This window comes from Elgaria multicarinata, chromosome 23 (assembly GCF_023053635.1).
Source record: "Elgaria multicarinata webbii isolate HBS135686 ecotype San Diego chromosome 23, rElgMul1.1.pri, whole genome shotgun sequence".
Taxonomy (NCBI): domain Eukaryota; kingdom Metazoa; phylum Chordata; class Lepidosauria; order Squamata; family Anguidae; genus Elgaria; species Elgaria multicarinata.
The window spans coordinates 12,910,317-13,025,175 of record NC_086193.1 but is presented as its reverse complement, the minus strand read 5'-3'; the positions used below and the strand labels follow the sequence as shown (position 1 = coordinate 13,025,175).

Genomic DNA, 114,859 nt, shown 5'->3' with positions numbered 1-114,859 from the left:
TGAATATGGAGAGTTTGTGAGTGTTGGTCAATTATTATCAAAACCAGAGTGAAGATGAAATTCTCATCCTGCATCCCCTGGGAGTTTCCTCTGAGGCCCGGACCTTCACACGCTCCCAAGGCAAAGCTACTTTTTTTTTTTTAGGACTGTGGAAATGAACTGGGTCGTTTTCTTCTCCTTCCGGATTTCGAAATGAACCTCCCGTTTGGAGATTGCAGAACAAAGTTGGATTTTTAGCCTGCATTTCAGGGGAGCACCCATTGCTTGGGAACAGGGCGGCATCCCCACTTAAAGAGGGTCAGTAGCAGCAGGGAGGGGAGGGGAGCTGAAAGACAGGGACTGCACTTTCGGAAAAATGTAAAACGTTTGGTTAATAAAACTACTCTTTTATCTATCAATGGGCGAGTTGTCATTATTATCCATCGATGTTTGCAGGGCAGGGTTCTGCTAGATCTTAGAATCATAGACTAGCAGAGTTGGAAGGGGCCTAGAAGGCCATCGAGTCCAACGCCCTGCTCAATGCAGGAATCCACCCTACAGCATCCCTGTCCAGCTGCCTCTTGAAGGCCTCTAATGTGGGAGAGCCCACAACCTCCCTAAGGGATTGATTCCACTGTCGAACTGCTCTAACAGTCAGGAAGTTTTTTCTGATGTTTTGTCGTACTGCTCTAACAGTCAGGATGTTTTTCCTGATGCCCAGCCAGAATCTGGCTTCCTGTCACTTGAGCCCATGATTTCGTGTCCTGAACTCTGGGAGGATCGAGAAGAGATCCTGGCCCTCCTCTGTGTGACAACCTTTCACGAATTTGAAGAGTGCTATCATGTCTCCCCTCCATCTTCTCTTCTCCAGGCTAAACATGCCCAGTTCCTTCAGTCTCTCCTCCTAGGGCTTTGTTTCCAGACCCCCGATCCTCCTCGTTGCCCTCCTCTGAACCCCCTTCCAGCCTGTCTGCGTCCTTCTGGACGCGTGGTGCCCAGAACTGGACGCAATACTGCAGGAAAGCGAACAATTCAGGGAGGGAGAAAGAGACACAACTTGGAACTCGTAAAACGCATCACAAGGAGACCTTCGATTCAAAAACGGTTATTATTCATAAAAGCAGAGCAGAGCAGCCAGAGAGAAAAACAGCTGAACTTTATTACATTTCATTTACAAATAATGCAAAGTTACAAAGACCAAAAAAAAAAAAAAAAGCCTTCACGGAAAAAGAAAAGAAAAGAAACGAACGGAAACAAACGAACCAAAAAAGAGAAGAAAAAAAAAGAGATAGGGAAAAAAATGTACACAGAGCTTTGCTGCTTTTTTCACATCATTGTCATGTTCTTAGTTTGCAAAAGAAGAACAAACACGCACACGCACACGCTTACAAAGCCATCTTCAGGGTTCCGGGTTTTGTTTTTTTGCCAAGAGAGAAAAAGCCACAATAAATTAAGCTTCTATGATTGAGTTCCTGTGCTCCTCCCCCCCTCCCTCCCCAGAAAACCTGTCGCTCAATGGTAGGATTTGCATATATCAGTGAAATAATTCCACTAGTCCTCAATGTTTTTTTAAAAAATGACCTGCAAAGAACAGGATGTTACACAGTCTAAAATACAGAAAACTAAAGGCTGTTCCCTTTCCCACGGTTCTAGTCACCCTCAAAAATGAAATATGTTTTTTCGTTTTGTTTTTTAGCTGCCTGTCTGTAAGAGGAACTGAATTTACGTTATTCAAATAAAACGTTTTACCCTTTCAGGTGTCCCATCAGAAGTTTTGGAAAAGACATTCAAGTTCCTCCCCCCACCCCCACTCCCCAAAAAGAAAGCTATGTTCTTAAAAAGCTACAACCCTAACAGCTAGAATAAATTTACAATTGTACCTGCGAAGTGGCATTCATGTTTTAAGTCAAACAGCTTGGACGTCTCTCGCGATACAGCTCAAACGTTATTATAAATATGGATAGTTGTGTTAGATGTGCAGTCGCTCATGCCCATAGAGAGTTAGGGACTATGTCAGATGAAAAATAATAATAATAAAAAAATGTATGTTTAAACAGGTCTTACGATTCAACGAAGAGATCTGTGAGCTTGTAGAACACGTTTCAGAACATGTTCTGAATCGCAGAGATAAATGGGCCGGCCTCCTCCACCTTTCTCCAAAGCAGATTTCTGATTAAGAAGTAGCCTCTTCTGGACTTTACACATTTTAAGGAAGCATTTCAAATTGGGACTGCTGCGAGGGGAGGTCCAAATCGAGAATTACGTATACGGAGTAAGAAACCCCAGAGAGATGCCTTCCCTTTCACAGTGAAGAAGAGTTTAAAAAAGGAATTGTACAAATGGGTGTGGGTCAAGAGTTCGCTGGATGAGGATTTGCTAGAGTGAACCGTTGATGGTAAGACGGACAGGCGTCCAGTTTTGGCAGACCTTGGCAGACTAGAATCATAGTAGAGTTGGAAGGGGCCCGTAAGGCCATCGAGTCCAACCCCCGCTCAATGCAGGAATCCACCTTCAAGCATCCCTGTCTCTTGAAGGCCTCTAGGGTGGGAGAGCCCACAACCTCCCTAGATCATTGCTTCCATTGTCGTACTGCTCTAACAGTCAGGAAGTTTTTCCTGATGTCCAGCCGGAATCTGGCTTCCTTTAAATTGAACCCGTTATTCTGTGTTCTGCACTCTGGGAGGATGGAGAAGAGATCCTGGCCCTCCTCTGTGTGACAACCTTTCAAGTATTTGAAGAGTGCTATCATGTCTCCCCTCAACCTTCTCTTCTCCAGGCTAAACATGCCCAGCTAATCTGATCGCTGTGCTGAATGGCAGATCCATCCACCTCTTTTCTAAATAAATGAAAGGACGCTAGTCCTCATGGTCTTTCCACAGACAGACAGACAAAGGCTTTGAAACCAGATGAATTGATTGTAACTTTTGGGCATTCGCAGGCATCAACAACAGCCCCTCCCCCAAATCTCCCGAAACAATGACCCACCTTTTCTGTTGGAGTAAACCACACTAAATTTAATTCTACTTGTAGTTCTTGGGGATGGGTATGTGGAGGAAAGAAATAAAAAAGGCCTAAAACCGCCTTCACTTAACAAAGCAGTAGGGGAATCATGGCTTGTTTTAATCAGGTATGTTTGAAATTCAGCGTTCCGAATAACCCCCCTGCCCTTTGCTAAAGGATAGCTTCCTGTGCTAAGTGACTGCTGACCTGTACTGGGAAGGAAACCAGTATCTGTCCTCCAAACGGGGGGGGGGGGGGAATGGGGAGAAAAAGCCAGAGCTGGTACCCCAACCTAACTGCTCTGCAGATGTGAGAAGCGGCAGGGTTTGGACGGAGAGCCTCTGCTGAAATCCGGCACCTCTTGAGCTGAACAGCTGCTCCCGTCGGAAGTTTCTCTTAACGTTCAGCCAAAATCTGCCCCCTACGATTTCCAACCAGGGATTTCCAGTCTGACCTTCAGGAGCAACGGAGAACAGGTCTGCTCCACCGTCTTCACGACAGCCTGCTGGATCTTATAAGGCTGTTATCAAGTCTCTCCCGAATCTTCTATTTTCCAAGATCTTTCAACCGTAAGATTCAGTTTCCGGACCCCTCCTCAAAATCCCGGCCAGCCTTCTCCGGACAGGTCTATTTTTGCCTACATCCCTTTTAAAACGTGACGTCCAAACTGTACTCCAGCCTGACCAGTTCAGAAGAGAGTGGAGCTTTTACTGACCACGCGCTGGCTGCTACACTCGCGTTCACGCAACCAACGACTGCACACGCCTTTTCCGAAGCCGCGTCACGCAGGTTCCGCTTGCGGCCCGCCAAGACCCTTTTCGCACACGTCCTGTTGCGTCTTGGACGCGCTTGCCTCCCTCCCAACCCCACCTGTTTTTTTTTTGGGTGGGGGGGTTCTTTTCGTTCGGTGTGCTTTTAGCTGGAAAAAGCGGGACATGGAAGAGAATGCTGGGAACTTTGTTATTATACAGAGAGGGCACGTGAGAGGAGAGGGGAACGAAGCAAAATGAAGTCCTTCATGATTGGCTTGAGATTGTCCTATATCGACAGCGACTTTCATTATGGGATAAGAGAAGCTTCCCAGCATCGACACGGCCTCTGCGCAATATGCATGCTAGATACGGAGTGCTATTAAACATTTCACTTTTAAAATAAAATAAAACGCATCACTAAGCCTTGGGAGCCCTTCTGCCTCTCTGAAGAACCGGCAAACGGCCATTCCTTTACACCTTCCTTTAATCGTGGGAATTGGCCATGCCTACATGAATGTTTTTTATCTATGTACACACACGCTACGTCCACCCCTCCCCGAAGAAAAATATATAAATACAACAAAAAGACCTCAAACAAGTCGGTACGTCCTTTAACTTAGTGTTCCTTCTCTGCCCGTTCACATCTTGCAATGTTAGAAATCCCACGCAAATGAGAATCCCACGCAAATCCCCAACCCCCAACTTTTTAAAAAAGTAAAAATGATTTATAATACACTGTCCGATGTCGCCATGGTGTCCGTGCAAGGGGAGCGAAATGCATTCTCGTGCGTACTGCCGCCACATAAATATACAACTAAAGTAACATTAATAATAATTAAACATATAAATTCTTAATTTGGGGGGGGCTTGCCCCCCACTTTTAAAAAAGGACGCAGACGTAAATATTAAATTGCTCTTTCACAATGTTCTCACAGTGACCTAGGAAAGGGTTAGAAAGGAAATTAAATTAAAGCGCCTTCGTTACAAAGCATCATTGACTCTTTAGGGTAGGGTTTAACTAGCTGCTTTCTGAACACTTGGTGAAGGGGTTCATTCAAGGGGGTGGGGGGCTGGAGAGCGGGGGCTGATAGAACCAGCAGGCCACGCTTCTGGGGGAAGCAAACACTATCTTCGCATTCAAGGCAAGGGAAAAAGCGCCAAGTCTCTTGGCTTTCCGCTTCGAAAACACACAACGAAAAGCAGGGGAATTCGGCGAAGTTTTGCCCATTAACAAGAGTTGTCTTTTGAACATGCCAGAGTGGGAAGCGGTTCTTCTGCACATGCAGCACTCCATTCTTTGGCTTTTCGCAGAGGGTGGGTGGTCTCCTGCCCCCTCCCAAGCACAGCTGGATCAGACACAGCTGGATCAGGCCCTTCTGAGCACAGCTGGATCAGACACGGGACGCAGCACTAGATGCCCAAGCTGTTTCCCGTAACGGCCAGACAAGCGCCTTCGCAGAGCCCCCCAAATAGGGGCGGGGGTGAAGGAAGGGCTGGCTTTTCTTTCCCCCCTTGGTGTCTGGCGCTCAAGAGGTAGACTGCGCCTGTATAGTGAGGCCCCAACCCAGCTTTCCTTTTAAATGCAAGATCGGGGCACTGGTTTAATATACACAAATGAAATCGGCCCCTGCAGCACCCGTGAGAAGCTTGAACTCGTATCAAACCAAGATTTGCTTTCCTTTCCAGCACACAAGGCTGATCCTGTCCAGGTGAACTAAAACCTGGCTTCTCGGTCGCTGCTCCCCCTCCACACACCTCAGCCGAAAGGCGGGTATAAAATTAGAAGCAGGAAAATAAAGTTAACTTCTGACACCCCCACCCCCATGCGTTGGTTTCTACACCTTGGGGGTGCGGGACCTTCTGCAGTCCGTGGGCTGAATCCGTTTCTGGAGCAGCTCTCCAGTGATGGGCGGGGCCGAAAGAAGAAGGGGCGGGGCTGAAAGAAGGGGTGGAGCCAAAATACCAGCACATTTTAGCTTAAAGCGCTTTACTGCCAGTAACTATGCCTTAGGGCAGTCATTTCGGACTGGGCACAGCCTGAAGCTCAACACTCCTACTGTACCCCTTTCCCCCTGGAAGTGGGGTCCCCCTAAAGAGAAGACATAAGGAGAGTGTATCCAGAGCACCCCATTCCCTCTGAAAAAAGACAAATCAGAAGAAGCTTCAGGGGGCAAAGGTCCAGCTGTGGATACTGTACAGGGAAAGAGGCAGGAGTGTTCTGCACATGCTCAGGAGACGCTTTCTCCATCAGGCTTGCAAGGGGAGAAACTGACGGGGTTCCGTAATACAGCAGCTGCCCTTCTCTGGAACCCACTAATGTAGGTTCTGGGGTCTTTTTTTAAAAAACAACCGCACACAAAAGGACTGGTTCTGTACAGATTTTCCAGAAGAGACTTTTTTCATCGCGGGTCCTGGAAGTTAGGGTGGACCAGTGACCCTAATGGGCTGGCTCTCGGACTCTAGCGGCCTTCCGACGGGTCAGTCTGGCAATGAAAGTAGTGTGAGAAGCCCTGGTCCGCTGAAGGAGCCGGCCTGCAGGCAGGCAATCCGGCGCGAGCGGTCCCCGGGGAGGCTCTGTGGAGTCTATAAACAGCTCAACTCGAGGTGCTTGATTCCTGCGAGGCTGACAAGCCGCAGTACCCCTCCTGGCCTGCTGCAGTGGTGGCGCTGTAGAGCACCCTTATTCTTTGCTTGAAAACGGCCCTTGTTGGTGCAGGAAGTAGGCGACTGGGCCCTGCTACGAGTCCGTCCGTCCATCCCTCCCCCTTCCCCTCCTGTGTGGGGGACCCCAACTTACTAAGGGGCACTTAAAAGGAAGCAAGGATGACAATCCTTTCACGTCCGCTTTCCTAGCCAAATAAAAACATGGCTAGAGGATGAAAAGGAATAGACACAGTTCTGGTAGGTATCTCTCTCTCTCTCTCTCTCTCTCTCCCTGATTCACAAAGAAATCTGTACAACAACCCTGCAAGGTAGGCCAAGACCCAGGGCTGCGTCGTGCTTTTTTTTAAAAAATCCTATTCAACAAAACCTGTTCAAATGGAACAACTCTATATAAATTTATTCTGGTGCTGTCAACAGCCACAGGGGCTCAGGGTAAGAAAAGACACTCTGTGCATGCTCGTATGCGTTCTTTCCTTCGGAAGGGCAACAAAGGGTAATGAATTGCCCCTGCCAGCCATTGGAATTGCCCCACCACAGCTCTGGGTTTGTTTCTTTTAGACGTCCGTAAGGAATGCCCAGACACTTTCCAGTGTGTTCTATGAAGACAGGTAAAGACTAGAAAGTTGAATTGTGGTCAGTTTCGCACTCAGAACTTTTCCCTACACTTGTGAAATTGCGGTATACTCATACTGTGCTTACACACTTGTTTCTGCGGGAAATTCAGATCCGGGGGTGGGGTGGGGATACACCGTATTTCTTCCATTGTAAGACGCCATCGATTGTAAGACGCATACTAATTTCAGTGCCACCAACAGAAAAAAAGCTTTGATTCTAAGAATAATAATCACACCCGCGATTCTAAGACGCACCCTGTTTTTAGAGATGTTTATATGGGGGGAAACGTGTGTCTTAGAATCGAAGAAATACGGTAATTGACCTATCAGCCTATCTCTTGGGGGGGACGGGACGGGACAGGGAGAGAACCATTCTGCTGCCTTGAGCGGGAAATGAGACAAACGCACTATTGGGCCATTTCAAGGGCAAGATGTCAACGTTTTAACCCCGACTGCCGGCTCCCCTTCTGCTCCCCGACGCAACAGACATCATTTGCTTTTGGAATGTAAGAGGGAACCTTTCTCTTGATAAGCTTTCCACATCCCTGCCTTCTTGAAATCCAAAAAGAACCTTTAGAGCTTCTGTTGCAACTTTCCACAGCTGGGTGCCCCTCCTGGCACGGATCACGACGCCAGCCAGCATGGGAATTGCAGTCCAACACATCTGCATTTCATTGGGTTCTCAACTAGTAAAATAAAAACTGCGATGCTGCCCCCTGCTGGAGAGAGATGAATTGCCTCCCCTATCTTTAAACCTTTGCTTCCAACCCATACGTGGAATTTAAATAATAAATTCCAGTACGTGGAATTTAAATAATATTCGTCCAAAGCAAACGGTCTGCAATCCCCCACCACCTCAAAACAAATTGCTCTCAGATAGGGTTTCACTTCTAGAAGTGTCTACAGGTCTATTATATCTAGATACAGATGTATTAAATTAAGGCCATTTCTTTGTAAAACTACTTACAGTTTATCAATACACAAGCTCTGCTATGTACATGTGTAGATTAAAAAAGAGAGAGAGAGAGAGATGAGAGAAAATAGCGATTTAGAACTCCCCGTAAAATTATCCAGTTTGAATTCTTTTCTAACTGGATGCTGCATCTTTAAAGTTTTGTCTAACCCAAAACCCCATCCCAAAACAACAGATCAAAGACCAAAAAGGGTATTGACATGCATAGAACCTGACAAAATAAGACAAGAGACAGAGATCTGAGTTAACAACACGCAGATTTTAACAGTGTTGTCAGAGACCAAAGGACGCGACCGGCCTGCGCTGTACCTTGGGACAGTGTTTGTAAAGCGGAATACGGCCTCGTGTGCGTGCGTGTGTGTTTTAAATTGAGGGGGTTTCCTCCGGCATAAGAGAAGCAGCCATAGCAAACTTGAAATAAGTAGGACCGCTGGGAGTAGCAGAAGCAATCAGGCTAAAATACTGACAAGGGTTATGAAAATGGAGCGGCGACTGACGGAGTGAAGGAGGACATTGGAGGACTAAGCAGCTAAAAGACTACACTTTTTTTAAAAAAAAAAACTCTCTTTTTTAGTGCAAAAATTATAAACTGATGATGGCACAAACAAAATCGAAGCAAGCACCCACTCAAGACGGGATTTCCTTGCCACACACACACACACACACACACACAGAGCTGTAACGCAGGGGAGCAGGGGTGTCCAAGAAAGCACAGGAGGCGTTCAGGAGAATGGGAGGAAGAGGAGTGGATGAAGATGGCAGGACCCGAACCCAGGACCTGAAGGATAAAAGACAAGAGATTCGATCGGGGTGCTGCTTGTACAGCTTTGGCGGAAATAGGCAAGCACCGGGTCAACCGAACCCACCCAAAAACCCTCTTTATACAACTTCACTTGGGGGAATCGAAACAACCCAACTAGCCCATGGAACGACCATTTCCATCCTCCCAACGTGGCGGCTAAGCGAGACGAAATCTAAAAGTAGATTAGGACTGGGCTGGGGAAGTACATTCCACCTAAAGTTGGGACTACAACTCCCATAATCCCCCAGCCAGTTTTGGGAAAGAAACACGCACCAGGAGCACCCAAACCCATGCCCATGGTAGCTCTTCTGAGTTCCAGGTAAGTTCACGGGCGGCCGCACGCATCCCACGCCCCTCGACCTGACAGAGGTTAGCATCTTCCAAACTGGAGAATGAACACGCCAGGGAACACGCTTATGGCAAGATCGCTCCTCAAAAGCCTTCCAGCCCCACGACTGGAACTGCCTTCCCCTCATGTGCAGAGCAAACACAACATCTCCGTCGGCTTAACGGAGCATAAAATCAGAACTCTTCTTGCTGGCTAAATTTTCTCTCGGTCTGGGTTGGAAACCACTGCAAGGATTCCCCCCCCCCCCGAACTAACTTGGGAGCCCTGGGATTCTGCCTACTGGGTCAGCACCCACCCCAAGCTAAGGCCGGTGGGACTTTGCTCCTTCTTCCTACTCGACAGATACTTCATGTGTAAGAGAGAGAGTTTGTTTTAAAACACAGTACATGGGCTACCTCTTCCAAGCAACGAAAAGCGAGAAGGCTGCCTTGTTTTCAACGTATTCTTTAAAACATAAAGAGCCCAGCGGGAGGCGGCTGTTCTCATTCCTTCGGGTCATGAAATGATAAGACTTCTATGTGCAATTAGAAACGGCGGCCCCCGCTCGCCCCCCCCCCCAGAAATGAAATGCATGTTTTTACAACAGTTCGTTGCGCAGACACTGAGGAATTAAGTGGCTCGCAAAACTAGGTCTCCGGATGCTGTAATTCGTTGCACGCGCAAGCCGATGAGCTGACAGGCAGTGGTGGGACTCGGACGACGGGCAAGGAAATGGGCTTAGAAAAACAGCCAGGCAATTGCAAAGCCATTCGACACGCACATTCGCAAACACGCCCCCCCGCCCCCCCCACCCCTGGCAGACGCCGCAGGACGTTTATCTGGAGAGCCGCTCTGAAACCAACCTCGCCCGCCCTCCGTTTCCACGGGGAAGGGAGCGAAATCAAGCTTTAGAGTCCGTGGGTGTCGCTTCCCCTTCGCAACGGTCTCCAAGCCATCCCTGGCGCCCCCTCTCCTCCCCCCCCCCCGGCAGTTTCACGTGGAGGCAGCTGCTTCTGTAACAGAAACCAAAGACTCGGTCGTTTACGCGGAGCGATTAACGAAAAAGAAACCGATTTAACTTCCGGACGATTCTGCCTTGCCCGACAGGAGGGGAGAAGGGGTATCAAGCTCCTGTGCGTCCCCCCCCCCAGCGACAAAATCAAACCAAAAAATTTTAGTGCAAAGGATAAAAAAAAAAGGAGGGGGGGACCAAATGATGGAGCTTTGGTGACAAGCCGAGGGAGGAAAGGAAGGGGAGAGACGGCTCTCGGAGAAAGGTCCTCTCCCGACAGCAAGGCGTACGGAAAGGGATGGAGATGGCACCGTGGCGAGAGGCAGGAAGGGGACGGGGGGGGGGGGCGGGCAGGCATTCGGCAAGTGGAGGACAAGCGTTGCGAAATTGGACACACAGCGGAGAACTCCCCCCTCAGTTTCGACAGGCCCGAGGCAGGCCGGCCCCTTCTCCCTCGGACGTCCGGGGACTTGCGACGTCAGCATGGGCTCACCTGGCGTGGCCCCCGCCCCCACCCCCCGCCCGTCCGCCACCCCGACTACAGCCGGTCCATCCGGAACGTGTCCTCTGTGGCCGGGTCGGCAAGGACCATGTCGGGGTCGTTGAGCATGTGCAGCCCGTCCAAGGTCAAGGGGTCGATTTTGAGTTCGTCCAGAGGAAACTGGGAATCGGAGTCGAAGCTGACGTCCCCCACCCCAGCCAGGGAGCTGGTCAGGTCCTTCGACAGGCTGGGAGGCGATTCCCCGGTCACTGAAAGGGGGGAGGGATAGAAGAAGACAGAGCTTTGGTCAGGCTCGCCAGGTTCTCTTCCGGCCGGACGCACGGAACACTAACGTCGGGCCAGAAAAACCAGCGCGAGAGCGTTGGAGAGCTCCGACGAGGGGGAGCCCACTGCCCCATGGGTCACTGGTCCCACCGTCGAACCGCTCTGACGGGCACAAAGCTTCTCCTAACAGCCCTTGGATCTAGTCTTGCTGCGCTCTGGGATGGCAGCAGGGAACAGGGTGCTTTTTTTGCCACACTTAGAATCCCGTGTACAGTTCTGGTCAAGATGTTGTAGAGGTGGAAAAAGGGAAACTCAAAGGACCCAGGGGCTGGAGCATCTCCCCTAGGAGAGAAGGTGGGATGGCTTAGCTTGGAAAAAAGGAGGCTGAAGGGAGACCTGACAGAGGTGGACAAAATGATGCACCGGGTGGAGAAGGTGGAAAGGCAGACCTTTTTCTCCCTCTCTCATAATGCTAGAACCCAAGGGGGTCATCCCAGGAGGCTGATAGGTGAGAGATTCAGGACAGATCAAAGGAAGGACTTCTTCACACAGCACAGAGTTAAACTCTGGAACTCACTGCCACAAGGTGTGGTGATGGCCACCCATTTGGATGGCTTTCAAAGGGGGTTGGATCAATTCCTGGAGGAGGAGAAGGCCATCAAGGGCTCCTATCCCTGGTGGTTATGTGCTACCTCCAGTATCCGAGGCAGTAAGCCTGTGTGCGCCAGTGGCTGGGGAACACGGGTGGGAGGGTGCTGTTGCACCGTGTTCTGGTCGGCAGCTGGTCGGCCCCTGTGAGAGCAGAGAGCTGGACTAGAGGGACCCTCGGTCCAATCCAGCAGAGTTCTTCTGATGTCCTTCGGTCACCTTCTCTCGGACAGTGCTCCTGGGATCTGTCGAGGGCTTTCTATATCTGAACCTCCTCCATCTCCTGCCGCCGTGTCCTCCTCCACCCCCTCTTGCTCTCCACTACCTCACTCCTTCTGGGACATTCACTGGAGGGGGAAACTCCTGCCCTACACCCCCCCCCCGGCTGGGGAGGGGGCTCCTGCCCGCTTTTCGCCAGAGCCCTGTGCCCCGAGCCAGCCCACCTGTCAGGATGATATTCGGGATGTTGCCGTGGCTGGCGTAGCTGAGCTGCTGCGCATCCTGGAGGCTGCCGTGGCTCCCGGTGAGCCCCATCATGGCTGCCTGGGAGTAGTTGAGGGTGGAGCAGGGGCTGTACAGGCTGTTGGAGCTGATGGCGTTCTCGATCATGTTGAACTGCTCGAGCTGGAGGAAGGAATCCTGGCGTCAAGAGCTTAAAAAGAGCCCAGCGAGAGCGAAGCGACGCTTCGTCAGGGTCAGCGCTTCGCTTCGCCCGATGCTTCCGAGAAGCCCGCCAGCGCCACCCAGAAGTGGGCATCCGGTGGGCTACAACAGGCCAGTAAAAGCAGACGGAGGGGGACGGGTGGGAAAGACGTCAAAGGGGCAAGGCCTCTCGCTGACTGGGTTCAGACGACGTGACAACCAACGGTGGGTTGAACAGTCAACCGACTGTGTCGTCTCTTGGGACTTTTTCACACCAGGGTTGGTTCTCCGGCTGAAATAACCAACGCAAACAGCCAACACTGTGCAGAGTGGATTATTTGGACAACTGCGTCGTGTGACGGGCACCGTGGACCGTTTCGTTGCACACCGCCGGCTCCTTTCGGTGACTGCAGAGTCCCCTGGCAAGAGCAACCCAACAGGCCTCTGCCGCTCTAGTCCAGCCGGCAGCACTCGCAATGCCTGATGGGATACTAGCGGGAGGGCTGAGTTGGGGAGAGAGGGCGGGGGGGGGGATGTGTCAATCAAACATACCGTTGATTAATAGTCAACTCGACACTGGCCTTAATCCACACCACAGCTGATTATAATCTTGACACGTGGGGAGTCCCCCCTCGATAATCAACCGTGGAGCTGACTGTTAACCCACCACTAACTATTGTGTTGTTCAAACGTAGCTACGCTCACGTAGTTACACTACTGTCGTTTACCTGCGGGATCGCCTTCTCCCGTACAATCCGCCCCACACGCTCAGGTCCTCTGGGAAGAAGCTACTTCAGTCAGCAAAGACTAGGCTGACAACCGTTTCCCAGAGGACCTTCTCTTCGGCTGCTCCCAGACTGCGGAACGGCCTGCTGGAGGAGACTCGTCAACTCTTCAGTCTATTAGCATTCAAGAAAGCGATCAAGACTGATCTCTTCCGGCAGGCCTATCCAGGGGGATTTTAGGATGCTTTTAGGATGTTTTAACAACGTATATTATTATCTTAACTCAGTTTTATGTATTTTATATTTATTGTTGTTCCCTGCCTTGATCAAAATGGAGAGGCGGGTAAGAAATAATAAAATCTAGAATATCTATGATGAGTCCAGGGTCATCCCTGCAACAGAGAAGGAACGTAAATGCACAAGTGGTGGTCGTGCCCTGAGGCAAGTGTTTATTGGAAAGAAGTGTCCCAGGAGATCAGTTCGACAACTGGACAATGGGTCCACCCATCTCCTCATTGAGCTCTGTTAAATTTATGCAGGGGACTAGATATTAAGCCCTTAAATAAGGATTTAATAAACCATCTATTACTGGCGGCTAGAAGGTTGATAGCAAAACACTGGAAGGATGGCAAAGGGCTTCTGACTGAAAACCGGTTTCAAAGGGTTTGGCAGACTGCCCTCTTAGAAACGCGGACGCGAAAAACGAGGGACGCAAGAGGACAACAAAGCGAAGATAAATTAGAGGGGGTATGGTGGGGATTCATCAATTACGCTATTAATTACGCGAATAAAGAAGAAGGTGGGAGAACACCCCCACTGGCATTCTTAGAAATATGGAAAACATAAGAGGAAGGGTAAAGAGAGTTAGTCCTGGGATGTCCTAAATGGAGTCGTATTGAACAGAATTTAAATGAAATCAAATGAACTAATCAAGGTTAAATATTTTTACCCAGGCTTGTATAAATTTGCATAATTTAGTAATGAAGTGTGTATCTCTGTATTGACTCCGAATGTACATACGCGATACATTAGTTGACCCGTGTAACCAGACTCACACAATAATAAAAACATTATTTAAAAGGGGAAAAAAAGAAAAGAAATAATAACAACAACAACTACTCCAGCTGGACATCAGGAAAAACTTCCTGGCTGTTAGAGCAGTACGACAATAGAATCAGTTACCTAGGGAGGTGGTGGGCTCTCCCTCACTGGAGGCCTTCAAGAGGCAGCTGGACAAGCATCTGTCAGGGATGCTTTAGGGTGGATTCCTGCATTGAGCAGGGGGTTGGACTTGATGGCCTTGCAGGCCCCTTCCACCTCTACTATTCTATGATTCTATGACATCTACTACTACTACATGGGGGGAAAGTCTCCCATTCACGCCAATAAGAGATCACACACACAAATGCAAACAGCAGGGGCGCACTCACCTGGTGAGATAAAGCATTTGCCTGCCTGGCCGTCATCTGCTGATCGTAACAGGAGTCCCCAAAGACGCTCCCCAGGATGGAGGTTTGCTGCAAACAAAGAAACAATGGGTCTGGGTGGAGAAAAGCCCACGTGCGTGCGGCTTGGGCTGAAGTTCAGTGAAGGCACCAGCCGGCCAGGGCTCCCCCAAGCGCCCCCCCCCCCACCGCCAGCACTTTTAACTGAGCTTCTGGGCTTTGGCTCCCCCACCCCGCCCTTTGGTCATCTCCGTAACAAGCCAATCTGCTCCGAGTTCATTCAAGAGACGCCTCGGAGTGAGGGTGATCTGATCGTTAGGAGGGCGGAGAAAGGAGGCGGAGGGCCTGAGAGGGAGGCTAGGCAGCCCCTGCGCCACAAAACACAATTCTTGCGGCCCCTGCTTTGCAGTTATTTCTCTGACGGTGGATCAGCCGTGGTATGTCAACCTAGCACTATAAACAGATTCATTAGTGCACTAATTGACCATAAGAATTCCTTTCTCCTTCTCTGTGGCACTCATACATGTTTCGCTTTTACATATATTTTGTAGTGGCTGGCCATTGAAGAAGACTCCCGAGTCGAAACGCGTCTGGCCAAGGCAACCAAGCTCGTGAAGCGCTTTTTTACTGCATTTTTAAATGCGTCATGGATCGTGTATATTGTAAGTGCTCTATAGTCTTGATTGTATGTTTCACCTTATTTTACTATAACATTTTGTTGAAAGCTACCACCTTAACCTCCTTGGTTTTCTAGTCTATCCCACAAGCCCCACGTTTCCTATAGAGGCCCGATCACCATCGCAACCTCTCTTCAGACGTTGCGCGCTCCATCAGGAAGGTGCTTTAAAAAAACATCTCATACTTGTGGGAGAGGGAGGGCACAGCCCAGCTCCCGACGCTTTGGGGGGATTTGAAACCGTCCTGCAGACTCAACATTCAGCGGCGTCGGACTCGCCGTCCCTGTCAATGCTGTTGGACATCCATTAAGAACCAGCAATACCCACCCCCTCCGAATTTTAAACGGCCCCCTCCTCTAAAAGTTCCAACGGCAAAACCTGACCCACCCCGCCGGGCCATGATAAAATATTTTAATTTGCAACTGTGCGGTGGAACGAGATCGTGCGTGCGGCACTCTGAACCCGCTCAGCGGACCTCCAAGAATAGATAGATAAACGAATGTTCCCTCTGGGAAGCTGAAACGTGCTGTTTTAATAACTTCGCCGGCAGCAAGAGCAGCTCTGAAGATATTAACGGGGACATTTTCCACCACTTCAGCACTTCAGGATCCAAGACCGGCCCCTCCGCTGGCCGGGCTACAAGTTTTCTGAAGGGGGGGGTGCAGCTGCTCCAGCGAGAGTTTACTCTCTTCCGTTAATAAACGACTCGGACGTGTGTTGCTGCAAGCAAGCCAGCAGCACCCGGAGTGTGGCGTAAAGCGGGTAATGTGGCGCAGACCTTAAAATGTGTCCCCTAAACATAGGGTTGCCATACGTCCCGGAAAGCCAGGAATGTCCCGGTTTCCAAGCAGTTCCAAAATCTCCCGGCCGGTCAGCCAAGAATCCCGGATTCCTGTTCAGCCGGCCGGAGAAATTCCAACCTCCGAAATGGTGCCTTGAGCCTCCTCTGTGGAGTGTCAGTCTCCATACTGAAGTCTCCTCTAGCTTTTGAGAACTGGTGGAGAAATGTAGTTTAGTGTCATTTTTCCCCCTGTTTGTTTGCTTAAACTGTTCTTTGCCTGTTATTCATTTGCAGGTGCTTAAGTGCTTTAGGCTGCAATCCTGAGGCATACTTACCTGGGAATAAGTCCTATTTAATTTAATAGGATTTGTTTCTGAGTAGACACACATGGGATTGCAGGGTTAGATAAGTAAAGCTTAGATACCTTTCTTTCTTTCCCTGGACCTTTACATATTGCCCAGCTTTTTTTAAAAAAAATCCTACCCCACCCCCCCAAAAAATTGTCCCGGTTTTGTGGATTCAGAATATGGAGACCCTACCTAAGCAACTGTAACCCCTGTCTCTGTCCCCCCCTCCCCCATGACAACCCCTGGGATAACGTGACAGAAGGTTCACGTGCAGCTTCGCTTGTTCTGTGCGAACCTGCAAGGCGGAGGGTAACAGAGGCGGGGCCTTTCTTGTTGTGGCACCCCGTCTCCGGAACAGTCCGGCATTGGACTACAGACATTTTTATGTTGGGATCTGCTTTGTCCTGTTTTTAGTGTTCCAACCACAACTATCAGGGTAAGAGCCCGAGGGTTGGTCTCTCCTTCTGGAAGGGCACAAAGCTCTGTTAGATGAGGCCAATAGTCCAGGTCGGCTGGCAACCTCTTGTCAACGGTAGCCGCTCAAGAATAATAGAATAGCAGAGTTGAAAGGGGCCTCTAAGGCCATCAAGTCCAACCCCCTGCTCAATGCAGGAATCCACCCTAAAGCATCCCTGACAGAGAGTTATCCAGCTGCCTTTTGAAAGCCTCTAGTGTGGGAGAGCCCACCACCTCCCTAGGTCACTGACTCCATTGTCGTACTGCTCTAACAATCAGGAAGTTTTTCCTGATGTCCAGCCAGAATCTAGCTTCCTGTAACTTGAGCCCGTTATTCCGTGTCCTGCACTCTGGGAGGATCGAGAAGAGATCCTGGCCCTCCTCTGTGGGACAACCTTTCAAGTATTGGAAGAGTGCTAACATGTCTCCCCTCAATCTCCTCTTCTCCAGGCTAAACATGCCCAGTTCTTTCAGTCTCTCTTCATAGGGCTTTGTTTCCAGACCCCTGATCATCCTGGTTGCCCTCCTATGAACACGCTCCAGCTTGTCTACATCCTTCTTGAATTGTGGAGCCCGGAACTGGACGCAATACTCTAGATGAGGCCTAACCAGGGCCGAATAGAGAGGAACCAGTACCTCACGCGATTTGGAAGCGATACTTCTATTAATGCAGCCCAAAATAGCATTTGCCTTTCTTGCAGCCCCATCACACTGTTGGCTCCTATTCAGCTTGTGATCTACAACAATTCCAAGATCCTTCTCGTTTGCAGTATTGCTGAGCAAAGTATCCCCCATCTTGTAACTGTGCATTTGGTTTCTATTTCCTAGGTGTAGAACTTGGCATTTATTCCTACTGAAGATGCTTCTGGAAAGCCCATCAGCAGGGCATGGGGGCTGCAGCTCTGTTCTGTTTGCCCCCAGAAGGCGGTATTCAGTAAGGGTGATGGAAAATAACCGCTGAGAGACCTTCCTTCCTCCATGAGGCTGTTTGCTCCCTAGCAAGTGTGGCTTCAGAGGAAAATTGCTTCCGGATATGTAAAGCCCCACATGGCTGGCATAAAAATCTAATAATTAAATAAATATTGTGCTAACAGCCCAAGACAGTCCTCCTCAAGTCCTCCTCTCCACTGTCCTTATCCTCCTCCAAAACAACCTCACAAAAGCAAGTTCCACAAGTTAACTTAATGCAGGGGGTTCCGTTTCAGAGATGCCCTTGGGGGTCTGGAAACAAAGCCCCGTGAGGAGAGGCTGAAAGAACTGGGCATGTTTAGCCTGGAGAAGAGAAGGCGGAGGGGAGGCATGAGAGCACTCTTCAAGGACTTAAAAGGTTGTCACACAGAGGAGGGCCAGGATCTCTTCTCGATCCTCCCAGGATGCAGGACACGGAATAACGGGCTCAAGTGACAGGAAGCCAGATTCCGGCTGGACATCAGGAAAAACTTCCTGGCTGTTAGAGCAGTACAACAGTGAAACCAGTGACCTAGGGAGGTTGTGGGCTCTCCCACGCTAGAGGCCTTCAAGAGGCAGCTGGACAAGCATCTGTCAGGGATGCTTTAGGGTGGATTCCTGCATGGAGCAGGGGGTTGGACTCGATGGCCTTATAGGCCCCTTCCAACTCTACTATTCTATGATGATGATGATGATGATGATGAGAAGAAGAAGAAGAAGAAGAGCAGCAGCAGCAGCCCCGGCATCATCATCTTCATCATCATCATTTCTTCTTCTTCTTCTTCTTTTCGAGCCAAGAACTGCACTGTGAAATTCGAAGTGGATCAACATGACCCAATTCGCGCATCAGCCTGGGAGGTGGCGCAGTGGGAGAGTTCGCACCAGAATTTGCAACGGTTAAAATATTCCTCAAGCACATCTCCTGTACAACAGCCTGGCAGTTTCTTTAGTAAAAGGCTAAAGATTTATATGATCTGAAGAGAAACCAGAGTATGAAGGGGTATGAAGGAAATGAATTGAATATGTAGATAGAGCTGAATGTGGAGGAATGCCTCCGTCAGTATATACAGAGCTACGGAGGGCAGAGGACTAAGGGAAGGAGGGAGGTTCGCTTCTGAGCCCGTTTGAAAGAAAATTCGGTCTGCAAACGGGTGATCCAGGGCTTAAGAGTGGAGAATAATGAAACAAAGCAGGGTGGATAAAAATCAATGGTTTTTTAAAAAAATAAATTAAAAATTGGATTTTTTAAATTTAAATTGATTTTTTTTAATAAAATGCTTTTTGAGGAAAAATCTTTCTATTTAAGACACATTATAGTCCAAAGGTTATTCATCATGAAATAAGGATTAGTTTTTAATTATGATGCACGAGGCTGTATATTCAGCAATGTTTACATTTTTGGGTAAATGAATTCCATTAATCCATTCACGTCATGCTCTTCTAGAGGTTTCTGTAAGAATATTGGGCGCTTTTTTTCCTATCTAGACGATATTATCATCACAGCTGCCTGGTTTTACAGTTCTCAAAACTGTGAATTTGTGTCTGCAGAGATCACAATCCCATTGTGCCTTTGCAAATCTATGTACACAGAATCAACCTCTTGTGCTAAGTTTCCAAAAATTTCAATGAATAGAGTGCACTTTTTTCAGGGGGGGGGGAGTCACATGATTAAACTGAGTCTTCCTGAGTAGTGATTTAAATCGTGATTTGAATCATGATTTAAATCAAATTGATTTAAATCAAATCCACCCTGAAACAAAGCGTATTATCCAAGTTAATGAATATCAATATTAAAGCCAGGTGGAAATTGAAACTGTAATGGAATGTAAATGCATGACTTATTATGTGACTTATGAACCAGAACGAAAGAACAATATTTTTTTAAAAAATAAATAAATAGCCTGGTCATTTCTACGTATCTCGCCATTTTGGTCAAGTGTATTTTATAACAGCCTTCCCCAACATGGCGCCCCCCAGATGTGCTGGAGTCCTTCTCCCATTGGGAGTCCAACTGTAATGGGGGATTCTGGGAGTTTTGATCCAACACATCTACTTGAGGAAGGCCGCTTAATAATAATTTTAAAAGGAGGTTGGGTGGGGAAGACAAAAGGTTGGGTAGGGAAGACAGAAGGAGTTTGGGTAGGGAAGACAAAGACAAAAAAAGAGACCAAAAAAAGAGAAAAGGTGGGGGGAGGGGAACCAACGACAAGCACGGAATCCAGAGGGCTTAGAAGCACACAGTCCCTTACTTGAGGGGAGCTGCCGGGAGAGAAAGCTTGATTGGAGACAGGAGAGGTAGGAGACTGGTTGGCCGGAGAACCGGCATTGCTGCGGTACTGCTGGAGTGAGCCCTACAGAAGGACACAGAGTTAGAAACCACAGGGTGAAGGAGGAAAAGGGAGAGAAATCACAGCTTTCTTTTGTGTACAGCTGGGATGGATGGGGAGGGAGGGAGAGAATGAGATGGGAGGAGAAAAGGGAGGAAAAGTCCTTGGTGAGCCCAGCATGTCAGCTAGTACCGTTAAACAATGCCCTGAGAGGTGGTGAACGTACAAGGGAAAGAGGCTATGAACCCCAAGGTTTCTATTCCAGCTTTTGGGGGATTAAGGCAACCAGAACTGTCCGCAGTTTTCCAAAACGTCAGCTGCTTTCAGATTCAACCCCTTCCCTTAAAATTTACATTTATTTATTACATTTATATACTGCCCCATAGCTGGAGCTCTCGGGGCAGTTCCCAAAAGTTAAAACAGTAAGCATTAAAAATCCCCAGCAAGGGATTCACTTTCCCCGTCTTCTCCCGCAGCTCACACGCTGCTTGCCCACCCTTTGAAGAAGCCTGAGCTTTGCAGCCTCTGCGTCTGGACTTGTAAGACCTGTGCTAAGCGAACTCTCCTCTCTGTGCTTTTTCCTGACAGCACCAAAACGTAGCCGGGGGTACATACGGATGCCAAAAAACCCACACGAGAGCAGTAGCAGCACCGGGTATGTGCATTTTTCAGCTTCCTGGGAGCCTCGGCTTTAAATCGAAGAATTAAGACTCTAGTCCACATGGTTATGAATATATGCTTGGCCTCGTGTGGTATTCGGAGCCTTGTGCGGAGGCCTGCAGAGCTGGGGCAAAGAAGGATCCCTAGCAAGGCAGGCGTGGGGTGTCTGGCTGTGGCTTCGATGCCCCCATTATGAGAAGCCACAATAAAAGAGTCGTGAAAACCAACGTAATTATAAACTGGCTTCTCTTGACACAAGTATCTTTTAAAAAACCCACAACAACCCTAAGCCCGGCTTAATGCTGAAATTTGAATCGTTCCGTCAACAGCTCAAAGGGTTAGGGGAAGAAACCCAGCTTGGCCTGAACCCCCCACAATGCTTTGCAGGCGATCTGGGGGAAGTGATGGGATTCCACCTCCCCACCGGGAAACGCACGGATCGCCGGCCTTCCCCGCGCTTCCAAAGCTTACCGAACTGATGTCTATCCCCATGGAAGTCTGGGTTTGGCTGCCTGGCGGCGACTGTGGGATCGTGGAAGGGACGGAGACCGAGAGCGGGGGCAGCTGGACGCCTCGCTGCAAGCCGGAGGTCTGCATGAGGGAAGCGTTGGACGGCAGGGCATTGGCCACTTGGGTCTGCTGCTGCTGCTGCGGGCTCGTCTGGGTGAAGAACGGGTAGGGCGGAAGCTGCTGTTCCATGGAGAGTGCGTCCATCGCCACGGCCTTGAGGGGGGGAGAGGGCAGGAGAACGGGGTCAAGGGAGGGGAACCGGATTTGCTCGGGACCGGCGTTCTCGAAACGCACGCCAAAACATCAGGGCGAGGGTGTCTTTTGAAAGTCCGCTAGAAGGGCTAACGCAGTCCTGGGCTGCGTTAGAAGAAGCCTGGCATCAAAGCGATCAGGGGCCTGGAAACAAAGCCCTATGAAGAGAGACTGAAAGAACTGGGCCTGTTTAGCCTGGAGAAGAGAAGATTGAGGGGAGGCATGAGAGCACTCTTCAAGGACTTGAAAGGTTGTCACACAGAGGAGGGCCAGGATCTCTTCTCCTCAGATCCTCCCAGACTGCAGGACACGGAATAACGGGCTCAAGTGACAGGAAGCCAGATTCCGGCTGGACATCAGAAAAAACTTCCTGACTGTTAGAGCAGTACGACAATGGAACCAGTTACCTAGGGAGGTTGTGGGCTCTCCCACACTAGAGGCCTTCACGAGGCAGCTGGACAACCATCTGTCAGGGTTGCTTTAGGGTGGATTCCTGCATTGAGCAGGGGGTTGGACTGGATGGCCTTGTAGGCCCCTTCCGACTCTACTATTCTATGATTCTATGAAAGACGCATGAAAAGTCCTTCTTCCTCTCTACACAGCACTAGGGAGGATTGTGTACAATTCGGGGCGCCACGTTTCGAGAGGGACGTTGACGGGCTAGGATAGGTTCGGAGGAGGGCAGCGAATCCCCTCAGTTCGCAGAGTTTGGCGCTGAGGGAATCTGCCTCCTCCTGGGCTTCCAGACCGGCCGGAGCAGCCGAACTCCCCCCAACACATTCGTACCTGAGTGATTGGCGACAGCGGAGACAGCGTGGGAGAGACCTGCCCGGGCTGGGTTCTCCTCGAGTCCGTGTTCAGCTGGAGGGGGCTGACGGACGGCTGTCGGTGCTGCTGGGACGAGCCCTGCGTCGTCGTCATTCCTGGGGCCAAAAGAGGGAAGAAGAGAGACAAGATTCCAGAGGGGTTTTTCCAAACACTGGTTCTCGCATCGACGGCAGAACGTGGACGCGGCTGATTTGGAACATGCTTAGAACATGCAACGGGACGACCTTCCAAACCGACGCATTTAGAAACCCTAGCCCTAGGGCAAGGAACTCGACCTAGTATGGCGTTGCCTGGCACCAGGGAAGGCTTGCCGCTCTATCTAGCTGGGACTTGTCTGTTCGAACCGGCCGGCGCCTCTCAAGGGGAACCGTCCCCTCCACAGGGATCCAACCTGGCGCCGCCAGAATGTAAAGCAGGTGCTCAACCCCGGACCTTAGGTCCCACCATCCCACTGCTTAGCCGCCATGGAACCCCGATCATCTCAACTTGCCATTAAAACACGTCAAGCTCCTAGCCCCTGCGGCAGCAAAGAATTGCAGCGGGGCTTCAAGAGAGGTCCACCTTGACGGTCGCAGAGTAGTTGCAGGATCCAGGCTCATGTCGTCAAGCACTCCCAGGTGGTTTCCACTCCAGCCTTTGCCACGGCAACACAGTCTCCTGTGCCTGCTGTAGCCTGTGCCTGACTTTCTGTGATCCCAGACCTTGCCTGACCTTCTGCTTCACCTGACCATGCCTTTTGCCTCTGGCCCTGCCGGGACTCTGTTTGCCAGTTCCACTGCCGTCCATCCCAGCCCCGGCGTTCCTGCACTGAGGCCTTGCCGCCCACGTCCCAGACCCTGACAGTTGCCCTCAGAGCAGGGAGGCGACCCCCACTCTCTTTGCCCATGACACTCCTGCCATTAATTCACATGAAATACACCCCCTTCGCTCTCCCTCTGAAGCAGAGAAAGCAGGTGCGCAAGGCGGAATACAGCTGGCCGCGACAGGAAGTGCCACTGCCCCAGACAGGAAGTGAAGCCGGGCCACCCATCCCAAGGGCACTGCTGCCCGCTGTACAGCCGCCACCCCCTTACCCTGATTGGCTGAGCCGATGCCCATGTGTGTCAGGTTGGCCGCGAGGTTCCCGGTGCTGTTGGAGCTGCTCAGCGACGGGAAAGAGGACTCTTCCGGGTCTAGCGGTGTCGGGAGGGGAGAAGGGAAGTGGATGTTTGTCAGGTCTGGCAGGGAGCCGCCCGTGTTGTGAGCGGCGGGGATAAGCGTCGTAGTGTTTTCCTGGTCCGCTGACGGGTATATGCTGCGTTTCAAAAAGAAGGGAGAGGAAAGAAGCTGAAGGTTTGAGGCAGAAACAGTGATTTTGGGGGGGGATTCGTAGAACCAGACACCGCTAGGCCTCTGGCCTGGAACCATTGCAACTCCGACCCTGTTCAGACGCCACGCTAAACCATGGTTAGGGCCGCTCACCCATTTGCAGCAAATGGTTAGTGAGGGTGTTTAAACCGTGGTTATGTCGCCACCATGGTTAGGAAGGGTTCACACGGCGCGCTTAGCCATAATGCTTAGCTCAAAGCGCTTTACCACCGTGGCTCGGCGTGTCGTCTGAACAGGGGCTTTATGTGTTATGGTTTTATCTCGTCTTTTCTCCAGAGAGGGAAGGCTGACAGAAGCCTTTCCCTGGAGAGGACTCTTCAAATGTATTTAGAAAACTCCTTTTTCAAACACATACACACAGCTAGGGTGACCCTATGAAAAGGAGAACAGGGCTCCTGTATCTTTAACACTTGTATTTCAGCAGGTGTCATTTGTATATATGGAGAACCTGGTGAAATTCCCTCTTCATCACAACCTTTAAAGCTGCCCTCTTTTAAATCTGGTCAGTCCTGCAGCTTTAACTGTTGTGATGAAAAGGAAATTTCACCAGGTGTGACATGCATACAAATGACACCTGCTGAAATTCCCTTTTCTATGCAACTGTTAAAGATACAGGAGCCCTGTCCTCCTTTTCATAGGGTCAGCCTACACACAGCCCACATTAATTATGGCTAGCTATTTAATACAAGAAAGCTGAGTACTGAAGAGAAAGGCTCCCTCATAAAGAACTGAATAAGACACTGTTTCAAGGAAGTCCTCCTTGAAGAAGTGGATCAAGCGAATTGCCCTTCAGGGAAGTCCAGGCTAAATTTGTATTAGCACCTAAGGTGACACTATGAAAAGGAGGACAGGGCTCTTGTACCTTTAACAGTTGTACTGAAAAGGGAATTTCAGCAGGAGTCGTTTGTATATATGGGGAACCTGGTGAAATTCCCTCTTCATCACCACAGTTAAAGCTGCCCTCTTTTAAATCTGGTCACTCTAGTATAGCTCCTGCAGCTTTAACTGTTGTGATGAAGAGGGAATTTCACCAGGTTCTCCATATATACAAATGACACCTGCTGAAATTCGCTTTTCTAGGCAACTGTTAAAGGTACAGGAGCCCGGTCCTCCTTTTCATAGGGTCACCCTATTAGCACCCAAACCATGTTCTTTATAGTTTGGAACCCAAGTCAGGGCTGAGTTTACAAACTATTAAAGCCAACCACACTTCTTTGATTTCAGCTTCCCAGTATCCACCTCTCTAGCGTTAACACAAAACACACTTTTCAAACCTATTTCAAATCATGGTTTCCAATTCTGGGTTTGCTGCCCCAATGGAAAAACATGGTCTGTCAATTGCGACATCACATCAAATCACAGTTAAACTTTCTTAACCATAGTTTGGCACGCTGTCTGAATGGCGTTGCAGGGAAACTGCCTTAAATGCAATTTATCCAGTGTAGCCGGAAGCTTTAACTACAGGCAACACAAACTGTGTTTTTTGATCCTGGTTTGTTGGCTAGCAGCAAACCATGGCTTGTCAATTCAGGTGACATGGCAAGCCATTGTTAAGCTTTCGAAATATATTATTATTATTATTATTATTATTATTATTATTATTATTATTATTATTATTATTTCTATATCTCCCCATAGTTGAAACTCTCTTTGAGGTTCACAAAAGATTAAAACATTTAAAAATCAATATACAAAAACTTGTGTATTTTATCATTTATAGTTGTTCCCCGCCTCGATCACAATGGAGAGGCAGGTAAGAAATAATAATAATGTTTTATTATGTTTTCAATGGTTTTAATTTTTGTGAACCGCCCAGAGAGCTTCGGTTATTGGGCGGTATAAAAATGTAATAAATATATAAATAAATAAATAAATAAATAAAACAGACAGCAGGCATAGAGACAACATACATCTAAAACCAATTTTGAGCTGCCAGCTAACCCTAAAAATAGATTTGGGACCGATTGAAATCTCAACATATGCTGCTAAATGCCTGGGAGAAGAGGAAAGTTTTGACCTGGAGCCGAAAAGATAGCAATGTTGGTGCCAGGCGGGCCTCATCAGGGAGATCGTTCCACAAGTGGGGAGCCACCACTGAAAAGGCCCTCTCCCTTGTTGATGTCTGAACTATGCCCGAGCGTGGGGACGTTCCTGCCATTTCCTATTGAAGAGCAACCAATGCTTCTTATTTACACACGAACCAAACACACATCTCGCCCCTCATCCACCATGCCCCCTTGAACGTACTTGATTCCTGGAACTTCACAGGACTTCGGCCTCGAGGATCCTGTCTGGAAGAGAATGGAGCACAGCAGAGAGACGTGAGGCTTAGAAACAGACCGCTAAGTCCAAGAAGGAATCGGCAGGGTTGCCAATTTCAGCACCTCCTTCCGGAGGCCTGTTGCCCCACACGGCGCAAATTCCCTTGGCGTTTATTTCATTTGCAGAGAAGTTGCCGAAGCGGTGAAGCCCAACAACCACCGCGTAAAGACGTATCAACGAAGCCGTGTTAAAATAACAACGTAGCTTTAAAACGTGAAAAGCACAGGGAAAGGTAAAATGGGCAGGAGTGATGATGACACCAGCGGCCATGGCACAGAATACGTTCGGCCCTGGCTCGTAAGCCGAAATACACGATCATCAGGGGTGCAGAAATGCAGGTTGCTTACCTGTAACTGTAGTTCTTCGAGTGGTCATCTATGCATTCACACATATGGGCTTTGCGCCTGCGCAGAGACCAGACCGGAACCTTCTATAGCTGAGTGGAACGTTTTTGGCGGGAACCCCTCCCCCACGCTACCACGTATGTCCATGGGGTTCCCGCCCTTACCTCAGTTTACAGGAGTCCGACATTGTGCCCCCATAAACATGAGTGTAAATAAAATAAAGTACATTCCACAATATAACTGTGTTATTTGTAAGTCTCACACCACCAAGTGGGGATGGTGGGTGGGTTGTGTGAATGCATAGATGACCACTCGAAGAACTACAGTTACAGGTAAGCAACCTGCATTTCTTCTTCGTGGTCTCTATGCATCACACATATGGGCGAGTAGCAAGCTGACATATCTTTGGAGGTGGGTTGGTGCATCATCTGAAGATCTCCGAGAGCACTGTCCATCCAAACAAGCAGTCGTGCCTCGCACGGGTGTCCAAACTGTAGTGCCTAACAAATGTGGATGGAGTGGACCACGTTGCAGCTCTACAGACTTCTGTCAAAGGAACACCTCTGCCAAAAGCAACAGATGTTGCGACGGCTCTGGTAGAATGAGCTGTCACAGGTTTCACCAGCTCTAGTTCAGAGATAGAGTAGGCAAGTTCAATTGTCTCTACAATCCAGCGTGACAGACGCTGGCATGAAACAGGGACTCCCTTAGAAGGCTCCCCATAACAAATAAACAATTGCTTTGTTTTTCTAAAATTCTCTGTCCTAGCCTTGTAAAAGGCAAGAGCTCTCCTTACATCAAGTGTATGTAAAGCAGACTCGACAGGTGATGTAGGATTCGGAAAGAAAGCTGGTAGAGTGATATATTGGGACAGATGAAAGGTTGACACTACCTTAGACAAGAAGGCAGGGTCTGTGCGTAACACAACCTTATCTTTGTGAAAGATAGTGTAAGGAGCATCTATCCTGAGAGCTCTAAGCTCACTTGCACGTCTAGCAGAAGTGATGGCTACTAAAAGACAGTCTTGCATGTTAGAAGCCTAAGGTCAGATAAGGCCATGGGCTCGAAGGGCTTCTCTGTCAATGCCTGTAGCACCACTGACAGGCTCCATGGTGGAACGATACACTTTACTGTTGGTATCGTATTTTTAAGTCCTTTTAGAAATTTCCTCGATGTTGGATGTGTAAAAGGTGTAAAACCATCCATGCCTCGATGAAAAGACGTAATAGCCGCTAGGTGAACTCTGATGGAAGTGAGTTTGAGTCCCTGCTGATAAAGTGCCAATAGGTATTTGAGAATCAATGACAAAGGGCAAGATTCAGGTGCTTGATCATTTCCCAAGGCAAAAGTTTGAAATCTCTGCCACTTTGCCGCGTGAGATTTTCTTGTTGAAGGCTTTAGTGATGCCAACAATATATGGTCTACAGTTAAATCCTTGGTACGAGAAGAGGAATGGATGATATTCTCCATGCCGTCATCTTGAGGGTCGACAGGTTTGCGTGTCGAACCCTGCTCTGGTGTCGAGACAACAGTGTCGGTATCGGCGGGAGTCTGATGTAATTCCCGTCTGACAGTCGAAGGGCGTGGGAGAACCACGTCTGTCGAGGCCACCACGGTGTGATAAGGATGCAGTCTGACCTGTCCGACTGGATTTTGGCCAGCACTTTCATCAACAGTGGAAACAGAGGAAAGATGTAAAGAAGATTTCCTTTCCAGGTTCTGGTGAAAGCATCTCCTAGCGAGTGCTTTCCTCTTCCTGCTCTGCTGCAGAACCTGGAACAAGCTGCGTTTTCTTCGGTAGCGAAGACATCGACAGCAGGGAGGCTCCAGTACCGAAAGAGAACGTCTCTTATTTCGGTATCGAGCTCCCATTCGTGGTCGACGTGGAAAGACCTGCTGAAGTCTTATTGCATTCTCCACTGCTAGCAGTTCTAGGTGGTTGATATGATGTTCCCTCTGGGAAGGAGGCCAACGGCCCTGAGCTGTGAGGGAGTCGCAGTGTGCTCCCCATCCGATCAACGATGCATCCATCGTGATCGTTACCAAAGGAGTTTCTTGCTGGAAGGGAACTCCTTCTAGGAGCGTCGACATCGAAAACCACCATTTCAGAGATGCCCTTACTTGCGTCGGGATCGACATGTAAGTTCGCCGGGCATCGTGTCGAAGATCGAAAGTTCTTAAAAATCAGGCCTGCAATATTCTCATTCTGAGTCTTGCAAACCTGATGACTGCAGTTGTAGCTGCCATCAAGCCTAATAGCCTCTGAATTGTCCATGCCGAGACCTTTCGGCGGCTCTCGGTAGCGATGGCTAAATCTTGAAGGGTGCTTGCTCTGGTCGAGGGCAGGTATGCTCTCCCATCCCGAGACGATAGGGTTACCCCTATAAAGTCGAGCTTCTGATGTGGGGTCAAGATGGATTTCTCCTCGTTGACCCACAAACCCAACAAGTCCAACAGGTTGAGGGTGGTTGAAATGTCCTTCTGGAGCGTGCAACTGCTGTCCGCTACCAGAAGCCAATCGTCCAAGTGTAGGAGCTGCAGAATAAAAGTAACCGTTGTCATACGGAACTTCCTTGGAATGATGAATTTGTTTAACTGCTTTAAGTCCATGATCGGCCGAAGACCTCATATTTCTTCGGGACCGTGAAGTAGCGCGAGAAAAAACCCTGGTTGAGTTCCTCTGCGGGTACGGGAGAGATGGCTCTCTTCGATAGCAGAGGTCTGTACCTCCGGAAGCAGAGGAAGGGATGGCGCCGTTACTTTCACCCCCGAAGAAGGAGGAAGGACATCGAGCTCGATGGCATACCCCAAGTTGATGATAGTGAGCACGCAGGAGTCTGATGTCATTGACTCCCATATGGTAATGGGGTGCTAGGCGGTTCGCAAAGGGAGGTGGACGTGGGACAAAGAAGTCAAAGTCGCTGCTTCTTGGTGAAGTCAGGCTGACGCTTGTTGAAATGTAGACTGATATGGCCGCTTACTCTGGAGTTGTTGTTGTTGCTGCCTCTGTTGGCTTTGATAGTAGGGCCGCTGCTGTTGTTGTTGAGCAGGCGGTCTTGTTCACCGTCTCAGCTTGTATTGGGCAGGCTGAGCAGAGAAACTTATTTTCTTGGCTGTTGTGCAAGCCTTGTATATAGAGTCCAAGGTCTTGTCCTGCTATTAAACAAGCCCTCGCCATCGTAAGGCATGTTCTAAATCCTGGCTTTGGTGTCATGAGCCAGATTAGCGGAGCGGAGCCAAGCATGTCTCCTCAAGGACACGGGTCCCATCATCGACTTGGAATGGCAGTCAACTTGGTGTCGCGCTGTCGACACTTGTTGCCTGGCTATGGCTGAAGCTTCACTTTGGAAGACTCGTGCCCGCTCTTTTTTGTCCTCTGGGAGATGTTCACCTAGTGATCCTATTTTCTCCCAGAGGAAGAGCTGGTATCGTGCCATGGTAGCCTCGTAGGCTGATGCCCAAAGAAGCAGAGGAGTAAATCCTCCGGCCCGTAAGGTCCAACTTTCTGCCCTCTCTGTCCACGGGTGCAGAATGTGCATTCTGTGAGCGGCCTTGAGCCGACTCCCTACGATCGAATTAGGTTTGGGATGTTGGACCAGAAACTGTACATTTTCTTGTTAGACTCGATAGAGGGTCTCTAGCCTTTACGATGTGGCCTGAGACATAGCCGGTGTTTTCCAGAATAATTGAGCCATTTGCTTTAAAGCATGTGGTGCTGGATCACCAGTCCTAATGCCTGAGCCATTCTAAGCATATGGTCAGAAGATCTGACCATATCGTCGGAAGGGGAAGAAGGGTCGTTGTCATGAACCTCATCTTATGGTGAAGGCATCGATGGAGTAGCCGACAACCCCAATTCAGAATCCGAGGAATAATTTTCTTCAGGCAAGGATACTGTAACCACCTGGAGGTCTACATGCTCCGTCGGTATCGTGGTAACCGCGGCAGTCGATGCCGATGGCTGTGTACGGTGTCGAGGCGTCGACACCGTGGACATTGGTGGGCGGGCGGTGGAGGCAGCGGTAGATGACACATGCTCCGTCGGTATCGTGGTAACCGCGGCAGTCGATGCCGATGGCTGCGTACGGTGTCGAGGCGTCGACACCGTGGACATTGGTGGGCGGGCGGTGGCGGCAGCGGTAGATGACACACCCTCGATGTAAGCGAAGGGTGCGCATAATACTCTTCTTGAGGGTACTGGTGGTCACCCTGGAAGTGGGCGATATCGATCCCATTCCGAAGGCGGTAGAGGGATTAGTCCCTGAACCTCTCACGGCCTGCTAGGCTCTCGGAAAGAGGCCGCTGAAACCGAATCCCGCAACTCGCCCTCCGATAGACTGGGAGGGTGCGTCGGTACCGTAGCCATCGGTAGCTGCTGGAATCTCGATACCGAGGGAGGCCTCGGTATCGAAGCGGTCGGTATGGCAGGAGGAGTAGAGTGACTCCTAGCCGGTTCCGCCGCTCCATTTCCGAAGAAGATTTGGGAGCCCGGGCCTTTTTTGGAGATTTTCCTGGCCGCGGAACTCGCCAGTGACCGTCCAGGCGTTAGGGGTATCTGAGCCCTATTAGCCGCTCTGGAATATTCAGGCACCTCAGTGCAACGGTCATCAACGGACTTACTGGCTGCCGTTTTGTCGATCGTCGAAGATTTGGGAGCCCGGGCCTTTTTTGGAGATTTTCCTGGCCGCGGAACTCGCCAGTGACCGTCCAGGCGTTAGGGGTATCTGAGCCCTATTAGCCGCTCTGGAATATTCAGGCACCTCAGTGCAACGGTCATCAACGGACTTACTGGCTGCCGTTTTGTCCATCATCGAAGATTGGGAGTCCGGGCCCTTTTGGAGATTTTCCTGGCCGCGGAACTCGCCAGTGACCGTCCAGGCGTTAGGGGTATCTGAGCCCTATTAGCCGCTCTGGAATATTCAGGCACCTCAGTGCAACGGTCATCAACGGACTTACTGGCTGCCGTTTTGTCCATCATCGAAGATTTGGGAGTCCGGGCACTTTTGGAGATTTTCCTGGCCGCGGAACTCACCAGTGACCGTCCAGGCGTTAGGGGTATCTGAGCCCTATTAGCCACTCTGGAATTCTCAGGCACCTCAGTGCAACGGTCATCAACGGTCTTACTGGCTGCCGTTTTGTCGGTAACGGACTTACTGACTGCCGTTTTATCCATAGTAGGAGCCTCCGTGGCTCTGAGAGCTTTTTCCCCCCAAGATGGAGGGAAGTCGTCAGCTCTGCTTTTCCTCGTTTGTTTTGTAAACGACATGCAATGATGGCAGGCCTCAACGATATGGCCTTAGCACAAACAAAGGACACAGAGGGAGTGTCCGTCAATAGGTGGAAGCTTGGCCCCACACTTCACACACTTCGTAAACGGTGTTTCAACTGCCATACAGGCCTCACGCGACCGAAGTTGCTGAGGAAAACTATCTTCAATAATTTAATTTTTTTTTTTTTTTAATATAAGAAAAGTAGTAAGAAGAGTCTTAGAAAAAGATCGAAAAACGAAGAAGATCGTAAAAGAGAAAATAAAGTTAATAAGAAAAACGCTAGAGGTTCGGTTAAACAGGTCTGTGCACAATGGCGGACGACGAAGAACTGAGGTAAGGGCGGGAACCCCATGGACATACGTGGTAGCGTGGGGGAGGGGTTCCCGCCAAAAACGTTCCACTCAGCTATAGAAGGTTCCGGTCTGGTCTCTGCGCAGGCGCAAAGCCCATATGTGTGATGCATAGAGACCACGAAGAAGAACTAACAGGAGATGGGGGCCAAACTGATCCCCCTGGGCCAGGCCCACTGATGCCACCCCCTGGGCCATTTTCACTCTCTCTGTGGCTCTGGACAATACGTTAGTCAACGCAGTGAGAAAACTCCACTCAATGGTTGAGTTCGTATGCGGTACTCCACCCACATGTTCTAACTCCACTGTTCTGTGACTGTGGGCTGCCGTGGAGTTGAGTAAAACCCATTGTGAAGTTTGATTGACAGTTCCTCCGCCCTCTCTCCTCCCCGGGTCCTCCCGATGGTATCCCATCAGCCATTGCTGCAAAAAAGCAATCCCGGCGGCTCTCCTAGAGCGGCACTCGCTCCTTCCTCTTGCCAAGGAAGTCTGTAGCCAGCGGGAAAAACCAAGTCAACACAACGGAAAACTCCCCGGAGCCCGCCACACAACCATTGTGCAGGAACTCTCCTCTGCACAGCGTGGCTATTCTGCATGGAGAGTTTCCCCCCGAAAAAAACACCGTTGCGTGGCGTTTTCCCCCCGGATGACACGTTTCTCAACGGTGGTGCAAGAACTCCACCGTGGAGCTCTTAAGATGAGCGTTGAGAAACACTGTCCGAACTGAGCCTGTCTCTCTCCTCAACACGGAGAGACTTGGCCAACCCCAGACCAGCCAATTCCTAGAGTTAATGATCGTCCCATTAGGGGCAGCAAGAAACACGGGAAGAAGGATTCAACCTGCACTGGGAAGAGCAGCCACACTCTCTGAGCTCGGAAATTACTGCAGGGAGGCGGGAATTCCTCCTGGGAAAAGAGCTTGGAGACCAAGACCCCCCCAACACCCCCCCTAAAGGAACCCGAGGAGGCCGGCTGCATTGAAGCCAACAGGCCGCGGTTTCTGTACTCTTTATTTATACTCTCTGTTTTGAGCCTTAAAACAACGCAAGACTTTCCCCGCCGGTTACAACCATGTTGACGTTCTCCTCTGCAACGCCTCAGCTTTTGGGCGGAATTGGGGCCCGGTACCTTCTTAGCGTCCCATCCTTGCTTCGAAAGGTCCTTGTCTGTATCTGAGGTGTCTTCCTCCATGCCTGGGACAGTCAGTAATAAGACTGCAACAAGAAGAGATAAACGCATTTTAAAACCATAATTTATATGACCCTGTTCAGACGGGACGCTAAGCCACGGTGGTTTCTTTTCTTTTCTTTTCAAAGCTTCACCTCTTTTTTGCTGCATGTCCTGCGACCCGGCTGAGAACGGCTCTGCCTGAACGGGAGTCATCGTACTCTGGTGCAGGGCAGAATCTGAATTGGTCCTGGGAAGGAAGAGGGGAAAACTATTATAACTCTGGTCCCACAAGCGGAAAAATGCATTTCTTTGTATCACACACACACACACACAGGCTCCGTTCAGACAACACGTTAGTCACCGCAGTGTGAAAACTCCACTCGGTTGAGTTTTTAGCGGGTACGCCCCATACAACATGTTCATAACTCCACCGTTGCGGGACTGGTCTGCCGTGGAGGTGAGTAAAATCCACTGTGATGTTTGATTGACAGTTCCTCCGCCCTCTCTCCTCCCCCGATCCTCACGATAGTATCCCATCAGCCATTGCTGCAAAAAACCAACAATCCTGGTGGTTCTCCTAGGGAGGCACTCGCTCCTTTCACCGCTCTTGCCCGGGAACTTTGTAGCCAGTGGGAAAACTCAATGCAACTGAAAACTCCCCGAAGCCCAACACGCAACACAATGGTTGTGCAGGAACTCCCCTCTGCACGGCGTGGATATTCTGCGTGGGGAGTTTCCCTAAAAAACTCCACCGTCGCGTGGAGTTTTTCCACCAGACCACACGGTTCTCAACGGTGGTGAAAAAACTCCACCATGCGGTTCTAAAACCACTGTTGAGAAACGTGTTGTCTGAACTGAGCCACACACACAAGTATGTCTTTAATCCAAAGGAAAATTCAAACTTTTGAGCTTGAAAGTATTTATTCCTCCAATTTCTATTTTGTCTTCTGCAACCAGGATGATCAGGGGTCTGGAAACAAAGCCCTATGTAGAGAGACTGAAAGAACTGGGCATGTTTAGCCTGGAGAAGAGAAGGCTGAGGGGAGACATGATAGCACTCTTCAAATACTTGAAAGATTGTCACACAGAGGAGGGCCAGGATCTCTTCTCGATCCTCCCAGAGTGCAGGACACGGAATAATGGGCTCAAGTGACAGGAAGCCAGATTCCGGCTGGACATCAGGAAAAACTTCCTGACTGTTAGAGCAGTGCGACGGTGGAATGAGTTACCTAGGGAGGTTGTGGGCTCTCCCACCCTAGAGACCTTCAAGAGGCAGCTGGACAACCCTCTGTCAAGTAGGCTTTAGAGCAGGGGGTTGGACTCGATGGACTTGTAGGCCCCTTCCGACTCTGCAATTCTATGATTCTATCTTCTGGACAGGCCAGGGTTACCATGCTCTGGTAAGAGCACAGTTTAAAGCGCTCGTTTTAACCTGTAAAGTGTTGAAGGGCCAGGGCAGAAACACAGCTGGGGTAACTTTAGAGACCATCTAGTCCAACCTCGTCCTCAGTCCAATATCGCTGACAGATGCTTAAATATCTTCAGCAAAGAATCCACCTCGTCCTGGGTCAGTCTGTTCTATCACCAAATAGAAGACGGAGCAGACTCCAGGGAGCAGGACGAGAAAAGAAACTGAAATTCGGTGCGGAGGTGGTGTCTGAGCTCCAAAACACAAAACCCTAACCCACCCCTCCCAAGAAAAAGATGGTGCTGCTGGGCGGCTGTAAAGTGTGATTAAAAAAAAAAAAAGGCTAGGAGAGGCACGAAGCATCACGAAAGCATCATTTCCGCTGGCCAAAAATGCGTGGCAGGAGCATTTAAGTGCACATTTTACAAACAGAAGGGTTAAAGATTCCCACCCAACGGACAGTTCATACAGACCTTCTCCAGCTGGTATCCGAAGGAGGGGACAGGTAGACGGTGCTGTACGGACAGCTGTCCACGTGGATCAGGGAGTCAAGGAAAAAGACATTTTCAGCGAGAAATTGTTTTCAGGTATTCCAAGAGGCAGCGGTTACTGAATCGCGCACGGCGGTCTTGTGAACCGAGCAGCGTGGGAAGAGGCACCCCTATTTCGGTGTGCCGTAGCCTCGGAAAAGAAATCGAGATGGGCCTTTTCCCCACTCTGGGTTCCCAAGATACCCCTGGCCTACAACGCCCGTGGTGCATGACCACTCTACATGCTGGCTGCGGATGACAGAAGTTGTAGGTCAACAAGATCTGGAGGCCCAAAGTCAGGAAAGGTCAGCTTTTCCAAAGCTGATGTCCTCCACGTGAGTAAGCTAGCATAAGCTAAGACACAAAGGCTTAGAAAACGTTGCCAAATTGAAGAATGTAACAAGAGCCCTGCTGGATCACGTCCATCTAGTCCAGCACTGTTCACACGGCGACCAACCAGCTATCGACCGATGAGTGCAATAGTACCCTCCTACCCATGTTCCCCAGCAGCTGGTGTATAAAGGCTGACAATGTTTCTACTGCAACCAGTTTCTTTTTCCTCCTCCTCCTCCTCTTCTTCTTCACGGTGACAGTGCGGAGGCAATTCAAAGAGAGTAACACCAGAGTTGTGGCTCTCTACCCATCCTTGCCAGAACCGGAGGCGTTTGCAAAAAGCACGATGGGAAAGAGAGGCCAAATCTCAGGATGCAGGAAAGTAAAAGCTTTATTCTTCAAAGCTGCCCGGAATAGCACTCGGGAGAGTAAAACTTCATTTGGCAACATCTGGGTTCCTCCCCCCCCCCCCAGTCTCGCCTTTTCCGTCGTGTTATTTTGGATGTTGCCCTGTTTTCTCTGACTCTGGTTTGCAAAAAGCGAGTTTCGAGGGGGCAAGAAATGCAATATTCTGGAAAACAGCTGGGCTGGGCTGGCTGTAATCTACTGCATTTCAGTACCATTACCAAAGATGGACAGAAGGTGTTACGGCCGCTGACAGCTCAGAAGGGGTCAGGTGAGAGGACGAGAGCAACAGCTGCTCACTTGGGCCTATAAAGCTCCCAAATCTGGTGGGGGCCACAGTCAGAAGACCTAAAGACGGTCGTGCACACGCTGGTAACTTCGAGGCTTGACTTCTGCAATGCGCTCTACATGGGGCTACCGTTGTGCCTAGTCCGGAAACTTCAACTAGTTCAAAATAGGGCAGCCAGGCTGGTCACTGGTACACCTAGGGGGGACCACATTACACCAGTCTTAAAATCTCTTCACCGGCTGCCAATGAGTTTCCGGGCGAAGTGTAAAGTGTTGGTTATCACCTTTAAAGCCCTATGTGGCTTGGGTCCAGGCTACCTGCGGGGTCACCTTCTCTCCTGCACACTCAGGTCCTCTGGGAAGAATTTAGTCCAGCCATCAAAGACTAGGCTGACAACCATAACCCACAGGGCCTTTTCTTCTGCCGCTCCCAGTTTGTGGAACGGCTCGCCGAGAGAGATTCGTCAACTGAACAGTCTTCCGGAATTTAAGAAAGCCATAAAGACTGATCTCTTCCGGCAGGCCTACCCAGCGGAATTTTAAATTTGCCTTTTAATGATGATGGATTGGTTTTAAATGTTTTAATATGATGTTTGCATTTGTGTCGTGCCCCGCTTCGATCCAGAGGGAGAGGCAGGTAACAAATAAAGTTATCATTATTAATTAATTATTATTATTATCCCTCATGTGCAGATCGTGCTGCTCTCAGGGAGGCCGCTCCTGGCCTCAGCGACGTGTGCGCCTCCCGGCCCCTAGCCCCAACGCCTGCCGACAAGCTGCAACTGCACGTCTTTGCCCTTTTTAACTTTTCCCCCGGCAAGCCAGAGCCCAGGTCCGTCTCCCTACTCCCAGCTGCTGTGATGCTGAAACCAAGGATATCTGTCTGCCATGCTTGTCCACGGAGAGCGGACGCCGGTGCGGCGAGCCCAGGCGATTCCGGTCGCGGTACACCCTGTCCACCAGCCCGTGGTGCCGAGTCGTCCTACTGGTGTCCAAGCCGGAGGTCTGAAATGGAGTCTAAGAATAATCCAAAAAGAAGAGGGGTGGGGCGGGGATTCCAGATGTGAGGCACAACCTGATGCTGCTTCTTGGGGGAAAGGGGAGGAGACTGTCGGGTTTCCAAGCCGCCCTGCTGCAGGGCGTGTTTCATGTCTGACCCTACTGCCCCTGTTTTGGGAGAAGGTGTTTCAGGTCATCCATCAGAATCCGATTCAGAACGAGAAGACACAGCGCCAGACACCAGCCAGCCTGGACCAGTGGGGGAGGAAGCTCTCACGGGCGATTCCCCACCTGGGAGTCAGCCCTCTCCAGCGCTTATCTCCTCAGGGCCAAACCCTGCACACTCAGTGGGAACTGACTTTTCTTCTGGAGGAGAGCGTCCCAAAAAACTAGCTGATGCTAGGGTCCGCCGGAAGCTGGAAAGCATGGCGCGGAAGGAAGATGTGAGAAAGTCAGAGAGATTATACCAGAACCTGCCTCCGCACCAGGCACTCTGAAGTTACATTTGAGAAGTAGCTTCTTATTCTTCTTGAATGGACAATTGCCTTGCTTAGTTTGCATAGTTTTTCCTAGGGGGACATTTCCAAGAGGTTAGACTCTATTCAGGTAGAAGAGACGTTTGTTGCTTAATAAAAGCTTTGTGGGTTACCTAGCAGGCCTCGTCATTTGCCTCCCATCGAAAGTAGGAGCATTCTGAGAAACATGACGGCGAGACAATAAAAAGAGGTCTGCCAAGGAATCCACAAAAATGTATTCAGCAAACAAACATTCCGTCGCACCGGAAGAGAGTTTAAACCCTAGGAACTTTCCTCCAGGCTAAAACTTGGCAATCTAAGCGAGACGCTTGTCCTTTCAACAAAGGGGAGGTCTTTTTCCCTGAGTCCCTTTAAGTTCAGGGAGGATTCCTCTGAAGAAGGCTTTGGTGAGATGCTAGCTGAGCTGATCACCTCTCGCCTTGGTTTAGCTCCACCCGTTTGAACCTGCAGCGAACTCTGGGATCAGCTAAATTTGAAGTCCCTTCCCCCTCTGTGGAATGCTGGGTTCCCACAGATTCTGATCTGTTAACGTTTTCACTGATAAGGTCCGGTGAAGATTCATCCCTGGCGGCTGAAGAGCCTGGGAGAACCTCCTCCCCAGCGTCCTGTGTGGGCTGGTACGTTCCTAGTCTGGTTTCTTTTAGTTCAGAATCAAATTGATAACATGAAACACCTTCCCCCACACTAAGGGGAACAGGCCTGATCATGACAGGATAGAAAGCCAATCCCAGGCGACCATTAAGGACAAAGAGCGGCCTGGGGTGGACAGTTTTGTCGAACCCACAGTCAAGGTTATAATGGAGCAAGTGGGAGATACTTCTTGGTTTCCTCCCAAATCTCCTGTGTCCTCCATAGCATTCAATCTTTGGGGCGTTTCCGTTGCCCTCAAAGCCTTGTCCCACAATACCGCTCTGAGGCGGTCAGCGCGATGCTTTCTTGTTTGTCTTGCGTAAGACATGCAATGGTGACAAGTCTCTTTTTTATGTCCTTCTCCCAAACACACCACGCAAAGAGAATGTCCATCAGGGGGTGTTAATTTTGCCCCACACTGCACACATTTCCTGAAAGGCGCCTTAATGGCCATACACCCTGGGCGTAACGCGATCAGTGATCGCCGATCCTACAATCTCTATCCTAAGTATGGCTCATGTCCAGGTTATCTGAAAGGCCGTCTTCTCCCTTATGAGCCTGCCCGTGCTTTGAGATCTTCTGAAGAAGCCCTTCTTTCAGTCCCACCGTCTTCACAGGCGTGCTTGGTGGGAACATGGGAGACAGGGCCTTCTCGGTGGCTGCTCCCGTGCTTTGGAACTCTCTTCCCTGGCTCCCTCCTTGATGGGCTTTCGGAAGCAGGCTAAAACTTGGTTGTCCCAGCAGGTCTTTGGAGAATAATCTGGCCCTCCATCTACGTTAATGACTTATAATTTTGTTGTGTATTTTAAACATTTTGTGTGTGTGTGTTTGTTTTTACATTTCTTTTCCTAGGTTTTACAATGTATGTTTTAAACTTTGTAAGACCGCCTTGAGGCCCAGTATTGGGCAAAAGGCGGGATACAAATAAATAGAATAATAATAATAAGTAATTAAACGATATACAGAAGTAAACTAACTACTATAAAAGAATATATATATATTAGATGACAAGAAAAACGCTGATCCGGAGAAGAGAAGTTTCAGAACGAGTCCGTCCACAATGGTGGTTGAGAAAAAACTGAGCATTGTGGGGGACCCCGCTGGATAGTGGGGGAGGGGTTCCTGCCCAAACACTTGCTTAGCTATAGAAGCTCTCCCATATGTGTGATTCACCGAGACCATGAAGAACAGGCCTGATCATGACAGGATACAAAGCCAGAAAGCCAATCCCAGGCGATACTTTGCTTTTATGCATATTATTCACCTGCACCCGTTAACCCAGCCTTCCCCAACTCGGTGCCCTCCAGATGTATTAGACTGCGACACCCCCTGGCCAATGGCTACGCTTGGCTGAGGATGATGGAAGTTGCCGTTCAACACAGACGGAGGATTAATTCAGACAGATGGCCTCAAGCACCCTTGGGGGGCGGGAGTTAGGGTTTCATGTTGCCGTTGATAAAAAGCTCCGGTTACGCTGGTAAGCAAAGGATTCAAGTCTCACCTGGAAGGGCAGGTCCATTGCGCTGCTGCCAATCTGATTGACGTTTGGCAGGGATCCACCGTAGTATTGGCCACGGCTCTGCCCCAACTGCAAATACTGGTTTTTCTGTAGCTGTAGCTAGAAAACAAAGAGAGAGAGAGAGAGGGACGGAAATGAACAGAGCTGCACAGACGCCCCACGCGGAAGGGGTGATCCAGTGGGGCTTTGCTCATTGGTACAGATATCTTTTAACACGCCTTTAAGGGAGCACTGCTCTCACAAGGCCGTTTACAACACTGCAAAAGCATGGACGTACGAATTGCAGTTGCGGAAGTGCCAGCAGCTAGTGATTCTTCAGCACCAAAGGCAGGCTGCGATTAATGCGTCTTCAGGTAGGGGCGTGTGTGTTCTAAGCCAGCAGCAAGGAGGCCACAAAGAATCATCGAAATATAGAATAGCAGAGTTGGAAGGGGCCTACGAGGCCATCGAGTCCAACCCCCTGCTCAAGGCAGGAATCCACCCTGAAGCATCCCTGACAGAGGGTTGTCCAGCTGCCTCTTGAAGGTCTCTCGGATGGGAGGGCCCACAACCTCCCTAGGTCAATGGTTCCATTGTTGTACTGCTCTAACAGTCAGGAAGTTTTTCCTGATGTCCAGCTGGAATCTGGCTTCCTGCAACTTGAGCCCATGATTCCATGTCCTGCACTCTGGGAGGATCGAGAAGAGATCCTGGCCCTCATCTGTGTATCCTGTCTCCCCTCAATCTTCTCTTCTCCAGGCTAAACCTGCCCAGTTCCTTCAGTCTCTCTTCATAGGGCTTTGTTTCCAGACCCCTGATCCTCCTGGTTGCCCTCCTCTGAACACGCTCCAGCATGTCTGCGTCCTTTTTGAATTGTGGAGCCCAGAACAGGACACAATACTCTAGATGAGGCCTAACCAGGGCCAAATAGAGAGGAATCAGTACCTCCTGTGATTTGGAAGCTATACTTCTATTAACGCAGCCCAAAATAGCATTTGCCTTGGTAGGGAGTTAAAACTCGATTGAATCATGTGACTTCCCCCACCCCCAAAAGTGCACTCTATTCCTTGAATTTTTTGAAACACTTAAGAGGTAAGGGATTGATTTTGTGTACATCAATTTGCAAAGGCACAATGGGGTTATGACCTCTGCAGATGCAAATTCATAGTTTTGAGAACTGTAAAACCAGGCAGCTGTGATAATATCTTCTAGACAGAAAAATTGCCCAATAATCTTACAGAAACCTCTGGAAGAGCATGGCATTGTGAATGGATGAACGGAATTCATTTACCCCCAAATTTAAACATTGCATGAATATACATCCTCATGCGACATAATTAAAAACTAAGCCTTATTTCATGATGAATAACCTTTGGACTATAATATCTCTTAAATAGAAAACTATCTTTGGATAGATTTTTCCCCAAAAAGCATTTTATTTAAAAAAATCTGATTTAAATAAAAAATATATATATTTATTTTTTAAAAAAATTATTTATTATTGATTTATTGATTTTTATCCGCCGCGCTCACGGATGGGATACAGGTTGATGCTCTAGATGGCCTTTTGGTGAGTGAGAGGAGACATGACAGAGGTGTATAAAATCATGCAGGGTGTGGAGAATGCGGATAGGCAAGACGTTTTTCTCCCTCTCCCATAATAATAGGGCCTTTCGCACCACGGCTTTCATCCAGGGAGATTCAAAGGAAATCTGGCAATAGCTTGGAAGCCTGAAGAGTTGGACGTAAGCTCAAGGCAGCAATGGAACCGACGGTGCACAGAATCCATCCATGCCAAACATGTTAACAAATTCAGCCCAGCTTCCAGATTATAAGCATGCAGTGAGCTAAGAATGTTGGGATCCGTCAGCCATAAGACAGGTAACTCGTGACCTTCCTGCAATGCTTTGGGGCGCATACTAGAGTATCAGAAAGAGTCTAAATGACGGAGCTGAGGCCTAACCAAGCGGGCTTCACTACAGGGGGAACATGCACCCCAACTTGGAGAACTTGGAAGTTCGAAGGCACCATCTCTGTTTGCTGTCGATTTAGGGCCCCAGCAATTTGGGAGTTGCCAGCAACGTGGGCTGGAGAGATGTGCGAGCTTCCTTTACTTTGTTAGCCTGCATCCATTTTCTATCAATGAACTGTCATTATTTTCAGAAGTGGTCTAGTTTCATCCAATGAACCTACTCTGACTGGGTCCTGAATAGATCAGGCCTCCAGAATGACGCCCAGCAGCTCTGGAGACACACTAAATATTAACCCAAGGAAGTAAGGTTGCGTTCCTTCAAGAGAACTCTGAAGAGCGAGAAACCAGATCGTCAAACAGGACCCGAAACACAATATTGGCTTCGAAAACCAAAAAAGACCACACCAATTTTGGCTTTCAAAAGGACTTCGCGGTACAGTCATCTCCAGAATGCTTTCACACAGAGCAGGCTTCACCACCCCAGGGCCATGCAGACGTGTTGGACTACGCCTCCCAGCATGCCCCAGGCCAGGGGCACACTGGGAGTTGTAGTCCTATACGTCTGGAGCGGACCAGGTTGGGAAGGCCGGCACAGAGGGCTTGTGACTGTGGCACACGGCCAAAGCAACCGTACGCAAGACCTTTCAGCCAATGTAACCAGCAACTGCGTAAAAACGCAGACAGAAAGCCCCGCCTGCCAGCCTAGAAACGTTCCAAGAGCTTTTTACCTTATTAATGCAGCTCGGCTAAAAGGAAAAGCAAAGCAAAGCAATCAATACTGGAAGCCGGGTGGAACAGATGCCGAGCCAAAGCGTTTGATCCATTCGGGAGACGCTCCGCTCTGCCAACTTCGGCTCCTGAACCGAAGCGAGGTCATTGCGGCGCACGTCCCGTCCCAAAGCAGACGGAAGGCTCCGGACGGCGCATCGCTCTGCCGTGCTGCACGCCCGCCCCGCTGGGGAGGGAAGGCACGCAAGAGGTCCTTGTGGGTACCCAGGAGACACCGCCTTGCTGGATCAGGTCAAGGTCCTCCAACTCCAGGGCTCTGATTTCTAGCGGCAAACAGATGCCTCTGGAAAGCCAACAAGCCAAGCAACCAAGGCCTTCTGTTATTCCCGAGGTGTACTGCCTTGGAGCAGGGAGGCTCCACTTACGCTTGTTTTACTGCATCTGCTTTTTTTTATTATTATTATTTCTTTATTACAGGGGAGAGCAGCCGCCGCCTAGCGAGAGAGCCATTATTATTATTATATTTATTTACATCCCGCCTTTTGCCCAATACTGGGCCTCAAGGCGGTCTTACAAAGTTTAAAACACACACTGTAAAACCTAGGAAAAGAAATGCAAACAGCAACGACCCCATAAACGTTTAAAATACACAACGAAATTATAAGTCCTGAACATAGACGGAGGGCCAGATTGCTCTCCAAAGGCCTGCTGGGACAACCGAGTTTTAGCCTGCTTCCGAAAGCCCATCAAGGAGAGAGCCAGGGAAGAGAGCTCCAAAGCACCAGAGCAGCCACCGAGAAGGCCCTGTCTCCCGTGTTCCCACCAAGCACGCCTCTGAAGACGGTGGGGCTGAAAGAAGGGCTTCCCCAGAAGATTTATGGCATTCATATTCCCACCTTTCTCCCATGATGGAAGTTCCCAGGCGGCCTCTCTCCTCCAGGCGTTGAGCAAACGCAGCCCCCGCCCCTTCGCGACGCCAAAGCGGCTGCAGCACGCAGAAAGCCTCGTTTCCAGGTGACGGGAAAGACCCGCCTCTTTTCTAGAGACGCTGCTACTCAGAGTAGACCAGCAAGTCCCATTGGCCATGCTGGCTCAGAGCGATGAGAGTTGCTGTTCGGATCGGGGATGGCTGGTGTGTTGGCGTGACAGAGTGTTGGGCTAGATGGAACCGTGGTTTGGTTCTCCAGAGAGCTCAATGTACACGGTGCTCCTGCCCGGGCCTCTTTCCATCCTCACAACAACCCTGCAAAGTAGATTAAGCCGAGACAGACCCACTGGATCAAATGTCAGCCAATGAGCTGCCTGGATCAGTGGGGATTTGATCCCAGTTTGACCAGTCCAAGACCAGCACTCCATCCGCCGCACCATCCATGCTTCCATTCCCTTAACGCCTACATTTATGAGTCCCTTCTCAGTGTTTGACAGAGAAGGAACTCATAAACTTAATACATTTCATCATAATGGATAATAGCTGTTGATAGCAAAAATGGAGAGCTCCAAATTCTCACGGCTGCAGAGGCAAGATTTATATCATCAAGGAAAAACAGCAGCGGAAGCAGAAACTGCAATACTGGGCGTATTATTCAGCTGAGTAGTACAATCTTTCGAAATGTGGATATAGCGGCGAATGTTGAAGAGACCGTGGACTGACCGAATAACGACGACGGACGTACTACGTCGGGAAAACAAACGAACCGAATTAATAAATACCACCCAAAGAAGAAAATCACAGTAGCTTGGTCATGTTATTCAAGGAGAAAGATACACCATACTCCAACTTATTATACAAGGGGAAATGGAAGGGAAAAGGTCTGTGGGAAGGAGGCGGACATCATGGCCATGAGGGAATGGCATACCATTATTTAGAGCAGCAGCGTCAAAAGCAAAAATAGCTGCAATGATAGCTGGGGTTACCAAAATTTAAGCCTTCAAGGGTGGATGGAAATGCTTGAATTTGGGTCGGCAACGCCTGTTAAAATCTCAGAAACCAGGGAGTTGGTAGATTTACAGGAGTGGACAATTCCTCTGTGGCTTCTTGACCAGCCCCTGTAACTCCAGAGAAGCAGCATAAATTCTGCAACATAAACCCCCACGCCACACAGGGTAATGCCCGGATTGTGCAATTTACGCAGGTTATGGAACCCTGCTTTCCTGCTGCTGCGGTTGTGTTGTGCGTCGGTGTGTTAAGTTCAGAGTACACACGGCTTTGGTTACCTGTCGCCCCACCTGTGTAGATTCTAGCTAATTTGTGCAGGGTGTCCTTCAGGATGTGGTGATGGCAGACCTCCACCATCAGGATGGGGTTGACAGTCATGTGGAGCTGTACTACCTAGCGAATCTACACACTCGCAAATCTACACACACACACCAAACCGGCCAGGTACCTTTTTAACTAATGCAAAATCCATTCTGAATGGATAATTTAATTGCCGGCAGAAAGCAACCACACAACATCTTTCCCCTTCCTTCATGTTGCAAGCTAGACTGTAAGCTCTGCAGGGCAGAGACCTGTCATCTTGTGCCCTATAAAACACCATGCATCAGTTGGATTGGAGGCGATAAATATTTATTATTATTTGTTTATAATATTTCTCAGCCACCTTTCAGGGCAGAAGCCCTCTCACGGCGGCTTACTACCCTCAAACCGTTTAAACAGTAAAATATCCATGAAAAACAATGAAAAATAGATACTGAATAACCTTGAGGGAAACCCTAATTCTTCTACAGTTTTGTTACTTTAGATTATAAGCCTGTGGGCAAAACCGGTTTTATTTTTAGTTTCTCTACAGAAGGTTAAGGATTTAAGGCTCTTTATAAATAAGTAATCAATGTCACCTTGAGTTTTTCCATTGAAAAAGGCAGAATATAAATATAAAACAGAAATATCGTTCTATTTTCTCTTTCTGTCACCGGACAATTTCTGTAGCAAAGTCATGATATATGGCAGCTTTGAGAGTTCAAAGCACTTGGCGCATGTTAGACTTCAATCTTTACAGCGCCCTGTGCGGTAGGTAAATATTATCACCCCTCATGTTGTAGCTGGGAGAAACTGATAGTCATAGAAATAGCAGAGTTGGAAGGGGCCTCTAAGGCCATCAAGTCCAACCCCCTGCTCAATGCAGGAATCCACCCTAAAGCATCCCTGACAGATGGTTGTCCAGCTGCCTCTTGAACTAGTAAGAGTTTGCGGTTTGCCCTAGGCTACTAATTAAGTTCATGGTATGGGCAGGATTCGAACTGAAGACTGCTTGATCCGTAGCTTGGTTGCTCAGCCACCATTAGCCAAAGGCAATTCATCTATCCTACAAAATCCCCGCGCCCAAGTGACCAAAATAAAAACACAGAACCAAGAAAGCACGAGAGATGCCCACTGCTGCTGAGTAAGATAAAAATAGCTTTTTCTGTTCCCGTTCTTATTTTTAGCCGCAGAATTGGATATGCAGTTATGTAACTGGGCACGGTTCTGATACATCAGAAAGCAAACAGGGAATGTTTACATTCTTTGGAGCGTAGTGGCTCAACAGCATGTGCGCAGGTAGCGCGGCCGGGGGGAGGGGGGAGAGGAGGAAGAGACGGCACACCCACTATCGTTCCGTTACTGATTGGCGGGCGGCGGTAGTAAAATAAACACGATGATTCAGCCGCCGGGGAGTCCTCTAAGAGCACCGTGCGAAGAGACATATCCGTGGCTGGGTTTGCAAGCTGGCAAAGCGAGAGATTAAAGCATGTATGTGGGAAGGGGTGTGTGTCTGCGCATTTCCTTTCCTACAACGAAAACGTGTTCCTTCTCTCCCCACCACCCCTGCAACATCTGTCTGTTTCTTCATATGGAAAATCCTTTGCAAGTTAGACCACCGGTCCGCTGAAACCAGGAACGCCAGCTCAGTCCGGTACCGACTCTTCCGGATCTTGCACAGAGAGGTCTCAACAGAGACCCCATTGCCAGCGAGAGGACCGGGATCCTTCCGCAGACAGGGCGCATGTGCCACGGGCCCACTCCAAAACAGATGAGGCTGCCTTATACAGGGCAACCCAGCAGGCCCATCCAGCACAACACTGTCTATCTGACTGGAAACAGGCCTGCAAGGTCTTACGTGGAGGGAGCTCCTTTTAACTGCCAAATCACCGGCTTTAACTTGCTATCAATTCAGCACCTTTTCAATGCTCAAAGTGCTTTCTTGCCCGTTGGAAAAGTTACTATTAATAATAATTCCCTTGAGTAATCCTTGCAACTGCCGTGGAAGGCAGGGCAGTGTTATTAACTCCCATGCTGCAGCCGAGAGAGAAAGAAAGAGAGAGAAAGAGAGAGAGAGAGGAAAAAGCAGTTTGTCTTACAGTTGGCTACGCGGCTCACAGCTGAGCTGAAGTCCACATCGCAGCCGTCCCGACTCATACAATATCTGCAGAATCGCTGTCACCGAGGCTCACCCACCATGGCTTTGCAACAGCAATCCCTTCCCTCCCATGGGGAGACGCCGAATTATCTCATTAACGCCATTCGCAAATGTAGATCTTGCTCTTCAAATGGGATTTTTTTCTCAGGACGGCTTAACCCAACAGTCAATTAAAACTGCCCCATAAAAAACAAGGAGGAGACGCTGCCCCTGTTTTCGGTCAGCCGCAACAAGACTGATCTACCTTAAAGGAAAAAAACAATGGCGAATAGCTCACCTTGATGATCCGGCTAAAGAGTTAACAAATCTATTACGGCCTGAGCTTTCGTGGACATGGTCACTGTCTCCAGGACCTCCAGTTCAAAAGATCTCAGGTACCATTCGCTAGGACTCCCCAGGAGGTGAATCACCCAAATTATTTGGCGACACTCGCCTTTTTGCAACAGAGTGACAGATGGGTGTGACACCCCCCTTCCCACCCTACTCTCCGGTGGTGACCCCAGCCACTAAGAAATTTGGCAGGGCTTGGGGGAGGCACAGGAGAAGAGGTAGAGAAAGAGAAGAGTTGCCCACGAAGAAAACAGGTGAGGGAAAGTTTTGAACAAGCTGCCCCCTCCAGAACAGAGCGCCCTGGCAGATGAAAGCTGCCGTTTCACTGGAATTAATAGCAAGCACGGGAATAATTAGCATGGTCATGGTCCTCCCTAGGCCCTAGCAAAAAAATGTGCCAATCACAGAATCATAGAATAGCAGAGTTGGAAGGGGCCTACAAGGCCGTCGAGTCCAACCCCCTGCTCAAGGCAGGAATCCACCCTAAAGCATCCCTGACAGATGGTTGTCCAGCTGCCTCTCGAAGGCCTCTCGTGTGGGAGAGCCCACAACCTCCCTAGGTCACTGGTTCCATTGTCGTACTGCTCTAACAGTCAGGAAGTTTTTCCTGATGTCCAGCTGGAATCTGGCTTCCTGTCACTTGAGCCTGTTATTCCGTGTCCTGCACTCTGGGAGGATCGAGAAGAGATCCTCCCAGAGTGCAGGACACAGACCAGGATCTCTTCTCGATCCTCCCAGAGTGCAGGACACGGAATAACGGGCTCAAGTTAAAGGAAGCCAGATTCTGGCTGGACGTCAGGAAAAATGTCCTGACTGTTAGAGCAGTATGACAATGGAATCAGTTACCTAGGGAGGTTGTGGGCTCTCCTACACTAGAGGCCTTCAAGAGGCAGCTGGACAACCATCTGTCAGGGATGCTTTAGGATGAATTCCTGCATTGAGCAGAGGGTTGGACTCGATGGCCTCGTAGGCCCCTTCCATCTCTGCTATTCTATGATTCTATGATTTTATGAAATCCTGGCCCTCCCCTGTGTGACAACCTTTCAAGTCCTTGAAGAGTGCTATCATGTCTCCCCTCCACCTTCTCTTCTCCAGGCGAAACATGCCCAGTTCTTTCAGTCTCTCTTCATAGGGCTTTCTTTCCAGATCCCTGATCATCCTGGTTGCCCTCCTCTGAACACGCTCCAGCTTGTTTGCGTCCTTCTTGAATTGTGGAGCCCAGAACTGGAAGCAATGCTCAAGATGAGGCCTAACCAGGGCTGAATAGAGAGGAACCAGGACCTCACGTGATCTGGAAGCTATACTTCTATTAATGCAGCCCAAAATCCTTAAGCAACGTGTCATGAAAAGGTTAGCAATTTCACCCCCAGATGTTTATCTAGGGGGTACTCCCCACACAACATATTTATTTACCGCCCCATAGCCGAAGCTGTAAGATAAAATGTTTAAAAACAATATACAAAAATTAAAAAGCACAAAAACATGCACAATAATCAACCGTGGTATGGATCACGATCAGCGTTGACTTGACTATTAGTCCATGCTGAGTTCATTCACTCATCCCCTGCCTCCCCCCCCACCTGCTAGTATCCCATCAGCCACTGCTGCCGAAAATCTATCCAGCCAGCTGGACTAGAGCAGCAGCTGCCGCTTTGACCGCTCTGGCCTTGCGACTCTGTGGCTGACGGAACAACCAATGGTGCCTTCCACACAACACGATAACCCATGGTGGCTGAAATAGCCAGCTCTACACAGCGTTGGTTATTTCTCCCAAATAACCGACCATTGGTTAAAAAGAACTCCCTCCGCACAACACGATAGCCCATGGCGGGTTAAATAACCAACCGTCGACTATTTAAACCACCACTCATTATCGTCTTGTCTGAACCTAGAATACAAAGCGAAGCACTGACACCGACAAACTCAATCCTAGCAGCAAGCATGCTATCTCTGCACGCTTTTTCTGGACTGTTTCCAAGAGATCTCTGCGTGCTCAGCTCATGTAGCAACACGGAATCCAGTGCACACACACACACAGGCACTACTCAGTTGGCGATACAGCCCCAAACTTAACCAGCACACACACACACACGGCACTGATGTAAGTTGTGCCATGCTCTTATTTGCATACAGTTAAAGTACATTCTGTTCTTCCCGGGAGTTACAGACAATTGCATCTCCACGCACGCACCTCTCTGGTGGAGATTCACCTGCACTTAAGTTTCATTTCCATCACCCACACGACGGAGGCCGCTTTCAACCTGCCTGTGAAAGCCGGAAAGATTCCCAGCCTTCACGTGAGCGGAGCAAAATGTTCGGAGCTGCATGTGCTGGAGCCCCGTCTAGGGCTGTTACCAGTTCAAATCGCGGGGGGGGGGGGGGGTTGAGCACACGCAGACCAGGGGAAAGAGCGGGGGGAGCATCTAAAAGTTGGGGAACCCACTGTGGTATAAGATTATTTTTCCTTGTAAATATTTAATGTGATGCTGTGATTTGTTTTTGGATAGTGGATAATGCAATGACTGCACCTGGGTAATATAATTACATTTATTTCGTTTTAGCTTTCCACTAAAAGTAAGTCGCTAGATCTCATGACTGCAGGCTCCACTGAATGACCCTCCAGGCTCAGAAACTAGAACGGAGAAGACACAGGCTATCAAATTTCTCATGAAATGTAGCCATCTCAGTAGGATGGTAGAGCACATGGTTTTGGCAATAATTTTTTGTATTTTATATCATGCTTTTATACTTTGAACGGTTTTAATTTTTGTGAAGCGCCCAGGGAGCTTCGGCTATTGGGCGGTATTAAAAAAAAATGCAATAAATAAATAAATAAATCCCTGCATGCAGCAAGTCACGAAGAAGTCACGAAGTCAGAAGTCACGAAGAGCCGGAAATGACTGAACGAATAAACAACAACAAAACATGCAGCAAACTAGCACGTCAAGGAGAGACGCGGGTTGGCTGAACCAGGTGGACATAATTTTTATAGTAGGGGACACCTAAAGGAGCCAAAGGCTCAGTTCAGACAACACGTTAGTCAATGCAGGGTGAGAACTCCACTCAACGGTTGAGTTTTTAGGGGGTGCTCCCTACACCGCCTGTTCTAACTCCACAGTTGCGGGACTGTGGGCTGCCGTGGAGTTGAGTAAAATCTATCGCAACGTTTGATTGACAGTTCCTTCTCCTCCCCCAGTCCCCCCGATGGTATCCCATCAGCCCCCATACATTTCTTCAGTATCTTCACCACCTCACCGCTTTTTTTCGGAGCACCGCACGGAATCTGTCCAAGAGTTTACACCGTTTTGCAACAGCCTGGCAATGAACACAGGCGCCCACTTGATGCTCTTTCCCAAGGCAGGAGGGGCGTCTGTCCGTCTGTGGGTGGGAGCGTGGACACGTTTATGAAACGGTGCCTGTAAAGCCATATGCCCGGAAGAGATACGGCAACCACGAGATCGTGGACAGAGACAAAGAAAGTAAACTAGGAAGAGTGAAAAGGGGCAGGAGAGAAGAAAACGACGGATAAAGCCATTGCGGAGGACTAGAGAAGTTCCCAACAAGGGTAACAAAATGGCGGCTGAGAGAGAATGGAGGGAATAGACAGGAACCCACCAGGGACATGCGCGGTGCGCCGATGGGTGATCCCCACCCAAAATTCCTCCGCTAGAGAGGTTTCCCGAATGGGGCTCCGCGCAGGCGCTGAGCCCATATGTGTATGGCATAGAGACCACAAAGAATTGTGATACTGGGTAGTCAATAAATAGAATTTTGTTTCTCTGATGCTTCTTCCTAGTCAAAGAACACAGTGCTGGTATTCCTTGATAGAGTTTGTTTTTGAAAGGACCTGAAAGAGGGATCCATTTGTGGATAAGGAAAGAAAACATAATTAAAGGGCATTTGGATTTTATGACTGCTCTGGTTTCATCTATGCACAATTGGGAGCCTGTTGCTATTAAATTCATGCAAGACATTGAAAAGTAATGAGAAAGAAAGGCTTCTTATTGCAGATTTTAATATGATCACTGATTCTAATAAAGGCAATTCTAATATTAGAGACTCCCAACACTAATATAATTCCTAACAGGTTTTTTTTAATGGGCTGCACCAATGGAACTTGGTGATAACTGAGCCCAGAGCAACAAGGATTAGACTTATTACTCATTCTTACATAATTCATACCTTAGGGTTGATTATGTATTCATTGCTATAAAGAAGATCAACTGAACGCAGATTATGATCACATTTATATAGAATGAAACTGTGTCAGCTCTTCAGTACTTGAAAAAAAAATTGGGAGGCTAAATTCAATGGCCTACATTCATAACACTAACCTATGGTCTATTTAAGCCGTGGCTTGTTGCCCTACCTAGGGTTTTGTCTGACAGATGATCAAACAAACCATGGTTTGTTTTCTCATTCCATAGGCTGTTTCCTCCTCCTTCACCCATGCCCTTCCTGGATCCCAACTGCCTTTGTGGTACTGCAATATAAGCTCCTGCTCACGGCTTCTGTAGGCTGGCAAAACAACCCATGAACAATCCACAATTCTGGATTCACACATAACAACAACCCAAGGTTGTAACAACCGACAGTTAACCTATCATGTGGCAACCCATGATTCAACAAACCGTGGCTAATTAAAACATGGTTTCTCAATATAATAATATATTTATTTGCTACCCACCTCTCCCACCGGATCAAGGCACAACACAAATGTAAACACCATAAAATACATATAATTAAAACATTTAAAACTAATACATTATTAAAAGCAGCACACTATTAAAAGGCATCTTAAAATTCAACTGGGTAGGCCTGCTGGAAGAGATAAATCTTTATAGCTTCCTTAAAATCCAGAAGACTGTTAAATTGACGAATCTCTCCTGGCAGGCCATTCCATAACCTGGGAGTGGCAGAGGAAAAGGTCCTCTGGGTAACAGTTGTTAATCTAGTTTTTGTTGGCTGGAGTAAACCCTTCCCAGAGGACCCGAGTGTGCAGGGAGGATTGCACGGGAGAAGGAGATCCCTCAGGTAGCCTTGACCCAAACCACGTAGGGCTTTAAAGGTGATAACCAACACTTTATACTTTGCCCGGAAACTAATTGGCAGCCAGTGAAGAGATTTTAAAAGAGGTGTGATATGGTCCCCCCTAGGTGTACCAGTGACCAGCCTGGCAGCCAGATTTTGAACTAGATGAAGTTTCTGGACTAGGCACACAGGTAGCCCTATGTAGAGCGCATTGCAGAAGTCGAGCCTCAAAGTTACTAGCGCGTGCACGACCGTCTTTAGGTCTTCCGAAAGGAAGTCAATCATACGCAACAGAGAAAATAGAGGATACGAGCAAATATTTTGCTATTAATACAAGATGGGTTCGTAACTATTTGTTGGAATGTATTTAAAGTTACTGTTAGAGATCCTTTATCAGTTGAGGAGTGCATGCTATTCGTGCAGAAGGTCCCAGATTCAATCCCTGGCTTCTCCAGGAAGAGCTGAAAAGATAGGATCCAATCTGAAACCTCACAGAGTCACTGCCGGTTAGTGAAGAGAATCCTGTGTTAAATGGACCAGTGGCTTGACTCAATGTAAGGCAGCTACCTATGTTCATAACATAGAGCAACACAGAAATCCTTGATACGAGAGGTTTTAAGACTAAACTAGTGGCATAAAGCAGAGCGTTCTGATAGTATGTGGGAGCAATTTTTAACAGCTAGGAAGAAGTTAACGTATTAGACACTTATCAAGTGAGGAAAGCTTTAGCATATTTGAAAAGATGTTCTCAACGTTTAAATAAGCCAAGAAACAAGGTAAAGAAGAGATTTTGGCATACGCTGGGAATTTTAACAAGAATAAAGTTCCTTGATGCAGGGTTCTAACAAGTTCTTTATTCAACAAGAGCTGTCAGTTTTTCTGTCTCTTCTTATCTGACACATATAAAACATGCTCCCCAAACCAGAGATCCCCAACATATGTACCTGCCTGGACCCTAAGATCATCCTCAGGGTCCTTCTCCGTGAGCCCCTGCCAAAAGCAGTGAGGCGGGTGGCTATCAGGAGCAGGGCCTTCTCTGCTGTGGCACCCCTGCTGCGGAATGAGCTCCCCGGAGAGGTTCCCCTGGCACCTAAATTATACGCTTTTCGACGCCAGGTGAAGACCTTTTTATTTTCCCAGTATTTTAACAGTTTTATCATTTTAGTTTTTTTTAACTTTGCTGTTTTAATTCTGTATTTTAAAACTGTTTTAATCTCTACGTTGCTGCTCGGCTTTATCCCGGTTGTGCTTTCTTATTGCACTTTTATACCATGTTTGCATGCTGTTGTTTGTTATACACTTTGAATTGTCTTCACGGTTTTAATTTTTGTGAGCTGCCCAGAAATCTTTGGCTATTCGGCAGTATAGAAATAAAATAAATAAATAAATACGCAGCACTTCCAATAGCACCTGTGATGAGGTTTCCAAAATTAGGCCCATGGGTTCTCCAATATATTTTTTATAACCCCCCCCCCCATTTTTTAAATATACATACATGATTTTAAAAAAAATGCATACAGGCTATCTAGCAATTCTACATAGGCTTCAGCAAAGATGGACCAAACATCCAAATGTATCCGTTTGAAGATAGCATCTAAATGCCACCGGCTCAAATACTGAAAAGGTTGTAAAGTCCTCAATCCATTGCGTTACAGGAGGGGGGGGCATTTATCCTTCTAATGTCGTAGTATCAGTCTTTTAGCTGTCAAAAGGCCACAGAGAATTCATTTCTATAGCCCATTAGTTGACTTCCATGAAGCACGTCAACCATTTAAAAGAGCGTGTGCATCAGTGAATAATAAAGACTGTTCCAGTATAAAATTTATCTGTGTAATAACCTCCCCCCACCACACACAAACACAAAGCAACTACTGGGCATTGCCAAAGCTTATGTTTAAAAGAAGCGTTAGCTATACTGCACCACCAGCAATTAGCGAAATTAGCAATCCCTTATTAAAGAGATGCAGCAGTGTCCAATAGACATGAAACAAAAACGTTTTTGCTGAAGTTCCGTCGGTGCGACAGGTAGACGGCAAAGCGGCGATCCAACTGGTTTCCAGCAACGAGCTGGATTTTTTTAACCAGAGTTTAAAACGAATAAGGAAAGCTGTTAATAATCATGACAACACTCAGCTAGAGGAAACTGCAATACTCTTCTTCTTAGATACAAGCTAACGAAAGCGGAAGTATTTGTTTGAGATGAAGGAGGTTTTTCATATTGCACTCTGATTTGGATCTTGCACTAATGTCATCCTTGATATACTTTAGTCCAAATACTTGGCCATTGGTCTCCAAATGCGGCACCTTCTCTCTCCCCACTCATTTGCGTTCACTAGTGAAACCTCAATTTCTTCTTCAGCAGAAATGCATGGAGCTCAAGTCGATACAACCCAAATCAAGATGATACGTAAACAATATAATAATCTCCTTGAAGCAGATGGAGTTATCACATCATTATTTGCATCAGATTATAAAAGGAGGGGGATTGTTAGGGGGGGGGGGGGAAACGCTTATAAAAATAAATCAACAGAAAACTCGTCACAGTTAGGCTACAACCCTGTACCAGCTGAAGCATTTTCAGCTGAACATTATGTCTTAGCTTGTCATGTGAACCATCCCTAACCATAATGGCTACATAGAATGATGGAGTTGGAAGGGTCCACAAGTATCATCTAGTGCAACCCTCTGCCATCTGCAGGAAAACCAATTCAACCATCCATGAGAGGGGGCTGTCCAGCCTCTTCTTCAAAACCTCCAGAGATGGAGAACCCACAACCACTATAGGTAGCCTGCTCCGATGTTGTATAGATCTTCCGCTGCAAAAAGTTTAGCAGCCCAACCATGGCTCAGTGTGTTGTCTGAACAGGCCCGTTCAGTTCAGTAGGGCTGACTTTCCACTATGTGTGTATAGGATTGCGTTGTTAATCTATCAACTCAAGAAAAAATAGAAACCGTGTCTAGATTGGTGGGAGATTCAGGGCAAATAAAAGGAAGTACTTGTTCTCACAGCTTATAGTTAGTGATGGCCACCAATTTGGATGGCTTTCAAAGGGGGTTGGATGAATTCCTGGAGGAGAAGGCTATCCATGGCTACTAGCCCTGAAGGCTATGTGCTCCCTCCAGCAGTAGAGGCAGTAAGCCTGTGTGCCCCAGTTGCTGAGGACCATGGTTGGGAGGATGCTGTTGCACCGTGCCCTGCTTTGTTGGACTCTGGTTGACAGCTGGTTGGCCACTCTATGAACAGAGTGCTGGACTAGATGGATCTTCAGTCTGATCCATCATGGCACTTATGTTCTTAGATATAGCATAATCCCATCTAATAAACTAATCAGATATCCAGGAATTAAATTGCAATCAGAGCCTGATACTTTAGCAAAAAGTAAATTATGATTCTTTAGGAGCAGGTGACATAAAAGCTGCATTCAGAAGTCATAAGCCACAGCTATCATGAGGGGAGACATGATAGCAGTCTTCAAATACTTAATAGGTTGTCACAGAGAGGAGGGCCAGGATCTCTTCTCAATCCTCCCAGAGTGCAGGACACGGAATAACAGGCTCAAGTGACAGGAAGCCAGATTCCGGCTGGACATCAGGAAAAACTTCCTGACTGTTAGAGCAGTACAACAATGGAACCAGTGACCTACGGAGGTGGTGGGCCCTCCCACACTAGAGGCAGCTGGACAACCCTCTGTCGGGGATGCTTTAGGGTGGATTCCTGCACTGAGCAGGGGGTTGGACTCGATGGCCTTGTAGGCCCCTTCCAACTCTACTATTCTATGATTCTATTGGGATGGAAACAAGCCTAGTTAAGTTTCAGTCTCAGATGGCCCTCTACCCTGGTCTGGCACGGTCATGAGAAGTTCGGGAGCTTTCACTTCCATAACGCAGCTTGTCATTACATCGGAACCCAACAAACTGTAGTTAATCGTAAGTATGGTTTGTTGAAACAAGTCAAGGCTCGCCACAGCTCAGAGTTCAGAGCTCATCTTAAAACGGTAACCGTACTATTAATTAGAGCAACTTAACAGCCACAAGAGACGACACCCCCCTTCAAGTCGCTTTAAACAGCATCTCCCACTCCCCCGGGCGAGAAGATGGACTCCCCAAGCCACTTAAGAGCTGCGCACTACCGAACCAAATCCCTCCTCCGCCCCGGCATCCTCGCTGCCGCATGGTCCCCGTCACCAGCCGCCCGCCTCCCACACACACTAATACAGCAGAATGTCAGAATACTCCCTTTCTCCCCGCTAGCGGTTAGACACCTCCCCTCCGCCCCCTCGTTTGAAGGCTGATCCGCTCTTCGCACCGAAATTGTTTCCAGGGAAGGAGGGCTTGTAACAAGGCTCTGCATTTCCAGTAAGAAAGCAAGAAAGCAAGAAGACTGATGAAGAAGGGATCACAGACCACCAATACAAGACTACACCGAATTGGGGTGGGGAGGCATGCGTGGAAAAACAAAACAAGCATTCAGCATCAAAGCAGGGAGGCGGTGTGTGAGTGCCAGCAAAGCTGCAGCGCAGTTTACAGCCTCTGCTGTAACCAATGATGAATGCGAGAGCGAGCTAGCAGGATGGTCAATACTGCTGAATGGGGGAGAGAAAATGCACACACAGGGACAATTGGTAATAATGCAAATGATTGGGAGGGGGGGGGGAGAACAGTTTGCCTCCACGGAAGGGATAGTCAGGCATCTGGTTGCCAAGCAAAGAGGGAACGGAGAGAGAGAGAGGGAGGGAGACAGCGGGGTGGAAGAGAAACGCAACGGCACTGAGCAAAATGAAAGCCGGGTCCTTCTAATTTCATACACAATCGAATCGGGGTGTGTGTGTGTTGTGTTTGGGAGATGTGGTAGCCAAATGACTCATGGTGCAGGTGTAAAGACAACGTCCCTTGGAAAGTCAAGCGCCTTCCGCTAATCGCAGTTCCTATCTGGAAGACAGCGAGCGCATCGGTTCTCACGTACGGCCTCCCGACTAGACCCGCTCAGAAGACTTGTCCAACTAACCCAGTGTGGTCTACTCTTGAGTAGCAGCGACTCCCCAGGGTCTCAGCAGCGGGAGAGAGGTTTCACCCATCACCCGTGACCCGAGGTCCTTTTTAACAGAAAGTCCACGGAACCTGCGGCTTTCTGAATGCCCAAAGTGCACTCTGTCGCTGCAGACGCTTCTACTGACTTACAGCCTTATATACATTTGTATATCATTACAAATATTATTGTATGGAATAATGCAAAACTGTGGCCTTGAAGCTCTTTGAATGGATGCTGAGCTGAAAGCAGGTGCTTTTGTGTGCGTGATGTTTCGGGAACATTTTTCGGCCCTCGCGGAATATGCCTTCCCTCTTCAGCTGATTTTTTATTTATCTTTTGCACTCTCTTTGTGGAAGGGAGCACCCACAAGACAGCAGATTTCAGAGAGATAAAGCACCCCCACTTTCAGGATAACCACAACAACAATTCCTCTTTCAATCCAGGCTCACAGAATCAATTAGGAAGGCCCAGCATGGATGGGGGATGCAGGTTCAACTTCTGCTCAAACTAGACAGACACTGACCAGGTTCGAATCACACAATACAGCTCACCGTGGGTGATTTAACTCATGGCAAGTTGTGATGCCCATGGAGACCAGACAACATATGTGATCCCTACACTCAGGGCTTCCCGTGTCATGCAAACCCAGAGAGCATGGGTTAAACAAGGGTTGAAGAACCTTCACATAACCCTAAATCAGGCCATGGGTTATGCAAAGGTTATTTAACCCTCGTATAACCCATGACTGCCTGGTTCACAAGATACAACAACCCATGAGCGGGGACTGCATTCTCAAAATGGCAGCTGCACACGCCGCAGCCTGACTGTGGGTTAAATAACCCATGGTGGGCTGTTGTGTCGTGCGAACAGCCCCATTCCCTCTTTTTACTCCCCTTTCAGAGTGAAGGGGCTTTCTTTGCCACCAGTGGCACCAACATGACTGGTTACATGGAACTGAGACACCATCAGGTTCACAGAGTGTTCACTGATTGTCCGGGATCAAACAGGGAAGAAGAAATGGGCCCCAAAATGGCACCTAAATAGAGGCACGGACACTATATTAAAACAAGGCCACTAACCCTTTTGCAGCAAATGGTTAGTGAGCATGTTTAAACTGTGGTTAGGTAGCCACCATGGTTAGGAATGGTTCACATGACATACTAAGCCATCATGTTTAGCTCAAAATGCTTAACCACCGTAGCTTAGCATATCACCTGAACAGGGTCTCCCTCTCAGCCTAACTTACCTCACTGAGTAGGGGTGAAGATAAAATAAAGGGAAGAAACTAGGTGACGTCATTCCAAGCTCCCTGAGAATATTTATTTATTTATTACATTTTTATACCGCCCAATAGCCGAAGCTCTCATGCAATAAAATAAATCGTTCCCTACATTTGTTGTTTCACAATTGCTATCTAATCGGGGGGGGGGAGGTATAATTAGTATCAAACCCCTTGATGATTATCTACTTGGTTCTCACGTCAATGCTTTAAAAACACTTTGCCGTTATTTGACAAGAGTTGGCCAACATTTGATCAAACGACCAACCCTACTGCAGATGTAGGATTAGAGCAGAAACCGTAACGTGTGGAGTCATAACACGCATAGTACTTTTAGTGTCTGTCTTGTCTTCGGCGTGCCTTTGAAAGGACATCTCTATGGTTTGTTTTTAAAACATGATCTGCCCCAAAGGCTTCAGGTGAAGGAGGTGGAAAGTAAATATCCAGATGGGTTGATCCTTTGTCCTGAGCTGGTCATTGGTGGCATACCGACAGCCTAAATCAACCAGGGGGAGGGGGGGCACTAGGTTGGAGAACCCTAAATGAAAAAGGGGGCTGGGGAAAGAAGCACCAAGTCTCTTTCTGTTTATAAAACCTTCTTTACCTGGGTGCCCGGAGGAGAGCAACTCTTGCATTGACTAGCGAAGCCGCGTAACAAAGCAAAGCATCTTGCAGGCATCGTGCATCATGTTTTCGTACGGATCAAGGAATTGGCCACCCATTAAAGTTTGTGTCTCGATTTTTAACGTTTTAATCTTTTGTAAACCGCCCAGAGCACTTTAACTATGGGGTGGTGTAGAAATAATAATAATAATAACAACAACAGGAAATTTCAAAGAGCATGCAAAAATCTCTAATCGAGGAATCAGTGATGGGCAGTTTCTGATCCAAAGGGGTCCCATATCACAGCGTCCAGAATGGCAACAAACCCAAAGTTAGCAGAAGGATTAGGAAGCTACAGAAAGGTCCCTCCAACACCATGTCAGCAAACAGCCGGGGCCAGCTGGGTCTGTCCACAACTTTAGCAAGGATCCAACCGGGGAACAACAATAATAAAATGCAATCTTTGTTCCTTATCTGGCTTATCTCAGGCTTACCTCTAAAAAGCAAATATTGATGCTATCCTGACATCAAGGAACTCAAAAGAGGAAACTTTAATTCAACTGTACACTCGTTGGTTCCTGGCTGGCCTCCCACAATTTCATTTTGTACAACACACACACACACACACACACACACACACACACACACACACAGAGAGAGAGAGAGAGAGAGAGAGAGAGAAACGCAAAGGCAAGAACACACAGGCAGTTAAAAACCAAGGAGCAGTTAAATGGCAGTTAAACGGGAGTTAAAAATCAACTCTATAAAATCCAAAGGAGGAACTCCATTTTTTAAAAAAAAAACTTGTGTGACAGTGCCCGGTTAAGGACCCAGCCAAAGGTGCAGCTTCAATAATCACACTCTAATTTGAAGTTACGTGTTTTTGCAAAAGCCGCAAGAGACTCCGAGTTGCTGGGGGAAGGTGCACTTCCAAGCCCTGGGTGCCAATTAAAGTGTTAGAGGGAGAATATTATCTGTGTTGCATTTTGTCATGGACACTGCAATTCCAGGCCTGATCCAATGTACAGGAGCAACCACCAAGGTTCAACCAGACCAGTTCCGCAAATGCAAAAGAATTTCACCCGGCCTTTTTGACAGTGTGTCGTCAATGCAACAGAGAAGACTTAACGATCTCACAGGTGCAAAGAGTAGCTTCCAATGTATTTGCACAGGCCTTTTGAACCACAAGGCATATGGCACCAGAGAATTACTCTTTGGTCATCCTTCTGTGATGGTGAAGGCCTGACCCCAGAGCTTCTCCTGTTTAGTCTTCCGTACCTATCACATCTGTTCTTCCACAACGGTCAGCCCCAGCGTGAAGGCAACAACGCCGAAAAGGAAGGTCTGAATAACCCCCCTCTATGCTTAGCCAGCTATTAACACATCTGCTGTCAGGTGCCACAGGGGATAACTGGAATCCCCTACCACGACCCTGGGCCCTACGCAGGGAATGCCTCTCTAATCCACATCGTCTGAGATGACATGACATTTCCCCAACAACAGTGCAAGGTGCCGTCCGTAGCAAGAGCAGCAACGCAGCACATGGCTGGACTGCAGAACTTGCCCAGTGCATGGAGGGGAAATGTGATTAAATGGATATTAGGCCGCACCAGGTGACTAATATAATCCCAAAGTCAGTCCCTCCTTATATACAAGCGATAGGGAAGATTAAGTGTCACTGCTATATCAACCCCTCCTCCTCCTGCCCCAAACGTAGGAAAAGAATTTATCTACTAAACCCACTCAACCCATTCTTGGTGTCTTAATCTGAATTGCCCCTGGTAAAAAGGAATGGCTTTATCAGCACCCCAAGAGTGAAAGCCTAGTGGTTCACTTGGCCAATGTAGACGTTGACTATCCCTTGCTTAATGTTGGGGGAGATCTCAATAGCTCCATTTTCTACCCTGAAGTCAAATGATCCTGAATTAGCCTCTACTACAATCCTTGTTTCTGGGAAGAACTCGCATTAGTGACTCCTTTGAATGGATGGAGAGAGGCGAGGCTCACCTGCCATTGAGTAACTACAACTGATCCCTCTACGCAGACCAGGGGGATCAGTGACCCTTTTGCGAGGCTCGTTCAGAAGGAGACAATGCCCCTTTTATTGTTAAGAGAGAGACGGTTATATGCTAATTGTAAAGGGCCCCAGTTGTGCATGCATTATCATTTATTTGTTCGTAGCAGCCCATACCACAAACCGACCCAAAAACCGTCGCCAAAGGAAGCATCAATTGAAACAGCTCCTTCTCCAACAATCTGATGCACCACAAAGTAACCGACACCCAACCATCTTTAAAATCACTGAACGGGTGCTCTTTGACACCCACAAAAATGCACATCTCACGGGAAGAGGCAGTAAACAATGTTCCTTAAAGTATTAACTGGACTCCACCACCACTGAAGATGGGAGGTGCTCCTTGGCCCCTCAAAGATGGGCAACAGCTTCATGTCAATCCATGCTCCCACATGTGCACAAGGATAACTGACCATAGCAACACCGACGCCAGAGAAGGCAGACGACCCCAAAAGGCTCCCATCACAGCCCCGCACACGAACTGTACCGTCAGCCCTATATACAGATGTAAATAGGAACCCAACACACACTCCTCGCTCCAGCTAAGGATTTTTTAATTTTGATATTGGTTTGGTTGGAGAATTGTAGGGTTTGCAATGCGTAAACAATGTTTTCTGATGAACAGCCCCATTCCAAACGCACACAAATAATGGGCTCTGGGGTCGATCCTTGCCTTTCCCTTACCCCCGCCGTGCATTCATGAGTAGAAGTCATTGATTACTGTTTACATTTGAACAAATTGGAAGGGGGCATTAAGTCCCCTTCCAATCCCCCCCCCAAACATGCAACGGGGTTTATCACCCACCCACCTGATGCCTAGATAAAAGGGGAAGGGCTCACTATCCTCACCCCCTTTCCAAATTTCCATATAAGATAAGAAGGATCATTAAACACACACACCCTTTCACAACTTCCTCCTAAACTCACACATACACTGGGATAACTTATTCACCCATACATAAATTAAGGGGTCATTAACTCCCCACCACAGTTCTCCTAAAGGCACATAGAAATGAGGGGTTCATTCCTGCTCCTCTACCCACAGGTAAGGGGGGTGTCATTAACCCCCTCACTCCTTATGAATCTCTCCTCCTTATACACATAACGAGAGGGGAACCGTCCGCTCACATATAATAGAGGAGTTTCATGAGTTCCTCTCCTTATATGCATAAAGACCATTGATTTCTATTCCCCATCCATAAATTGGTGAAAGGGTTAATGCCTCCCTCCTACACTCAATGGGAAGGGGGGTCTACTTTACAACTTCCTAGACTTGCTCGTTTACTCCCTTCCCTATAAACTGAGGAGGGCTTACTGGTATTTACCTCCCACCCATACAGGCATCACTAACCGCCACCCACCCCACCCCGTTCCCAGCTTTCCCCTGCCCAATATATTAATTCTTTCAACCTCGGGCAAAGGCTAAATGAGCTGTGCTCCCTTCCTTCAGAGGACACCCACTCTTTCAACTTTGTTTCTCTCCCCCAATTTAATAATGCCGATACATTGGAGATGTGGGCGGTCATCAATTCCTCCTTCATTTTCCGGGAGGGGTGGGGAGCCAATTTCCTCCCTCCTTTCTTCCCCCTCCCCCAATTTCCCCTCCTATGTATCGATCCTCCTCCTCTCGCCCAGGTGTAGAAAAAGAAGAAACCACCCCAACACCAGAGGGTGGGGGGACCATTCCCCAGAACTGACGGGGTGGTTTTCAAGCCCCTTCCCTCAGCCAAAAACGGAGTTAGAAGCGGTCTTTTATTCTCTACTCCCTTTCAAAGGAGAAAGAAAATGTATTTATTTATTTATTACCATTACTTATAGCCCACTTTTCTGGACGCAAAACCTTCCAAGGCCTTTTACAAGTAACATAAAACCGCATTAATAATCCCGTTCATTCGGTTTGTGAAGATGTTTTGAAAAACGCTTCCATCACCCATCATTTTAGGAGGGGGTGATTCTCAACCGCCCCCCCTCCATTTCAGAGGAAAGTGAGGGACAAGGGGTTACTCCATCACCACCACGGCCTCTCTAAATTTATCAAATGTCCCTTCCCTTGCCCAAAGGATTGAGGGGGTAGTATTTAATTGCCTCATCTCAATCCCCCCCCTCAATCCCCTGAGTTTATCAACACCCTTCCCTCACTCAAAACTCAAGGGGTGACCCTTAATTCCCCTTTGCTTCCTGAGAGGAATAGGAAGAGAGAGGGTGTCACTCCATCACCGTTGATTAACCCCCTTCCCTCACTCAAAGCCGACTGATGGGGTGGTCCCGAACTCCCCCTCACTTTCTGAGGGAAAGAGAAAGAGAGGGAGGATAACATTTCATCTCAAAACATTCCCACTTCCAAAACTGAAGGGGGTGGTCCTTATCCCCCCCCCATCTTTTCTGAAGGGTATAGAAAGGCAGGGAGAAGAGAAAAACAGAGGAAAGAAGAAAAGGGTGTCACTCCCTCCTGAATCTCTCTCCTCTCCCTTCCCTCACCCAGTACTGTGTGGGGTGGTCCCAAACACCCCCTCACTTTCTGAGGGAAACAGAAAGAGAGGAAGGGTAACATTTCACCTCAAAACATCCCCACTTCCAAAACTGAAGGGGGTGGTCCTGATGCCCCTCCCCCATCCTTTCTGAAGGGAATAGAAAGGTGGGAAGAAGAGAAAAACAGAGGGGAGAAACAAAGGGTGTCACTCCCTCCTCTCCCTTCCCTCACCCAATACTGCGTGGGGTGGCCCTTAACTCCTCCCCCTTTCTGATGTCATTCCATCCTCCCTTGCTCCTCCCTCAATTTATTATCTAAAAAACAAAACAAAACATTCCGTCTGCGAAAACTGCGGGGGTGGTCCTTGATCCCCATCACCTGCCCTTTCTGAAGGGGGGGGGGTGATGAAAGAGAAAGAAGAGGGGAGGTCATTCCCTCCTTCCCCCGATTTGAGAAACCTCCCCTTCCCTCAACCATACATTTAGGAGGGGGCGATTCCCGATAATCCACATGTCTCCTACTGAGGAAAACACTACCCCGCCCTTCTGAGGAAATATATTATCCCCACCGTCCCCTTTCTGAGGAAAAATATTATCCTCCCCTCCCCTTGTGAGGAAAAATATTATCCCCACCGTCTCCTTTCTGAGGAAAAATATTATCCTTCCCCTCCCCTTGTGAGGAAAAATATTATCTCCCCCCCTCCCCTTCTGAGGTAAAACATTACTCCCACCTCCCTTTCGGGGGGAAATATTATCGCTCCTGTCTCCTCCTGAGGTAAAATATTACCCCCACCTCTCTTTTTGAGGAAAAATGTTACCCCCTCCCCTTCTGAGGTAACGTATTATTCCTATGTCTCTTTCTGAGGAAAAATATTGTCCTCCCCGCCCCCAGTCACTTCTGAGGGAAAATTGGGGTGTCAGTCGGTCCGTCCATCCATCCCCCTCCCTCTGTCCTTCCTCCACCTCCTCACCCGGTGGGCGCGCGTCAGGCTGAGGTCTTTCATGACCTCCTCGAAGGCCGCCGTCTCCTCGGCCTGCTTCTGGTTGTGCAGTGCGATCTTCTCGCTGAATTTCCGCGGGTTGTTCGACGAGGCCGCCATCTTCCCCCGTCCGCATCCCTCCTCCTCACCCCCGACTCTCCCTCCCTCCCCCCTCCCACCGGGCTCCAGACACCACCACCAAACAACCAGGCGGCGCTAACTGCGCACGCGCGAGCCAGCAGCAAGCGGGGGAAGGTGGGAGGAAGAAAATGAGATGGGGCAGGCGCGAGGAACGCACTCGCAGGGAAAAAAAGGGGCCGCGCCACTGCGCATGCTCCGGCAAAGCGGAGGCGGAGAAAAAACACCACTGCGCAAGCGTGAGAAGGGGCAGAGTATAGTGGAAGCTAGGAGGGGACGCATGCGCAGCCTCTCCTCTCAAGATTTTCCTTCCCTATCTCTATGGCTGAGTAGAACATATGGCGCATGCGCAGTGGCTACCCCTCAGGCTCGTCACGCTCGGGAGGGGACCGAGAAGGCTGGCCGCGCCGCGCATGCGCACAGCTTCTCCGCTGGGGAAGCACGCAGGCGGGCTGTGCGCATGCGCGAATCTTTCTGCTCAAATTATTGCCTCCCTTTTTGAGACAACGCATTTAATTTTTAATTATCTTTTTTTAATATCCTGCTCCTGTTCCTCCACATCTTCAAGTCCCCACTTAGCCATGAGATTTATTGGGTGGACTTTGAGCCAGTCAGTCAGTCTGACCATCAACCTAGCCTACCTCGCAGGGTTGTTGTGAGGACGAAATGGAGAAGACGGGCGAAGGGTCTCCTTGGAGGGGGGGAAGGCAGGATTTTAATGCAATAAATAATAACAACTTTATTTTATTTTATTATCTTTGCAAGCTGCCTTAGGAGGCTTTTTAGCTAAAGGCGGGATTTTTAAAAAAACTTCTATACTAAAATTATTATTATTATTATTATTATTATTATTATTATTATTATTAACATAATAAGCTTTCTGGGGGGTTTACAAAAAATGATAGGTGAATGATGGAGTTTCTATGGACAAGAGCAGTCTATCTGACTACCAGGGTGAAGAGAAGATTGAGGGGAGACATGATAGCAGTCTTCAAGGACTTGAAAGGTTGTCACCCAGAGGAGGGCCAGGATCAATTCTCGATCCTCCCAGAGCGCAGGATACGGAATAACGGGCTCAAGTTAAAGGAAGCCGGATTCCGGCTGGACATCAGGAAAAACTTCCTGACTGTTAGAGCAGTACGACCATGGAACTGGTGACCTAGGGAGGTTGTGGGCTCTCCCACACTAGAGGCCTTCAAGAGGCAGCTGGGCAGCCATCTGTCAGGGATGCTTTAGGGTGGATTCCTGCATTGAGCGGGGGGTTGGACTGGATGGCCTTGTAGGCCCCTTCCAACTCTACTACTCTATGGTTCTACATACATCATTAAAAGTTCTGGCCCAAAGCCATGGCGTATAAACAAAATGGTCCCATGCAAACGTGTCCGTTATCGATACAGCTTCACCCGCGTATAAACAGATCCTAGCATTTGCCATGACTTTCCCCGGGAAGACCGGTCCACAGCTTGTGCAGGAAGGGCCTTGAGAGAAATCCAGACCGTCGGCCCCCTCCGAAACGTGCTTGGGACCACCTGTTTGGATTACACATCTGGAAAAGTGCTCCCCGGGCCGTGCTTCTGTGAGATGGAAACAAACCGGAACGGCAAGTCAGGAACCCCGCTGAGCACGCATTTTAGCCTGCTCCAGAAGGTCACAATTCACCAGCTGTTTAGGTTGAGCGTCTCATTCCCTGTTTTCAGAGGGCAAATCAGGCCTACATGGCCGGTTAAATCCACCCATTGAAACTTTCTGAGTTTCAGTCACTAGCCAGTAGCCCCAAACGTAATCAACCCTACCAGCAGCCTGTTCACTGAAGTCATGCTCCCAGTGGTTCCACATAGACCTGTTGTCCAATTGGAGACCACTCGAGGAAGAGCCTGCGTTGTGTGTTGGCCCCGCTCCTATGGAACTCCCTGCCTCTGGAGGCCAGGCAGGCACCAACTTTGCGTTCCTTCTGGCGCCTCCTGAAAACGTCGTCGTTCCAGGGGGCCTGCCCTCCCTTTATTTGCACGTTTGTTCCTTTTAAAAACATACTTTTAACGTGGTTTTATTCTGGTTTTAGTCTATTTGTCCACCGCTCTGGAATTCTTGAATGGGGAGCGGTATGTAAATATTGTAAATAAAATAAATAAAATAATGCCAGCCCTGCCTGTCGTAACCTCCCTCTGCCCTGCCTGTAACCCCGTTATGTTGGAAAAGAAAACTCTTCAGGATACCACGTGCCTCTTCTTCTCCCGTCTCTGTTCTTAGCCATCCTTGCTGGTACCAGAAACTGTTCGGGGTCAGAGAACTGGGAAGGAGGCGGTGGAAAGAGAAGACTGATGCAACCTGAACAGACGGTCTGTGAGCCAAAATGTCAAGAGAGCTTCGGCTGTGGGGTGGTATATAAATGTAATTAAATAAATAAATAATAAGAGCGACAGCGGACTGTGATCTGGGCAAAGTGTGAGAGCTTTTGGCATGAGAGGGCGTTTACTAAAGATGGGGCGACCACTGAGCCCACGGCAAATTTGTGGCGTCTGACCACAGGGGCTTTTAATTCGCCTTCAAATGCTTGGCCAGTGGCGATGTGCACACATGGTGGATCAATCTGACAGCAGTCCCAACAATTGACTGCTCACAGTAGGTGAATCCGGACGGCCGTTTATTTACCAAGCAGTAACTGGCCACAGTGGGCATGGCTGGTTAGGGGGTGCTAGGAGTTGTAGTCCAAAACATCCGCTTGCCCTGCAAGCTGAGAGGACCATCTCACCATGCCTTGGCCTGTCTGGATTTCCAAGCAGATGCAGATGTATGGAAGCCAGATTCCGGCTGGACATCAGGAAAAACTTCCTGTTAGAGCAGTACGACAAACATCAGGAAAAACGTCCTGACTGTTAGAGCAGTACAACAATGGAACCAGTGACCTACGGAGGTGGTGGTCTCTCCCACACTAGAGGCCTTCAAGAGGCAGCTGGACAACCATGTCAGAGATGCTTTGAGGTGGATTCCTGCATTGAGCAGGGGGTTGGACTTGATGGCCTTTTAGGCCCCTTCCAAACTCTACCATTCTATGATTCTAGGATAGCTATAACCAATTCATCGAATGACCATTGCTATTCACTAGTGCTGTGCCGAAAATGTTTCAACCGCTCTCGTTCAATCTGATGGACAAGGAATTGCTTTCAAAAAGAAATTCAAAGGATGAGAAATTTTGGAGAAATTCCCAAGAGTTGGGTTCGGGGTTCCTGTGGTTCCTTTACATACTAGATGACTGAGGAGTGTCCCATCTTTCATTGTACAGTCCTCTCTCTGACAACCAGTTGCCTCCTTGGCTTCCCACACATCATGAATTTATTCCTGCCATGGGGGTGGTTTCAGATCAGGAAGTGCAGGCAGCCTGGGAGGCTGCACAGCAATGGGGAGATGTGTAATAGGAAGAAAAATGCAGACAGCAGCCTCAGCCACCCCACAGAAAGGGTCAAAAATACCACCCACACATTCGAAGTGAGTTATAAAATGCCCTGAAAATCTGCAGAAAAGTGGACGCCTCTTTCAGGGCGGAAGAAAACTTTCAGGAAACTGGAGGGCAGATTTTGGCACGGCGTTCACACCACCCTTTCCCTGGAGCTGGGTGCAACGCTGGGACCCCACAACCTCATACCTGCTACAGAGCTTTCAGGGAAGCAGCGGTGTTGACGGCACCTGCATTATCCACAATCACCCGTGAGAAATGTAAACATTTGGAATAGCAGTGCAATCACCACCATCATCACACTTGGCTCAGCAATACTGCAAACGAGAAGGATCTTGGAATGGTTGTGGATCACAAGCTGAATAGGAGCCAACAGTGCAATGTGGCTGCAAGAAAGGCAAATGCTATTTTGGGCTGCATGAATAGAAGTATAGTTTCCAAATCGCATGAGGTACTGGTTCCTCTCTATTCGGCCCTGGTTAGGCCTCATCTAGAGTATTGAATCCAGTTCCGGGCTCCACAATTCAAGAAAGACGCAGACAAGCTGGAGCGTGTTCAGAGGAGGGCAACCAAGATGTTCAGGGGTCTGGAAACAAAGCCCTATGAAGGGAGATTGAAAGAACTGGGCATGTTTAGCCTGGAGAAGAGAAGACTGAGGGGAGACATGATAGCACTCTTCAAATACATAAAAGGTTGTCACCCAGAGGAGGGCCAGGATCTCTTCTCGATCCTCCCAGAGTGCAGGACACGGAATAACGGGCTCAAGTTAAAGGAAGCCAGATTCCAGCTGGACATCAGAAAAAACTTCCTGACTGTTAGAGCAGTACGACAAAACATTTGGAAAAACTTCCTGACTGTTAGAGCAGTACGACAATGGAACCAGTGACCTAGGGAGGTTGTGAGCAATCCCACACTAGAGGCCTTCAAGAGGCAGCTGGACAACCATCTGTCAGGGATGCTTTAGGGTGGATTCCTGCATAGAGCAGGGGGTTGGACTCAATGCCTTGCAGGCCCCTTCCCACTCTGCTATTCTATGATTATCACCGTCATCCCTTAGGAAAAAGAAAGGTGTCCTACAACCCTTGCCAAAAGTGACGCCTACCTGTGAGAAATTGTTGGGAGAATTTCTCCTCTCCCTGGTGAAATTGCTCCCCCTCCCAATTTCTCTACCCACAAATAGTGGGGAGAGTTTTGAGAGGCGCTTGTTCACAGCACTACTGCTCCCCCCCCCCGTGCCCCATAACCAACACCCTACCCGGCAAAAAAAAGCTAGGTGTGTACAAGCATGAGGGCATAGCCAGCACATGGATCTCCAAGGACATGACGATGAAGGCGAGCCGGTCCCTCCAGCCCCAAAGCTGGATGTGAGCAAGAATAATACAAGAGGTATCGTCTGTTTATGAAAACGACGCCCCATATTTTCAACTTAAATAGCGGCCCAGTTCAAACGACACGTTTCTCAACAGTGGTTTTAGAACTCCTCGGTGGAGTTTTTAACAACACCGTGGACAAACGAGTCGCCTGGTGGGAAAACTCCACGCAATGGTGTTTTTTTGGGAAACGCGCCATGCAGAATATCCACGCCATGCAGGAGACGTCCTGCACAACTGGTGTGTGGCGTGGCGGGCTCCGCGGAATTCTCCGTTGCGTTGACTTTTCCCACTAGCTACAGAGTTCCCTGGCAAGAGCGGCGAAAGGAGAGAGTGCCGCTCTAGGAGAGTCGCCGGGATTGAGTTTTTTTGGGGGGGGTTGCAGCAAAGCCTGATGGGATATGATCAGGAGGACCTGGGGAAAAACTAGGGCAGAGGAACTGTCAATCAATGGATTTTATTCAACTCCACGGTAGCCCACAGTCACCCAACGGCAGAGTTACGAACATGGTGTGTGGGGCGTCCTCCCTAGGAACTCAACCGCTGAGTGGAGTTTTCACACTGTTGTCTGAACTGAGCCAGTGAGTTCTGCTTTGCTCTCCGGTTCAGACTCCAGGGCATCATGGGATTTCCTGGAAAGAAAGGGACAAGGAGAAGCGCTCACAGTGCTCCCGAGACAAAAACGCTCGAACAGAACAAAAACATGTGTGTGTCGTAACAGGGTTTAAAGTGTGCTTTTCAGAAAAGAAGTGGACCCACGCTCAGAGGAGATCACGCGCTGTGAATCTCCACGGAGTCCCCTCCGCCCCGCCTCATCCTTCGGATCGCTTTTGGAAAGTTCATGACGCACTTAAGACTTTTCTTTCCTGGGTTTCGTTTTGGTTTCTTAAGTGTCCAGACACGTAACGAGGCTTTGGGGTGCAGTTAAACCTTCTAACAGTTTATAAATGGGGGGGAAAGTGAGCTTGTTTGAACATCTGCAAGACAAGGGGACTGTTAGGGAAGAGAAAGAACAGAGAGGCCCACCCCACCCCGTCCCGCAAGGCTTCCATCCTCGGATCAGTCCTCCTTACGACGTTCTCCGACCCCGCCACGGACGGAACACCCTTCCGGGACCCAAAGACGACCTCGCGTAGGCGGAAGCCCTCGCTCGCCTGCTGCGGGCGTACAACTTTATTTCACAAAACGCAAACGTGCCCCTCGGTGTCCCGTGAGGCTCCGGAGGACCGGGCCGTGGTCACCTCCGGGCCGTGGTCTGTGGCAGAATGACCGGCACGCAAGCGATGCCGGCGAAAGACTCCGGGAAGTGAAGGTCCCTCTCCCATTCGTCCGTCTCGGTGTTGTACACCTGCACGATGCTGGTGACGTTGTTCAGGTGCCAATTGTAACCCCCCACGATGTAGATCTTCTTCTCCAGCAAGCAACAGCCAGCCTCGGACTGCCCCGCTCGCATGGGGCTGACCGTCGTCCACTGGTTGGACTCGGGGACGTAGTACTCCACCGCTAGGACGTCAAAGCAGCGGTCCACGTGGTCCATGCGGCCGCCGAGGGCGTAAATCCGGCCGCCGGCGCTGACCATGGCGTGCAGGACCCGGGGCTCGTTCATGGGGGCTTTGAACTCCCACTGGTCCGTGGCGGGGTCGTAGCAATGCAGCGCCTTTTTGTCCTCCACCGAGATCCCGTACCCCCCCGAGATGTACAGCCGGCCCCCCGCCGTGGCCCCGGCGTGGCCCCACGTCCTGCGCTTGAGCGAGCCCACGTAGCTCCACTCGTTGCCTTTGGGGCAGTACTTCTCCACCGACGCCAGGCTGCCCGAGCGGTTCCTGCCCCCCGTGGCGTAGACCGTGCCGTGCACCACGTTCAGCTGGAACTGAATCCTGCTTTCCTGCATGGCTCGAACACGCAGCCACTGGTTCAGGTGGGGGTCGTAGCGGTAGCAGAGGTCGACCGCCCCTTCGCCGCTGCGGTACTGCAGCTGCTGCCCCCCGACCACGTAGATGAAGTTGTCCAGGGCAGCCACGCAGGTGTGGCTGCTGCCCACCTCCATCTCCGTCAGCTCCTTGAACTGGCGGGCGCCGCCGTCCGGCAGGTAGTAGGCCTTGGCGCTCACCGTCCGGTCGTTGTCCGTGTAGGGGGTGCCGCCGAACGTGACGAGGGAGAGGACGTCCGAGCGGACGGCGGTGCGGGGCGACTGCATCTCGTGCTGGCGGAACGGCAGGATCTGGTAGTTGAAGGCCTCCAAGAGGTACTGGCGGCACAGGACGTCTTCCACCATGATGTCCAAGGTCTGGACGTGGTCCACCAGCTCGGAGGACTTCATGAGCGGGAAGCGGATGTGGCAGAGGACCTGGCTGGCGCCGGCGCGGCGGCCCGGGTCGTGCTGCAGCCAGCGGACAGCGGCCCGGAAGAGCTCGATCTCACGGCAGCTCTTCAGCTTGTTGCTCTGCAGGAAGAAGACGAGACGCTCCAGCGGCAAGTGGAGGAAGTCCTCCTCTTCGGAGATCTGCAGGAAATGCCGGAAGGTGAAGGCGTCCACCGACTCCTTCAAGGAGGCCAGGCTGAAGGTGGTGGCCATCTGCCCGATGTTCAGGCATGTCTCCACGCTCATGGCGGACTTCAGGAACTCTTCGCACAGCTCCACCACCGGCACCATCTGCAGGAAGACCGCTGCCCCCAGCACATCCTGGATGCAGTCCAGGTCCAGGGTCACTTCGGCGCTGTACGCAAACTCGATGATGTGCTTCAAGCCCTTGGCGGAGACCCCTTTCAACTCGATCACGTCTTGGCTGGCTTCCCTCATGCCGCCAGTGAACATGGCCCTAAACAGGAAAGCAACGACAAGGCAAGGCTGAATAGTTCAGGCGGGACGTTCCTGGCCCGTCAACACATTCATTCATGCATTCATTTTATTTACCTCCTGTCTTTTTTCCTCCTTAAGGAACTCAAGGCGGCGTACGGAAACCCTCCACATTTTTATCCTCACAACAACAACCCTGTGAGGTGGGTTGGGCTGAGAGCCTGTGTCCGGCTCAAAGTCACCCAGTGAGCTTCCGTGGCCCAAGTGGGAGACTAGAACCCGGATCTCCCGACTCCCAGTCCAACACTCTAGCTACTACACCACACTGCCTCTCCAAACAGGAACTTATTTATGTATTACATTTCTATATCCGCCTTTCTGCTAAGGCACCCAAGGCTACAGAGAGTCTTTCGTGATGTGGAAGGAAGGGTGACATAAAATTTACACATTTTAAAAAAAGGTTACTATGTCTCCCAGAACCATAAGTACATAGGTAAGAAGAACTCTGGATAGTCCAGCACTCTGTTCACCCTATTGTATCTGCTCATGCTAAGCAAGGCTCCTGCAGCTTTAACTGTTGTGACAAAGAGGGCATCTCCCCTGGTGCTGCATGCATACAAATGACCCCTGCTGAAAGTCCCTTTTCTACAAAACTGTTAAAGATACAGGAGCACAGTCCTCCTTTTCATAGGGTCACCCTATTTAAAATAGGGTGACCCTATGGAAAGGAGGACCGGGCTCCTGTATCTTTAACAGCTGCATCGAAAAGGGAATTTCAGCAGGTGTCCTTCGTATGCGTGCAGCACCTGGTGAAATCCCCTCTTCGTCACAACAGCCGGTGTGGCGTAGTGGCTAAAGTGTTGGACTGCTGGTCAGGAGATCCGGGTTCTAGGCCCCACTCAGCCATGGAAACCCACTGGGTAACTTTGGGCTGGTCACAGGCTCTCAGCCCAACCCACCTCACAGGGTTGTTGTGAAAATGGAGAGAAGGAGGATTATGTATCCCTCCTTGGGTTCTTTGGAGGAAAAAAAGGTGGGATATAAATGCAATAATAAATAAATAAGCAGTTAAAGCTTCAGGATCCCTACAAAAGAGGGCAGGGCTCCTGCAGTTTGAACAGCTGCGATGAAGAAGGAATTTCACCAGGTGTTGCACACATACCAATGACACCTGCTGAAATTCCCTCTTCATCACAACTGTTAAAACATACAAGAGCCCTGTCCTCTTTTCCATAGGGTCACCCTATTTCATTGATTTTATTTCCATTTCTTCCACCAAAAAAACAGAGGGGGGGGAGTTCTTCCCCATGGCTTCAAAATTTCTGGTAATTGTACATCTCTAGTCCGGCAGTTTGGAGGCGTCAACGCCCAGAGGCCACCAAGGCCAATAATCAGGGCATCGACTTTCTGCACATCCTGAGGATGTCACATCTAAAGAGGTTGATGGGCTTTGGGTGGTATAGAAATACAGTACATAAAGGACTGCCCTAGGAAGAGGCCTGCTCTCAGGCTGGTAACCAATTCCCCTCTGCTCTGTCCGTGGTCCTGATGCCTCATTGCCCTCCTAGACTCCTGAAATATGTCTCCCGGCTTCCAGGGGATGTGAGGTGGAAACGTTCCTACCACTTATATATTTAAGGACATCAGAAGAGCCCTGCTGGATCAGACCAAGGGTCCTTCCGGTCCAGCACACAGTGGCCAACCAGCCGTTGACTAGGGAGCCACAAAGCGGGACATGAATGCAACAGCACCCTCCCACCCATGTTCCCCAGCAACTGGTGCACACAGGCTTACTGCCTCGGATACTGGAGGTAGCACACAACCATCAGCGCTAGTGACAGCCTTCTCCCCCAGGAATTGATCCAACCCCCTTTTAAAGCCATCCAACTGGATGGCCGTCACTCCATCTGGTGGTAGTGAGTTCCATAGTTTAACTCTGAGCTGTGTGAACCGCCCAGAGAGCTTCGGCTATTGGGCGGTCTAAAAATGTAATAAATAAAGAAATAAAGTAATAAAAAGTCCTTCCTTTGATCTGTGCTGAATCTCCCACCAAAGTTTCCCATTTTAAAAACACACGGACGTTTCCTAAACCGAGTAAGCACTGCAATGAATGCATACAAGACTAGTCAAGTTGGGAAATTTCAAAGTGGCGAGTACTTTTTTCCCCTTCCGATAACTATGCCTAGGAGATCATCAACACAGAGAGAGAGAGAGAGAGAGAATACACAGTTCTTTGGGCACGCTAAAATTGGCGTGTTAACGATTTTCAGTGCTTTCATTCCTTCCCCCAGATTACTGAAACTATCAAAGAAGTGTGCAGGGCTATCACGCTTTAACATATTTAAAGGCATTCCAATAACTTCCAATTGAATTTGAATGTAACATTTAAGCCACGTTAAGCGTGCTTCATTGAATCTTTTCCCTAACCAAATATTCCAGTTCAAAGGATTTTGGCAACTGGGGAGGGAAAAAAACTTTTGAGATCTTTATACAGCACATAAAACGAACGTGGTATTCTTTAGTTATGCCTACTAAACTTAAAGACAAATCGACGTGCTAAATCAGAGTGTAATTGAGTTAGGGCAGAGGTTCCCCTCCGGACGTTGTTGGACTCCAAATCCCATCAGCCCCAGACAGCCTGGCACATTGTCGGGGCCACTCAGAAGGGACAATATAGTGTTGAAGGACGTAGAAGCCCAAGTCAGTACAAGGCAGGCTTTTTAAATGTCCACATGAACACCGATTAAATACTATTGATGAAGCCTATTAGCAGTGTTTATCCCTGGGATCTCAGCCTCTGAATATCACGGCGCTTTTAATTCCATCCCTGTTTCTCCTTCTGCCTGTGCGTGGGAAATCTGGTAGTCGCTGTTAAGAACATCAGAAGAGACGTGCTGGATCAGACCAAGGGTCCATCTAGTCCAGCACTCTGTTCACACAGTGGCCAACCAGCCAGGGACCAACAAAGCAGGACCCTCCCACCCATGTTCCCCAGCAACTGGTGCACATAAGCTTACTGCCTCTGTTACTGGAGGGAGCACAGAGCCATCAGGGCTAGCAGCCCTTGATCGCCTTCTCCTCCTCCAGGAATTTGTGCAACCCCCTTTGAAAGCCATCCAAATTGGTGGCCTTCACTTCATCTCTGTTTGAGAAGATGGCCTCCCTATAACCGGGTGGGATGCTGGTAGTTGTGTGAAAGCATTGTGAGGGCGCAAACTTGGCAAGGCTAGGCTGGAGATCGCACACCACAAGACTCTTGGGGAGCTGATTTGAGCAAACACGATCCCGGCGGAAAGCCTGGAGGGGCGACACCGGTCAGGACGGACTATACGGGGCGAAGACAGAGCGGCAAATTGACTCCATCAGCTTCGTATGTTCAAATAAAGGGAACTAACCAGGTAACAAAAAGGTCTGTGAGAGAGGAAGGGAAGCATCACTGTATTCATGGTTCAAGCTGGAACGCGGATCTAGGTCATTTTTACCGCGGGAGACCTCGGCCTTCAATTCATCCCGCTGACCAGCTTAGCCACTAAACGGCATTGTTTGCCGAAAGCCGCAAATGGCAGCATTACACGGTGCCGTTTTTAAGCGGCTTCCGCAGCGGGGACGGGGACGTGGGGGGGGGGAACTCTCTATCAACAAAGAAGAGCTGGAAGTCAAGAGAAGCAGGGTCAAATTATCCTGAGTTCAGAAGCCGGAGAGCGCTGGAACCCAGATTACAGAAGCAGAGTGCTTTAAAAAAAAAAAATGCCGTCTTCCCGCTTTGATCGGGATCAAAACTGGAGCCAGTCCGAAAGGAGGGTTATGGTATTTGTTCCTTGGGATGGCCACCTGCGTCACCCAAGTTAAATGAAAAAGGAACCCCCGAAGCAATTACAGCTCGGCGGTGATGCGACGCGCAGCCCGGCGTGTGGTGAGCGGATTCAAACGGAGCCCTCAGCCTCCGGTGGAGGGAGGCTGGCCTCCGTGAATCGCTCGCCTGCAAGAGAGCGCCATACACCTCTGGGGCTTTGTGTTGCTAGGGAAACAAAAGCAGCCCCCCAAAACTTGTATACACTGGAAAGGCGGGTGTTAAAGCAAGCAGCGGCCGACGTCAGAGGACGGACATGCAAGAAACCAAAGCGTCGGCCACTCGGGGCCGTTATGAGCCTCACTGTGCCCCCAGGAGCTTCCAACGGCCTGAGCGTGCCCGTGAGCGCAGATGATTGGCCTCGGAGGCTTTTGCAATGCAAGGAATTGGGGAGCAGGGGGGGGTGGATACCTCCGCCTACCCTGCAGACCGTTCTATGGAGAGCAAGGATGCGTTTACCTGGCTCCAGTCTCAACAGAGGCAGGGCAGACCACGTGCTCGAGGATGTGGAGTCCTGCTGGATCAGACTACATTCAACATCGAAGGTCCTCCTCCGGGTGCCTCTTCCGAGGGAAGCTCGGAGGACGGCAACAAGGGAGAGGGCCTTTTCTGTGGTGGCCCCCCAGTTACGGAACTATCTCCCCAACGAGGCCCGCCTGGCACCAACATTGCTACCTTTCTGGCTTTGCAGTGCTGGCTGGCTTCCTTTTCCTGGTGCGGCCGTGCGTGCCCGCCTCGCTGCCTGTAAGGTCGCCTGCATGAAATCAGGCAATCGCGAGAAGTCCCAGACGTTCAGAGAGACCTCACGATACTTTGCCGGACACGCCGGAGGCAGAAAGACCTTGTAGGCGGCGAGGCGGGCAGGTGCGTCTGTGCCAGGAAAACTAAGCTAGCTGGCAGCAGGCAGGCACAGAGATCAGGGGTTGGGGGAGGCGGTGGCGGCAACAGGTCCCCGCTTCAGATGGCGACCTGCCGCGGGGCGCAGTTCCAAGAGGACCGGCTGGCATCTGCCGGGGCGTCCGGGTCTCTCACCTGAAGTAATCGCTGCAGGCAGCCAAAACCACCTTGTGGACCTGAAACACCTCATTGTTGATGGTGAGGATGACGTCGAGCAATTGAGCCTGGGCCCGGAGAGAGGCCAGGCCGTGCAGGAGGGTAGTGCTGTGACCCGGAGCAGAGAACGTGCATTTCAAGGTGCTGTTCTTGTCTGCCATGCTAGAAAGGGTGGGCGGTGGGGACGGAGGGAGGGAGAGAAACACAGACAGACGTTATTGGGGGTGTTCTTGATGGCTCCTCTGTAATTGGCCGCCTGGGTTCCTGAGGACGTCGGCGGAGCACTGCTGGATTAGACCAAGGTCCATTTAGTCTAGCATCTTATTTCTAACAACGGGCAACCCAGCGCTTCCTTCTTGACAGCGGCCGCACACTGGGTGGACGCGTTCATCGAGTTGTCCACCGCAGCCCCGAGATCTCTTTCTTCGCCGGTCGCTGCCAGCTCAGATCCCATCAGGTTATACTCGTAGTTGGGGGGTTTTTTTGCCCCAGCGTGCATCACTTTACACTTGTTGACATTGAATCACGTCTCCCACCTCGGAGAGATCAGTCTCGATCCCTTTGTGTTTTAACAACTTTAAATAATGCGGTGTCGTTGCAAATTTGGCTATTTCACTGCTGACTCCTAATTCCAGATCCTTTAGGAACAAGTTGAAAAGCATTGGCCCCGACACAGATCCCTGTGGGACCCCACGATTTACTTCACTGGGGGAGCTGTACATGGCAATCCATCATATTATTCCGTGTCCTGCGCTCTGGGAGGATCGAGAAGAGATCCTGGCCCTCCTCTGTCTGACAACCTTTTATGTATTTGAAGACATGATAGCACTCTTCAAATACATAAAAGGTTGTCACACAGAGGAGGGCCAGGATCTCTTCTCCATCCTCCCAGAGTGCAGGACACAGAATAATGGGCTCAAGTGACAGGAAGCCAGATTCCGGCTGGACATCAGGAAAAACTTCCTGTCTGTTAGAGCAGTACAACGATGGAACCAGTGACCTAGGGAGGTTGTGGGCTCTCCCACACTAGAGGCCTTCAAGAGGCAGCTGGACAACCATCTGTCAGGGATGCTTTAGGGTGGATTCCTACACTGAACAGGGGGTTGGACTGGATGGCCTTATAGGCCCCTTCCAACCCTACTATTCTATGATTCTATGATATATTTGAAGACCACCTTCATATCTCTCCTTAGAACTTTTTCCCCAGTCCAAGCATAGCAACTCTTTCAGCAGTTCCTCATAGGACTTTACAAAAAGACGAGTTTCCTACCCAGTGAAGCCTAAAAGAATTTTCTTTTTAATCTTCTGCATTTCGAAATGAAGACCTCCCTCCCTGTGGAAAATCAGATGAAAACAAGAAAGAAAGGAGTCTTTTCAGATAGGACTGGCAGTGAGGGGGCACGCTGTAACGAAAATTTGCAGTCAAATGAATGTGTTGTAGTGGGGGAAACGGGCCACAGTGCGGAGCGTGAAGAAGCATTTTTGAAAAACTGTAAAATAAAATAAAATGCTTTCTGGCTTTGCAATGCTGTTCTTTGTGTTACTGTAGTCAGGGAGAAGCAAAAGTCGAAACAACAAGGCCTCTGCTGCTTGGCGAAGGCCGTGGAAAGGCACAAAAGAAAGCCTTGAATGATTCTTTGCCCATGCCTGCACACCACGAATGCGGGGCTCTGCTTCACTCCTAATTGCAGCAAAACAGGTCAAGGAAGGGCCCTGCCTTTTGATACATGCAGCAGCTTTCAAACCATTCAGAACGCGTTTTTCGAACCCGAACAAACGGAGACATCAAGTTCTTTTGCTAAAAGGAGTTCGTCCTTTTAACATTTTTTTTTAAACCGCTGCTTAAGACTCCCCCCCACCCGTCCTTTTATCCCAATTCTGTACTAAGAACATCAGAAGAGCCCTGCTGGATCAAACCGAGGGCCCATCTAGTCCAGCGTTCTGTTCACACAGGGGCCGAACAGCTGTCGACCAGGGACCACAAAGCAGGACTCATTCTACGACCGGGGTGCCACAGCAGAAAAGGCCCTGTTCCTGGTAGTCACCCGCCTCACGTCTTAGGCAGGGGCTTCCAGAGAAGGACCCCTGAAGATGATCTTAGGGTCTGGGCAGGGACATACGGGAGGAGACATGAGAATATAAGAACAGCTGTGCTGGATCAGCCCAAGGGTCCATCTAGTCCAGCCCAGTCTGCAAAGAGTGTAACAGAATGACTGCCAAGAGAGGAGGGTGCCCACTGTGCATCTGCATGAATCACTACTTGAGGCATACTACCTTCCAATCAGAACACTGATTCATGCAGAAGCATGGAAGGGAGGGGATGGGGGGTTCATAGAATCATAGAATAGTAGAGTTGGAAGGGGTCTCTAAGGCCATCCAGTCCAACCCCCTGCTCAATGCTGGAATCCACCTAAAAGCATCCCTGACAGATGCTTGTCCAGCTGCCTCTTGAAGGCCTCCAGTGTGGTAGAGCCCACAACCTCCCTAGGTCGCTGGTTCCATTGTCATACTGCTCTAACAGTCAGGACATTTTTCCTGATGTTTTGTCATACTGCTCTAACAGTCAAGATGTTTTTCCTGATGTTTTGTTGTACTGCTCTAACAGTCAGGGCATTTTTTTCCTGATGTTTTGTTGTACTGATCTTTTTCCTGATGCTCAGATGGAATCTGGCTTCCTGTAACTTGACCCTATTATTGAGCTCCTCCAAGGGGGGTATTTTTACACCTTTCACAGCAGGAAGAGGTGTAGCCATGGTAGAGCCCTTGCTTTGCATGCAGAAGGTCTCGGGTTCAATTCCCGGCTTCTCCAGGTAATGCAGGAAAAACTGCTGCCTGAAATCTTGGAGAATTGCTGGCAGTCCACGTACATAAGCCTGGGCCGAATCACTATAAGGACCTAGCTTCCTACACCCACATTAAAATTAAATCTGTTTCAGGTATGAGAGCAAAGTGTAACACCCATTCTAATGCGGGAGCAGCAGCACGCTTTATCAAACGTCTGAGAAACACCAAGCCCTGGAAGTGAATTACGGTTCCTGAATCCGTTAGGACAAAACAGCGAGCACAGCTCTCTGAGTTCAGATCAATCAAAACGGCAGGGCGAGGAATCACACCTACCTGATCAGCCCAAGAGTGACATTTGGTGCCATTAGCTGAACCCAAACAGACTGCACTGCTGGGTGATGTGAATGCCTTTCACATGTCTCCTGACTTCGGTTGAAGCAAACCATTATGACAACATCAATGTGAAGCTACCCTGAGTGGCTCACAGGATTAGAGTTGAATACAAATGGGTTCTCTTCTTTTCTCCTTCCTTTAGTATTTCCAGTTTGACTACTTTTGAGGACTGAAAGCTCTTCACACACTATCCCATTGCAGTTCCTACAACAATTCATGGAATCATAGAATAGCAGAGTTGGAAGGGGCCTACAAGGCCATCGAGTCCAACCCCCTGCTCAATGCAGGAATCCACCCTAAAGCATCCCTGACAGAGGGTTGTCCAGCTGCCTCTTGAAGGCCTCTAGGGTGGGAGAGCCCACCGCCTCCCTAGGTCACTGGTTCCATTGTCGTACTGCTCTAACAGTCAGGGAGTTTTTCCTGATGTCCAGCTGGAATCTGGCTTCCTGTCACTTTAGCCCGTTATTCCGTGTCCTGCACTCTGGGAGGATCGAGAAGAGATCCTGGCCCTCCTCTGTCTGACAACCTTTTATGTATTTGAAGTGTGCTATCATGTCTCCCCTCAGTCTTCTCTTCTCCAGGCTAAACACACCCAGTTCTTTCAGTCTCTCCTCATGGGGCTTTGTTTCCAGACCCCTGATCATCCTGGCTGCCCTCCTCTGAACACGCTCCAGCTTGTCTGCGTCCTTCTTGAATTGTGGAGCCCAGAACTGGACGCAATACTCTAGATGAGGCCTAACCAGGGCCGAATAGAGAGGAACCAGTACCTCACGTGATCTGGAGGCAAAGGCTATCAAGGACTACTAGCCCTGACGGTTGTGTGCTATCTCCAGTATCCGAGGCAGGAAACCTGTGTGCCCCAGTTGCTGGGGAACATGGGCGGGAGGGTGCTGTTGCACCATGTCCTGCTTGTTCATCCCTGGCCAATGGCTGGTTGGCCACTGTGTGAACAGAGTACTGGACTAGATGGACCCTTGGTCTGATCCAGCATCAGGGCTCTTCTGGTGTTCCTACGTTCTTACATTTAACACCCATTAATGCTGTAGATTGTCGTATATATAAAAATCACACCACACTTTTCTGAGTGAGCAAAACCTGGTCATAAAAAGCATTCCACTCATTCTAAACAATTCATGCGACTTTCCCCCCAGAATTTTTCCCCTCCAAACAAACAGCTTCCCCCCAAATTCTTCTGGGCCTTTATATCTTTAATACGAAATAAACTAAGAAGTATCTTTGTTTACATATCTGCAAGAATTAAGCTTAAAATCATCATGCCCCAGGGCTTTAAAATATTTTTGTAGAGCAACTTTCCGGTTACAAGACCAGTGCCGGACTTTTACAACAGCAACAGAAGAACTAAAAATGAAAGAAAGTAAGGATATTCAACTTGATTCCATATACACAAACCAGAACACAGAGGAGAGAGCATTAAGGAGGGAGCATTAATGCCTCCTGTTCCTTGCCTGCACAGCATCAAAATTTTCCTTCTAAAAAGGCAATTAGACACCTCAAAAACAAAAACAAAACACATATATAATACAGTCAGCCTCCTTCAGATAAATCAGAGGTAGTCATGGTTACTGAAACATTTCAGATCTTTACACTTTGCTGTCATAAAACCAAGCAAGAATGAGACCTCAAAACATATCAACAAGTGCAGGTTCTTATGTATGGAGCATTTCTCGTGGTTCCTCTTAAGTCCAGCAGTTGGCTAGCTACACAAGAGTCTACTTTTTGGCTCAGTTCAGACAACACGTTTCTCAACAGTGTTTTTAGAACTCCACGATGGAGTTTCCACGCTGCGTTGACAAACGTGTTGTCTGAACTGAGCCCTTGGCTTGCTTTTTGGCGTGGTTCCACCCCTGTGTTGAAAATTCATGGAGCAAGACCACATAATCAGGATCTCTTAAAAGTTAAAAGCATGAATGGTCTGTGCGAACGCAATTCTGAGTTTGCACTCTTGCAAACTGGGAAATCCGTGGCTGCACCTGCCTGAGGCCTAACTCTCGCCCAGCGACCTTTGCAAGGTAATCAGAAAGCGCTAACAGGCCATCAGAAGAGTTTCAAGGCCATTGTTCAGTGGTAAAGCACACGCTTTGCCTGCAGAAGGACACAGGTTCGAATCCTGGCATCTCCAGGTAGGTCTACGAAAGAATTGTGGCTGGCAGCAATGGAAGGAATTTTTCCAGGCCAACTTAAGCGATGCCCGAGATTTTCTTCATGCAAAGTATATGCTCTACCACTGAGCTTTGAACTTGGGTTTCCCCAGTTCCGGTCCAACACTTTAACCACACAGAAACCACGAGAGATCCTATTCACAGTCCTCTGCTAACGTGCTCATTTGGCCCTTCCGATTCAAGGCTGGAACACTGCTAAACGGAACCTAAGCCCGTTAAGGTCAATGCATTCCGTTAACCATTTTGTTGTTAAGCAGCATGGTTTAGCGCGTTGTCTGAACCAGGCCACACACACACACTTACAAAGCCATCTTCAGGGTTCCGGGTTTTGTTTTGTTTTGCCAAAAGAGAAAAAGCCACAATAAATTCATAGAGTCGTAGAATAGTAGAGTTAGAAGGGGCCTATAAGGCCATCAAGTCCAACCCCACTACTCAATGCAGGAATTAATCATAGAAATTAAGCTTCTTTGATTGAGTTCTTGTGCTTCCACCCTCAAGACCTCCCCCCTCCCTCCCCAGAAAACCTGTCGCTCAATGGCAGGATTTGCATATATTAGTGAAATAATTCCACTAGTCCTCAATGTTTTAAAAAACATAACCTGCAAAGAACAGGATGTTACACAGTCTAAAATACCGAAAACTAAAGGCTGTTCCCTTTCCCACATATGTTATTTTGTTTTGTTTTCTAGCTGCCTGTCTGTAACAGGAGCTGAATTTACGTTACTCGGATAAAACATAATCTCCCACCCCACCCTGATGTAATTTTACCCTTTCAGGTGTCCCATCAGAAGTTTCGGGGAAGACATTCAAGTCCCTCCCGCAAAAGAAAGCCCCGTTCTTAAAAAGCCTGTCAGTTTCCCTTCTGTGTCATCTACTCTACTCTGCCCTTGACAGCTGAAACCTACAATGAAATTGACAAGCCAAGCGCATGCCAATGGTGCAGCTGTTTCTGCAGGCTTGCACACTTGCCAAAGACTGGGGGGAATTTTTTTAAAAAGAAAGACCCTCGTTTGCACAAATTTCAAGAGCCACACACACAATAATTCCAATTTGTGCAAAAGGCCACCATTAAAAAAGACGCCGAGTGTGTGGGGGAAACGGAACGAAATCCGCCAGGGCTGAACTGGAAAAATCCATTAAGTTTTCACCCCACAAATGGAATTTGTATATGTCCCTAGACATAGTGGGGCAACTCTAGGGAATATGTGTGAGGGGGGAATGAAGTCCTCCCGGTACATATTAAAGACATAGAGGGACTTAAGGAGCAATCCTATGCATGACACCCCCCAAAGAGGAGGAATATATTATACTTAGGAAATGTGTGGGGCAGAGTTACAGGGCAAAGAGAGACACCACCCTAGGAGGGGGAATATAAGGGCTCTCTTTCTGTCTTTATACTTGGGAAATGTGTGGGGCAGAATGGGAGGGTGAAAAGGGTCTCTGTAGGGGAGGGAGGGAGAGGTCTCTGTCTTTCTCTCTCTCTTGCTCCTTACCCCCCCCATCCCTGAGGAATGTGTGGGGCAGAGTTAAGGGGTGAAAAGAGACCCTCCCCCAAGAGGGGGAATATAGAAGAGGAGATATAAAGCTGTCTCTTTGTGTCCTTATACTTGGGAAATGTGTGGGGCGAAGTTATGGGGCAAAGAGGGATGCTATAAGGGAGTTATGGGGCAAAGAGGGATGCCATAAGGGAGGGGGGTCTCCAGCTTTTCCCCTCTCCTGCTCCTTACCCCCCCATTTCTGGGGAATGTGTGGGGCGGAGTTATGGGGCAAAGAGGGACACCACCTTAGAAGGGGGGATATAAGGGCTCTCTCTGTCTCTCTCTCTTTATCGTTGGGGAATGTGTGGGGCAGGATGGAAGGGCGAAGAGGGACGCTGTAAGGGAGGGGGGTCTCCTGCTTTTCCCCTCTCCTGCTCCTTACCCCCATCCCTGGGGAATGTGTGGGGCAGAGTTATGGGGCGAAGAGGGGCACCACCTTAGAAGGGGGGATATAAGGGCTCTCTCTCTCTCTCTCTTTATGGGGCAGGATGGAAGGGCGAAGAGGGACGCTGTAAGGCGGGGGGGGGGTGTCCGCCTCTTCCCCCCTCTCCCGCTCCTTACCCCCGGGGGTGTGTGGGGGGGGCAGAGCCGAGGGGCCAAGGCGGGGCCCACCCTAACGGCGGCGGGGCCCCTTCCTCTCCCTCCTTCCCTGCCTGCCCCCCTGCCCGCCCCCCTGCCCGGCCCCTTCCTCACCTGCTGCTGCTGCTGCTGCTGCTGCCGCGGCTCGCGGGCGGCGGCTCGGGGAAGGCTTCGGCCCCGCCGCTCTCCGCCATCTTCCCCTCCGGAGCGCGCCGATGGGGCGGGACGCGGCCAGGGGCCGGGCGGGCAGGCGGGCCAGGCGAGGCGGGCGGGCGAGGCCGGCGCCGGAGCTCCCCGCAGGCCTCCGCTTTCTCCGGGCGGCCTGGAAGGCAGGCAGGCAGGGCCCAGAGGAAAGCCCCCCCCCCGGCCCCCCCACCGCACACACACGCTTGAAGAATAATAATAATTAATAATGTAACAATGTGGTAAAAAAGATAAACGGGTTTTATTTAGGGTGAACGGAAGGAAAAAGAGGACCCGGCTCCTGCAGCTTCAACGGTGGTGTAGAAAAGGGGGTTTCAGCAAGGCGTCGTTGGCATGCCTGCGTCGCTGGCAGAAGTCATCTCAATAGTCAAACCTGCAGGAGCCCTGCCCTCTGTAGCTAGAGAGGCCGGATGCGAAAGAGGGCAGGGCTCCCGCAGCTCCAACTGCTGTACTAGAGGGGCCAGGTGCAAAACCACCATGTTTAGACAGAGAAAAAGTCCTACAATCCTATGCATGTTTAGACAGAAAAAATCCTACAATCCTATGCATGTTTAGACAGGAAAAGTCCTACAATCCTATGCATGTTTAGATAGGAAAAAAAGTCCTACAATCTTATGCATGTTTAGATAGGAAAAAGTCCTACAATCCTATGCATGTTTAGATAGGAAAAAAAGTCCTACAACTCCTAACGTTGGCTGGGTAATGCTGGGAGCTGTAGGACTTTTTTCTGTCTAAACAAGCCTGGGGATGTGCTTTTAGTTACTTTTACTATTTCAATCCCATACTCACCTTCCTCACGTGCCTTCTTATGTTCTCAACATAACAATGCACACGTTGCTATAATGACTAAGAATTATCCTCTTCCTCATCCCATTCATTTTTATTTCTACTTGATGCTGAATATGGTCTTAAGTTTTACAACACGTTGAGAGTAATCCCTAACATACATTCATCAGAAAACATGGGAGAGTTACAAGTGCGAAGTGCAGCCTTGCCTGGGCCACCTATACAGTTCCGCGCTCTGTCTGGAAGCCCCCGCCAGGTGCAGAACTTACACAGGCAATGAGCCGTCTACAGGTAGAGCTGGTCAACTTCAAATTCCCTCTTCTGTCCATTGGTGTGCTTTGGACTAGAAGTCTTTCAGGAGGGCCCAGAAAATCCACGAATGACAGAACCCTGGGCTGTATGTTGACGAAAAATACAACCATCGTGGTATTGCTCCTTTTGCAAAACTCTGTTGTTTTGTTGAATCCTGCCCTGTGTGGGTTTGTGGTTTGATCATTACTAAAACCAGAATCCTTGCGAAGCTAATCATATTCCTCGACAGATGGCAAGCACTGATGAAGCGCGGCGTGTGCCAAAACAATGCCAGAGGAGGCGCGGGACATAGAAGGCGGTAGTCAGAGGCGGGATAAACACTGAATGCCAATTATCTCAGGCAAAAGGGGAAAGAAGGCTGTTCCTTCTCATGCCCTATTTGTGACCAACCACGGTCAGAGACGGGATACTGGGTGAGTATTGTCCATTGGTCCATTCCAACATGGCTGCCCTTAGGTTCTTATGACAGGCCTATCCATTGCTACAATAAACAAACGTTAACAATTGAACCTTAGTGTTCAAGAAGCAGGTGTCTCTACATTACGGGCGGAGAACTGCACCCTTACCATTTCTTCTTCTTCTGGGGTCTCTCTGCATCGACTACGGCTCCTTTAGACGGCGACCGCATAATTTATAATTGAAAATGTCCCCTCTTGGCAACGCTCCATGAAGCTAAATAGAACAGCGCCATCTAGTGGCTCGTGATATCCTGCGATAATTTTAAATAGTGCATTATTTCTGATCTTTTTAAAAAGTGAGATTCCTGGGGGAAAGTACGGGAGACGTCCTGGAGGTTAGCGGTGTCATGTAAAGGACCCGCATAGTTCCATGAATGGCCAATCACAGAATCGCTCATGTAGAGGATTTCTGAGTACAAGATGCTGGAGGGGGGGGGTTAACCAAAAGTGGTTGCTTTTATGGTGGACAGCCTGCAGACATTTGGCTAGCCACTGCTTGCTTCTGCCTGTTTATTTTTCCTTATGCTGTGTTGGAGAGGATGTGAAATTAATGGAACCCAAATCCATATGTGGTGGGAATGTAGGAAGGTTAGGAAGTTTTGGGACAAGATTTTTCAAGAAATAGGAAAAATCACCGGCCAAGAGAATTGTAAAACACCAGAGTTAGCTTTATTGAATATGTATGTTAAAAAAAATAGAGAGATAAAAGAAAAAGTATCAATGGGGTTTTTATTGGCAGCCACAAGGCAATTAATAGCAAGTATCATAGAATCATAGAATAGCAGAGTTGGAAGGGGCCTACAAGGCCATCAAGTCCAACCCCCTGCTCAGGAAGCTGGAAGGCAGCTTGAATGTTGACAATATCAATGTGGAAAAAGAAAATTTGGGATATAGCGATAAATGAAAAGCCGACACAGAAGCTAAGAGTGCTTAGAGGAATAAGGAAAAGAGATAATTTCAAGATGGAGTGGCAAAAACTTGTAGACTATATGAAAAAATAATCGAACAGAACAACTCTGGCAGAAGCTTACAGAAATTTGAGGGACTCATGAAAAGAAGAATATATATAAATAAATCATTGGTTAATATACCACACTGGAATAGAAAAAGAAAAGATGTAAGAAGAAAAACTTTGAACTGGACCAGGTGCGGGAGGGAATGGGGAGGAATTTTGAATTAGTATCAATGTGTTTCGTTTTTGTTTTCACTCTGTTTTATTTTTGAAAACTCAATAAAAAATAGTAACAATAAAAAAAAGACTGAAATGCTTTTCCTAAGGTTTACTGCCTGCCACTGGGATGTGGCTCCAAACAGCTTCCCCGAAATTGAATTCACTCCTCCGGCTGAAAGTGATTCAACAGCGCCGCCATGCTGTAACCAGGCTGAAATAAGTGTCCCAAGAATTCAAACAAAATGGAACCAGGATATCTGAAAGTCCGTCTGCTTCCCCTGAGCCTGCCTGTACTCCATGCTCTTATTCTGTGTCCCACCAACAAGCAAAAGCTAGACCGGAGAGAATACAGGTCAGGGCCTTCCCTGTGATGGCCCCCCATTTCTAGAACTTGCTCCCCAAAGAGATAAGTCTAGCTCTTTCACTCGGCATTTCAGCAAGCAGCGAAAGTGTTTTTCTTTTGCTCAGCGTTTAATGATTTTGAGCCAGGAGCCGATGGTGGGCCATCATACATTTTGTTGCTTGGTCGTCAGAAACGGTTTATAAATGTACTGGACAGCACCTTGGGGGCAAGGCAGTATAGAAATATTTTAATGAATGAGTGCTGGGCCGTGCTGCGAGTTGTAGCAGTTTTTTCCTGTCTAAACATAACTACAACTGTCCCCTCTGTCATCTCCATCTTTTTCTGTTGTTTTCTCTGCTCAACCTTCTTTGAGCAGTTTTGTCTCCAGGTTTTCCAGGGCCGCCCCCCCCCCCACTTTTATTATGCAATCATTGCCTCATTTATATAGTTTTACTGGGGGTGCATCTGTTAAGGAGGGAAAGGCAGAAAAGCTGCACTATGTCTTTGGATTGCGACCTCTAGAAGCTTCTCTACACAGAGGAAAAATACCGCAGCCTTACTGGGGGCTTGCATCCTGGCAGCCTTCCCACCATCACAGCAGGCTTCTTTACATATGACCATGTGACTTCCCTTCTCAGAAAGGTCCCTTTTGCTTTATGAGACAGCGCCATCTAGTGGCGGAGAGATCCTATGATATCCCAGATCACCGCAGTAGTTAAGCACTTGTGAATTAAACATGGGCCCTGTCTAGAAGACACCTGAAACCATGGCTTTAACCAGGGTGATTAAGCCAGAAAGCCAGGCTGTGTTCAGAAGACACCTGAAACCATGGCTTTAACCATGGTGAATAAGGCTTTTTCCTTAGTCACCACGGTTAATGTCGCAGTTTGAGGTGACTTCTCAATGGAGCCGTTATGACTTAGCATATCATGTAAACCATGGTTTAGCAAGTTGTGTGAACCATTCCTAACCATGGTGGCTACATAACCACGGTTCAAACACGCTCACTGACCACTTGCTACAAAATGATTAGTGACCTCATCATGGCTTAGTGTGTTGTCTGAACAGGCCCACAACCTCCTTCCTGCCCCCCCTGCTTTTTTTAAAGCGAGATTCTCCAGGGATAGCGCGGGAGATGACCCGAATGTTGATGACGCCAGGTAACGGACCCGCAAACGTCCGTGAGTGGCCAATCACGAGGGTGCAATAAATCACCCATGTAATGCTCTAGGAGACACCAGTTTACAAAGCACTCTATAAACCAGTGCCTGAGCTTTCTCCCAGTCCTACCCTCCCGACGTCTTTTCCTTTCATGTCATGTCTTTTCTACGGTAATCCGGACGGCCGGGGCTGCCTGAGTGTTAATCTTTGTAAACTGCTCTGGGATCTTATTTCAGCGGAGGATGGCATTAGAGGAACAAACAAATAAATCCACCAAGGCTCTTGTTACGTTCGCCGCCACGCGTGTGGCCCACAGCCCTCGCCTTCACCGTTCGGCGATAAACATGGGATTTGGTAACCCTGTGCGTGTCTCACAATGTGTAGGGCCCTCCCCGAGCAAGCGTAAAAACAAGACAGTCACATGAAAGCGTGGGAAGCAATACCGTTCGAGAAATGTTTGCCCGTGTGCTGCTTCGATGTTGCTGCAGCGAACACACCCCACCTACCGGTGCGGATTTTCTTCAGCCCGTACTCACAAAAGAGCCACCCACACGAAACGCACAGGCACACAGCGTGCGCTTGAAAAGCTGGGCTGGATCACAGATGCCAGGTGGACAGCAATGCAGGCATCAGAAAGGGAGAAACACAACAGCCGCAGGCGAAAAACAACTCCTGACACGAGCCAAGATCGGTCAAGGACCTGGTAGAGGAAGCCAGCAGGACAAACACAAATCCCGCAAAAAATTGGAGAAATATTGCTAGGGAAGCAAGGGTCTCCCACACAGAGCACATGGCAAGGGGAAGATCCTCCAGCCCCATATATTGGCCAGAGAAGGAGGAGTTGCAGAGGGCTTCTTTCATTCTTGCCAGAAATAATCAGTTCTGAAACTACGAACGGGTGCCGGGGGTTGGCTTTTTTATTCCTCCTCCCTCCCATGCCTTTTCCTTTCGTGCCACGTCTTTTAGGCTGTTACGCCTGAGGGCAGGGACTTTTGTATCTGGTCACAAGGGCAGGGCTCCTGCAGCTTTAATTGTGGGGATGAAGAGGGATTTTCACCAGGGGCTGTGTGCATAACAATGACACCTGCTGAAATTCCCCCTTTTAATGCAACTGTTACAGGTACAGGAACCCTGTCCTCTTTTCCATAGGGTCACCCTACCCCAAACGCAGCAGGGCCAGCTTACGGTATTTTGAATTCAGCAAAACCTACGCAAAGGGCCTGTTCAGATGACATGCTACACCCCGATTAGGGCCGCTCATCCTTTTGCAGCAAATGGTTAGTGAACGTGTTTAAACCGTGGTTATGTAGCCACCGTGGTTAGGAAGGATTCACATGCTACACGAAGCCGTAATGTTTAGCCCAAAATGCTTAACCACCATAGCTTAGCATGTTGTCTGAACAGGGTCATTGGCACCTGAAGACATGCGCACGAAAGCGCTTTCTCCTGTATTCCACTCAAATTATAAAAAACACTTTCTCAACAATAGGGTGACCCTACGAAAAGGAAGACCGGGCTCCTGTATCTTTAACAGTTGCATAGAAAAGGGAATTTCAGCAGGTGTCATTTGTATGCATGTCACACCTAATGAAATTTCCTCTTCATCACAACAGTTAAAGCTGCAGGAGCTATACTGCAGCTATACTGTGACCAGATACAAAAGAGGGCAGGGCACCTGCAGCTTTAACTGTTGTGATGAAGAGGGAATTTCACCAGGTGTGACATGTATACAAACGACACCTGCTGAAATTCCCTTTTCTATGCAACTGTTAAAGATACAGGAGCCCGGTCCTCCTTTTCGTAGGGTCACCCTACTCAACAACTGTTTCTTGGCCTTTCGTAAGGTTGTAAAGATGCATCTTTTCAGTTTAGCCATTTGAAACGGTGTCGCTTTTAATGTTTCGATTGCTCTTAATTGTATAGTTTTAAGGTTTCCTTGTCTGAAATGGCAGTACCCCACCTTGAGAGCATTTTCGCAGATAAGGCAGCATTGAAAGGTTAAGAGAGCTTTCAGCTATGGGGTGGTATATAAATGTAACAAATAAATAAAATAAATAAAGTCATAAACAAAACGGACTATTTGCATTCCCGCAGCAGCCGGGTCACGTCATAAATGCCTAAATAAACATCCCTTTTCACCTTTTGAAGCTGAAGTTGGAGGCGAAGCACCGTCTGGGCGGATGTCGCGTTCCCAATCTTCAACGCATTTTTCAGAATTGAGGCTGATTCCCCACTGCAAGTTCCTTTCGAAGGCCTCAAGAGCGAAGGAACCTTGTCCTGGGCTGACCTAACAAGGCACAGCTGGGTCCAGGCGGCCAAAAGAGATTTCCTGCCTCCGGGGTGGGGTGGGGACATGATCTCAGCTGCAGCACAGAGCGGACCTGGACTTCGCCTCCTGCAAAGGCCTGAGCAGTGGCGTTCTTGAACCTGGCACAAAATCCTTACCGTGCAGAGTTCACCCGAGGAGGGGGGGAAGAGGCAATGGATCTTGTACTTGTTGTGGCACATGGAAGAATCATAGAATCATCGAATTATAGAATAGTAGAGTAGAAAGGGTCCTATAAGGCCATCGAGTCCAACCCCTTGCTCAATGCAAGAATCCACCCTAAAGCATCCCTGACAGAGGGTTGTCCAGCTGCCTCTTGAAGGCCTCTAGGGTGGGAGAGCCCACAACCTCCCTAGGTCACTGGTTCCATTGTCATACTGCTCTAACAGGCAGGAAGTTTTTCCTGATGACCAGATGGAATCTGGCTTCCTGTAACTTGAGCCCCTTATACTGTGTCCTGCATTCTGGGAGGATCGAGAAGTGACCCTGGCCCTCCTCTGTGTGACAACCTTTCCTTTGAAGAGTGCTTTCATGTCTCCCCTCCATCTTCTCTTCTCCAGGCTAAACAGGCCCAGTTCTTTCAGTCTCTCTTCATAGGGCTTTGTTTGCATCCTGGTTGCCCTCCTCTGAACACGCTCCAGCTTGTCTGCGTCCTTCTTGAATTGTGGAGCCCAGAACTGGATGCAATACTCTAGATGAGGCCTAACCAGGGCCGAATAGAGAGGAACCAGGTCCTCATGTGATTTGGAAGCTATATTTCTACTAATGCAGCCCAAAATAGCATTTGCCGATTCACTTCCACGCAGTGATGCAGTGATGGCTTTTGAAGAGGGTTGGATAAATCTCTGGAGGAGAAGGCCATCCATGGCTACTAGCCCTGATGGCTCTGTGCTACCTCCAGTATCCGAGGCAGTAAGCCTGGGTGCACCAGTTGCTGGGGAACATGGGTGGGTGACGTTGCACCATGTCCCGCTTTGTTGGTCCCTGGTCGACCTCTGTGTGAACCGAGTGCTGGTCTAGATTGACCCTCGGTCTGATCCAGCAAAGGCTCTTCTGATGCTCTAAGCTCTCATTCTGCCCTGCCAGGGTGGCTTCAAACCCCAGGAAGGATGCACCGTTCATCATATTTCCACCCACCCACCCAAACCTGACATTGGACATTGATTGCATAGAAATGCAACAAATAAATAAATACACAATTCATCCCAAAGCCAAGTGAAGGATGCCTTTCTCTACCAAACCAGTTTTATCCATACGTACAGATCTGCGGGTTGAATCAAATCGGTTAGAACTCACGTGCAATTCCCGTGAAATCAGGGCAGGGGTCTGCAACATTTCTGCAAGCTAATAACTTACATGGATGTATCTGCGTACTTTAGATTCTCCTAAAGTCATGGGTGATGGGGTAGCAATATTTAAAAAAAACCCAACGAAAACAACTTCTGGATTAAAAACACAAACACACATCCTTGCCCGTTCCTTTTCACAGCTTTTATTTTATTTTTTTTAAATTAATAAACTAAACAAACCATTTCTCTTCAACACTTCCAGGACAGACAAAAAGATTTATTAGAGATATAGATAGAGATATAGATAGATAGATAGATATGGCCTTCCATCTTGCACCGCCTGAGTGTAAACGAGGTCTTCTCTTCTGTGGCCCTCCCAAAAAAGGCGGCGGCAGGATTCAACTCTCATGGAATTAAAACAAGCCCAGGAGGACGAAGATGGGGTGGACGTAGCTTAGCGTTACGCATCTGTTGCAGAAGTTTCGGTGAAAGACAAATGAACCCCACCTCCAAAGTTCCTAAAATATATTCCTCTGCCACACTTTTCCCGCACTAGATATGTCGGAGTGCATTCAAGAGTCAAGTGTTTCGAAGCAAAGGACTTTCTACGGGCTGACAGTTTTCAGAAATCTCTCCTCGGCTAATACGGGGCAGGGGGGAAAGTTAGAGTGCAAACAGAAATATGTACAGAGAAACGAGCATTAGGCAGAATTTACAAGCGATCCGAGCTGACGCGTCAGAGTAAAAGGGTCTTCAACAACACCACAAGTTGCTTAAAGGGCCGGAGAAAGAGAACCGGGAACCAATGCAAAAATAAATCGGAAAAGCCACAACAACGACGAAAATCCTAACGCAGGTTCGAGAGGTACGAGGCGTTTGCATCATGGAGGGGAGAGGAGGTTGAAGAGTGGGTATTTCCTATGAACACATACCGGGGGACGTGAGGCGCCATGCATCCATCAAGGGGTGACTTGATTTAAAAAAAGAAAAACGTATCTGCATAAGCCCAGTGGCACTCCGTAGCTCCTTGTAGGAGCTGGTTCTAGAGGCGAAAGAAGGGGGGGCGGGAAATATTTTACACCAAGTGGCCTTGGAGAGGGAAAATACTGCATCTGTCATCACCTAAATTTCAGTCTTGAGGACTGAACGGTTGGGCCCTGTGGCAGAACTTTGCACTGAAACATTGATGGCCAAACTCTGTCCCACAAACCAATCCCATGTCCAGACTCTAGAAGTCATGGGAACCCTCCTTCAAATACTTAAAAGGTTGTCACCCAGAGGAGGGCCAGGATCTCTTCTCCATCCTCCCAGAGTGCAGGACACGGAATAATGGGCTCAAGTGACAGGAAGCCAGATTCCGGCTGGACCTCAGGAAAAACTTCCTGACTGTTAGAGCAGTACGACAGTGGAACCAGTGACCTAGGGAGGTTGTGGGCTCTCCCACACTAGAGGCAGCTGGACAACCCTCTGTCAGGGATGCTTTAGGGTGGATTCCTGCATTGAGCAGGGGGTTGGACTCAATGGCCTTAGAGGCTCCTTCCAACTCTACCATTCTATGATTCATGTCAACCTCTGCCTATTTTTCCTTCTCCTTTTGGACACGGGAAGTGACCTTCTACTGAGTCAGTGGTGACCGGATCTCTTCCAAGGGCCCGAGTAGAAAGCGGACGGTCCCATCAACGGCTCCCCAATCCCCTTTTTAAGTGATCGAACCCAGGACTTCCCGCAGGCCAAGCGCACGCTCCCCCCTCGCTAAGCCGCGGCCCACCCACATGGAGTTGCGCCAGAGTGAAAGGAAACGAAAAGCCCCCGTCCGTGAAATTCGTCGAAACCCAAAAAGACCTCTCTCCAGGAGCTGATGTTGGAGATGGTTCAATGTTGGGTCATCATTAAAAAAGAAAAGAAAAGTGCGATCCGCGGAGATAATCATGGGATTATTTGAAAGTATCTCGACACCCCGTTCCTCCGAGATGTCGTTGCTGGTGAAAAATGGGTGTGTGTGTGTGGGTGTGGGTGTGTTCTGGCATAACCCGCCGGAGCACCAAAACGCCCTACCTGGATGACAGGTGACCGGATATGAAGCTACAAGGTGGAGAGATCAGGGTGGATTTCTAAGGGACACTGAAAGGAATTGGGGAGGGGGCAGAGGGAGTGATTGGTAGAGGGTCTTAATGACCGGGGGAAAGGGGTTCTTAGAGAGCGGTCTTGTCTAAATCCACTTTGACCGGCAGCAGGCCGGCTTCCTCGTTCTCGTCAGCTGGGCAGATGGCTACGGCGATGACGGGCCGCAGCGAATACGGCACGGGTCCCTCCAGGTCGTCGAGGTACTCCTTATCCCCATTGATGCTCAGCGGCTACAGAGAAGGGGCACAGAGAGACAGCATGCTTTCAAGATACCATATTAACCTTGCGAGCCAGGGCTGGGACCTGGGTTCAAATCCTCACTCAGGAAGGAAGTCCACTCTTTCAGTATCAGAGGCAGTAAACCTATGTACACTGGTTGCTGGGGAACATGGGCGGGAGGGTGCTGTTGCCCCAGGTCCTGCTTTGTCGGTCCCTGGCTGATGGCTGGCTGACCTCTGTGTGAACCGAGTGCTGGACTAGATGGACCCTTGGTCTTGTCATGTCTAACCCTACTGCCCCTATTTTGGGAGAAGGTGTTTCAGGTAATCCATCAGAATCAGATATGGAAATAGAGAAGGAGGTGCCAGACACCATCCAGCCTGGACCAGTGGGGGAGGAAGCTCTCACGGGCGATTCCCCAGCTGGGAGTCAGCCCTCTCCACACTCCACACTCAGTGGAAAGTGAGCTTTCTTCCGGAGGAGAGCGTCCTGACAAGCTAGCTGATGCTAGGGTCCGCCGGAAGCTCAAACGCACGGGGCGGAAGGAAGGCGTGAGAAAGTCGGTTTGATTGCGCCAGAACCTGCCTCCGCACCAGGCGCTTTGAGAAGTGGCTTCCTATTCTTCTTGAACAGACAATTGTCTTGCTTAGTTTGCATAGTTTTGCCTAGGGGGTTGTTTCCAAGAGGTTACTCTATTCAGGCAGAAGAGACATTTATCACTTAATAAAAGCTTTGTGGGTTACCTAGCAGGCCTCGTCATTTGCCTCCTCAGCAGGGCTCTTCTGATGTGCTTACAATGTGCGTTGGGTCTTGGAGAAGGCGATCCAGGGCTACTAGCCCCTGATGGTTATGTGCGGCCTCCAGTATTTGAGGCAGTGAGCCTGGGTGCACTGGGTGCTAGGTGGGAGGGTGCTAGGTTGAGTGGCGTGTAATTTTTATCTGCTTTTACTATGGCTTTATGACCGGGGGGTGTTTTTAGTGTGAAAGAATTCTCTGAGTGATTTTATTTATTTAGCTTGAATTGCGTCATAGGGGAGGTCCTTCAGCCCCGGACATCATTTTAGCTACCCTTTTTCCAGTTTCTGGCCCCTGCTCAAGATAAATAAAGGAATAAGCGAATTCTCGGCAGGCTTGGACGGAGCAATTCCCACGCGCCACGGCTGTTTCCCCCCTACCTGAGTCTTGACGTGTTGATCCGGTGCGGTCACGAGGCTGGCGCAGCTGAGCCAGAGCATCACCATGATGGAGAGGAAGAGGCAAGCGGCCAGGATCCAGCGAGGCAGCCCCGAACGCCTGTAACACCCGGACGCCCCCCGCCAGAGAGAGACAAGGTCAGGGACGGCCCTCGGATCAGAGGACGCTTCAAACTGGCTGAGAGAAAGGGCGTGGAGTGGGCCGGCGTGGAAGAGAGGAGATGGTGGCACCTCTTTGGAAGATGCCAGTGGGGCAATATGGTACCCAGACAGCCCATAAAATCTCCCTCCTCCTCCTGGAGCTATCTAGCTCCTCCCCTAAGCCACCCTTATGGAATCATAGAATAGTAGAGTTGGAAGGGTCCTCTAAGGCCATGGAGTCCACCCCCTGCTCAGTGCAGGAATCCACCTTCAAGCATCCCTGACAGAGAGCTGTCTCTTGAAGGCCTCTAGCGTGGGAGAGCCCACAACCTCGCTAGGTCACTGGTTCCACTGACGTACTGCTCTAACAATCAGGAAGTTTTTCCTGATGTTTTGTCACACAGCTCTAACAGTCAGGGCATTTTGCCTGATGTCCAGCCGGAATCTGGCTTCCTGTAACTTGAGCCCGTTATTTATTTATTTATTTATTTATTTATTTATTTCATTTTTATACCGCCCAATAGCCGAAGCTCTCTGGGCGGTTCACAAAATTCCGTGTCCTGCACTCTGGGAGGATCGAGAAGAGATCCTGGCCCTCCTCTGTGTGACAACCTTTCAAGTATTTGAAGAGTGCTATCATGTCTCCCCTCAACCTTCTCTTCTCCAGGCTAAACCTGCCCAGTTCTTTCAGTCTCTCCTCCTAGGGCTTTGTTTCCAGACCCCTGATCGTCCTGGTTGCCTTCCTCTGAATCTCCTCCAGCTTGTCTGCGTCCTCCTTGAAGTGTGGCGCCCGGAACTGAATGCAATACTCAAGGTGACGCCTCACCAGCGCCAAATACAGGGGAACCAATATCTCACACGATTTGGATCAAGCAAAACTGGAATAAATTATTTTTGCTCGATCTATTACAGTTGTGCTAGGTTTTTTTGTGGTTTGTGGAGAGAAGGAGAGAGATTCCCCCATGCGTAACCATTTGCAGAAGTAATTCGGCCGCTCCTCCGTCTTTGGAAATGACAACCCGCACGACCCGACCTGTTCTTGCACCCGGAAGGGCTAGAAACGAGATCCTATCCTTGTACTCACAAGGTCTAGAAACTTGACTTCAAAATGAAAGAAAAAAGGAACGGGTGCTTGAATTTCCCTCCAGCTGAATTCTGAACTTCCGTGGGATCTGTTTATAGGTTATGAGAGCCGCCCAGGAGCTATTTCGTCCCGTGTTTTCCCCCCACAGCTGCTGTCTCTGGGGTCTGTCTCTTCCCCGCCTCCTCATTTATCCTTGGTTCCCCCCCTTCTCTCTCCCTCTTTCCACAGCCCAAGACCAACCGGCCCAAATCGCTCAGCTGTCTTACTTGGACATACAGCCGAGGAAATCGTGCTCCAAAGGCGTTTGGGTCTCCGCCGGGGGCTGGAATTTGGCTCGGCTTTTCGGCTCTTCAACGGGAGGCCGGTCCAGTTTCTCCCGAAGGCCTGAGGAGGCAAAGAAAAGCCTGTCAGTTTATGGCCGGACACAGGGGCTCAAACGCTCATGGGTCGGAAAAGGAGGAGAGCGCTGGCACACAGCAATAGTGAGCAGAGGCCTGACAGTATATAGCAACTTATAATAATTTATTTATTTATTTATTTCACTTGTACACCGCTCCCATAGCCAGGGCTCTCTGGGCGGTTTACAGAAATTCTAAAATTAAGATTAAAACGAGTATACAAAATTAAAAATTCTAAAACACGGAACATACACACATAAAGCATTAAAAACCGTTAAAAAAAACTAAACATGTGGGTGATTAAGATGTGCCGCTGTATGCCTGGGCAAAGAGGAAAGTCTTAACCTGGCGCCGGAAAGATAGCAGCGTTGGCGCCAGGCGAGCCTCGTCAGGGAGATCGTTCCACAGTCTGGGGGCCACCACCGAAAAGGCCCTGTCCCTCGTTGCCACACTCCGAGCCTCTCTCGGTGTAGGCACTCGGAGGACCTTAGATGTTGAATGTAGTGACCGGGTATGTTCACGTCGGGAGAGGCGTTCCGTCAGGTATTGTGGTCCCAAGCCGTGTAAGGCTTTATAGGTCAAAACCAGCACCTTGAATTGGGCTCGGAAACATACAGGCAGCCAGTGCAAGCGGACCAGAGCAGGTGTTATATGGTCGAACCTTCTGATTCCCGAAATCAATCTGGCCGCTGCATTTTGCACGAGCTGCAGCTTCCGAACCGTCTTCAAAGGCAGCCCTACGTAGAGCGCATTGCAGTAATCTAACTTGGAGGTCACCAGACAACTGAAGCCAGGTTATCCCTGTCCAGATAGGGGCGTAGCTGGGCCACCAACCGGAGCTTGTAGAAGGCACTCCATGCCACCGAGGTCACCTGAGCCTCAAGTGACAATGATGGATCTAAAAGAACCCCCAAGCTACGAACCTGCTCCTAATGATGTATTTATTTGTTACCCGCGTCTCCCTCTGGATCGAGGCGGGGCACAACACAAATGCAAACACCGTCAACTACATATAACTAATTAAAACATTTAAAACGAATGCATTATTAAAAGCAGCACATTATTATAAAGGCCTCTTAAAATTCTCCCGGCTGAGAAAAACTCCAGCCTGAAATCCTGCCAAGGCTACCGGTCAGTGTGGACAATACAGGGCTAGATGGACTGGGGGGGGGTCTGACTCGTAGAGTCGGTTTCCAACGTTCCGGCCCTTCCTTCGGAACCATGAGGAACGGAAACTTGGCTTTGTTTTTAAGGAAAGCAGCACAGCTCGGTGCTAGATGGATAAGGGTTCTCTGTCTTCCTGACGCTTTCATTGTTTGTGTCTGGCATTGCTGCCTCCTCTTGAAACTACCTATTTCTTGGCTAAATAATCCTGACATTTATTGCATGTCATGGAGCTCCCACAAAATGTGTCCAAAATGAGTCACTGTAGAAAGCCACTATTTCACACACACACACACACACACACACACACACACACACACAAAGGAAAAGCCGTCTGGCCTTGGATTTGCAAGGCAGCGAGCGTGCTGCACAAAAAAATAATTGAAATCGCCGAGAGTTGGTAACCGGTACCGATAAAGAAGATACAGGTTCACAAGCAAGTTTACAATGAACTCTGGTTTCCCTTTATCTCACCTCCTTTACCTGTGTGAGGTTTCAGGGTATTGGAAGCAGAAACGGTCCAGGCTTTCTCCGAAACCTCCGACTTGGGTGCCTGGACCTCTGAAACAGGGTACTCGATTTCCGGTTGTGACTAGGGACGAAAAGAGAGAGAGAGAAAGATGCAAACGCTGAACAAACAGGAGGCATATATGGAGCCCAACTCCAGCCTGTTCAGAAGTGGTAAGGGATGGATTTTATCTTGCGACCGAGGGAATCAACGAAATCAAACCAGATCCATGCAGAACCTTCACACCGGCTGACGCTTCCGGTCTAAAGGTCTTTCCACTTCTTCCGGGTCCTCCTTGCTCAAATTTGCTTACATTATTATTAATTCTTCTTCTTATTATTATTATCATCATCAGGGCTGGCCCTTCCATGAAGCAGCCTGATGCGACTACATCAGGCGGCAAAGTTTTGGGAGACGTCGCTGGCTGCACTCACCGCTTCGCTGGCTGCACTCACCGCTTTGTGGTCCCAACAGCCACCTGTACTCACATGTCTCCCGGCCACCTGGACCACTTGCTTGGCCAGCTTAATGGCCGGCTAGCCTTTTCCGCCTCTCTCCGAAGTTGTTTTTGTGCTTTGGGCGGCTTTAAATTTCTGTATAGTTGTTTTTAATGTTCACTATTTTTAACCTTCGTAAATGGCCCAGAGAGCTTCGGCTATGGGGCGGTATATAAATGTAATAAATAAATAAGTCTTGAAGTCTCAAGTCTTGCGAGACTTCTGGGATGAAGTCCCACGAGATTCCCTGTCCCCGGAAGTGTTGCAAGACTCGAGACTTTGGGGAGAGGCGGGGTGAGCACACACACACCAAAGGAAAAACAGTCAGGTGGGGGGTTAGGCAGTACAGGGACAATTTTGGTTTCTTTCTTCTCACATGAACATCCCCACACATTTCAGCGCATATTTTTTCCAGGTGTGTGCATCAACTGTGCACATCTTTTCCCGTTGATTACTGGGTAAATCCTGATCAAAACCCAACATACAGCTCTAGTTGCTGGCACAATTTTTTTAACTAAAAAAATATTTATAAACCTACAAAGGAAGCAATTGTCAGGCTTCCTTTAGGTTTTAGCTCAAAAACTTCCAACAACATGCACATTTTTGAATGCAACTTTGCCCTGAATATTCAGAGTTTTGTATAGAACATTTCCTAGTCTACACCTTTTTCTATGCAAACCGCAAACCGTGCTAAATTTCCCCCAACCCAGACTATCTTCCTCTTAACCCCACCCTGAGCCTGCTATTACCAACCTGGAACACCACAACTTTTCCATCGTCTGCCTGCAAGTAGAAGGTCCACGTAGAGGAAATGAAGCTCTGGGCCGAACTGACGATATCGTTGCAAAAACTGGAGACCAGGTCGAAGACGGAGAACGAGGTGGGTTTCGGATCTTGGATCTGTTAAATTGCAAAACGAAACTGGCACCCGTGAACTCATTCTTTCTCCCCTGCGGTTTACCCTTCTCTAATTCAAACAGTCGCCTCTGGTGACTCGGGAACAGCTTCCAGGCAACCAAACTAGGAAAACCTCTGTAAACTCTGAGGAAAATAGAGAGTTGTCTCTCTGCTTTGCCTCTCAGGTTATCCATCTGCCACATGATAGTTAACAGGAGTACATATCCACAGGCTGTATAGTGTACCCCTAGATATAAGTTTTGGGGGATGAAAAGCAAGGATGGGTGCCGGCATTTATGCCCTGCTTGTGGGCTTCCTGGAGGCATCCAGTTGGCCACTGTACAAAGTTGGTTGTGGGACTAGGTTAGGATGCAAAAGCCCTGATCAGGCTCTAACCACTACACCACCTTGGCTCTTAAATGTTTCCCAATCTTGCACACTCCTGCGTTTTAATAATCGCATCAATTTTGCTTTGGTTGGTACTTTCTTATATGAGTATAACTCGTTTTCTGGTTTGTTTCATTCCCAGCAGGCTGAGCTGAGGGAGAGGAGTAGGGGCGCAAGGCCATTCTATTAGGGTGACCCTATGGAAAGGAGGACCGGGCTCCTGTATCTTTAACAGCTGTAGAGAAAAGGGGATTTCAGCAGGTGTCCTTTGTATGTATGCAGCACCGGGTGAAATGACCTCTTTGTCACAATAGTAGAAGCTGCAGGAGCTATACTAGAGTGACCAGATACAACAGAAGGCAGGGCTCCTGCAGCTTCAACTGTTGGGATGAAGAGGGAATTTCACCAGGTGCTACTTGCATAATAATGACACCTGCTGAAATTCAGCATCCAAGACCATCCTCTGGGTACCTCCTCCGTGGGAGGCTCAGGCACGGGGCAACGAGGCATGGGGCCTTCTCAGTGGTGACCCCCTCAATTACGGAACGAGCTCCCTGACGAGGCACAGATTGTCCATATACGTTGCCCACTGGGCATGCTATCTGTTTATACATCGTTACATGAATGGCTTTTGGGCTTTACATAACGCATTTTAATGGCTTTTAATTTTTTGGTGAGCTGCCCGAAGAACTTCAGCTACGGGGCTGCACAGAAACATCATAAGTGAATGACATGAAATGAAAATGAATTGGATATTACATTTTATAAAAGCCCCGCGCCTAGGCCTCATCTAGAGTATAGTGTCCAGTTCTGGGCTCCACAATTGAAGAAGGACGCAGAAAAGCTGGAGCATGTTCAGAGGAGGGCAAGGAGGATGATCAGGGGTCTGGAAACAAAGCCCTATGAAGAGAGACTGAAAGAACTGGGCACATTTAGCCTGGAGAAGAGAAGATGGAGGGGAGACATGAGAGCACTCTTCAAGGATTTGACAGGTTGTCGCACAGAGGAGGGCCAGGATCTCTTCTCGATCCTCCCAGAGTGCAGGACACGGAATAATGGGCTCAAGTTAAAGGAAGCCAGATTCCGGCTGGACATCAGGAAAAATGTCCTGACTGTGAGAACAGTACGACAGTGGAATCAGTGACCTAGGGAGGTTGTGGGCTCTCCCACACTAGAGGCCTTCAAGAGGCAGCTGGACAACCCTCTGTCAGGGATGCTTTGAGGTGGATTCCTGCATTGAGCAGGGGGTTGGACTGGATGGCCTTGTAGGCCCCTTCCAACTCTGCTATTCTATGATTCTATGATTCTTAGGCATGAAACTGCTCGAACCGGTTGGTTGTTGGGATCAGCTTGTGTTTTGCGACTCCCCTCGGGGACGCAGCACCGTCGTGATACGCCAAAACTGACTAGTAGACCCTGAGTGAATGGCATACGTTCATGCGCTCTAACCACTGCACCGTCTTTCCTCTCATCGCCCGTACCCCTGGCTCCGGGCCCTCGCGATTAATCCGAAAGGAGCGCCAACCCACACGTCATTCCCACGCGGGGAACGTTTCGTTTTGCTGCAGCGAACAGGTGCAAGCAAGTCACCAGCACGCAGGGTGCACCCAATCCCAGCGCCGTTCCAGCCTGCCTACGGGCGCTTTGGGGAAGCTGGCAGAGAGGATCAAGGCCCAGTTTTCTGGCGCTGCAGCTGTCTCAGCGCCTGCCTGCCTCCGTCCCCTCGCCAGCGTTTGATCAGTTTCATAAAACTGCCATTTCCTGTCCGGCTTAGCCGACACAATGACACCCTTCCAATGCCAATTTGGTCTTAGTAGGTTGGCAGCCAAAGAGCTTCTAAAAAGAAAGAGAGACATTTTTGTAGGGCTGGCAGCCGGATAGGACAAAAAATAACCGCATAGTTTTGGCTTTTTTCGCCTTGGTTGTTAAAGCAAGTTTCTATCCCTCATGGAGGCGGAGAGAAGGCGCGGGAGGCGTCCCGGGCAGAAGGCCAGCAGCTGGCCGTTTCGCCAGTTTAAAAAGGCCCTTTGGATCAGCTCCCAGGCATCGCTGGGGTTCCAGCCCTGGAGTCCAGGGGCGTCGTTCGTCCTCAGCCCATCAGGCCCACGCCCCGGCTCTATTCCCCTGGGCCCCCGATCTATTCCCCACAGCCCCGAGTGTTCAATGGTGGCGTGGAAGATGTTTTGCTCAGCTTCACTGCCCTGCAGGCAAAAGTTTTCAAGAGAGATTGCACCTGAGAACTTAACCCTTCCGTCCCCACAAGTTGGAACAGACCCCACCCCAAAATCCCCCCGTCGGGAAATTAAGCATATTTTAAAAAACTACCATGGGTGCGAAATCCTTTTCTGAGCTTAATTGGGATACCGGGGCGGGTGGGTGTGTGGGAGAGCATTTCTAGGGGAATCCCAGTTGAAAAAACTGAATCCTACCCTCTGTGCAATGCTGAGCTCCTCTCCCAAATCCCCCCCCAGGGTGACCCTATGAAAAGGAGGACCGGGCTCCTGTATCCTTAACAGTTGCACAGAAAAGGGAATTCCAGCAGGTGTCGTTTGTATATATGGGGAACCTGGTGAAATTCCCTCTTCATCACAGCAGTTAAAGCTGCAGGAGCTATACTAGAGTGACCAGATTTAAAAGAGGGCAGCTTTAACTGTTGTGATGAAGAGGGAATTTCACCAGGTTCCCCGTATATACAAATGGCACCTGCTGAAATTCCCTTTTCAATGCAACTGTTAAAGATACAGGAGCCCTGTCCTCCTTTTCATAGGGTCACCCTATCGCCTCAATGGAAATAAAACTTTGGATAAGGTGACCCTATGAAAAGGAGGACAGAGCTCCTGTAGCCTTAACAGTTGCATAGAAAAGGGAATTTCAGCAGGGGTCATTTGTATATATGGGGAACCTGGTGAAACTCCCTCTTCATCACTACAGTTAAAGGTGCAGGAGCTATACTAGAGTGACCAGATTTAAAAGAAGGCAGGGCTCCTGCAGCTTTAAGTGCGGTGGTGAAGAGGGAATTTCACCAGGTTCTCCATGTATACAAATGACACCTGCTGAAATTCCCTTTTCAATGCAACTGTTAAAGATGCAGGAGCCCTGTCCTCCTTTTCATAGGGTCACCCTAACTTTGGAGGGAACAAAACCTTATGGCTGACTGGGGAATGTTGGGACTTTTTCACCCCCTGCTGGCTGAGGAATGTGTTTTTTGCCGGCTTGGGAATGCTGAGAGTCGCACGAATTTCAGGTGGTTTGCAATAAATGATACCGTCAGCACCAACGCAGTCTACTCAGGCCGGGGGCCCGGTCTGTCCACATTCAACAAGGGGAAAAGGGACGGGACTCAAGTTACCTTTTCTCCGCTATTCTCTACTGCTGCATCCGGCATCTGCGTTCTGCATCCCGTTGTGCAACCAAATTGTTCTTCCCTGCCAACGTAAGCTTCCATGCAGGCTACAAGGTTCAAGAAAGAGAGAAGGTGGAGGGCAATTGGATATGGTCAAGACCTGCGAGATCCAACTTTTTAGGTTTTTGTTTCTTTCCTGCTAGGACTCTGAGCAAATGAATCTGCGGAACTCACTGCCACAGGATGGGGCGATGGCTTAGGAAGCTTTGAAAGGGGGTCCCACAAAATCGCAGAGGATCTGTTTATACTGACGGCAGTAAGGTTGTGATAGTTAATGGAGCTTCCATGTTCAGGGGCAGTGTACCTGCAAATATGTTATGAGGCAGGGGGATAACGGTGGAAGGCTACGACTTGCAGCCTCACTTCTCACAGGCATCTGTGAGAAGTGAAGGATGTTTAAACCCCTTCAGCCCGAAGGCCGAGTATTCTATTGAAACCGTTTTTCACGGACTAAATTGTTTTAAATTTTGTATATTTATATTTTTATGCTGTATTTTGTTGTCTGATGAACTGTGGTAACGCCCCACGCCCCCCGAAAATAACCCAGCACTCTTTGGCGCCCTAGAGGCAACCGAACAACCTAACAAAAATAACTAACCTTTGCAAAGCGAAATAACAACAACGGGTTTAAAATAAAAGAAACACAAAAGTTAAATCAATAAATAACCTGGTGCTCTTTGGCGCCCTAAGAGGCAATGTCAATCCCATGAAGTGGATGGGTGGGAGATTCAGGACAAGTCAAAGGAAGGGCGTCTTCACACAGTGCAGAGTTAAACTGTGGAACTCCCTTCCACAAGATGTGGGGATGGCCACCACTTTGGATGGCTTTCAAAGGGGGTTGGATCAATTCCTGGAGGAGGAGAAGGCGATCAAGGGCTACTAGCCCTGATGGCTATGCGCTACCTCCAGTATCCGAGGCAGTAAGCCTGTGTGTGCCAGTTGCTGGGGAACATGGGCGGGAGGGTGCTGTTGCACCGTGTCCTGTTTTGTGGGTCCCTGGTCGACGGCTGGTCGGCCCCTGTGTGAACAGAGTGCTGGACTAGATGGACCCAATTCGCACTCGGCTCTGGTTGGCTTCCTGCCTTGAGCAGGGGGTTGGACTTGATGGCCTTAGAGGCCCCTTCCAACTCGACTATTCTCTGATTCTATGACCCTCGGTCTGATCCAGCAGGGCTCTTGTGATGTTGTCCTTTGCAAAGCGAGCTTCTGGAAATGGCAGGTTCTCTTTTTCTTGCTACATGCCTGAGTTGGGAGGCATGTAGCGAGTCGGGGGAGCGTGGGTGTGTTTTGGGCTTGGAGAGGGCCTTCTCCCCACCCGCCCTTTTCCTCTCTGTGGGAACTTCTTGCAGAAGCTCCGAAAAAGCGTCGGAGATGACAGCGCGAAGTGCGAAAGGGAAGGTCTGGACAGTGTAACGGGGCGTGTGAGGGGAGGGGGCTTAAAGGAGGGTGGGGGCCAGGAAGGACATCGACTCACCCGATTCGCACTCGGCTCTGGTTGCATTCAGGTCGGCGGTGGCGTCCACAAAATGACAGATGGAAAACAGCCGGCAGCCGCGGTAACAGGCGTTGAGAACAGCGTCCTTGGGGGGAGAAAGGAAATTGGGGGGGGGGAGAATTAAGAAGCACATTCCCCGAAACTGTGGAAGCAATTTGTGCAGCCACCGAACACCCTTCCCCGACCAGGCGCCCTCCGGGACTACAACCCCCATCCTCCTCCAGCTGGCATAACTTAGTTCTATAATGCCTAGCCAAAATCCGCCCTCCCCTGCCATTTCCACCCCTCATGTTTAATCCGGAGCCGCAGAGACCAGTTCTGCACCAACTTCCTCGAGGTGTTTGAAGACTGCTATGTCGTACGCATACATTTATGAAAACCGGTTCTGAGGGCTTTTTTTACTCTTATTTTTTTACTATTACATTTATATCCCAACTCCCTAAGGAGAGGGGTTACATGGTCCTCCCCGTGCTCTCCATTTTATCCTCACGACAACCCTGTGAGGTAGGTTAGGCTGAACGTCAGGGAGTCTCACGGCTGAATGGGGATTCGAACTCAAGTCTCCCGAGTGTCATCCCAACGCTCTCACCAGATGGCCATGTCCCCCTCCCCCGCCTGCCTACCGACTACCCCCCAGATTTGTTTTGGTTGTTTGGTGCCAAAATACCTCTCTTTAGACTCCCTGACAGGCAGTAAAAGCTTTCAGCTAAAATATGCCGGCATTTGGCTCCGCCCACGGTCAAAACGCAGCCCCCGAGAACTCCTTTAAAATCAATTCCGGCCCGTGGGCTGAGAAAGGTTTCACACCTCTGCTTCAAGGGTCACCGAAACATCGGGCCCTTTAAATGCACAATCCGTGCCAGACAAACGCTAAGGATCGTTACTCTCCGTTTTCTAAAACCGGAAATGGAAAGAGCGGTTGTTGCGGGGTGGCAGATAAGAGGCAGGTTTGAATCTGACCTAGGACACCTTGGGTGAAGGAGTCTGCCCTCTTCTCTCAACCTCAGCTTTCGAAATCTGTGATGTGGCGGTAACTTGGGCTGGCCTACCTTAGTGGGTCGTTGTAAAGTGTGGTGCAATGGACTGGGAGGCCACTGGGTGGAAGGCCAGTGGAAGGCCACTGGGTGTCTTTGGGCCAGCCACAGACTCTCAGCCCAGCCTACCTCTCAGGGTTGTTGTTGTGAGGGTAAAATGGAGCGGAGGAGGATTATGTATGCCACCTTGGGTTTCCTTTGAGGGGAAAAAAGGGCAGGATATAAATGCAATAATAATAATAATAATTCCATCTTCATCACAACAGTTAAAGCTGCAAGAGCCCTGCCCTCAAGGGGGCAGGGCTCCTGCAGCTTGAACTGATGAAGAGGGAATTTCACCAGGGGCTGCATGCCTAATCATGACACCTGCTGAAATCCATACAACCGTTAAAGATCCAGGAGCCCGGTCCTCCTTTTAATATAGACACCGTACACAGCACACCGCTCATTTCCAGAACGCCACAAGATGACGTGACGTTATTTGTGGCCTAAATGGTGAGTTCTGGAAACAGACAGAGAAGACACACACACACACACACACACACACACACACACAAAATCCTCTCCATCCGCTGCAGTGGATAAATTGTGATTTAGGATATTTCCCCCAACACACAAGACATAATCACAATTCTGATTTTGGGACACAGCATGGCTTTTTATATGATTTCATTCAATGCAAAAAATGAATACTGGGGGGAAAAACCCAGTAAACATATTCTGAGTACACGTGGGGCAGGAACACCGGGGGGGGGGGGGCGCTTGGTAGCTCCCTTGGCAATGTGAGCAAGCCTACTCAGACGTAAGTCCCACTAAGTGCAATTGGGCTTACTCCCCAGGTAAATCCGGACCAGACTGCAGCCTCAGACTAACCAGAAATCCTTCTGGTGGGGTTGGAGTACATGAAAGGCTGAAATCAAAGCTTTTATGAAATGGGGGTCCCCCCCCCACAAAAAATGTGTGTGGCGGGTGTGTGTCTGTGACAGATTGACACCTGCACCGGAGGAAAAAGCCAGACCTACATGATGCAAAAGGAAAACTGGAATAAAGCAAGCAGACTCTCCCCCCACACGCACACCACACACCCCAAAACCCACAAAAATGAAAATATTCAATGGGGCATTTCTGATTCCAGACTTTGTGCAAATAGATTTGCTTGGGATTTGGTTTCTCTTTCTCTCTCTCTCTCTCTCTTTTCCCCCCCTTCCCTGCTTCTCTTAGCCTGGAAAAGATGGACGCTCTTCTTCTTCCCTAGTTCTTCGGCAGGCAGGAGCAGAAAAACATCATATTATATCTTGATATTTTGTTACTGCTGTCTCCCCCCCCCCCCCACAAATCACCCCCTTTTCAACATCATGATCAATTTCTGACCTCCCCTATTTAAAAGGCTCCTTGGTTAGAACAGGCGTGGATCTTGTTGGATGACAGAAGTAGGGATGTAAATAATAATAATAATAATAATAATAATAATAATAATAATAATAATAATAATAATAATAATATCTCTTGCTCCTTTTCTGTTTTGAAACATGAAGCCCAGGAAAGGAGATGAGAGACCGGGGTGGATTTCTGTGGGTCTGGTTGGCAACGCAGCCTAATAATAATAATGATGATGATGATGATGATGATGACGACGAGAATAGTTATCAGTTGCTGCTTCCTTTTCCTTTAAAAAACAACGCCGGGTTTTTAACCGGTGAAGCCCAGAAGAGGCGATCAGAGGCAGGGGGAGAGTCGGCGGGCGGCCGCCGGGCAGGCTTTTCCCCGGCCAGGCGAGCTGGTCTGGCGACGCCGCCTCTTGTTATGAAGAGTAACGCCACGAACCCTCCTTCCTTGCTCCTTCTCTTTTGAAAACGAAAGCTGGAGGCTGAGCGGCGAAGCGCAGGAAAGGCCACCAGCGAGGGAGGGGGGCATTGGGGGGGGCGGCGGGGGGGGGGCGGTTTGCGGCGCACCCTCCTCCTCCTCCTCCTCCTCCTCCTCCTCCTCCTTGTGCTAATCGCCAGTGGCGAGCCGGGGGTGGCCCCGGGCAGGCGCTTCCCGGCGCGCCGCGGTTACCTGGGCCGGGCGGAGGCGGTGCGGGCAGCGCGCCTGGCAGGCGGAGAGGTCGCCCAGCTGGGCGGCGAAGGGGTCCCCGCGCGGCTGCGGGGGCGGCTCCGGGGGCGGCGGCGTGGCGGGCCGGCCGGCGGCCAAGGGCGGCAGCAGCAGCGGCAGCAGCAGGGGCAGCAGCCCCCGCCAGGGCGGCGGCGGCGGCGGCGGAGGGCGCGCGGCGCTCGGGGCCATGGTGCGCTGCCCGCCCGCGCCGGCCCCGGGGTGGCTCTGGTCGGGCTGCGCCGCGGGGCCTCCTCCGTGCGTGCGTGCGTGCGTGCGCCCGGAGGCTGCGGCAAGGGGAGGCGGCGGCGGCGGCGGCGGAGGAGGAGGAGGAGGCAGGCGAGCCGCTCGCTCGGCCGCGCGAGCAGGAGGCGGAGGCGGAGAGGCGTCGGGGGCGCGCCGGCCGGCCGGCCGAGCAGCGGAGCAGCCTGGGAGAGAGGCGGGGAGCGAAGGCGCCGGGGGGGGGGGAGGAGCCGCAGCGGCAGGAGAGAGGTGCCGGGGCGCAAGGAGGAAAGGAGAGCCGGGAGGGAGGCCAGGATGCGGCCACGGTGGGGAGAGGTGCCGGGGCTCAGGGAACGAAGGGAGGGAAGGACAGGAAAAAGAGGTGCCGGGGCTCACGGAACGAAGGGAGGGAAGGATAGGCAGAAGAGGTACCGGGGCAAAAGGAGGAAAGGAGAGAGAGGCAAGGATGCGGCCAAGGTGGAGGGTGGCTAAAGGAGAGAGGTACCGGGGCTCACGGAATGAAGGGAGGGAGTGATAGGAAAGAGAGGTGCCAGGGTACAAGGAGGAAAGGAGAGAGGCCAGCATGCGGCCACGGTGGGGGCGGCTAAAGGAGAGAGGTGCCGGGGCTCAAAGAAAGAAGAAGAGAAAGGGAGGGAGAGGAAAGAGAGGTGCTGGGACCCAAGAAAGCAAGAGAACATCAGAACATCCGAAGAGCCCTGAGGCTGGACCAGACCAAGGGTCCATCTAGTCCAGCCCTCTGTTCACACAGGGGCCAACCAGCAGGACGTGGTGCAACAGCACCCTCCCGCCCATGTTCCCCAGCAACTGGTGCACACAGGCTGACTGCCTCGGATACTGGAGATAGCACAGAGGCGGGCAAGGACCAAACACCACCTTGGTGGAGGTGGCCATGAAAGAGAGGAAAAGAAGAAGGAATGGTTAGGAAAGACAGGTGCTGGGGCTCAAAGATGGCATAGATAACGGGGTGCATGGAAGCCGGGAATGACTAATAAAGGGAGGTGCTGGAGCAGAAGGCAGAGAGCAAGGAAGGGATGCGGCCGCCTGGGAGGTTTTAGGACAGAAAACCGGGATGTGAGTCCAAGGGAAGCCCTGACGGTGCCTCAGGGGGTCGAATGGAATTGAATGGGGAGGGCGAGGAAGCGATTGCTCTCCAGAAAAATAGAGGGAGGTCCTTGGTTCTTCGCACAGGCGTGCGCAAGGGGTGTGCCGGGTGTGTCCAGGCACACCCTAAAGTCCCCAGCAAGACGCATCTGCTCAGTCGGCAATGGCCCTCCCACAGACAGAGAAGCCAAGCGCCTAGTAGGGCATCAGTGTCTACAGTGTTTAATAAATACATGAATTAAAAAATGTCCTTTATGACTGAGTATTCAATTAATGTTCACCTTTAAAAAATAAATAAATTCGAAGGGACTCTTTGGATATTTGAAGACGCCCATCAAGCCTCCCATTAAACCTTTCTCTCCTCACAGGACTTGGTTGTTAGACGCCTCATTCTTCCGGCCGTCCTCCTCCGGATAAGCTCCGGTTGTCCAAAGTCCTCCTTAAAATGCAGTGCTGAGTCGGAGCAGGCTCATTCTCCGCTTCGCCGGAGGGCAGCCTAGAAACGTTGCATCGCCACAAACCTAAGGACCAGCACCTTGTTTTGTTAAAAAGACGGCAAGTGAAGACAATCTGGATCCTGAAATCTGCAGGTTTTTCGCCGTTCAGTCGGGATCGCGTCACCAATTGCGTAACAGGGAGGTTTGAAAGATCTCCTTAAGAGGTGATGAAGAAGAAGTAGATAGCAATCATTGCATGTGCCATTGCATTGCGACTTCCTCAAATTCCTTGATTTATCAATCAATCAACCAATAAAATTAGCGACATCAACTGATTTGCCTTTTGTGAAAAACCATTTTTTTTTTTTGCTTGTTATTGTGGTTTGTTATATTTATTCTTGTCCCGACCCATCCTCTGGGTACTTGGTATACATCAGGAGTGCTGAACCTTCTACCACCCGAGAGGGTCTCGGGGGCCGCCTCCTACTGGTGGGTGGAGCCAAAGGCAAAAGTGGGCGGGGCCAAAAATACCAGCCTATTTTAGCTGAAAGCTCTTCCTGGCGGGAACTAGTTTTCAACCTTTTAGCATGGGGGAAAATAGCACCAAAGCCAAGAAAAAGCCCAATGCTTGGTGGTTGGGTCAAAAGGGGTGTGGCCAGAAGACGGAGGCGTGGCATTCCAGGGAAACTGAAGTTCAACCTTCCTGGTATTCATGCCCCACCAGTCACTTTATCCAAACAACACCCCTGCGAGGTGGATTTGACTGTGAGAAAACGATTCAACTTAAGCTAAGATTTGAACCGCTGTCCAATGTTTTGGCTACTACTACAGTGAAAATGTTGAGAAATTTGGACCAGTTCTGTTCAGCTCTTGCCCTCCCAGAGCTCGGGCTGGTGTTTCAATCTGGAATTCCTTTCCCCCCCCTCCGCCCTAAATTCAGCATTCCTCAACGGACGTTTCCGAACACCACATTTCCAGAAGGACATTGACAGGTTAGAACAGGTTCAGAGGAGGGCAGCGACGAGGATACCAGGACCGGAGGACAGGCTGAAGGAACTTGGGAGGTTCAGTCTGGAGAAAAGAAGAACGAGGGGAGACATGACAGCAGCGTTCAAGTGCATAAAACGATGCCACAGAGCAGATGGTCAAGAAGTATTTTCCGTCGCCACAGAAATTAGGAGCCGAAATAATGGCCGTAAGTTACAGCTCCCTAGAGTCTGAATAAATATCAGAAAAAACGTCCTGATGATGAGATCTGTACAACGGTGGACCAGTCTTGTGGGTTCTCCATCTCTGGAGGTTTTTAAGAAGACGCCGGACAGCCCCCTCTCATGGATGGTAATTGGTTTTCCTGCACTTTGCAGAGGGTTGGACTAGATGGTCCTTGGGGTCCCTCCCGACTCCCCGATTCTAGGATTCGATGAAAAGAGAAACGCCTCCGTTGCTGTGGCGACCTGCTTCTGACAGGCCGTTAGTGACGTCACACCTGCGGCTGCCAGGTGTGCGGCCTTCTTGCCGATGACGTCACCCCCCGGCTTGGCTTCCCCTTCATTTTTCACCCGGCCCGTGACGGCCAACTTGGCAACCTCGCCGCGCCTCATCCGTCTTCGGAGGCGGCGAAAGGGCGTTTGAAAAAGCGGTGGCATCATGGCCCAGGAATGTTTGGGACGCTCCGAAAGCGAACATCTGTTCGGGTCACCAACGGTTTTCTGCGCCACAGGGCGGAAAGCCGCAGGGCGCCTCGGCGTTCCCGTTCGGGCCCACAGCAGGCGGGCGGCCTGCCGAAACGCCAACCCTGCGGGGGGCATGGCGGCCTCCCACGCTCTGGGCCACCCGGGTGGAGATGCACCCCCCTCTCTGCAACCCCCTCGGACGGAGCCTAGAGCAACTCATCCATCATTTGCTGGTGGATACCAAATTTAAAGGCCCGTTCACAGCAGAATCATAGCCATCTATTATTACAGTAATGAACAAAGACACTTAAAGCAATTAATATTACAGTTACATTATATATTTCTGAGAAAGGTGATGGGGAAAGAGTGTTAAATGTTAGGAAAGGTGAGACTGTGGTCCTCCAGGGAAGCATTTGCAGTCAGCAAAGATATTTGAGGGACGGGGAGACCGTATCCCACAGGGTAGAGCAAAAGCTTCAAAGCACAGCAAAAGCTACAAAAGTAGGAATGCATTAATTTCGGAGACATTGGATGTCTCACTTGTTCTTTAGTCCAGTGGTTTTAACATTCAGATGTTATGTAGAACAGGTTGGTCTTAATTGTGTGCTGTGAAATCAGACCTGTGACCAAGGCCATGTTTGGGTGGGCACGCCCCCTTGAGGGCTGGACATATTGGTGGGCACGCCCCTTTGGGGACTGGACATGTTGGTGGGCACGCCCCCTTTGGGGCTGGACATGTTGGTGGGCATGCCCCTTTGGGGGCTGGACATGTTGGTGGGCATGCCCCTTTGGGGGCTGGACATGTTGGTGGGCACGCCCCCTTGAGGGCTGGACATGTTGGTGGGCACGCCCCCTTGGGGGCTGGACATGTTGGTGGGCACGCCCCCTTGGGGGCAGCCATGTTGTACTCTTTTTTGGTTTTCAAAATATGGTCACACTAATGTTGCCTTCTTTCCTCCAAGAAAGAGTCCTACACAAGCTGTCTCCCTGCTGTTGTAGCCTCACAACAACCCTGTGAGGCAGGCGAGCCATCTCTATATATCATAATGTGAACTGCCCAGAGAGCTTCGGCTATTGGGCGGTATAAAAATGCAATGAATAAATATTAAATAAATAAATTTTATTCATTCATTCATTTATTGCATTTCTATACCACCCAATAGCCAAAGACTTCTGGACAGTTGTTGTGGATATTATTATTATTATATTTATTTATATCCCGCCTTTTCCCCAGTACTGCGACTCAAGGCGGTTTACCAGATTAAAACATGTACAATTAAAACATATAATTTGATTTCACAAAAATCAAAACCATGAAGCCAATTCAAAGTAGAAAACAAATTACCGTATAAAAGCCCAAATAATAAAAGCACAATGTCAAAGCCCAACCAGGATAAAAATGAGCAGCAATGCAGAGATTAATACAGATTTAAAATACAGATTTAAAACAGCAAAGTTAATAATGATAAACTGTTAAAATACGGGGGAAATAAAAAGGTGTAGAAAAGAGTGTAACGTAGATGCCAGGCGAACCTTGCTAGGGAGCTTGTTCCACAGCCAAGGTGCCACAGCAGAGAAGGCCCTGTTCCTGGTAGCCACCTGCCTCACTTCCTTGGGCAGGGGCTCGCAGAGAAGGACCCCTGAGGATGACCTTAGGGTCCGGGCAGGTACATATGGGAGGAGGCGTTCCTTCAGATAGCCTGGCCCCAAGCCGTTTAGGGCTTTGAATGTTAATACCAGCACTTTGAATCGGGCCTGGACCTGGACAGGCAACCAGTGAAGCTGGAAAAGGACTGGCGTGATGTGGTCTCAGTCCCTCTTAACAAGCAAACATTTTGCAGAACTTTGGCCCAGCAGGGGGTAAAGTGGAACCATGTGCTAAACATTTGAGAAAGCCGCTTCATGGCCATGGGATTGCGCTTTAAGCTGGGACATGCATAGGATTGCGCCTTCCACTGTCTGAGCGCGCACAGGATTGCCGTGCAGCAGACAATTTTCAAAGGGGGAATTTTGCCGCTGAGGAGAGAAAGCATAACTCCCTTTCCCCCACATGGTGCAACAATTCCCTAAGCGATTAATCTTAGGGAAAAATAAGATTATTTCCCTTCGTTTT

The 114,859-nt window shown here is 49.4% G+C and overlaps 3 protein-coding genes across 5 annotated transcripts; all 3 read right to left on the bottom strand.

Moving 5' to 3' along the window:
• Nucleotides 1–10,615: 10,615 nt before the first annotated feature.
• Nucleotides 10,616–64,775, bottom strand: CRTC1 (CREB regulated transcription coactivator 1). 3 transcript variants are annotated; one of them, XM_063147243.1, is made up of 14 exons: nucleotides 64,469–64,775; nucleotides 39,591–39,707; nucleotides 36,804–36,941; nucleotides 34,842–34,903; nucleotides 33,113–33,207; nucleotides 32,919–33,004; nucleotides 25,752–25,795; nucleotides 23,210–23,430; nucleotides 22,095–22,231; nucleotides 21,018–21,269; nucleotides 19,809–19,910; nucleotides 14,336–14,422; nucleotides 11,982–12,162; nucleotides 10,616–10,874 (listed from the first exon to the last, which is right to left on the bottom strand). In XM_063147243.1, the coding sequence occupies exons 1-14, from the start codon at nucleotides 64,595–64,597 to the stop codon at nucleotides 10,663–10,665; spliced, it is 1,863 nt and encodes a 620-aa protein (XP_063003313.1). In that variant the 5' UTR covers nucleotides 64,598–64,775; the 3' UTR covers nucleotides 10,616–10,662. The 3 variants fall into 3 exon arrangements, with proteins under 3 accessions (XP_063003313.1, XP_063003314.1, XP_063003315.1); XM_063147244.1 differs by having other exon boundaries at nucleotides 36,804–36,929; XM_063147245.1 differs by lacking the exon at nucleotides 19,809–19,910.
• A 5,102-nt stretch (nucleotides 64,776–69,877) lies between these two features.
• Nucleotides 69,878–84,742, bottom strand: KLHL26 (kelch like family member 26). The gene is made up of 3 exons (XM_063147072.1): nucleotides 84,725–84,742; nucleotides 77,116–77,298; nucleotides 69,878–72,255 (listed from the first exon to the last, which is right to left on the bottom strand). Exons 2-3 carry the CDS (start codon nucleotides 77,295–77,297, stop codon nucleotides 70,674–70,676), a joined length of 1,764 nt encoding a protein of 587 aa, XP_063003142.1. The 5' UTR covers nucleotide 77,298; nucleotides 84,725–84,742; the 3' UTR covers nucleotides 69,878–70,673.
• An 8,098-nt stretch (nucleotides 84,743–92,840) lies between these two features.
• TMEM59L (transmembrane protein 59 like) lies at nucleotides 92,841–106,303 on the bottom strand. Its single transcript, XM_063147358.1, has 7 exons — nucleotides 106,150–106,303; nucleotides 104,622–104,722; nucleotides 100,742–100,888; nucleotides 99,467–99,575; nucleotides 97,688–97,805; nucleotides 96,179–96,296; nucleotides 92,841–95,014 (listed from the first exon to the last, which is right to left on the bottom strand). Exons 1-7 carry the CDS (start codon nucleotides 106,301–106,303, stop codon nucleotides 94,853–94,855), a joined length of 909 nt encoding a protein of 302 aa, XP_063003428.1. The 3' UTR covers nucleotides 92,841–94,852.
• Nucleotides 106,304–114,859: the final 8,556 nt, after the last annotated feature.

Excerpts from the sequence above, each read along its gene's own strand:
- CRTC1 (XM_063147243.1), bottom strand. The coding sequence starts at position 64,597 with ATGGCGGCCTCGTCGAACAACCCGCGGAAATTCAGCGAGAAGATCGCA. Across the intron at positions 23,431-25,751 it reads TGTGAAGTTCCAGGAATCAA|CATATACCCGTCAGCGGACC; the intron begins GTACGTTCAAGG and ends TTTGAAACGCAG. Across the intron at positions 22,232-23,209 it reads CATCGGCTCAGCCAATCAGG|GAATGACGACGACGCAGGGC; the intron begins GTAAGGGGGTGG and ends TTTTGGCCCCAG.
- KLHL26 (XM_063147072.1), bottom strand. The coding sequence starts at position 77,297 with ATGGCAGACAAGAACAGCACCTTGAAATGCACGTTCTCTGCTCCGGGT. Across the intron at positions 72,256-77,115 it reads GCCTGCAGCGATTACTTCAG|GGCCATGTTCACTGGCGGCA; the intron begins GTGAGAGACCCG and ends TTTCCTGTTTAG.
- TMEM59L (XM_063147358.1), bottom strand. The coding sequence starts at position 106,303 with ATGTGCTTCTTAATTCTCCCCCCCCCCAATTTCCTTTCTCCCCCCAAG. Across the intron at positions 100,889-104,621 it reads TAGAGAATAGCGGAGAAAAG|ATCCAAGATCCGAAACCCAC; the intron begins GTAACTTGAGTC and ends GCAATTTAACAG. Across the intron at positions 99,576-100,741 it reads GAAAAGTTGTGGTGTTCCAG|TCACAACCGGAAATCGAGTA; the intron begins GTTGGTAATAGC and ends TTTCGTCCCTAG.